The sequence below is a fragment of the Corvus moneduloides genome, chromosome 3 (assembly GCF_009650955.1).
Source record: "Corvus moneduloides isolate bCorMon1 chromosome 3, bCorMon1.pri, whole genome shotgun sequence".
NCBI lineage: Eukaryota > Metazoa > Chordata > Aves > Passeriformes > Corvidae > Corvus > Corvus moneduloides.
In genome coordinates, this window is record NC_045478.1 from 108,599,536 (window position 1) to 108,721,431 (window position 121,896).

The 121,896-nt window shown below is 40.7% G+C and overlaps 2 protein-coding genes and 1 long non-coding RNA gene across 6 annotated transcripts; 1 reads left to right on the forward strand and 2 right to left on the reverse strand.

Annotated features, from left to right (window-relative positions):
* Nucleotides 1-9,461: 9,461 nt before the first annotated feature.
* On the reverse strand, nt 9,462-55,703 carry CNIH3 (cornichon family AMPA receptor auxiliary protein 3). The gene is made up of 6 exons (XM_032103393.1): nt 55,543-55,703; nt 33,600-33,668; nt 30,727-30,774; nt 15,173-15,285; nt 12,574-12,717; nt 9,462-10,625 (listed from the first exon to the last, which is right to left on the reverse strand). Exons 1-6 carry the CDS (start codon nt 55,621-55,623, stop codon nt 10,598-10,600), a joined length of 483 nt encoding a protein of 160 aa, XP_031959284.1. The 5' UTR covers nt 55,624-55,703; the 3' UTR covers nt 9,462-10,597.
* A 1,500-nt stretch (nt 55,704-57,203) lies between these two features.
* LOC116441469 lies at nt 57,204-89,416 on the reverse strand. Of its 3 annotated transcripts, XR_004239085.1 has the most exons (6): nt 89,216-89,416; nt 87,785-87,911; nt 86,607-86,776; nt 70,821-74,494; nt 65,578-65,682; nt 57,204-58,787 (listed from the first exon to the last, which is right to left on the reverse strand). It is a non-coding gene; the product is annotated as an uncharacterized LOC116441469 (long non-coding RNA). The 3 variants fall into 3 exon arrangements; XR_004239084.1 differs by lacking the exon at nt 70,821-74,494 and having other exon boundaries at nt 57,210-58,787; XR_004239086.1 differs by lacking the exons at nt 70,821-74,494; nt 89,216-89,416 and adding an exon at nt 88,647-88,976 and having other exon boundaries at nt 57,210-58,787.
* A 217-nt stretch (nt 89,417-89,633) lies between these two features.
* On the forward strand, nt 89,634-121,316 carry WDR26 (WD repeat domain 26). Of its 2 annotated transcripts, XR_004239087.1 has the most exons (15): nt 89,634-90,461; nt 91,950-92,049; nt 92,167-92,223; nt 98,728-98,864; nt 99,454-99,551; nt 100,344-100,500; nt 104,997-105,135; nt 108,627-108,767; nt 110,073-110,192; nt 110,947-111,092; nt 111,610-111,688; nt 112,272-112,401; nt 115,040-115,225; nt 116,616-120,082; nt 120,588-121,316. XR_004239087.1 is itself a non-coding variant. In XM_032103398.1 (14 exons), exons 1-14 carry the CDS (start codon nt 90,103-90,105, stop codon nt 116,639-116,641), a joined length of 1,875 nt encoding a protein of 624 aa, XP_031959289.1. In that variant the 5' UTR covers nt 89,634-90,102; the 3' UTR covers nt 116,642-121,316. The 2 variants fall into 2 exon arrangements, 1 of the variants encoding a protein (XP_031959289.1); XM_032103398.1 differs by having other exon boundaries at nt 116,616-121,316.
* Nucleotides 121,317-121,896: the final 580 nt, after the last annotated feature.

Here is a 121,896-nt window from a genome sequence, read left to right on the forward strand (position 1 = left end):
GGAAGCTTGACAAGGTTCATCAAAGATTCATCGCTTGTTGTTTGTAGACCTTCAAATGATGAATGAGAGAGGGTACATTAAAATTCTGCTGCTGCCACTACCACTTCAGGAAGCTTTTGGAAGATAATACTGTTTCTACTTAAAGGCAACAGGTTTTTGAAAGAATGAGTCACATTTCCAATACAACTTAACAATCTTATTCAATAATTAACATAAAGGGACACTGCCTGCTCTCATAAGGCAAACCCATGATAGAAAATACAACAAATTCCTCCACAGATAATCAAAACCAAAGCTCTGGCTGCTGCTGGGATTATGACAGTGCTCTGGGATGACAGGCAGGGCTGACCAGCTTTTGTTTTCTCCTGCAGACCTTGCTAACTGCATTTAGGTTTTCAGGCCAAAGAGTCAGAGAATGAGCACATTTGGGGAATATCTTTTGACATCCCTTGAAAAAAGGCTCTGCAAATGACCTGAGGTGGTAAGGCTTTACAATGACCCCCACAGCAGCAACTCTGAACCTGCCAGCAGCACTTGTCAAAAATGTATTCTAAATTAACATGTTAGAGATACAGCTTCCTTTTCTTGTTCAGTATAACCCCATAAGTAATGTTACTGCTTGGACCTGCTTTATGTGGCAGATAAAGCAAAAAGATAACAGAAGAGCACTTCCTTTTGTTCATTATATTAACAGACAAGAATTTATTCAGCTTCTAGATGGCTTCTGTGTATGTGCATATCAAGGAGCACATAATTAAATACCAAAGTATTTAAAAGCCTATAAATAGACAATAAAGGGGATATAAAGCCCACTTTAGATTCCATTAGAGTCCATCTCATGCAATGCCTTAGACAATATAAGTATGTATAAATATGTATTTTTAGAAGTCTGCTTCAGGGCTGAACTCGAGGATTTAGAACCAAAATGTCAGGTGGCAAAATTCAAGGGTGATATAATCTGTAGTGGAAGAAACGAGGGTTAAAACAGGCCAAATGCCCCCCAGCAACCTGCGTGACTCCACACCATGAAAGGTTGCACCAGTGCCTGTAAATGGGACATGTTCCCCTCTGTGAACACAGCTCTGCTGTTCTACAGCTGGGTTATACCTACAAAAATATATCATCCTTTCCCAGATTGAGGCAAATTCTATCCCGTTGATTTAGCCTACTAACCAATTTGTGCTAATGCACATTTAAACACCAAACTCTTGTACGAATGTGGCTTTATTCATATTCATATTCCATAAATATGAAATATTTATTTCATATTTATTCATGAAAAGGATGTCTACCAAAACAGCTGATTTCCATTTGTACCCAGTTAAAACCAAACTAGGATAATTTTATTCTAAATAAATGTCCACAAGCAGATGTAGGATTTGGATTAGAACCAGTGCCACTGTTTTAGTCTGGACTTGCACTGGTTTTGCTTTAAATTGAGCACTGAAAGATAAGTGAAACAGGAAGAGGATAAAAGGGTAAAGCCAAAATGAATTTAGAAGGGTGCAAAATACTGAAATGGGGAGATGTTCTGATCTCTATTCTTTACATTTTAGTGTTCTCTGGCAGCATCAAATTACAGAACACAGGCATTCAGAGGCTGAAGCACACTTCAGTCTGTCAGCAGGCCTGAGGCACAGCAACAGCGCAGATCAGGTACCCGCTTTGGCTGGCAGTGGAACAAATGGATTTTGACTAATTCCATTGAATTCCATTATTTCCTCCCATGAGGAAAAAGTGCATTATTTAGGATTATAATAACCATCTAGACATGTAATTTGAGCTGTGCAGTACCAGGCATTACTCAGAGAGAGAAATGCCTCCATCTCACAAGAGCTCATAATCTAAATGGACAAGACAGACAAAATGAAGAAGGGCCGTGCAACCACCTCCAGTTAGGAGATGGTGAGCTCAGAGACTGAGTGTCTGCCCAAAGTGACAAAGAAAGGGGCAAGAACTGAACTCTCATTTTTTGCAGTTCTGGTTACTCAATGATGAGAACTTCATTTCTTAGAAAAGGATTTCTGGTTAGGTGGTTAGAGCATGTACCCCGCAGTTAACAGAAATAAGTAGATCATACTCAAATAACACCTTCAAGTGCTCAAAGTATTTAGGAGTCTAAGGGTTCCTCTGCTGAGAAAGTGAATCTAGAGGGTAGCAAAGAACACACCAACTATTCTGCATCAACTTCCTCTGTGGGCATTTCCAGTGGAAACAACCTGTATTGAAGTCTTGGTATGTGGACAAATCTTTCATCTCACTCTCAAGAGGTTTTTAGGATCTAAGGAAATAGCCAAGTATTTTGTGAAAATTAGACTTGCACTCCAAACTAATTTAGGAATTTTCAAAACTTTTGTTGATGTAGAGAAGTTAATAATTTGAACCACAGTTTCCAGTTAAGTAGATGTTCTGAATTTGTGGTCATTTGAGAACAGAATCTGAGCACTTGAGTGAACATGTGCATAGAAAACAAATCTTCCTGTCAGACACAAAATGAAAAAAATACCAAAAAAACCACTCCAAAATAGTAAAAAATGAAGCTCAGGAACAGCTCAGCGAAAACTGCTCTTTCTTGATGGTATCTTTCAAACTTGGAGAGCAGTGTGTGCCTGCAAATGGCTAGGAACAGTAATGCACCCTGATGTTCTTACCTTCCAAAAGGGCAAGGGATCCAAAGTGACAAAGTAAGGGGTCATCTGCTCCACCAGGAAATGCGGCTGCAGGATGTGAAGTTTCTGGGCAGCTGGGAAGGTACAACTGAGCCTGTATTTGCTCATATTCTTCCTGAACTGTTGTTCTTGACAATGGCAGCAATCAGGTGGGCTTTGACAGTCCAGAAACAATAAATGACATCAAACCTAGAAATTTCCTTTGAATAAGAAGGCTCTCTAGAAATTTGGTAAATTATCTGCCATGTTTGCTGTATTTTGTAGTTACATTTCATTTGGATTTTTTTTGTAATACATTTAAATTTGCTGTATACCAAGAGTCAGGCATGGTCTGAAAATGGGTTAAATATGTTTTAGAAATGAACATAGATTCTTATTCCATGGATTCTTATTCCAAAAGAAGCTAATGTATGTATTGCTAAAGCTACTATTGACATCACAATTTTCACCTCCAGTAACTGCAAGGTGTCAGTAACTGTCAGAAATTATTTGAAATGTTTAGAAGTAACTATGGACAAACTTTGCATTCCTGTTAACTGCTGCAGCCTGATTATCTTTGGTTTTATAATTTGAATTGCTTTCTACAACAAACAAAATACTGTAGGATCAAAAATTAATTACGGACAGAACAGAGATAGAAATACAGAGAGAAATCCTGCTTTGCTTGTACTACAAGACTTGCACTATGTATTACTTGTACTACTAAGTGCTTGGTGCTTAATAATACTATGCACAGGTGAGAGCTATTCCATAAGATTGGATGACTTCTGTGTTATTTAAGATGTTTCCATAAATCATGGGGTCGTCTGTAGGAATTGTTCTTTCTGTTTCACGCCAATGATCAGTGGCTGAACATCTGTTTAAAAAGACTGGAACTGTCAGAACAGTGGGACAGGCAGATTTCTTCAGATCTGTCAGGAGACTGCTGATACCAGGGATAATTTATAGGACAAAAGGAGCAACACCTCTTCAAGATTTAGACTAAACAAGATAATTTGGCTTTTAATGCTTTATTCCATTGCCATAACATATTACTCAAATATGGGGTCTCATTATTAGGAAAAAAAAAATTAAAAAGCACTTTGAATTCCTCAGAGTTCTCTTGCGAGTTTGACTACACAGGAAGTCATGGAGTTGGGACACAGAAGTATATTTTCTCTTACATGGGAGTTTGGCCAGCAATTAACGGTAATAAAACAAATACTTTAAGCGTGCAAACACTAAAAAATATTTCTAGAACTGTGGTTTATTAAATTGCATCAGAATATTGTCTGCAGCAAAGAACTTCATGCTTTGGTTGAGGTGTACCACTGAAACACATCATCAGAATTTTGTTACAGCATGTTCATAGGTTATCTGGGAGAAAAAAAGGGGAATATTGTATTTCATGGGAGAATTTTCCCTCCTTCCCACCTACAACTGCATTACTGAGCAGCACAAAAATAAATCAGAACAATGTGTTCATGAGCAATGAATGATCAAAAAACTCACCAGAGCAGGAATCTGGACTGAGATCACTGATGTAAATTTCAGTGCAGAATGGATAGCAGCCTAATATTTGTTGCTTCCCAAAGAATAAAAAAACCCAACTCTTGCTTTATTTTGACCTTTTCATCTCCTGTCCTATTTGTAGCAACCCAAGCTTTAACATTTTGATTAACTAAACTTACTGTGTTTGTTTGGGGTTTTTCTATTCTTGTTTTCTACCAACCTTTTGGTAGAAATTGTGCAGTGGTAGGTGGGGCTCACATGAAACAAAAGGTATGATTTCTATCAACTTCCATGTAGCCAGATTTTTACCAAGTTGGTATAACTTTCTGTGATAGTTCGGCCTGAGCATTGAAATATTACCCTTATCCCTAGAAAATGCAGGTTCCTCTTTCATTCATAATTCAGTTAAATGGATGTGGTACCAAGATCTAAAAGATGGGATCCCTACTAGCAAAATCCTAGAGACTTTCCAGTGTGAACCAATTTCCCATGTAGCTCTAGAGGAATGGGCACTAAATGGAAACATTTTGTTTTCCTTTTGTTTCCTATTGGAAACAGCAAAAAACCTCCAGTAAATTCAAGGATTTTGGGTCATGCGCTGCCATTTTTAAATTTTTTTTTTTTTTGGCAAAAATATCTGTGTGGTGATGGAATGGAGAAAGGAAAAGCAATAGATTGCTAATACCCTTGCTAATAATGTAGGATTACTCATGACCCCAACAGCAGTGCCAGATCATAACAACCTCAGAGCAGTTTTTGTGGAGTGTAGGTTGAAGAATTTTTTCTTCCTCTTTCAGTGGCTCAGTGCAAAAGGAAGAGTATGGCTCAAGGAAGCAGATGGAAAAACATTTCTGACAGCTTAAGTACAGTTAATTATTTGTAGGCGAAGCATTCTGCTACCAGCACTGATTTGCTGTATTTGAAGCTGAAACAGTCAGAGCAGCAACAATTTTGTTCAGCATCACTGCAATTACCCGACTATAAATAGGACACCTTGCCTTTCATCCCTTCCAGGAACAGGCAGGTAAAGGCCAGCACACTGTGTAGATACCCCTTTGGTAGGCAGCTCATGCAGGTCTCATCCTTTCCCATTTTTTTCCACCTCTTACCTTTTTCTTTTAGGCAGATTCACCAGCTACCAGGAAAAAAAAAGAAAAAAAATAAAGAAAAGAAGTACAATGTGTATGGAAAGAGTTCACAAGGTAGGTATCACCTTTTTCACTTCACAGATGGTGCAGATGAGGAAAATGAATACTCATTTAAGCATGTGCTCATTACACTCCTGCTCTTGAAGGAGCAAAGCGGGATGATGCGTTTTCTTATGTCTTTTATGGGATTTATCTCTATCACCAGATGTCATGGTTTAGTATAGTTTGGGTTTTTAGTAAAGAGGGCGTCAGCCACGGAAGTGATTCTATTGCAAAGAGGTGCTTACAGCTTCCTCTATGAGCTGACAGAACCAATCAACTGGCCGGTTTGAATATTGGCCACTTTTTAAGCCCCTTAAGAAGCTTGACACGGCTCTGTGACCCACGTTTAAGAAGGAACAGAGCCCGGGAAAGCTCAGTCGCTTCCGGCCTTCGGGCAGGTCCCCGGGGCCCGCGCGGCGCAGCGGGGCCGGGCCGGGAGGCGGCCCGCGCTGGAGCCGGGGGGCGCTGTTCCACCCGCGGCCCCTCAGCGCGGGCAGCCCGAGCCCCGCTCCGCGCGGCAGCGCGGCCCGGCCCGGCCCCGCAGCGGCCAAGGACTCATCTGAGGCCGCTGCCCGGCAAAGATGGGACCGACAGCGAGAGGCGAATGCCGGCTGCGGGGCCGGCTGAGATGAACCCTTCCAGTGCTGTGAGTTTCCTCCAGGACAGATGGAGCCTGCAGACATCAATCCTCTCCCGAGTCAGAGGAAGAGGAAAGGTGGAAGCAAGTGAAGAAAACACCATAGAGACACCAAAGTCAGTGAAGAAGGAAGAGCTGAAACCCTGAGGGAGGAGAAAGAGGAGGTGCTTCAAGCCTAGAAGCTGAAATTCTGTTGTAAAGCTATGGTGGTGATGGACTATGATACATCAGAGTGCCCACTGTAATTTCATGAGAGCATGGGGGGTGGAGCGTTCAAACTGCAATTGTGAGCAAAAGTACCTGTGCTGAAATAAGCCAATGTTGAAGTAGCTGTGATTTGATGAGAAGCATGAACAGAGAGAGATGAAAGAGAGGAGGACCCTTGCCCCCAGGGGAGGAGAAGACCTCTGTTCCTAGAGGTGAAGATGCTCCCAGAGATAGGTGAAGAGAACCTTTGCTTCTGAACAGCTCATCCTTAACATGGTACCCCAGTAGCTCAAGATTGGACCCTCAAAAGCAGTTGTGGGGAAAGCTGTAAGTCGGGGGAAGGGACTCTGACATGCGAGCAGAGAACCAACCCGGGTGCCTGTCTGGTTGTGATACTGAAGCCATGAGAGAACTGTTTCTTGTGGAGATGTCTCCATAGCATGAGCAAGGGAGACTCCTCTCCCTAAATGGACTGAACAAGGTTATTATAGAGGTGGTAAACTGACTGAACATCTCAAGGGCTGTCTTTTTACATTGTCAGTGGGAGAAGGGAGAAAGGTGGGGGAAGGAGAAGTGTTCTGAAGGTTTAGTCTGACTTTTTCTTTCTTTTAGGTCTGTTAATAAACTTCATTATATTCTTTTAAGTTTTGTGCCTGCTTTGCTTTCTCCTAATTCTTATCTCACAGAAGGAAAATAAGTAAGTAATGGATATTTTGAACCAAACCACTACACTAAATTGGTGTTTCTGCCCGGTTTACGAACTGAACCTGCTACACCAGAGCATGTGAGAGAAGAGCACTCTGCTCCTAAGTAATGACATTCACCCTTCCAGGAAAAAAGACAGGAAGAAAGCAGGCTCGGGGAGGAAATCTCCAGCCTCCACTAACCAACAAGGAGGAACTGGAGAAAAAAGGGATAGCATAGACTATTTCTCCCTTAAAAGTGTGACATGGGCAAGACACTTCTTGTGACCAAAGATCACAGCATTCTTTTCTGTTCTTCAGCAACAACTACGCAGTTTACTTCCCTTGCTTTGGTTAAAGCAGAATCATAGAATCTCTTGAGTTGGAAGGGACCCACAAGGATCATTGAGTCCAACTCCTGGCCCTGCACCCGAAATTCAATGAAAGGGGAATTATCCTCGTATTAGTCAGTTTTTCCATCAGCTTTAAGATTTATCTCGAAGATAAACAAAATGCTATTCAGAGCTGTGTGATTACTATTTTAACAAGTGTTACTGGAAAGTACTGAGAATATTAGCTTTCACTGTCCATTCACAGCAAGGCCTAGTTAGAGTAAGATACTCTCTGGAATACTCAGAACAGCTGTGATTACCCACTCTCAAGAGAGATTAATTTGACTGGAAAGACAATGGAGAAGTCCTTGAAAGAAGATATGGAGAATGGAGACTTTTCTATGGGAGGACATGAGACAACTCACTTTTAACAGAATGGAGGCTGAAAAGGACTTATTTCTCTATATACTGAAATCTTAAGCAGCATGAGAGAGAGTGTAGTTAGGCTAATGTTGGCTCAAAAGCAAGTGGAATAAATTATCCAGGAATAAATATACTCTGGAAATACAAAAAAAAAAATTTCTAGTACGAGAGCAGTGAAATCCTGGAAAGACTCACTCAAAGCAGTAGTAGTATCAAATGAAGTGCTCTGCTTTCCAGTGGAGTTTGCTAAGTATATTGATGACGTTGCCTGAAATAGAGGACCTGTTTCAAATGACCTAGCATGTCCACTCAAGTCCTTGAAGTCACCTGAGGTTACTTTCAGAAGATGCACACACACAACTGGTTCTTGTGCAAAGCCAAGAATTACATGCCAGTGCCAGTTACACTCACAGAGCTTCTACTCAGCCCCACAGGAAAACAACTGACCTGCTAGCAGTTCTGCTCATCCCTAAACCTCAGGGTCTGAAAATTGTGTGTTTTCAGGCAAATGGTCATACTTTCACCTATCCAACCTCACAAAATTCCAAGCCTTTCAATGAAACTGACTTTAAAGCATGTATTTGGAATATAGGAAACCTGAATTAATTTCTTTTCATCTCCTATGCAATCCTAGAAGATTCATGGAAAGATTCAGTCACCTGCTCAGAGATGAAAGTTTTATGAGGTAGCAAGACATCTAGAAGTTATTCACTGTGATTTGTCCCTATGAATCTAGTTCCTGTACTTCCGTAGAACTAGATGCTTTAGGATGCAGAGAAGAAATTCAGTTACAATCATCAGCTTTTCATGGGCTGTGCACTAATTACTCCACAGCAGCAGAGCTTTATCAGTTAGCTCTGTAATGATCCAGTGAAGTTTCTTAGCTCAGGCTCACTCCAAGAAAACAGATCTGTACTGCCTGCAGGGTCAATGTGATTTCAAGAGCAGTTCAGCCACCTCTATGGTGTATGCAATCCAAAACTATGAGCCATCAGAGTCCAAATTAGCTCCCCAACATCTGATTTGACAGCCCTATGCTTCCAGAACTGGGAGTATTACATTGTATGAAGATAAAATACACCCAGTAAAAACTACTGAAAATTAAAGAATGAAACCACAGTAAATTAGAGAATGTCAGCCCTTGGGATAACTTCATCACATAAATGTTGTCAGAATGACCCCAGTATAATGTTTGCACAGGCCAGCTAGCTCCATTCCAAGCAATGCCCAGGCAGGATTTGGGAGCTGGCGTGGTCCAGGAGCAGTTTACATGCAGCCACTGTGCTTTGCTGGTTAACAGGATTTAATTTTGCTAACGTAGCCAGATCAAACCAGATTGAGTCCTGGCACTGCAGGCACACAGTAACTCCAGCCCCATATGGAACATGCCAGACATGGGATGACCCAGCAGCCACTGTGAGACTGCATCTCTCCTGCTGAAGTCCTGTGGCCAGACTGAAAACACCTCAGAGCTTGGTACAGGATCACTCTATTGGCTCTCAAGAGCCAGACCAAATGTGGTGAGCAGCGAGCTCGTGCTAACAGGACCAGCTGTGAACAAGGCAGGGGACAGATGGGCCTCTCCATGCTGTTCCCTGCCAATCTCTGGTAGAAACCTACCTTATTAGCTCATTCCCAGTGCAAGAGCCAAGCAGTGTCTGTGCATGCTCTGGGGCTAGTCTCGAGTTTACAGCCTTGCTACTACCCACAGCACCAGTGACTCTGAGGGAGCGAGCCTGGGTTCACCTGGATCAGCACTGAAATATATTTAGCAGCAGTTCTGGACACTTGATGCCTTTGACCTGTCAGTCAAAGAGATTAACCTAAAATGTAAATAGATTGTATTTATATAGATATGTATTTGTATATACATACATATGTATAAAGATAAGCAGCCCATACGAATGAATTCGAATGAGAATTCTATGACAAAATTTTAAAACCTTTAAACTATAAAAAACTGAACATCTTTCAAAAGGAACCTGATACAAGACAAAGACATTTTGTGTATTTGCTCCAGCTTAAATTTTACAGCAGAAGTACAACTGCAAAACAGAATTACAGACCACAATTAGCTGGTCCAGTATTTGCTATCCAGCATTGTGATGAATATAATAGCTACGTTACAATCCTCTTTAAATATATGCAGCTTTTACCTGGTTTGGGGTATTTTTCAGTCAGAGGAACACTATTCTGGTAAGTGCCTGGCCTGATTAGGTTAAACCCAATGTATTTCTACATCTCACTGTATGGTGTTTGCGCATCACAAATGAAGTACAGAAACATACTGGATGTTCACCTGCAGGAATAGCATATAGTTAGAATACAGAACACTGAAACTGCAAATTCCTTCGTTATTGTTGTTTTGGTTGGGGACAAAAACCAAGAAACCAAAACCACTGAAGCGGTTCCATGAGATTTGACACCCCTGTTTGACTAGAGTCATGCAAACAGCCCTGTAGGACAGTCACACATCATATATGAAGTCCACTCAGCACTCATTTTCAGAACATGTGGTACAGTTCTTCTTTCTGTGTAAGATCATCTTGTCCTGTGCTTCCTCAGTCCAGAATAGTCCTTAAGAAGCGTTTGCTTTCTGGAAGACAGTAGGGGCTATAGGGATTACAGTTTTAAACAAATCCACCAAACCAAGCAGCATTATCCTGGAGAGGTGAATAGTTGTATAATTTGGCCCATGTTTGTTGCTATTTTTTTTTTTGTTTGCTTGGGTTTTGAAAAATCATTTGTTGCAATACATTGAGAAACAGGAGACAAACACAATTAACTCAGCCACTCTCCCATGGTATTCTGCTTCTCTTTGCTGGATCTCTCTTTCATGTACCGTATTTACTGCTTGGGTTCAAAGTTCTCCTCTTTGCTTTTTTTAATCATGCATCCCTTGGTTCACTCATCCTTGCACCTCCAGGCCTTTGTTGTTTTCAGTCCTTTAGCGATGATCTTTCAGTTAAGAGCTCACCAGAGTGTAGATCATGCTGAATGTAAAAGAAAGACAGAATATGAAAGTATCCCTTTGAAGCATGCAGAGCACTTTGATTTTTATAACCCTTTGCTGTCTGTTCCTCAGGTCTGACTGTAATGGCCTGTGCCTTCCTTTGCATTCTTTCTATCTCTCTAAAGCATCTTAATTATGGTGTATTCAAGATGGGTATCAAAAGGCACTCCAGAAATAACAAATTCATTATCGACATCCTACTGCACCACAAGCTGTGTTTGAGCTTTTTAAAGCTCAGTCTGAGCTTTTGAGGATTTGAACAGCGAAGAAACAAAACCATTTTGCTTTCACGTGTTTGATCTTTAAAACTTCAACTGGCAACTCTCGGCAGGGCAGGCAAGGTTTTCCATGAAACTGCATTGTTTTGGTTCCTTTGGAAAAAAACTCTGTGCACTAGAAGAAACACAAAATGCAGCCACCAGCTGGACTGAGTCCATACATACTAAACTCAACTCTGAAAAGCGAACAAAACAGAGTATATTGCCACAGCTCCATTTTACTGCAATTCTAATTCTGCCAATACCCAGGAAAGCATTGAAAAACTGTCTGTAATTTATACTATTTTATCTAGCACCAGGCAGTGGATTTTGGATGATGGCCACATTTTAGAATGAAGGGCTCAGAGGAAGCTGCACAGCAGTAAGGTCACAGGAGAAATGCTACACCACACTACAGAGCCAACTTTGATCCCAACACAAAAACGTGGAGTTAAAAAATGCTTTTCTCTGGCCATTTCTTGCTTTCTCTCCTTGCACTACTGACAGAGCTTGTCTAGCTTAACTGCCATGCTTTCCACTCTCAGCCCCCTGAACAGGACTGGCACGGAAAGTTGCTCAGCCTAAACCCACCAAGTTACTCCTACTCAAATTCCCATTCCATATCCATCTTCACGTGCGTTAGGCACCTCCCAGCCTCTTGCTCTCATGTGCAGACAAAGGCACCTACATATGCACAGGTGGATAGAAATCTTTGTTCTCAACAGCATTTAAAAGGAATGCTGAGAAACAGCAACGTGCAGCAATGACTCCTCAAGATGTGGGGAACAGCAGAACAGATAAGACACCAGTAATCAGAGGACAAATCACACTTTTCTTCCACCAGCACGCAAACCTACCTTGCAGGGGGATGACTACATGCAAGACTGGCTTGAAGAGGCAACTCTATATAAATACATCATGGAAAAAGGAGTAGAAAAAAGGCATCCTAAAGCATCACCTCCATTTAAAGTGTGTTAAAGTTTGTCGTCCAGTAGTTTTTATGGTATGATTACAGAGGTGACTAAAAGCACTGGGATCCTGGTAAGGCCTTACCCTAAATGATTCTGACATATTTTTGCACTGGGCATTTGTGCCTGTGCACTGAGGACATGTGACATGAAAGGGGAAGGGGGACAACACACAACTGGGGTGCATATCGTATCTTCATTAATGTACTTTAATTAGGGGTTTGGACCACGCACAGGCTTTACCCTGTCATGAAAGGGAGCCTGTAGGAATGACTACAAGCATGGTGCATCCCATGTTCCCACCCAACATCCACCTACCCATTTATTTACCATCTTGAGTATTACTACACCAGAGGTGTATTTTTCTTCTGATTCTCTTGAATCATAAGGAATTGTAGTTTTTTATTTCATGCAATGCCATTAGCATAACATTTGTTATTTCACCCATCCTAAAAGACTATACAGAGAAGTTAAAGTTATTTCCTTTGGCTGGCCCTGGGGCCTGGTTCAGGCCTTAGGTAAACAGTAAATATTCTGTACTGAAGTGTCAGCAGTCAGTGGGAGTACTTCCCTGAACCAACATCAGAAGCAAGTTTTATGAGACTAAGGAAATTGTCCAACTGGTTCCAGTCATTCCTAAATGCAATTTCACAAATGAAATGAAAAGCAGCTACTATTCTCTTAGTGAAATGGCCAGACTTACCAGTAGAGATAGTAGAAGAAGGAAAGGAGGTAGAAGGCCAGCTTACACCAGGCCTCTTTTTGGCAGTAACTCAAGGTATCTGCGTTCATGACTGCAGGTGGATCATATGCCAGCTCTGAGCTATCTGCTGGGCAACGAAAATACCTGGAAGAGCAGGAGAAGACACCCAGAATGGCTCTGTAGTAATCTGTATTAAATATGTGCAGATACACGCCCTCCTCAACACCAGCTCAGGAGACTACCATCTTCCATGATATAGGAGGAATCCCCCTTTCTTTTTCAAGTCCCTATTTCCGGACATTGTAAAAATCAGGAAGCTAGTCTAAGCACTCCTTTCTTATGGAACCAAGCAATTAATGAATGTGGATTTACTGTGTTCTGTTAATTTTTCACATTGAAGCATTTCCCCTTCCTACAGACTTATTTCTGCCTTATCCACTAATAACATACACATTGTGAGTGACAATACATGGTGGTTTGTGATCATAGAGTGGAGGAAGGACTACTGGGCTTTAACTGCACCTACACAACTGATTTCAGACATGATGAAAGGTGACAGTCCCAGCCAACTGGTAGCTAAGTTCCTTCAACTCTGGAAAGGAAAAAAGCCAATATGGAGTAACAGAAGAAGTGGCTGACTAATGTTTTCTACATGTGGCACTGCTCAAAAATGTATCATCCAAATAATTTTCTTTGGAAAATATTTTCCTTCTTGCACAGAAGAAATTTCTAATTAGTCTCAGCAATGACTGAATGTTTGAGAAAATCGTGACAAAAGAACTCCTTTGGCAAAGGGGCTTTTGTCTCAGCTCCTTTGCAGTAAAAAGCAAAAGCAAATACAAAAAAAAGAAGTTTTCAACAAAGTTAATGACCTGCTCTAAAATCAGCAGAAATCAGAGGAAATATTGTTATTTCTGCTGCTTTGATGAAGTAAACAGAAGATTGCTGATTGCTTACAGATGGATAGATAGACAGATAGGAAGATATAAAAACACCAAACAAGTGACCAGCAGCAAACTTTGAAAGGAGATGTTCTCAAAATAACTTTGCCTTTCTCCCTTCCATTGTTAGTCACATCCATTTACAATCTCTAATAAAATTGCAAATTGTTTTACAGAGAATCATAGGTAAAATCTTGCTTAATTCTCTTCATTGGAATGAAGATATTACACAGTGTCTTCCCATGGTTCTGTGCAGAACTTTACATAATGAACCCAAACCTCTCTGTGGTTAAAGCAGGAGTAATTATGGAGTACTTACAGCAAAGCATATGAAGAATCACAGAAAGAGAATCAAAAGTTCTCTCCAAAGATCAGTATCATTACTTAGAGTCTGACCATTTTCCTCTTGGTAATATTTGTTTTTAGAAACTTTTAAAATGGGTATCATTGTCACACTTTGGCTGTTAACCCTTAGCAAAAGAGCAGCATAAAATATTATTATCTTTATTGGAGCAAAACAGTGTGGACAAAAGAACTTGTAGCTTTGTTTCATTTAGCTTTCTGAGAACTGCACGGCACTCCAATTTCTCAATAATACACTTTATCATACGACTCTGCATTACTACCAAGCTTTTGCAGAAAAAAGTGTAAAAAAGCTACTACTTTTTAGTTTCCTGGTTGACATGATGATTTTTACTTCTTTACAGAATTATTCTTCTGGCTACCATATGTCCTTTGTAACACAAAGAGACCCCGACAGACAAAAATCATCTGTGCTTTTACAAACACTGTGAAATGCAAAACTAGGAAGTCTCCAGACTGACAACCACAAAAACTGATGTCTCTTGGTTATTTTCAGAAGCAACAGAAGGCTGATCCTCTACTAGAATGCAGAGGAAGATGCAGCAGCAGCAGCTGCACTGCCTGTCTGGAAAACAACAGCAGGTCTTATGTGATCAACTCTGAAAGCCCCTCGTGAATATAAAGACAAATCAGAGATCCAGAGGGGAACACGCCCCACTTCTTCCTATGGGCAGTGTGAAGAAACAGCTCTTCGCCTACTCCAATCCCTACTCCAAGAGTCTCTAAAAGAGAACTCTCCTGCAGAAAAGAAATTCCCTACTGCACAGAAAGAAACAACTTACTTCATACTGAAAAAAAAAAATCAAAAAGCTGCCAAAGAAGATTCACAAAAATCTGTCAACCTGCCCAGTCTCTATTTCACAACCAATGGAAAGGTTTCCTTGTTGGGGCTGAATGAAGAGGTCTAAGCTCTTTCAAATATGAACTGTCTTACAACTCCCCAGCTGTGTAAGTATTCAAGCCTCACCAAGTTCCACATTCAGATTCCAGCCTATTTCACTTCCATGTTTTCACTCGCTTTGCGGCGAGTGTATCCTGATACCCTTCAGAACATTCATCTAAGTACTGAAAGCCACAGCTGTATTATCATATGTTTTCTTTAGCCATCCTAAATCATAAAAAAAATTCCTTTTTCTCTGGAAGTGTAAGTTTCAGCTGCTTATAGGCAAGAGCCTCTAGGCAGAAGATACTCATCTATACTCCTATCACTGTCCTTCATTGTTCATACAATCTGCATGTGTGCTGAGCTGGCAAGCAAGGCTAACAAGCAGTCAGCGTATAAAAGAAGGGCTTACCTCCAGAAGTGGTAAAAAAGCAAAGGAACATTTAACCCCAGTGTGAGCCACTCCTGAGCACATAAAAACATTATGCAGAAAAGACTGTGGATGGAGTACTCTGGCAGCACCAGCTAAAAGGAAAGGAACAGAAACAACAGAAGTCAGTAAAACAAACACCTCTTTGATTTTAGTCACCCAGGTAGTCTTTCAGAAAACAAATCAACTCTGCAAGTCTTGCAAGTCTCCTGTGTGTCTGCCCCTAGACATACCTCAGCTGGCAGACAGCGTGGCTTTGAGCAAGGAGCACAAGACTCAGGGCCAGGTTAAGGTTCTACCCAAGTCTGTACTCCAAAGGCTTGATGAGAGGCATAGGACAAATCACATACTGTCTTATCTGGTGTTCCAGATTTATGTCTACAGAACACACATTATATTAATACCTCCCTCACAGAAGCATTTTGAGACTAAATGAATGTCAGTAAAAGAGTTTTCAAAGAACGAAGTTTTATTACTCATGCATTCAGAAAGGAAACAAAGCTATTCCTGAAGCTTTGTGTCTGTATTGGAGGGGTGTCTTTGGAAAAATAAAATGCTGCTTCTACCATTTTGATATGTTATATACACCCTAAAGAGACCAAATCCATTACTAAGTAAGCCTTGCAAGCTCAAACCCACTAAGACAGGAAACTCACTTCCTAAGAAAATCCACGGCTCCCTACACTATTTGTTTCAGAACCATGATGATTCTTTCTATTAAAAGAGAAAATGAGTGGGTAGCTGGCAGAAGCAGAAATGTATGTGATGTTGATTCAGAGTAGTTATTTCAAAAGGCACTTTGCTTTTTTCACTGCTTTCCCATTTCTAGCTGTCTTTCTTCTCTTGTTTTCTTCCCATGTCTCTTCTCAGCAATCCCCATTTCTTTTCTTCACGTAATAGAAGAGAACAGTTTCCAGCAGTGGATATTTCTCAAAGCTAGACAAACTCATATACAACTAATCTGCATCCATTGCTTCATCTTGGAGATACATCAACCAAAGTTACATCACAAAAGACATTTGAGGCCTTTTTTTGATGTAAATTCATTATCATCTGTCAAATAATTAAAATGAGACCTATTTTTCTTAAAACAATGTCAAATTTACTATACAGCTTCTCCAAATGCCTACTCCCATACAGCTGTGTTGCAAGGAATTACATCATCTTGGTTCTAGGAGTCTTTCCACCTCACATGGAATGTATTGTTTTAATTCATTTCACATCAGTACTTGAAGAAGTTAACACATTTTGGTATCTCTGTGACTATGCCTTCAACTTAAACATTCTCAAGGGCTTATCTTATGTGGATGACAAATCACAATACAATTATATAGCTCAGGTTCCAGATGGTACTTATTTATCACTGCTGGATCTTCTTTTTTTTCAATTTTAGAATGTGATTTACAACATGACTATAACCTTTCCCCAAAGAATGATTCATCTTCATCACAAATTGTAGCAAGAAAGGTCTTCATGATGTATGTCTGCCCACTAAACATCACAACACTTAAAAGCATATTACATTCATTTTCACATATTTGATCTCTGATTCCAACACAATACACAGACTTAGCAAGACTATAACTCTGGTGCCTGATCAGTGGGCTGGCTGGTAATAACAGAGAAGGAAACCCACGGTGAAGATTTATTCAGAGCTTGAAAAACAAAACAAAAATCTGCAGTCAAACTAGAAAGGAAACAAAGGAAGCAGAGGACTCTCAGCAGCAGGCTCACTTTCCAGTCACAATTTCTGGTGTAAATTAAATCCATCTATGCTTTTGATGGAACAGCAAATGGGTCATTTATGTCTTTCCACCCTTTTCTTGGAGTGGTATTTTCCTGTAGACATAATTAAGAAAGGATCATTGCTGATCACTGTTTCTGGAGAGAATTCATGCAAAGCCAATTACATTCAGCTGATGGACTTAAGAGACCAAATCTAAAAGGAGAGAGAATTGGAAGCATGTAGAAAGGCACTAACAGCAAGGCTTATGAGGTGAAGTAAATAACTAAAATAAAACACTGCCTCAGTTCTTAGCTGTAAGAATCATCCTGCAATTTGACATGATATCCTCTAAAAACAATGGAAACTTGAAATCAACTTTAGCAAACATGGGATTCAGCTCCTGGAGAGAAGAAAGCTGGCTGAGAAACAAGCAGCAGTCAATCCTTGTTGTCCCTGCTGAGGTACTCAACTGAAAAGCAACTTCTGTGATACAGATAACTGCAACAGGAATTAAACCGTCTTTAATTCATTCCTGTGAGAGCATAGGAAGCTGTCAGATGGTAAACATGTTAGGATATAAATAGTACACTGCTATTTTGAACCAGGAACATCCTGATTCAGATAACGACCTCTGCTTTCCGACACAGCTCAAGATGAAGCTCGAGATGGTTATGAAACATGGAGAAGAAGGAGAAACTGGCATAGCAGCACAATTCTTAAGGGATGCAACTTGGTCACTTTGAGTCGCAAGCTCAAATGGCACTACAAATTTACCACCAAAAATTCAGCTGGCTGATATTTCCCTGTGGAAAACCTGAGAAGGAAGTCAGCTTCTAGACAAAAAAATTGCTGCTAATCAGAAATGCCTTTTGCTATAACATAAGCATAAGGGAAAAAGAAACTATCACAACTTTCTAAGTGCTGCTCTGATATGGATAATTAAGTAAATAGCTACATCAGTAAATATTCAAAACCCTTATTCACAATTCATCATTCACATTTAAAATGCAAAATCTTAGGTGGTTATCATAGTCATTACCATCTCACCACAAGAATTCATTCTCATACAAAGTAGTAGGCACACACATGCACATGTAGATAGATCCTTCTCCTCTAATTCCACAGAAAATAAGGCAGGCTTTGCTATGGCTAGACATCTAAGCTTGGCTGAACTAAAAGAGAAGGAAAACAAGCACTGAATTTAAGCACCTATCAGCAGCTTCTTTCTGTTTATAGGAATACAAAGGCCTCTGTAGAGAAGCTCAGTCCTAAATAATTTTACTCTGTTTCCTATTTCCTAAATCCATTCTGTTGTTCTTATACAACAACCCCTGTCTTTTTCTGTCAGCACCTTTCTTCCTTATTCTGCTTATTACATGTGGATACCTTCTTCTAAAATGTAATTTTGATTTTACAGGACACTATCATTTTTACATGGAATGATTCTTACAGATTGTCTCACCAGTGAACAGGGCACTTAAAATACCTCACAGGAACCAGAACGGGGAAGATATTATAGCAGGAATAATAATATCCCTTGATCAGTGCTACTAAATTCTCACAGTTAGAAAATCAATTGCAACAAGTGAATCAAGCAGTTTTCCCAGTCTCTCTTAAGCCACTGAAATGTCAAGATGCTTTTTTCCAGCACTTTGCTTAGACCAACACTCCTGAGTGCTACACAATAATAATAATTCTCACACAATTGCTGTTCCTTCCCCCAAAAGACTCAGAGTCTACATCAGTCTCCATCTGTGCATGTCAACCTCTGCACTGCAACCACAGATTTTACACTGTACCCAGAAATTGCCAGTCACTATACACTCTACCCTACCAGGGTTTCTGAGAGTCTTCATTACACTGTTAGAGGCTGAAACAAGGTCCCTTCTTAATGCCTGCCTTCTCCTCCCACGGGTGGCAGGAAAATCCTGGAGAGAAGTGGGGGTTGAGTCTCCTTCTTGCAATGTTAAGAGCTCTGTTGATTACCCCAGCAGAAACAAGTTGTTCACCTTAAAAACACACAAGCCTCTTTCCATCCACCTGAAAGCAACAAGAAACTGAAAGCACCATGCATTTGTGGAATCAATCCCAGGCCCCAGATTAGGACTGATCTAAGTGCACACTGCTTTATTGCAGTGGTTATTGCTACTGCACTAGAGGATGACTGCAGCTTGTCACTACAGTGCTCATTTGCTGCTTTTTCCACCACATCCCTCAAAAAAGCTGACGGAATCAGTCCTCAGCAGCAGCAGGGAAAGAGGGGGTGGAGGTGTACCCAAGGTTTTCAGGACACAGGAGTAATTTCAATAACACTTTAAAGCCCATCCCTACAGAGCCTGCCAGAGCTAACCTGGGTTACTGGGGAGTGTCAGCTGAGTTAAAGACTGTGAGGTCAAAGGGAGATTATTTAATGACTCCAAAATTCCCCTAACTGAACAGCACAGGCCAGAAAAATCACAAGTGTAGTGCAAGCAAGTGAAAAAAAAGGAAGCAAGACCAAACAAAAAGCTAGCAGTAGCATGCGCCTTAGCCCAGACTGTGTGCGTATGTGGAATGTACATACTCTGAAACAAATCATCTGTTTCCTCCTGCTGTTGCACAAACCAAAGAAGAAGGGTCAACTGTGTGTAACTTAAATACACACACACATCTTAATAATTCCAACAGTTTAAACATACTGTTTGCAGTGATCAAACACATGAAACACTAAATTTACTCCTGAAATACAGGAAATCTTTCTGCTTTTCTAGTGTATTTTTCTAAGCTACTTTAAATGATTTGGGTTACTTGACTTCCAAAACCTCTTCTGAAAGGCTGCCCTAGAGCCCAATACAATTCTGTCACAGCAAATATACTAAGGTTTTCAGTCCAAATATTCAGGTTCAATTTATTTCAATTCTCCTGTTAAAATCCACACTTGCTTGTGCCTCTACAGACTGTTCTCTAGCTGTTTATAGAAATCACTTAGAAATTCAGTGGCATCAAATTGTTATAACACAAACATGTAACAAAACCGTTTCAAGTAATTCAACACCATGTTAGGCAAACCTCTAGAAGTATTTAGCAGTTTGCTAGGCAGATGTGTGCAAGTAGCTGAAAAGGAAATGCCTGGGAAATGGATTCCAGATCATCAAAAGGACAACGTGCAGTTGAACCTACTAAGTTCACATATATATAGCTTTACATTTTATCTGGGGGAGAGCAGCAGTGCACACATGCAAGATGTAATGTTACAGACCAAATGCAGAGCACAAATAAAAACGAAAAGGGATATAACATCTGTGTTTTCACCCCTCCACCCACTGTTCAGGATCACAATGAAACAAAGCAGCAAAAAGCCAGTGCTTTATGAACGTAATTTAATTATTCTAAAGAGCTATTGGAATTCCTTTAAACATTTATTTTAAGGGGATGTGAACATAAGTCACTCCACAGCACAAATACCAGACAATGAAATAAGTAACACAAAGAGCCTAATTACTATTCTCACTCCATATCCATCTGTAACACAGTACCAAATCTAATATTAAAATATAGGATTTCTGGATGCTCTTTCCATCTCAGCTACTAAACACATCTATATTTAGGCCTATCGTTTCACTTCTCATTGTCTCGTTTCTCTCTTCAGCAACATGGGGATAATTATATTCAATATCTACAGATTCCACTGGAGCTAGTTTATGACTAGAATATTTAAGCCTTTTCTTAAGACCAGTAATAAGTTCAACAGGAGTGACAGATGAGAATCAGGTCTTTACAGGACATTCATCAGGAGTATCTATAAATATTTTGGTATTGCAGAGCCCATGGGAGGTCACAGCAGCCAACAGGTAAAGAGGTTATGAAACAGATTTAAAAAAGACTGAAAGGTCTGCAGGGCAGCAGCACAATTCAAGAAGTGCCCCATCCTTGGAAGGCACGTCATTAGGGCAGATGTGTTGTGATCTTACAAGTGTATCTCCTCTGCAAAATGTTCTTTTCCACTCAGCAGGGATCAGGAGACATCTTTATGACCTTCCTTTTCCTCACACTAATTCAGAACCAGTAACAGAAGCTGGGTTAGCAACCCCGGAGTGTGAACTTCTCTAATGTCCACAGCACTGGCAGAAAACAGGGTAATAAACCCCGTCTTGCCCTACCTCACTTTTGTACTTCAGGCACAACCAGCCAGGACACCCCGCAGCTGGGCTATTCCAAGAGCTCCTGCTGCCTTTGTCTGCTCACCCAAAGCTGGGGAGAACGGCAATTAGCACTGCAGCTGCTCATTAGGAGCCACAAAACCAGCCCCCCAGCTCACAGGCAGGACTATGAATACAGAAACCTCAGGAATGATCAAAATGAAGTTCAGCCATCTGCACGGCTCAGGAAGGGCCCTCAGGCCTTCTCCTGGGGGTCTGCCTAAGACTGACACTTCCATAAATGCTGAAAACTAAGCGTTCACTAAAGGGCTGTTTCTGTACTGGGTGTGTAAAGACTGTCAGTCTGAGGAAGCAGATTTGGTGCAGTGCAGACATGGCAAAGACATTTCCTTCCCTGGCAGTACAAGAGCTTTATAGAAAACACCAGCAACGAGATGCAAGGTAGGACATTTAACTCACAGCAGAAAACGACTGCATCCATAAACAGGTATGGTGTAAAATTATTGTGCTCTACATTTAGGAATTATATTGCTTTTTGTAATTGCATAGTAGCTTTATAGGGTGTGATCCCAACTTAAACCCACACCGAACATTCTGCTAAACAGAGCAGTGACCTTTGGTTTAACTTCCTTCATTTTATGAAAATGCAAATACTTAGTTTATTGCATACTGAATTAGAGCAAATATAGGCCATTAGCAAGTCAAATTCTGCCAATATTTCAACACAGCTCTGAGGAACAGATGCATAAATCGCATCACCCCAAGTGGCTGAGAAGTACACTGCTCTCAGGAGCACAGTACAGATGACATTACTCATCTACATTTTTGCTGCATCCTCAGCTTATTCCGCTGTAACTTGTGATGTTCTCCCACTGTAAGGACTTATGTTTACATATCCTCCAGAGCAGGACTGGGAGAAGCTGAATTGTAGAGTGAGAGGTCATCAGCTACAGGATGGTACTTTGTTTGGCACTTTGATTATTGACTAAACACTTAGAGATGAGACTAGCAGCAAAATATAGTCAGTTAAACTGAAATAGTTTTATACATACATATTTTCATGAGTAATAACACTACAAATATCTCCCTTCAAAGGATATTCCAGTTTTCATCAGGCATCACTTTGGCAAATCTTACTTCCCTCCTGGAGTAAAAGAGGGATAAGGACCAAACTGTGGCTGAGTCACAAGTTTGAACTCTTCACTCTTGCAATAGTTTTCGTAACTTCTCCCCTTACAAGCTCCCCCTGCTATGAGCACCTGGCAGACACAGCAGGATCTATCTTCTCATTATCCCTAGGTAAGCACACAGACATCCTTAGGCAATTACTGCTAAAAATAACAATTGTTATGTTCTAACTTTTCAAAAGTGCTGAATTCAGGAACTTGTGAAATTGACTAGAAATAGTGTTGGCACAATGCACTTAATAAATGAGTGTCAGTAGTGAATGAATTGCCTGCCAGAAATACTACACTTCCTCTCAGTTCTTTAGTCCTATTTTAAGGACTTTCTTTCCAGATATGATAGTGTATCCAAAGAAAGGACAAAAGGGATTATAGTCGGTATTTTTACTGCAATAGTAATACTTTTTTAGTAAATATGAATGTAATCTATTTAAAACAAAACAGAAAGTGTGACAAAGATGCAATATCTCTAGTCAAGCAACATTCATGGGATTATTTGTGTACGAAGTATAAATACTGCCTGCTCTTTGATCCCAATTCTATTATCAGTTCTGCAAAATAGCTACTGTGCCAAGTTCCACTCTTTCTGATGAAATTCAAAACTATGTGGGTGCCCAAAAGACTAACTGAATAGGGCATACCCCATTTTATCCCATTCCACAGCTCACAGATAACAAATGTAACAAAAAAGTGGGCAGAAAAGACTTAAGGGAGGGAAAGAGAGAAGCTTTTAGATGATCTGTACTGAATTTCCTGTCAGAGTGCAAAACTGAAAAAGGCAGCTCAGTAACAAAGGTACTGAACGCCTAAATTTTGTCTGTACTGGAAATATATTGCAAGATTCAGGGAAAATCATTATGTCCTCCATCCTTCTGGGTGCAAACAAAATCTCTACCAAGTGTGAATCACTGTGAATATATTAACTCCATCCTCCTTTAGGCAAGCTGCAGAAAACAATTAAACCAATACAGAGCTAGTGAAAGTGTGTCATATTTCAGTTACAAATATTTTACTTCCCTTTCCTGTATCTCCACTTCTCCTGTCAAGTTACATTCTTCTTTCTTTTCCTCGTACAACCTCAGGACACCCTCACTGTTCACATGAACAGAAGATTTAGCATTTATCTCCTGCCTCTTTTGACTAATGAGAGATGCTGTGTGAAAATTGTCTAAAAAGAACTCCACCATAAGTCATGATCTTCATAAACTAAAACTTGTGTACTAATACATTTTTAGCTAACTTCAAATTTTATCCCTGAAGTGTAAAGTTGCTCTCTCCAAATGTAAAAATATCTTGTCAGAGCCACTCAGAAGGCCAGAATAAAGTTGGCTTTATCATGCAATAGAAGTTTACCAGCAACTTTCATATAAGGATGGAGTAGTGAGATACACACCAGTTTTGGGTTTCTCACACACACTCAGAGCCTAATGTATTTGAAAAAGTTCTGGGGCACCTCAAGAAAAGAACTTCAATGAATTTAGTTTTACGAAGGATGATGCAATCACAGTCCAAATCCTAACTGACAGGATATGAACAGCATGGCAAGCTTACAGCCTACAAAATCTGCAGATCTAATCAATACTTCGGAAACAGCAGTATCCTTTATTCCAGTGGCTGCATGCAAACTCTGGAATTTCTTCTGAGGCAGTCTGGAAGCTAATTTTGTGTATGTGTGTATAGCAGAGGGGTGTAGCTCATACTTACTGTGATGTTGACAGAGATCTATCTCATCTTACTGCCTGTTTTATTAACACTTCTGTAGAGGAAGCATCCCAAGTCTCTAAGCATACAACACCAGATCATTTTACTCCCAACAATCATCAATGTGACCACAGTAGTTCGAGGCTGACTCCAAACTGGGCTGGATTTGAACAGATGCTGAAGAGATTTGAGGCCCCATGCAATTACTGACACCCCTCAAAAACAGCTAACAATTTTAGCTTCAGTTAAAAACAAGAGATTCAAGCTATGCCCGCTAACAACAAAACTAAGTAGGTTTCCAAAAACAAGATTTCTATCATCAGAATAACTGTGCAACCTCTCCCTTCCTGTTGTGTACATGTCTTGTGAGTGCAAACAAATGCTCTTCCTATTTACCATGTGGGTTTTGTAGCATCTGACACAACAAGGCTTTATTCTTTACATGAGACCAAAAGCACTTCTGTAACACAAACACCAATGCAAACATAATGGAAAAGGAGAGCCAAGTCTTGCTGAAAGTCATCTCTGGCTGAAGCACAACACAACCTTTAAAAGACCAAAGTATCCAACTAAGAGAACCAAATGCAAAATTCAAGAAGTGGCAAAACATAAGACAACAGAACATCCACCTAAAGACAACAAAAGCAGAGTATTATATTTCCTTCCAGAAAGAAGACAAACGAAATAGCCTAAAACTACTCTTTTGACTTAAGACACTATTAAAATGTGAAGTTTTCATCTGATAATGTTAATTCAGAATATCACTGTAGTCCCAATAACAGATCATATGTTTAAACCTCTAAAAAAAACTATTAATGAACACCTGTTTCAGATTCACATTGCTTATCAGGCCAGTTAATAACAAAACTACCTAATGTAATCCAACCAAAAGGATTCAGAACTCTGTTCTGAACCACTGAACTGCCGTGCAAAGATTGGGGAGGAAAAAAAAAAAGGCATTTCAGATGATAAAAATAATCTTAAAAATACATAGTATTTACTTAAATAGTTTTATACACAGCAATGCCTGCCTGGGTACAACCTTCTGTATTGCCCTGAGTCACAGTGAGACATTGAATAACCCCCTAGGTACCTGCAGTATATCTTCTATTCACAGAACTTTATATTCACTCTTCAGAAGATATCCACATTGCCTCTTGATTGGGGTTTATGCTCCTCGTCAACTCTGTGGGAAGAGTCTCCTGACGGTTTTCCTACTGCCCAGAAGGTTACTCAAAACTCAGCAGTTTCATCACATCGGTGAGGTGTGAAAGGAGAGAGTATTAGATACATTAAGAAATACAACATGTGCTGAGGAGCCAGTAACAATGATGAACTCCTCAGTCTCTAATGAGAGTGGACAAAGTTCATGTGCTCCATCATTTTAAGAATCACTATTAACAGGAAAAATGCCACACGCAGCCATTTTTTGTTCCCTTTGTGATCTTTGTTACAGCAGCAGTTCATCAGAACTCTGGAAACATCAGCCTCTTTCTCTTGCAAGGCAGAATATCACTGCCATTTCCACAGCCCAAAAATGCCTTATTACCAGACTGAAAATTCTGTTTTCCTCCTGGATAACACAAACACCTAAGCTTCAAAGAATAAGTGTCCACTACGTGCTAGGAGGAAAGCAGGGATGCATTAACCCTGCAAACTTATCCCTCTAAGTGTGGCTATGCTGCAACATTTTCTTTTTCCGCTAAGTCCAACTTAATGAGGAATTAAAACATGTTTACTGAGGTTGTAAAAAACATATAGCACTACCAAGGTAAAACCATTGCTGCTATTCCCAGTTTCACAACAAACTAATTTTCTTGCTGCTGCAGTTTCCACCCAGGAGATTTCTCAGCCCCAGGGAGAAAGTATGATTCCTTCTTACAATATGGATGATTACACACCACTTCCAAAATTCCTTGTGATTATGCATCACATTTGCTAAATTTGCTTATATAACCTCACATTAGGCATTTTAATGAGCCATGCTATAGGCTTACAGAAGTGGTCTGCTAATGACTATCAGCCTGCAGACTGGGTAAAAGAATGTCACATGTCCATAAATCCCTAAACGCACGACGAAGCAACCAACAGACATACCCAAACCCACACTCTTAAAATCCATCGCATTATCTCAGGCTTGCCAGTGACTATGAGGCAGAACAACAGAGAGAGTGATCCTTGCAATAGCCAAAAAATTTATCAAGATGGAAAGAATGTGATCAGTCAGTTGAAATGAGCTACTGGGACACCTGACACTCCCCAAAGGAGAGTGGCCACTGTAGCTGCTGCATGCAGGGAATGGTAGGAGCCACCAGAAGGCGAAGGTCTGGAGCCTATCAAGGTCCAAGTAAAAAAATTATTTCATATGGCAATTACTCTAGTGCACATTGGTCCAAAATATGCAGGAAGAATCATCAGCTGAGTAAGGGTAAACAAGGAAGGACGGGGCTACTTTTTAAGAGTGGTGATTTCACATAATAGTTAGACACATATAAAGAAAAAGAACATCCATACTCAAATAAGCCTCTTCTGCTGTTAAGGAAAAGCCTAAAAGCTAACTTGTTCCCCGTTAGCTGATCCAATGAGCTCAGTAATGTTTCCCCGAACATATTGTGGGGTTTTGTCCAAACTTTGAGAGTCTGCATTCAATGTTGACAAACAGGCATGACAGACATGGGATCAAGCCTTATCTTCATCCTCAGATTGATTGCTCTGTCCACAGCTGAACCTGTGGTGTTAACCCATAACCCTTCAAACTTCTGTTTGTTCATGTCTCTGGATTACTGTTACTTGCACACATATGAGTAATTTAAATTTTTTTACAGAGTAGGTAAATATTGAAACATACAAAACAAAACAGTGCAGACACTCAGATGTCTAGAATTCTGTATTACCCTCTCTAGGTCTTACATTTTATTTACATTATCTCAGTCTGAATGGAATGGCTTCTACAACTGCTCTTTGAGGTAACATCAGGTTTGGTTATTTACCAAATAATGAAATATAAACTTAAAATAGATATTTATTTTATTTTTGCAAGTACTAAAAGCCAGAACTGAATCTGGTAAACACCAGAACTACTGAATACATAATAAGTTTCCACCATTTCTACAGCAGATCCAGCTCCACTGGAAACCACAGTGACAGAGGTACAAGACCAGACCAAGCACTGGCACTGCCCAACCACCTAACTAAAACATTAAAACTTGCTTCAAAAAATATTAGGTGAAGAGGTTTTTAGGTTTGTTTTGTTTTGTTTTAAAACCCCAGCTCCCGATTCACTATCTACTATATTACTGCTAGTACTGGAGTGCTGAACTGGCCAAGTTTGGTTATTCAAATACTGTCCCTGCAGCGGTTTTTGTCTGCGTATTTGTTTGTATTTTTCAAGACAGTTCAAGTTTATCTGGAACATCTTTGAGATTAATGTCACCTTGCCTGTGGTTAGATTTCTTGCTGAATTTACTCTCTTCCAATCATCCCTTCAGGAATTGAAAAAAAAAAACCAAACCAAAAAACAAAAACAAAAAAACCCCCAAAACCAAATAAAATCAAGAAAAGGGATTGAGCTCTGGTACAGTATTTTCTTACACTTGAAGTTTTACGAATTTTAGGCATAACTTAACTAAAATGCTGCACTACATTAGAAAAATGTGTAAAAGTCTGTCTTTTATCTACCTCAACTCCCTCCCAGTTAAGTTCCATTTCTGATGTTCATAAATCACTCTTACTTTAGCTTAATGGGCTTTAAAAACAAATACTTGCTGATAATTGGAGAAAGGTTACTTATATTGTTGAGCATTGTCTGGCATGAGCAAACTGAAATCTGAAACGTGTTCACTGATCAAGAAGTTCAATCAACTCTCCTCCTTAGTAGGATTTATTGAATTAATTAAAAAATTATAATGCAAACCTGATCAAAATTTAATTTAAATTTCCTCCAAGGTAAAGTAATAATATTACAATGGTTGATTAATGAATTTGACTGTATTTTAATCTAGGAAATTCCTAATTGTCCTCAGTGCTAATGTAAATACCAATTAGGAATTAAAAAATAAGGAATCAATTGGTTACATAGATTTCTTGAAATACAACTGCAATTACAATTAAATAATATTGCTGTCATCAGTAACTGAATATATTTTAACAACCCCAACAAAATATTTGACTGTAAAAATCATGGTAGACCTCACAGGCACACCTTGCTTTTTGCACCCCTCAGCAGGGCTGATGAGCCCAAGAAGCCTGAGATGCTCTGTACTGCTCTGCTCCCACCCAGCACTAGTTTGTGTCCCCTGGACAGCACTGCAGTGAGCCATGGAATCACATCCTTAGGGAAACAAAGGCAATTTATAGCAAAAAAGCCTCCACAGCATTTGCTCATACTGGTGTGTGTCCTGTGTCAATCATCTGACACTTGTACAGCAACCAGTGTCCATGTAATGGGATATTCAACAGTTTGCAGCACAAGTCTATCCTAGAAAGCCCCACACCACTGAACAAAATGAAATATCTGTAGTCTGAGAGAACCTCAGGTGGTGCTGGGCTCAGAAAACAAGCCTTCTTCTCATTTACTTCAGGGTAGGAGAGATCTGACTGTGGCTATAACAACGTTCATAGCTTCCTTATGCATAATCAATTGTTCTCCAGTAACCAGAAAATTTGGGCTTATCTAATCCTACAGCACCATAGAAACAAGGACCCATGTGCTCCTGCCTGTGTACATGACAGCATCATATATATCTGCTTCAGACAAATCCTGCTTGTTTTAATGACCTAGAAACATTTTCCCCAAACCAAACATCAGAAAGTGCCTGGCTGCAGAACAGTTACATCCTCCATTCTATTTTGGAAAATGTAAATAACTTAGATAAATTATATAATATCTGGTGAAATAACACATACCTGGTCACTGTTTGACAATAAACTTCTCCAAGTATTTTGGAGATAAACCCAAAAATACATTCTTAAAAAAGTCTTTGCTCACTGGGATCAGGTTTATATGACGTATGCCCACTTAACAATTCCCAAGAATCTCTTCTAAAACCAGTGTATCATGAAATTGAACATACTTTTATAGCCCACCTATAACCTCTTTAAAAAACCAAATTTACATCATCTCTTAGACATTAAGTTCTAGTGTCATAAATAGCAAAACAGCACTGCTTTCAAAGCCCTTTAAAAAAACTTCCTGACTTCAAAACAGGTATGTTGTTGTTTCATAGAAATAGAAACAGATCCTAAAGCCACACAATATTGAAGGATATATTTAGTACTTGCTGGAAGCATCCTAACTGCTATTTTCCTGTATCAATATAGCTGACACTCAATTCTTAACTGTTTTTCCTCAATTTTCCTCTATACTACATAAAACCCAACTATTTTTAGTGGTTGTCAGATTTGAAGGCTACAAATCTCTGTAGTTATTGCACCCTTCTCTTCTTGCATATAATCTCTCAATTAAAACAAATGTGTCCCCAAAGAACTTAGAAGGAGAGGCTGAATTAACAAACCGTTTAAGTGAACCAGAAGCAAGGCAATCCCTTATGAATACAGAGTCAGCAATTAGCCAAAATGCTCCATCTTGCTGTTCACAACGAGGCTGAGGCTCAATAAAAATTAAACATTGATGCAGGCAAGGCATTCCCATGGGGCTCACATATAATAAACCATCACTCAACAGTTGCTTTATATCCAAGAAACTGGGACACAGCTTGAGACTGGCTGGCTGCCTGTTTGATAAAGTGGAAAGCTATTGGTGATAAGTATTTTCTCTTATTTTTATATCCCCCAAGTGTCATAAACAGGCTCAGGAAGTACTTAAATGTGGCTCCTAACAGTCCCACGCTCACAGTGGTGCCAAAGAGACATTATTCAGGTTCTGACTGATCAGAGGATGACAGTCCACAGGTTATGCATGGAGTCACAGTCATGCCTTTGGATCAGCCCAAAATGATAATCCCCAGCACCATCTTTCCCAAAACCTCTAAGGATGAGGCCACCAGTTTCTTAAAGCCCTATCTCAATTTAGGTCTTAGCTTGATTAGGGTGTGTTCAGCAGTCCACACTTCAGTGACGACCTTTTTAAGGAAAAATGCAGGATTTAGGAGGCTTCATTACCACCCTGCAGAACACAATACATTGAAACTTGAACACAGAATAAAGTAGTTTGGAACTATGATATTTTTACTTCAACAGGACACAGTCAGGAAAACAAAGATTGTTTATGAAAATGCTCTTTGAAGCCACAGATAAGTAACCCACAATGTATCAGCTCCTTTAAATCCCTCAGAAACTGAGGCACTCAGCATCTCACTTTCATCAAGCTAAAACACATATTATATCAACTATTCTATTCCATCAACCAGAAACCTTGAACACTAGATATGTAACTAATAAAAATGTTCAGCATGTCAAATAGTAAGCCACTGTTCAAAAAAAGGGTATTTTTAAAGCCTGTACTACAACAATAACAGCAGTTTTATAGGACTATAAAAGAACCTCCAGCTGCAACTGCAAAACGACTCACCACCTTGGAAAAGCTTGTTCCAAAATAAATGGGCTGATGTTCCAAAGTTCAGTTTTTATCCAGACACCCTCTATTACATCAACCTTTTATAATTTGTCTTACTCTGTCCTTACAAGGTCATCACGACTTTCACTTCACAGGAGAATCCAGCTTTCCATCAATAGAGTGTGAGGATCAAAGAGAAAATAAATGCACATTGCCACGGGATGGCTTTAATTCTCATAAACTTCACAAATCCTTGGCTGGTTCATGCTCACCTTTCGCAGGAGGAAGCAAATCCGCTCAATATTCCTCAGCCGCTCCCTCTGTCAGGAGAAAGTGAGGGAAAGGCAGGAGATTAGCTGGTGTTATAAATTAAGACAATATATTACAAGGGGTCAATGTTTTAATTAATGGCTGCAGTGAAGCAACACATTATTAATCTGAAATGACAGCATTCAATTCTTACCTACTGCTTGCAAGCCAAATGATTTTCCCATTTCTAAGTCCCAGTAAGTTATTTTTCATTTGTTACTGGCCGTAACAATATCAGCTGGGGATTCAAGTCTACGTTAGCCTTCAGCCAGAGGCTGCAACTCTATTTTAAGTCAGCATTTTTGGCTCTATCCAATTGTGCCAATTTATACCACAGAGACCTGGTCTTGCATTTTCAGGTACCCAACCTCTGGCTTCAAGATAAATCTGAGTGGGAAAAACAACAATGAAGTTTGCATGGCAGCTCTTCCTCTATCACTAAAATGGTGCCTGAACACGTAAAACTAGAATTTAACCCATTAGTGAAAAATATCTGAAATATCCTAAAAATGCCACTTTAAACAGCAGATGCATTCATAAATACTGAAAATCACTGTAATTAGGCATTGTGACTCAAAAGATGTTCTAAGCTCAACTCACAGAAAGAAGACAAATCAAAGACAGGCTTTCTTTTCAATGGCTCATAATGAGGAGCTCACCAGCAAAACCAAATTTCACTGCATAACCCCATGACTGGAGTTACTGTTAGTTACACTGCAGAAGGCAGAGTGGGTTTGCTGTCCTCAGAAGACTATCTAATATTTTCATTTAGACATGGCAAAAAATATTCCAAACAATGAACTTTTTAAAGCAGGTAATGTACTATACCAATGTGAGAAGCCAAGTCTACCTAAGCTTTTTGCTTTTCAAATGTTTTAAAACTCTAACTTGTGGCAATTTTATTCCAGTCTCCAAAAGAATGTCTGTTTTCCTTTCCTGTCCCCAAGTTTAAGCCATTTAAAAAAAAAAAAGTATCGTTTTGGAAAGACAACGAGGCAGTGGCAGCTTGATAGGCGTCAGAAAAATAGAGTGCCTCTTTTTGGAGCCTCTGAGCTAAAAGAGAGTCAGAAATTTTAGACTCACAGTTGCAAACGTGAGAATGGATGTGTGTGGATGTGCCTGTGAAGCTGCAGAAAGCTCCCTTGCCTTTAGAAGTGGAGAGGGAAAGACAGATGCCAACTGCAGCTGACCTTGTAGAAAGTCTATCTCTGAACTGGAGGTAATAGAGAGCAAACCAGGAAATATGTATTAAATTCTCAGTACTGCGATTGTTTTTGCCTCTCGTTTGTCTTTTACTCAGCCTCCTCTTGCCAAAAAGCCTCTATCCTCTGTCATGAAAACACTGTGGAGGACATGTGGGTAAACTTCAGACACTCTTACAGTGCAATACAGAAAACTACCCCACCAAAAAAATGGAATATGGGCACATACCACTGTGCACAGGGAAAAAGGAAAATTCACTCGGCAAAAGATACAAGAAATGCCCACTAAAAATCTTCCTTTTATGACAATCTAAAAGGCATCAACATATATACTGTGCAGAAAAAAGCAATCTCAGATTATTGCTTGAGTTATCACAGAAAGTTTCAAGAAGTCAGGTATGTGAACCACAGAATACTCTGCTGTGCTTTACTAGAAACGTTATGATTCACTTTTTGATTGCACCACTAATATGACAAAAAAAGGGACTTGTTAACTTTTTTTTAATCATGGAGACCAACTCCATTACCATTTTCAAATAAGATTAAATTATCTCCACCGAGCATCTCAAGTTTTAGGAAGGGAACAGTTTACTGGAATTTGGTACATATAAATTCAGTCTGCGGTTCTCAAGATGGGAAATAAAAACAGATAAAGTGAATTGAAAATCAGATTACTTCCAGTAAATTCAAAACCAGATTACATCCACTGATGTCCTCTATAGGATTTCCTCACGTAATTTCTTTCTTCTTATTCTTTGCTTATGTGTTAGTGAACAGTAAAAAAAAAATTGTATTCTAGGATTATAAAGCTTATGCTTAAAATCATCAGTGGTCTAAGCAGTGCAAGTCCTCAGCTGAGTTATGAAACAAAGTTAAACGGCAAAGTACTAGTACTGAATCTGGTTACCAATTGTAGGCAATTCAAGAACTTCATCCTCTGTAGAGATCAAATTCAGCATGTGTCATGACCATTGTAATTCCCAGTGGGGAGACGAGTTCTGCTCTCAGTTCTCGTGGTACAAACTGACACGTGTAGCAGTAGTCAGCCAAATCACCTTAGATTACAGCTTTAATTATCAGAGGAATTTTGATATGCATAAATCTAGGCTGCGCTTTTGGTTCACTAGTTAAAACTGAGTTTACAGTCCCAGGTATTTACTGCGTTTCCATGCAGATACAGCAGAATATGATATTTACTCCTAAACCACAGGAGAATCTAGAGCCCTACCATGGGACAGAGAAGTCCAGGCATGCACCTCTTTTGGTTCATTATTACAGACAATATGGGAGAAGCATGGGTCATCCCACGCCCGAACAGAGAGAAAGCAAATTATTTTGAAAACGAAAACTTATGCCACAGAATGAAAAGGTAAAAAAGAAAGCAACAGCATCCCATGACACCCTTCAGTTTTTGAATTTCCAAATTACTTTCCTGCCTCCTTCAGCAAAGAGGAAAGCCATTAACATAAACATCACCATCTGGCTCCTCAGACTGGCCCAATAAATCAATTTTCCAAACCACAGCTGACTTCACAAGAGACTCCCTATTAATTGCCACACTCATCCGTCACTGACAGCTCAGTGCTCCCTGTTTCTGGAGCAGCCCCAGCTCCGCAGGCCCTGGCTGTACTCACTGCGTGGGCCGGGTTGCACTGGTCGATGGGGCTCTTGAAGTCTGTCCGAAGTTCATCGAAGGCAATTATCTGAAAAACAATTTTTTCAACTCCTGTAATGAATTCTCATTCAAACACTTATTTTCCTTAAGGGATTAATTACATGCACTGACTGCCTTCCTGTCTTTCCAGGGAAAACATGGAAAAATAGCTTCCCCGACACACTCCCTTTAGAACTAAGTAGTTAAAACAAAGCATGGCATACTCCTACATATGACACCTAGAACTCATTAATCTGTCACTCTGCAAAATCATATCTATAGCCTTTTCAGTGTTGCTCCTTTCCATATTTCTTCCCTCATATTAACAAGAATTCTTTTCTCAAATTTCCACATGACATAAAACTACTTCACAAACAGATACATCTCCAGATTTGATGGAAAAAGTCATTAGCTGCCTAAAACACAGAGATGGATCTGATATGATGTTCCAGGTTTAGTACATAAACTGTCCATTTTATTAGTTGTTAAACCTACCTCAGATATTAATTCCAAATTAGTATCAGCTTTACCATCAAGCTGCTATTCATTAACAAGCACACTCCTCAAAAGGTAAAGCACTCTAGAGCAAACATGCCCTTCCTAAATTGTGGCAGGTTTTAAAACTTTACTTCAGATCTCACTAATGGAGAGATATCTTTTGCTCAGGTCCTTTGGTCTCCTCCATTAACGGATGGATTGAGACACCCTGGTAATTACTGATGCTTTTAAAGTACAGCAGATAAATTGCCTATAAAAATAATACCATTTGATAGCATTTTCTTGGAAGATCTTGCGTTAGCTCTAGTGAAGAGCTAGTGTTTTCCTGGAAGATCGTTTTCTTGGAAAGAAAACAGCTGTAATGATCCTCAGCATACTTCATTCAAAGATCTCAAAGCACATTCTTAACTTTGTGTTTGCATTCTAGTAATACCTTTTATTCTGCTTCTGTCTTGCTTCACCCAAGGAAGGAAAGCTCACTGACAGGCACCACATAAACAGATGTTAAAACAATGATTCCTTTTTAGACACTTTAAAACCCAAAGTCTCTGCTCTTAATAAGAGATGATGGAAGTACAAGGCAGCAATCTGGTAATTAGTAGAGTGCAACAGCCTTTCCATGATGTGTTACAACGTGCCTGCTTGCCTGGCTGTTCAAAAATGAACCAACTGGGTGTCAGCACAGACCTGCTGCATAGCCAAAATGCATTCATTTAGCAGAGATGGAAGGCAGGAGCAGAAAGCCTGAAAAGGGCCTGTTCTTGAATCATAATAATCTGGTGAGAGGCTCGAGAATAAAACCCAGAGCTACAATCCCCAAATTTCAGCAGCGCTCCACATCCCACTCTAATGCTGCATTCATCACACCAAAGCACATTTAAAAATCAAAAGTGTGGCATTTTACAAGAGCCCTCCACAGAATTCAATTTATTCAACTATGACAAGTCGAAGTGGCAGAATAAACCACAAAGGGAACTATAAAATGTGATTACAAGTGAAGCATTTCTCCCTATGGATGCAGTACCTCTTCAAGTTAGGAATCAGATCTGCAATGGTAAAAGAGCAACTAACAGAAGCTGTGAGGAGTTTGCAGTACATTTATGAAGAATAAGGCTCACGACACCTCTGTATTTAATTCTTCTTGGACAGGTCGTTATATTCTCCAGCTGGACCAACTGCTAAGAGGGCTACAACCCCACGAGTCAGTGTAACTGGGTATCTCTTTGCAGTTGGGTACCAGCATCAGCACTGACAGAAAGGGGGAAGCATGGAAAAGAGGTTAGACTCAAATATACTGCACATTTATATTTACTTATATTTTTCACTTTCTTTTCCTCCCTTTTTTTTTTAATTTCACCAACATTCCCAGTTCTGTAGCCAAGACCCTACTCTATTTGCTGGTACATAATTTATGTTATGTTTGCATTATATGTAAGTGCATTGAAACACATCTGACAGGTATTAAGCACACGGTTTTCACAGAACCAGTACGTAAAATGCAACAGTCTCACAGACAAACCTTTTGAGCCGCCTGAAAGTTATGACAATCTTAAGAGACACTTCTGCTACACCTGAAAGAGATTGAGGTCTGGTATCAAGCACACGTGACTGGAGGAAAGTTTCTTCAATAAAAGTTTCAGTGTCTCTCTGGAAGGAGGCTGACAAAAATAAACCCTCCTCAATTCTTATCATTTTATTTCAAAAAAAGTTCCATAATAGTTTATATTTTGTTACATCTCCAGAAATAGAAGTCTGGTGATGACAGGAAATACCTATTTTTATTTATGAAAAAGCACACTCCTATTTCCTATTTCTTAGTTACAGTGAAAAAATTTAAAGCGTAACATTAGGCAGGCTCAGACTCAGAGGAATATAAAGAAACTCCCAAAGCATTTTGGGGGCATGGGTTTTTTCTGTTTTGTTGTTGGGAGTGGGGTGGGTTGGGGTTTTTTTTTGTTGCTTTTAAATCTTACATGTTGTCTGTCTTAAATCGAAAGCCACAACTGAGTAAAACTGTAGCTTCTTAAGATTAGCAGTTGCTCACAACACACCGAGTAACTGTGCAACTAATTATATTATATTACTGAAAATACAGCTGGGCTGTGCTGCAGCGAGGTGTGCATAACTAATTAGGAAACATCTTCCTCTTTCAATTATAACTTGCCTTCTGGAGCAGTTTAATGCCCTGAGGTGTTGAGTGGCTGGAGCTGCCATTTTTCCATCCAGACCCCTAATAACCAAGTACTTGTCTCCATTAAGTATTTCACACACAATGCTTTCACGAGAGCTGTGGTGCTCTGACCACAGCCAGAGGAACAATCTCCTGCCTGTTCCCATTTCAGCTGGATGCAGTTCAGCTGCCTGACTCCCACACATGTACCGAGCAGAGCTGCTGAGTGCTCTGGGACAGCATCTGGACACACTCAAGGTCTGTTTCACCTCAGAAACTGCCCCACTTACCAGCATCTCGAGCAGAGCAGTTCATCTCATCTCATCTCATCTCATCTCATCTCATCTCGAGACAAACAATGTAATAGATCCCAGTCAGGGCACTTCATAAGAAATGACATTGTTTCACCTTCGTAAATGAATGTATTTTATAAAGCATTCATTATCTTTTAGTTTTCCAATCTAATTTGATCCAGGGTGGCAATCCAGACTACAAATCATGCACACACATGGACATCAGCAACCCAATCTCTCCGAAGGCCACACAATAAACGGACCATTCCAAAGAAAAATGACCAGCCCCTAGTCACAAAGCTGAACAGAATTTGGAAACATGTGCCACGTCTTACAAAAAGGAGAAGTTTATTTCTATTTGTGAAGATTCATGTTGTACACAGCTTCGTAGAGAGAGAATAGGATCATCAGGTATTTATTTAGGAACTTGAAGAAAAAAAAACCCAAAACACCAAGTGTAGCAGGTTTGGTTTGTAACCGGGCGGAAACACCAATTTAGTGTAGTGGTTTGGTCCAAAATACTCATTACTATTTACCTTCTGTGAGATAAGAATTAGGAGAAACGCAAAGCAGGCACCAAACTTGAAAGAATAGAAAGAAGTTTATTAACAGACCTAAAAGAAGAAAAAAAAGTCATACCACGCCTTCAGAACACTTCTCCTCCCCCCACCTTTCCCCTTCTTGCAGTGATAATGTAAAAAGACAGCCCTTGAGATGTTCAGTCTGTTACCACTTCCATAATAACCTTGTTCAGTCCATTTAGGAAGAGGAGTCTCTTGCCCATGCTATGAAAACATTATCACAAGGAGCCAGCCGCCCGGGTTGGTTCTCTGCTCGCATGTGAGTCCCTTCCCCCGTCTTGCAGCTTTTCCCACAACTGCTTTCGAGGGTCCACTCTTGAATTGCTGGGGTAAAATTTTAAGGTTGAGCCGTTCAGAAACAAAAGTTCTCTTCACCCATCTCTGGGAGCATTTCATTTCTAAGAATAGAGGCCCTTCTCCTTCCCTGGAAGCAAAGGGTCTTCCTCATCTTCCTCTTTAGAACTATCTCTGGGAGCATCTCTAGGACCTGAGGTTTTCTCTTTTTCCATTTGGAGCAAAAGTCCTCATCACTTCCATCTCTCCCTGTTCAAACTTCTCATGAAATTACAGCTGCGTCAGCATCTGCTTATCTCAGCGCAGGTGCTTTTGCTCACAAGTTGAATGCTCCACCCCCCATGCCTTCATGAAATTACAGCAGGTACTCTGATCTATCATAGCTTCACAACAGAATTTCAGCTTTAAGCATCTCCTCTTTCACTTCCCTCCGGTTTTCAGCTCTTCATAGCACTAAAAGGGTTAATCTCACCTAGGCCTTGCAGCTGGAATGTGGCTTATCGCTGTTGGTCACATGACCTCTGCCAGACAGCCGTGCAGCTTTAGCTGAATCTTGGCAGCTCTGGAGAGGGGAGCCGAGCCGCTCCGGCTGCCCACAGCCCTGCTGTGGGGGGGTTCCGCGGGTGGAACAGGGCCCGTCGGCTCCAGGATGGCCGTGGCCCGACCCGGCCTGGCCTGAGCAGGGCCTGGGCCGGGCCCGCTGGCCCCCACACGGGCCCCGCAGCCACCTGTCCCAGCACCGGAAACAAGACAGAGAGAGTCTGCCTCGGGGTTTCCTGTTCTTAAGTGTGGATCACGGAGGCGGTCACAACTTTAAGTGGCTTAAAGAATTGTCCATATTCAAAGTGGCCAGCTGATAGGTTCTGTCAGGTCACAGAAGGAGCTGTAAGCACTCCTTTGCAAGAACATCACTTCCGGGACGATGCTTGCTAACCCATGACACCAAGTTATCTGTTGACTTGCAAAGCCTTATGAGGAAAAGAAAAAGTGCATCATGTTTAGCAGTAATTTTTATAATTACTGCAGAAACAGGCCAGGGATTGAATAGACAATGCATTCAGCACTACCTTCTGTCTTGGGGAATTTTCCCTGTGAGTCCACACTGCAAAGCATTGCAGGAAGTTTGTTCTGCCACTACCCTAGGCATGCTTTTTCCTGGTGAGAGAAGTGTACTTGTGTGTGTTTTCCACCTAATAAAACTAAAGTTCTATAAAAATACTGCTTGCAGTCTCTGGTGATTCACACCATGTGCAAATCTCAAAACTCCCAGTCTAAGTCAGCAAGGAGTTTGCCCCAATTTATACACATAATGCATCAATGAGATCGTGATGACAATACAGGTTTCAATTGCAATTATATTTAGAAAATTTGTTTTCATTATCTGCATTCTCTCTGCTTATCAGAGAGACCATAACAGCTTTGAATAATGCAGTATTCACCTATGACCTATGACTGAGCATGAATTTTGCTTTCTTTCTATGCTTTTGTACCCATCAAAATGAAAATTTCACTTGATGCTAGAAATTAGCTATATCTCATTTTTAGGGAACATACTTTTTTTCTTAATCACTGAGCTCTTACAGAAACATATTTTAATTGAGAATGTGGTGGTTTAGGGTGGCAGTGAAGTTGGTGTGGGTGTGAATCCAGTGACAGCAAAGAAGTTGGGTATTATTGCTTACTGGCATCTCAGGAAAGTTAAGATAAAACAGAACTTGATGACAACCACACTAACCACAGAACAGAACAGTAACACCTAACATATGCTTCCTTGCCACCACCCTGTCAATGCACCACCATCCCATACTGAAGGAACTGTCTTTAATGGTTCATTTAGACAATTTGTCTCCCCCTCCACTCTCCCAGGCAGCTTTCACAGCACCCAGACCCGCAGTTCACAGGCTGACTGCAAGTCAGCACATGCACAGAAGTTAGGCAGGATTAGGAGCATGCTGTGCTCCTGAACTTCATGCCTGCTCAGCAACCGATGCACAGACATATCAACTGTCTTGGGAAAACGTGCTTGGCTGAGGAACTTTGCTGGATTTTGTGGGGCAGAAGCAGCAATTGAAAAAATGTGAGAGAGTCAGTCAGGTAAGAATGAAAAAGGACCGGGAAAGGAAGGTAAGTCACTGCCTTGACATGATGGAGTGAGGGAGCCCATGAAGAGCTACAGAGAACAGGGACATCAACAAAGTGACAGATTGAATGTTTTTTTTTTTTGCTACCCAATTCTTATCATGATATGAAATGAACCTGAACAAGAAATTTAGCTACGAGGTGCTCTTCTTCCCTCTTTGTTTTCTGGTTGAATTGATCTGGTTAATGCTACCAAGCACGAAAGATAACTCAAGATTGTATGAACGGAGGGGCAAACTGCCTCAAATTCCAGTGCATTTTATCCTTGTTGTCATTATTTCCTGCCTACATCCATTTATTAAGCAGCTCCTATTAAAAAAGGAAAAAAGTCTCAAGTCTTGGTTTTCATCATTCTTTCCCATGTAACACAGTAGCTTCCCAGACCAGTGTATCTGAAATGCTGGTGTTGATGAGAGCTAAGTAAAGGGCAGAGAAAAAACGTCAGATTGAAAGTAGTCCTTTCTTCTCTTTTCTCACCCCAAAGTATTTATCTTTCTGAATATTACAGTTATTAATTCACCACATATTAATAAAAGTAAACAATAATAATGAATAATGCTTTGCAGTTATAAATCTGCCTTCAAGGCAATGAAGGTCTTAACACAGGAAAACATTATTTCCATTTTTTAAACAAGGGAAAAAATGAAGCTCAAAGAAATTAAATTTTTTTACAGAAGCAGTGGCAGAAGAACGAAAGGCTGTGGATTTTTACACCATACAAAATTTAGGGGAAACAAAGAATACTGTCAGTACACTAATAACATGAGAAGTGAAACCATGCACTTCTGTCTGATTATTGTGCTGTTGTTCGTCTCTAGAGCAGAACACTGGTTTAAGCAGAGTCTTTTCGGATTAAGGTTGCAAATGGTTTTAAGACACTCAAGGGTAGAAAATTGTTCTATTTGTCAGATTTCACACTAACAATTGTATGGCATTTCCTTGCTCTACTTAACTTGAATTTCACATGCTGCCACCATCAAACAACCCGCCACAAAGAAATCCAAAACATGGCTCCATCCAGGGCTGCACAAGCAAACACCTGAGCACCCAGTTTACATCTCTTTACTGAAGTTCTTTTGTCTGTAAAAGGATATTACATTTAGGACAACATGATTTAAACCTTTTTTAGGCTCTAACTGGAAGCTTAAGCTAACGTAAGTCATGAAAATCTTACTGTAATTTCTTAAGTATTTAAGCCAGATCCTAAGACTTTTCCAATAGAAACTCCAATTGGCAAATTTAAAAAGGCATAATCTCCATCTGGTTAGCATGACTCAAAAGGATTTCTTACCTACCAATGGAAATAAGGAGGCATAATTGTACTACTCTAAATAAATACTGATGAAAATCCATAGAGGAAGGCTCTTTTGCTGAGAGCATGTGTGCACAAACATGCCAGCCTGCACTGCTATATTTACACCACTGTACTCCTCTGCACAGATAGAAACTATACAAGTGAAAATTAAACAAAACAAACAAAAGGAAAAAAAACCTAACAAAAAACCAAAACCTAAAACCAAACAACAAAACCAAACAAAAAAAACCCTACGCCCCCCCCCCCCCCAAAAACCCCCTAAACCCCCAACCCTCCAGAAAAGCAGTATTTATTGTATCAGCTACATGAAATTAGATTTCCAAGCCTGCAGAGAGGTGCAGGAGAAACCACTAAGAATTAAGAGTAACTATTTGGCAGTCACTTGAAACAGTCCACACCTATTAGTACAAGCATGAAAAACTCCATCCACACTGTGAAAAATACAGAAATGTATCTTCAGGGATACAACCACACTGTACAGAGCTTTGAGTGCCTTGACTAAAAAGTTACTACGTCCATGGTACCGGTTACTATTGCAGGCCACAATTTGGAAAAGCAAACTGATTTCTGAATGTAAAGAATTCATGTTATTAATTTTGACAAAACCACTAAAAAACCCTCAGCAGCTGCAAAATTCTGTTGTACACACAATGTTTCCAGAAGGATGATTTGACAAGCATCTATTGACAGATTTCTACAACTGCTATGAAATGGGCTTTTAAAGATAATTTCATCCAACTGCAAGGTGAAACAGTTTCTACTGGCTGGCTAGCAACAACAGGGTTCTGGTCACAGATTTCACTTGCTCACCACAGATACTGAAGTATCTTCCCCAGTCATCCTGAAACTGAGATGTCAACCCCCTCCTGCAGCAGAGAGACAAATGTCCCACTGATTCACCACAGACAGAGATGACCTGTGCTTTTATCACAACTTTATACCCACTCACTGTCTTCCAGTCTACACCAGCTGAAATCCAGCCAGACCAAAATCAGCTGTGCACATATAAAGTGCATTTTGTTAAGAGAAGGAAGACAAGCAGCAAGCTGTGCAGGAGGGATGATGCTAATATGGCTGTACAGAGCCTGTTTCTAAATAGGTTAATAGTTTTGCTCCCTGCAGCTAGGACACATTTCCAAACAGACTGCAAGCGGAGGAGGCATTTTTCAGGTAAGTCCAGACTGCCATCCTTCTTTCCCCCCTGAAAGGATTTCATCATTTTGTTGTCGTGATTCTTCTTTTTTTCCTTTTGTTTTTTTAAACCTTATTTTATTGCATTCAGTACAAGGAAACAGTTCAGAAACCAGCAGTGTTCTGTGACTCAGACACGCCCCACAACTCACCCCTCAGTGGGACACAAACACTTGCTACCAATACAAAGAAAAAAAAAACCCCACATTTTCAATTAGCACCTAAACTGGTGAATACACCACATTGTTCTGAACAGAATGAAAGTGGTTTTATACACAGAGATGCAATACTTCAGTTTAATTACATTCAGTGTGATAGAAACAATTCTTCTGCCTCAGCTGACTGAAGACTCCACGGGTCAGTGGTGAAGTTAATGTCACAGTCTGAACCAAAGGCAGCAGGTACGGACGGCATTCCCAAGTGCTTGTATGTGTGCTCTTCTCTTTTTTCCAAGAAAATATTACAGAGGATTTGACAGTGTTGCCCACCAGCCCCAAAGGCACAAAATCTATGCATCATTGTAGGCGGAGGGAAATACAGGTGGGATCTCTGCAGCAACAGGGAACAGAGTATAAATCTCCCACACTCCTTGTACTTCTGACACAAGCACGCCACCAGTATTCTCTTCCTGCATATGGTCTCCTCCTCCTACATGCAATGGGGTATTTCATGTGGATTCTTTATAAAACAAACAGGTTTTTTGATTTAGATAACAACATCAAAATGTTTTAAACATTTCGGTATCTAACTGCTTCTGATCTCTTCAGTTCAGCACCAAAACCCCAAGATCAGTTATTCACAGAGCACCAGTGACATCAAACTGACATGTCATTTCTGGGAATGCTGTCACTTGTTAGGTAGGTAGTAAGTTGGTTTGATGGTCAGAACTGGAAAAGCAAACAATCTGCTACAGCAAGGATTCCCACTCACAGCCACGCATTCGGCAAACTAAGAAAGGGCACCACAGAGTGGGTCACATTGGAAGGGACCACAGTGGGTTGTCTGGTCCAAGCTCCCTGCTCAAGCAGGGTCATCTCAGAGCACATGGCACAGGATTGTGTCCACATGGTTCTGTAATGTCCCCAGTGAGGGACACTCCACAACCTCTCTGGGCAACTTGTTCCAGTGCTCAGTCACTGCACAGTGAAGAAATTCTTCCTCATATTCAGGTGCCTCAGCTTCTGCCCCTTCCCCCTTGTCCTATTGCTTGACACCACTGAGAAGAGCCTGGATCCTTCCCCTTGATGCCCTCCCCGCAGACACTGACAGACATTGATGAGGTCCCCTCTCAGTGTCTCTTTTTGAGGCTGAACACGCCCAGCTCCCTCAGCCTTTCCTCGTAAGAGGGATGCTCCAGTTCCTTGATCAAAGCAAAGGTCATCATGACAAAGGTCATACAGATTCTTGCACCAGCATTTTCTTCTGTCCTGGAAAGGATGCAAACAAAGACCACATCTGCAGATAAGCTGAACAAGCATATGTATAAAGTTAGGCCAAGACTTCACCCCTAGTCTTGACCTCTTCAATGGGCCAAGAGGAAATGACGGGAGTTTGGATCCAAGCTTTACAGATGAGGTGTCAAACTCAGATCTGTGGCTCTGATCCAGGGAATAGCTAGTGCAGATAGACTGGTTTGCAGATCTCTTCACCAAGCAGGGGAGATGAAAGCAGTATTATTTTCTATCCATGCCCAGGAGAGGCTGGGGTACTCTGCTTTCAGCACAAGAGATAGCACTGCTTTGCCCTTGCACCTCTTTATACTAAATTCCACATCAACTAAGAAAACACAGTAAGAAACTAAACAACTCCAACATCTTTCTCACTGCCTCTTTATCACAGATGCATCACTACAGATTTCTACAGCTGCTACTTGCATAGGCCAAATTTTTCACTATCCAGGTTTTTCCACACCAAATTGGGGACAGACTAGACAGGACTTGGTGAAAGACCTGTACAAGAGGCTGGCCAGCTGCAGAAGGTAGGAGAAAAGGTGGTGGTCTGGTTACAGTGGACCAATAGCTGGTTTATTCTGTCTGGAAGCAATATAGCTGCCCCCCTATATTTTTAAGAGAGTTTATTCTTCTGCCCTTGTTTTTCCTCAAAATTACTAGTAATTTCTTATTTATCTCACCATAAATTCCGTGTGCTGCCATGCAATGTTTCTACTTGTCTTTTTACTCTCATCAGAATTACAGTATGGGGATATGCAAGGAGAAACACACTACAGACACATTACAGCCACAAAGCTCCATCTTCATAAATTATTCTCAAAATGAACTGAAGCACTTTTTCTATTACTTAACAGCACAAAGCTGATAATCCAAAGCTAGGAATAAACAGGCTGTTTCTGCAGAATAAATTCAGGGAAAGGGTAGTAAACAGACAGGAAAATGTACCAAAATAGGCCCAACTAGAAAAAAATATTCGCCCCAGAGAAGATGGTAAGAGAATGAGATCCAAAAGAAGAATTTTTTTTTAGTATCAGTAGATGAAAGTCATGGGTGAGAGACTGGCCAGCTGGCTGGAACTGTCCCAATGCAAGTATCCAATCTTATCATCACAACACAATTTGTTCTTTTCTTGAGCTTTCAAAGATTCCTACATATTGCTACAAGTTATTATTTTGGTATTTCTAATTACTGTTTTGCTGATACATGCTTGGGAGAAGCATTACCTTCCTTTCCCCCTGCACACTCCTTGGTTTTCCTCCCAGGTTTCTCATTGCTGCTGCTACATTTTCCCCCCTCTCCTGTGTTCTCCATTCCTACCAGCAGCGATTTATGCACATTCACCAAAATCCAGGAGACACATAAAGGAATCTGGGTTCTGTCACTAAAAAATCTGTTCAAGCATGTCACACATTACACCATACCCACACAGAAGGCTCATTACACAGGCTGTCCAAAACCATCCACCACCTGAATTAGCCATACCTTCTGGATTCAGGCAGCCTCTTCTGCTCAAATAATTGCCTCCCAAATGATAATGAGAACACAGCAATCTTCCCTCTTGTTAGTCCCTTGCTCATACATGGATTTTCTGCCTCTCATTTCCTCTTTCCTTCACATCTTTCTCCCTGAAGTCCTCCCTCCCACAGCCCCATTTTCCCCCTTCCCACGTCACTTTTATTCCCCATTACCCACTCAGCAGTGGGGTTCTACTTAATGCTGTCTCAGAAAGAAGCCCGTGGCAGGCAGAAATTCTGCTGGATCTGTGCTTCCTGCCTCTCAGTGGCACAGTAGGAGCCCAGCTGGACCAGCAAGAGGCAGGACAACGGAACAGGGGCTCTTCTAATGCAGGCAGCATCAGGCAGGGATGACAAGATTAAAGACCTTCCCAAGTTTTCTTTCTTTCCCAAAAAGAGGCCATGCAGAACTTGGAGGAAAAAACTGCAAGGCCAAGACACACACACACACACACACACGTGTGAAATGGCCTTCAGCCACACAGCAGTGTTTGCAGGGCTAAGGCAAGGGGAAGCAGTACAGCAGCATTACAACTGTGGTTGCAGAAAAATAGCAAGGGGAAGGGACACAGCAGCGTGTAGAAGTGACCAAAAATTGAGATTAGAAGAACAGCAACTCAAAAAGCATCCTCCCTCATCTATTCAGCCACGTTCTCATGAAACTCCTCAGTTTAATTACAGGAGCATGACTAAGGATAAGGATTTCAGCATAGCCAAACAGGCCTGTCACTTAGATGATCAGCAAATCAATTTTCTAAAGGATCTGTTAATAGTGTTTATATAATACTGAGGGAAGAACAACTCTGAAGCACATGCAATCAAATTGATTTCAGTGGAACCTTCATTATGTTTGCTTATAAATGCCCATTCTGTGAATGTATAAAGAAATTTCTAGTTAGATGGTGATACAATGTGAACTATTTAGCCCAAACTCATAGCGTGATAAAATAATAATGCAACAGAAGATTGACTAAACAATTACACACTTGAAACTGTGACTCACACACAGCATGAAGATGGTTGGCATTTAAATGCATTAAAAAAATCAAATGTCATTCTATTAAAAAATGGTGCTTGTATCAACAATGCCTGGCACTTGCACACTATCTGTTATAATTGCAAGGGCTATAAGTTACGAATTCTCACCATTTTACTGTAAGTCTCCTTAATTCTTTAAGTCTGGTTCCTCTGGCAATGTGCTTAGACTTCCAGATGTATTTAAAAAAACCCAACCCATCTTTGACAGCTAGAATATGACATGACCTGCAAAAGCATAGACATACAAAAGGACCCAAAACCAACTGAGATTTCTCATGACCTGTTACATTGGTGAGGGAGTTGCAAGCAGTGCACAATGGGAGAACTCGGCGACAGTACTGCTTCTTCATCTCCGTTATGTTCTGCTTCATGTGTTCACATGATCAAAACCGGAACCACAAGTTCAGCGCTCCTGCAGTATCTTGCTGAGAAAACCTAGTTCCATTGTAAATGTTTTGTGATTTTAATGTAACTTTCCACAATGACATTCCTAAAATAAATCCTTGCTTTAGAGCAATACCTTTTCAATGGGAAGGGGAGAAAAACATAAAGACTTTTGTCCTGCCTTCACAAGGCACATTGATGTCTCTCTGAATTTAAATCTACCCTCTGCTTAAAGCCATTCTCTCTTGTTCTTTCACTACACATCCTTGTAAAAAGTCCCTCTCCAGCTCTCTTGGTGGCCCCGTCCCAGTACTGGAAGGTGCTATAAGGCCTCCCTGGAGCCTTCTCTTCTCCAGGCTGAACAATCCCAATTCTCTCAGCCTTCTCAGGGCGCTCCAACCCTCTGAGCACCTTCATGGAACTCCTCTGGACCCACTCCAACAGCCATGTTCTTATGTTATGGATTCCAGAGCCGGACACAGAACTCCAGGTGGGGTCTCATGAGAGCAGAGAGGGAGAATCCCCTCCCTTGACCTGCTGGTCACACCTCCTTTGATGCAGCCCAGGATATGTTTGGCTTTCTGGGCTGCAGGCGCACGTTACCAGGTCATGCTGAGCTTCTCACCAACCAACACCCCCGAGTCCTTCTCCTCTGGGCTGCTCTCCATCCATTCTCCACCCTGCCTGTATCTGTGCTTGGAATTACCCCAACCCAGGTGCAGAATCTGGTCCTTGGCCTTGTTGAATGTCATGGGGTTTGTACAGGCCCACCTCTCCAGCTGTCAAGGTCCCTCTGGATGGCATCCCTTCCCTCCCGCGTGTTGACCACACCCCACAGCCTGGTGTCATTGAACCCACTGAGGGTCCCTTCGATCCCGCTCTCCATGTCACCAGAGAGGTAAAACCGCACCAGTTCCAATTCTGACCCCTGAGGAACACCACCTGCCACTGGTCTCAGCAATCGAGCTGTTGACCACAACTCTTGAGAGCGCAACCATCCAGCCAATTCCTTATCCACTGAGTTGTCCATCTGTCTAATCCATGTCTCTCCAGTTTAGAAGCAAGGATTGACACTTTCATTCAGGACAGTGTCAAATGCTTTGCACAATTCCAGGTAGGTGACACCTGTTGCTCTTCCCTCATCCACCAACACTGTAACTCTGTTGCAGATGGCCACCAAATTTCTTGGGCATGATTTGGCCTTAGTGAGGCCATGCTGGCTGTCACCAATCACTTCTTTCTTTTCCATGTACTTTAGCATGGCTTCTAGGAGGATTTGCTCCATGATCTTGCATTCAGTTTCCTGAGGTGGGTTCCACAGAAGTCAGCACAAAGCTCTTCTCAGGGAAATGAGCCAAGAGGACAAGACATAAAAGTCAGAAGCTGCACCATAGAAATTCCAGCCATGTGTAAGAATACAATGTTCACAGTGAAATGAGTAAAGTACTGGAACAAGTTCTCAGATTTGCAGAATCACAGAGGGGGTCAGGTTGGAAGGGACCACAGTGGGTTGTCTGGTTCAACCCCTTGCTCAAGAAGAGTCATGCCAGAGCACATGGCACAGGATTGTGTCCAGATGGTTCTGGGATATCTTCAGTCAGGGAGACTCCACAGCCTCTCTGGGCAATCTGTCCCAGTGCTCAGTTACCCACAAGTAAAGAAGTTCTCCTTCATCTTCAGGTGGAACTTCCTGTGCATCAGCTTCTGCCCATTGCCTCTTGTCCTACTGCTTGGTACCACTCTAGAAGAGCCTGGTCCATCCTCTTCACACCCTCCCTTCAGATACTGACACTGATGAGGTTCCCTCTCAATTGTCTCTTCCAGGATGAACAGGCCCAGCTCCTTCAGCCTTTCCTCAGAAGGGAGATGCTCCAGTCCGCTAATCATCGTCATAGCCCTCCACCGGGTCTGCTCCAGGAACTCCACGTCTCTCTTGTACTAAGAAGCCCAGAACTGGACACAGCACTCCAGATAGGCCTCACCAGGGCTGAGTAGAGGGGCAGGATCCCCTTCCTTGACCTGCTGGCAACAGTTTTCCTAATGCATCCCTGGATACCATTGGTCTTCTTGGCCACAAGGACACACTGCTGGCTCAGGGACAGCTTGTTGTCCACCAGGACCACCAGGTCCTTCTCCACAGAGCTGTTTTCCAGCAGGTTGGCCCCCAGCCTGTACTGGTGCCTGGGGTTACTCCTCCACAGGTGCAGGACCCTGCATTTTCCTTTGCTGAACTTCAGGCAGTTCTTCTCTGCCCATTTCTCCAACTGGTTGCAGTCCTGCTGAAGGGCTGCACAGCCTTCTGAGGTATCAGCCACTCCTCTCAGCTTGGTGTCATCAGTGAACGTGCTGAGGATGCCTCTGCCCCTTCATCCAAGTCATGGATGGGTAAGTTAAACAACACTGGGCCCAGTATCAGCCCTTCAGGGACACAACTAGTGACAGGCCTCTCCTGTGCCATGGATTACAACCCTCTGAGATCTGCCATTCAGCCACCTCCAAATCCACCTCACTGTCCACTCATCCAGCCCACACTCCCTGAGTTTGCCTATGAGGATGTTGTGAGAGACAGTGTGGAAAGCCTCGCTTAAGTCAAGGTAGACAATACCCACTGCTCTCCCCTCATCCATCCAGGCAGTGTTTCATCTCTCCACCCAAGTGATCTGGACAGGACCTTGAGCAGCCTGGCCTAACTTTGAAACAAGGCCTGCCTTGAAGAAGAGATTTGACTAGATGATTTCTTAGATTCCTTCCAATCAAAATTATTCTATGAACCTTTTATTATTTCTTTTAACAGGAACAGGACATTTCTGAAGTTGTAATTACCATCAAGGAACACAGGAACCATTTCGTTAATAAAATTGCTTCTTACTCCCTGCACATCATCACGGTCACAAACTGAATTTTTAACTGGGAACTTCCAACTGTGAAACACTGGAAGGTGACCTAGTAAATCAAACAGTATTTGACATTGTTCTGCCTTTACCCCATCAGCTGACTCTGCCTGTGACTTTAAGTGACTCTTTTCAGAGTGGAAATAATAATAATTCTTACCTGTTTCATGTGGGAGAGATACTTCATTTCCACAGAAATTGCAAGTGTTTTCCAAACTACCATCACCAGAAGAGTAAGCCTCCCAGTATCCCCAGTTTACAACTTAAGTGAGACCTAGTTCCATTGCCTGGAAGAGTCATCTCCAGCTGTCAGCAGCCACACTGGTTATAAATGAGGGGCATGTCGCAGGCACGGACGAAGAGGAATGGGTCAAAGAGATACCTGTTATCTGTATGGAAAACATTCTCTGCTGAGCTTCTTTCTCCTTCTGAAAAACACTTTGCTAAAAGGATATTTATGTTGGGGTGAGGGTAATCTGCTGAGCCAGAGGTCTGAGGGCTGAATTCAATGTTTTAAATGTGATTTAATGTAGTGTGTGGTGGCTGAGTAAACAAATACACATAATGAGCTATAAACTCATGCCTCCGACTCAATCTAATAGTTGTACTCACGGTCTAATAAAATATGACAGCTATATTGCCTTGCTTATTAACAATCATAGCAGTTACTGAAAAGCACTAGAAATAAATTATTTAACAATTTGGATATAAATCCCTTTAGTAAGTAGATTTTACAACTAATCCTAAGACCAAAAACCCCTCGGATATGTGACAACCAAGTAACATTTAAATAGCTCTCTGCACATATTGTGGGAGGCACGAGACTCCATAGAATAATTTATTTTACACAGATAATAGAGTCACTGTGACTTGTGAGGCATCTGGAATTACAGCCAGTGGCAAACACACACAGTTTAAAATCTTTCTCCAAATAAATCTCATCATGACAGTTCAAGCATACACAGAGATCCTGCTTAATCTTTCCACAGTACTTAAGTCTGTGTTGGAGCCCATACACTTCTATGATCTTTTAAATTATTATTTAAGCATGACACGGTTACTAAACTGAGATATACCTCTTTCCCAATATATAAGACACAGTTTGCTACACAGCCTGTGCTGCCTGGCCTAATATCTGTCTGTCAGCATTAATGTGACAAACTTCTGAAAGAAAAGTTGTAAGGGAACTGTCAAGTTATGTTAAAGCCAGGGCAATCTGGCTGTGCTCTGTCTTTAAAAAGAGTGGAAATATCAGACTCATTCCTTAAACTGTCCTGACTATAAAACCCTCAGGGACAATGTGCTTAGCTGCTTAGGGAAGAAAAGACATCTTCAAGAAATACGTATAACATACAGCAACAGCATTTGCACCCCCCTTCATCAAGCCTTAATCTGATTTTATTTTTAAGCACAGGATTATCCAACATTCTCAGAGAAATGCATTAATGATTCATTAATGAACAGCACTGAACTTCAATATCTGAAAGAAATTCAGGCTTGACCACAAGTCTGTAAGGAAATTACTTTCTTTTCATGACAGGCTCTAAAGCATTGCAAAGAGGTTAAATTGAAATGACTGGCAGCCTTCACTGGAGAGAAGCACAGGTTCAAGTTAGATCATAGATGTCTTTACCGGTTTCAGGTAAGGCAGATCCACCCTCTAAACCTAAGTTACAGAAACAGTAAAATACAGATACACAGAGAACATTGACAGATCAGCACAGAGTTTGTGACCAAAGTGTTTTGTTCAACTGAGTTTGCTATCAACCCAAGCTTGTGTGCTTTTTATGTATCTTCAAAATTAAGGCTGTAAAACGTATCAAAAATTAGGCTAGGAATTTTATGAGGAAGCCTAAGTAAGTCAGAAACTGAATACTCACCAAATTCCACATGCCTAACTCTTTGAGAGCTTTGAAATTTTTTACCTGAGCTATTGAAATTTGAGTGCTAATAAAATACAGTCCACATCACCAGGACAGTACAGTGACAAATAACAGAAGTGGCAACATCTTATATGTACATAGCACCTTCTGTCAGAAAGCAAAGACATTTTAGGAATAGTTCTTAAATAAAGTGATAGGCAGTACTTGCAGTTTAGCTCCATTACTCACAGTTAGCAAATGAGAAAACAAGGCATAGATAACTCAAGTTGTCTGATGAACGTAACACACAAAGCCATGAGCAGAAACAACAGCAAATACAGATTCCAAGGGCTTCTTTCCCTGGTGTTTGCAAAAAAAAAGGATGCTTTGATTTAAAATACAAGTCAATCATAGCCTATATTACTCTGTTCAGTCACTGCCTACCACTGTTTTTAATTATACCTGTGAACTTGCAACTGTTAAGTGAAGCCAAAGTTATACTAAGGTAGTTTATCAAGATTAACACTATCCTCATGCTTCAAAAGAAAAAATAAGGTGGTGTGGAGGGCATAAACCAAAAAAGCTCCATGTTCTGCTGCTTTATTCTCCTTATGCTTGGCTCAAGTAGCTGCCATCATTTTCAGCACACACAGCTCTTGTGCCAAAGAGCTGTTCCTGGATTCATCTGCATTCGCAACCGTATCAAAATACTCCAAAAAGCACCCAGTGTGGTACAGCTTCTCAGGCTAGCACCACCAATTTTTTCACTGGCATGATATCCCCAATACTTTCTGGCAGTCCTGAGGTTCTGAAGCAGTCACATGCAAAGATATGCTTGTAAGACTTGAAAAAGAGATGGCCCACCACAGAAATTAGTATCTTTTTACAGTAAGGTTCTTGGTATTTATGAATTGCTTTGCTGTGGTATTAAAAAATGGACCACTTCGAAAAGCTCTTTTCTTAAAGCTTTCCTTTAAATAACAAATCTCAAAGCAAGTCTTTTCATCTTAAAATATCACCAAAAGGGAAGGACTCACTCAAAACCAATATGCTTTAAGAGAACACAGTGCTGCAGGACTCAACACAAGCATATCCCTTTTTAACTGAGGACAAATAAGGCACCACTTGGTCAGCTTCAGTTAACTTCACTTGAGACACAACTTAGTGGAGCTACACTAGAAATGAATGTGGTGTGTCAAGTCTTGTTGCGAGTTCAAACAGCCTTGACACAGCTCAGTTCAATGTTAACAGGAAGCTAAATCTTAGTTCAAGATCATTTAGGATTGGAATAAAACTGATTAGTAAAAAGCTGTATATAAAGAAGAACAAGAGCTGAGGACAGCAAGACAAAGTGTCTGTGATAGTCAGGAGGAAGAACATACATTCTGCTCTTGAGTTTACAACAAGATCAGATGAGGATATCAAATTACGTAGTTAGCAGGCCAGATTCCGCTGTTAGTTGTATCACACGCTTCTCCACGGTGTTTCTAATACTGTGACATGACAGCTAGAGGTAATGTGGTCACTGAACAACCTGAATGCTTTAAAAATTCCTGTACCAGAGAGTGTTATATTCGTTTCATGTAGTACATGGAGATTTCAAGTCCTTTTCGTTCATTTAATATATATAAGTGAAATTACAGCAATAATACATTAAGATAATTATTGTGCAGAGTTTAAACAAATGTTGCTGATAGCATCTAATTTGGTTTTGTACTGGTTTTTTTATGACAGACGCCTCTGGCTACCTATACATGAAGACCACTCAGAGGCAGGAAAAAAATTATAATAGATTCCAGATATCCGGAGGACTTTGTGCATTTTGTTTGCAATTCCTTTAAAATGCTCTGACCAGCTTCATTCTGTCTGCTTCCAAAGAGTAAGGAGCACAGGAACGTATAGACAGTCTTCAACTTCCTAGAGGAAAGGCACCAGAAAAGCACAGTGTCCAAAAATAGGAATCCTCATCCTACTTTCTTGTTTTGGTTGCACAGTTTTTATTGAACCTATGAGATCAATATGAGTGAAAATTATAATTCATCTGACTTGCCAGCAGGAAGAATATTAAATTTTATTTGATCTGCTGTTAAATTATTCCAGATATCTGCCCAAACCTCATTCAGCTTCAGGTTAGAACAATATCAAGTCCAAATGCTACGGTTTTTTTCTTATCCTTTAAAATACTTCACAAAATATAAATTCTCATTCTCACAAATCTTTCAAAGTGATGGGACACTCAGATTATTCATCAACTTATTCGTAGCAACAGAATGTCTTTATAAAAATAAACAAACAGGAAAATATAATGATTGAAACACTCCTCTGCCATTATTAGAACCTATGTACAATATATTTACTGTCCCTTACCAGTATATTACAGTGGGAAAAAATCAGGTCACAGGGAAGGAGTAGGAGTTTTGTTTCTTGGGAAGATTTTCACAACTGAGATGTTTAAGGTAAAAGAAACTCTTATGACTCAATACATACCTTACAAAAGAAACCAGACTGTACCAGTTCTTGAAGAAAGGGCAATAAAAACCCTTGCGTTCTGTATATGTGGATAACATGTACACCTAAAAGTTTATTTTGGCAGGATGCTAAATCTAAATTTAAATTCTATGACCTTCCTTCACAAACCATGTATTTCAATAGAATTTTTATCTATTTTCTAGGAAAGACAGTGCCAATTCTTCATCTCTTACAACAGAAGAGCATTTCCTGCCATTTTCAGTTTCAATCCCTCAACAGTTTTTCAACAGATGTAAGAAACATGCAGCATAAACATATGTGTATTGAGAAAAGGTTTTCTTTCCTAGTTGCCTTACAGAGCTCTTATACTGAGGCATTGCTCTTCATGAGTTTATAGACTGAAAGTTAAAAAAATGTTTCACTAAGAGTAAATTTGCAGTAATTACACTCATTTATGGGAGAATAATTTGCCAGATTTGCTACAAGTACTTTATGAATTCACATGACAACAACTCCAGACCCAGAAAAAAGAGGACACAGGAACAGACATCAAATATATAAAACAACCATTAAAATTGCTGCAGTTTAATTTGTAGTGCTAGAGATTCAAAGGAGAACACACTTCTAACTCTAAGTCCCTTGAGGAAGCTGTGGAATTCTCACTTTTGGAGACCTAAAGGTTTGCAGAAGAGGAGGAGAGAAAACATGAGTAATAATCTAAATTTTACTACTCCTTTTTTCAGAGTAGTGCAGTAGCTGACTGCTAGAGATCCTTGCCAGCCTTGCAGTACTCGACATCACGGCAGCACTCGGCATTACCATCACACCTTTGTGGTTTCCTTAGTAAGAAAAAACTTGTAACTGCCCCACGAAGAGTACAAAATAATTAAATTTCAAAGCATTCTCACGACAGAAGGATTTCTTTCATGGTGCTAATACAACTAAGCTAGCAGCTTTATTTCCATTTCAATAAAAATAAATTCTGCATCTCCCTTACTTGTTAGTCAAAGGAGGGCTGTTCTTTTAATCATACTCCATCAAGTAGCTGTAGAAGCATCCACGAGACTCGCTCTATTCTCCAACTTATCCTGTTCCATACTGAATGCTTACGGCACGGAGTTATCGTGTAGCACACAAAGTGTAATTAATTCTAAAATATGTAACAGTTCAAAAGAATTCCAAGTTATGCATTAGAATGATTTCACATTTTCTAAGTTACACGCTTACGCCTACCACAGACACCCAGCGAACAGTAAGGAACGAGCGCCAGCACTGTGGAGTGAAATTAATGAAGGTGAACCACAATAGCCGGGTCACGCATCGGAAGGATGAGAGAGTTTCACATTCAACCCCGACTTTTTGAGAAGTTATTAATGTAGTAATCACTGAAGGAAACACACCGTATCTGCTTCATCGGATACGGAGCGGTTTCCCCGCCACAGCGGCGTACCCGCAGGCAAGAGAAGCAGATGTTGTTACCTGCGGAGCTCCCGCCGGGGCGCAGCCGGCGCTCAGCCACGAGCAGCGCGGGGCTGGGGCAGCGCTCAGCCTGCGAGCGCTGCCCGGCAGCGGGGACCGAGCCGTCAGGGACCCGTGGCCACCGCTCCTTGCGCTTTACAGCGATGTCATCAACCCCGTCCCCCGCGCAGAGGTCTCACGGCGAGGTCCGTCGGCCCCGACCCCGCCGCGGGACGCTGCGCCCCGGCTCCCCGGGAGAGGGGCTGCTCGCCCCCGCCCCAGCCCGTCCCGCCGCCCCGCTCCCTCACGGCACGACCCTCCACACCGGGGCTGGAGCCGCCTCTAACGCGGGGGCTGCGGGGCTGGGGTACTCACATGCCAGATGGCGAAGAAGATGAGGGCGGCGCAGAGGACCAGCGACAGCATGTAGCAGAAGGCGGCGAAGGTGAAGGCCATGGCGGGGAGAGCCCTCCGCGCCCCCCTCCGCCGGGCGAGCGGGCGAGCGGCGACCCCCGGACCGGCAGCGCGGCGAGGGCAGCGGGCAGCGCCGCACGCACCCGGGGCCGGGCGCCGCCGCCCCCCACAGCCCTGCCCGGGCCCGCCCCGACCCCCGCAACGCCCCCGGCCCGGCCCGGCCCCTCCGCCGCGATCCCCTCCCCGCCGAGGCGCCGCGGTGGGCGGCCACCGGGGCGGGTCCGCTCGCCGGGGGCTGGGGGAGCTCGGGGCGCGGCGGTGAGGGGCTGGTGCGGGGCTCTTGCCGGCACTCGAGCGTCTGCAGTCAGAGAGAGCCGCGTGTTTCTGACTGAAATCCTGTCACGACAGCGTGAGAGGAAGGAGCGTAGGCTGGGATCAGTTCAGGCCAAATCTTGAGAAGGTAATTATGTGCCTAAACTTGAAGTGCTTTGATGGTGTTTTTTTTTTTTTTAGTTTTTTGGGGTTTTTTCCTTTCAGGGTCAGTTAAATCGGGTGAGACATGCCCCAGGCTCAGTGGGTGGACTAGCGGAGGAGTGTCTATCCTCTGATGGAGAGGGGACAGGAACCCAGCCCAAAATCTCATGAACCAAAGCAGAGTAGCTCAGCAAAGCGGGCTCAGTCTGCCCTTTCCCACCAGGTGAAAAAGGCATTTACTGTTGGAGTAAATAAATAAAGCCTTTCTTAACTGCCACCAGCGGGGAGAGTGCTCTTGCTGGCTTTCAGGAATATGCTATATCCAAATTGCTGAAGTACATTATGTAAAATAACGAAGGAAGAGCAAGCTCCTGCCTTCTCTTATCTTTAATGGATGGATACCTTCATACCTTGTCTTTAACGGCATCCATAGTATCTCCAGACACAACTTAGCCATTTCTGCAGATCTGGTTTAGATTTACCATCAAAAGTTCTTCCACTTCTTTGGAGTGCATCAGCTGGCACAATACGGCAGGTTTGCAAGCAAAAAGTTTCCATGAGGAAATACCACAGAACCATCAGAAGTCCTGTTTAAAAATATCTTGAAAACATGGATAAAAGTTACGTATTTGAAACATCCTTACAAAACTGAAACACAATTTCAGCTCACAACATTTTTTTCATTCCTTTTACGGATTGAAGGGATTCAGTAACAACACTGTTTAGAATTCACCAGTGGTCATCTGTGAAAGTCAGGCTTCACAGCACAGGAGATCATAATTCCATCAAAGCCAAGTCCAGTGGAAGCTTTCTTTGTAAATGTTTCCAATAAATTTTTGTTTATAAGTACAGTATATTACTTGTAACATAATACGCACTTTTATCCTGAGGAAATAGTGTTGATTTGAATCAAGAGTCAAGGCCAGTAATTAATAAACCAATCAGGAACAAATTGATGACTCTAACCTTTCATAATTGAGCTGCTCCAGACTGTACGTGTGGTCTGATGCTTCAATTAAGAAGGACAGAACATGGCAAATAGAAATGAGCCTTATGTCATACAGGGATGCAGTAAAACTATTTATTGTAATTCTCTGACCTTTTAATTTTTTTGGATCTGAAATCCTTCAGAGCATATACTTGTGGAAGTAAATGGTTTACTCATAACCACACATTTTGAAAAGAGCAGTAAATGAGGTACAGGAGTCATCTTTGGAAATATTTATTTCTTTATTTTTACTTTAATATCTGGATATATATTACCTCTGTTAAGATTCAACACAGAAAACACCTGATGCTTCTAAGAAAATGAAAATAAAAAATTTCTTTTTGGAGCATTTACATGTATACACTTCCACAAATATATATACATACCTATGAAAAATATAAATATACTGTAGCTATCATAAAAGACCAAAACAGAAACAAAATCTCAGTTTAGCACCACACTGCAAGGTAAATATTCTCCTGTTTTTCACTCTCATCTTCATTTATATTCCAACTATTTATTTGGATATCTTCAATGAGCACATAGGCAAAATACTTGGTTTTGATTTTGCAAGGAGAGAGTTCCTCAGCCAAAGACTTCCCAGATCACACAGTCTTTCCTGATACTGACTTTGAAACATACATTGCCCCTAGCTGTATTGCTAGCCATTAATCACTGCTAGTGGCTGTCAAATTACAAAAGTTTCTGACATACAGTGAAGGGAAAAAAATCCATAAAGATGCATTTAGGACATTTTTGTCTTAGAGAGTTCTTATTATATAATACCATGAGAATACCTTAAGTATCCTCAGATGTTTAGGCCATGGAGAGTGATGGAAAGATATACCCTTCCCTCAGCACATCTCTGATTTGCACTCAGAGATTTGTCTGAGTAATCACTAAAAATCTTCCTTATCTCCATCTCATTGCAAACTCATTACAGCTCTCTGTGGTATGAGGACCTCACAGCGGGGAGCTGTTTCTTTGTCATTTATGAATGAGACTACTGCAAATAATGAAGCAAAGTGCAAAAACAATATGGATGTGCCTGACTGTTTTCTCCCTGGTTTAAGCCTCTGAGAACACAGCAGGAACACCAGTCTGTCTATTCGCTCCCCATCCACTTCTATGGTCTTGGTCCTAACCTTCAAGAAAACTAATGGATCTGATCTGGGCTGCATGAGAAATCACAGTCCAGCACCCAGCTGGGCTCCTTTGAAATAATTTGAAATTATTTCAAAAATCATTTGAACTAATGTACAGCACAGAGGCCAGGATGGAGGTGTAGGAGCTGAGGGTGGAGGCTGTGGGAGCTGAGGGTGCAGCATTATCCACTCAAGGGATCTGGGATGGGCAAACCAGATAAACACAGAGCATAGGATGCATATTTTATATATACATAAAATATATTTTTGCCTCTATGAAAAGCTGTTGCTTTCAAAAACTGTTATTTTAACACTTCTTTTCCCCAAATAAACAAAATTCCATCCACATGTTGAGACACACATGGATTTCTTTTCTATTACTAGAAATAAAAGGCTCAGAGGTTCTGCAGCACTCTTAGGAAATGCAGTAATTCCTGCTCTCTGATGTTCAGCAGCTCATTTTAGCAGCCACAGTCTCAGATTTAGCACCTCATCTTTCACTCTTCCGTCTTCAAAATCTCACCAATGCTCCTGCTTCCTCCATGGTATTCCCAAGCCATTTCCAGAAGGGATTGCTGCTGTCTCTCTGTGGCACACACCTGTAACCCAGGAATGCAACAGAAAAAGTAGTCAGAAAGCTGAACCATGAAATGAATTGCAGACCAAGTAGAAAGTTGGTAAGAAATGGAAAGTAAATTCTGTTCAGATGGATTTTAAAAGGGTGTGTATTCTCTCCTCTTATCAGAGGCTCTTTCTTTTAAATATATTTGATGATGGGTACACAAGGCTCTTCAAGCTTGACAACAGTTCCTAGCACAAGTTTTTACATGAGCTGGCTTTGTAGGCTATGTCCCACAGTACCCACAAACAGATTGTGATGGTGCATTTATAAACCCTGTGGAGAAAAGGGTTTTACAAAAGATTGTGAGGGCTCTTGCTTTCCTTGAGCAGACTAAATTTTGGAATGCTAGCTACCCCTCTTTGCATTTGGTCCTTGTAAACAGAATTTCTCTTTACTTTGCGTATTTGTTGAAAAATATGATTGCAGTACAGTCTGATCCCAGGTTCACACCGAGTCATCACAAGAGGATATATGATGGTGCTATGTTTGTACAAGTAGTACTGAGATGCTGATTTTCAAAGCTATCACTCTGCAGATATGATCTTAACTCAAAGCACAAACAGGATCAGGGATTTTTTTACTTAAGGATGGCTTTCTACTGTGTGAGGACCTCTATGAAGGGACCATAAAAATTCAGTCACTAGATAAATAGTAACGGAGTACATCTGGTGAGCAGCAGACAGCCCTCAAAAACAAACAACATCCAATTGTGAAAACAGATTGTGAAAATAGATTTAATAGATTCATGAGTTCAGGATGTCCTTACATTAGCAGGTCTCAGAGCACTTGATTTCATGTGAAATGACCTTTTGTGCTAGATAATGGAAGAATTTGAAGGTACTTAAAGAAATTTCCAGTGGCTAATTTACAGAACGGCATCAGAGATGAGAAGGGACTGCTAATGAGTCCTTTCACTCCCAAATAATTACCACAACTGGATAAACCTAAAGGACAAATCTTTATAAGGCTTGTAGTCCCTGAAGTGAGAGGCTAGAATCACCATAAATCCACCAACGAGGTGATACACCCTCAGCCAAAGTAGTTCCTAGTTTTAAGATTTATATATTATTGCTACATTATTGTTGTTTAAGTGTAACATACTACTGAGTGCCTGTTAGAGTAAAAGCCATAATATTAATTATAGTAGAGAACTCTCATTTACAGATTATTTTCTTAATAATACATGTAACTCTCTCTTTTGTGAACCTTAAGTAATACTAAATTATTAACAATTCTTATATACAAATTGCTATCATTGGGCTTTGCTGCTAATACCCCACAGAGATTAATAGAAGCATTTCATGCCCTTATGCATTATTATTTCAGATTATCTGCAGATTCCAGATGAAATTACTCTATTAGTTCATGGTCAGTTCATTTTCAAAAGGTTACTTTTGCAATAATAAAGACAAGTGACATTTTGTTAATGAAGTCTCATTTTCAGATATCAAGAATAAGGTAGTTCAGAAACCCACTGACAATAATCTCATTTTACTGCCAGCTGTTCCCACCTTTTTTTGTAGGACTTGGATGAATAAATTTTAATGACATTATCATAAGATCATAGGAAAGTTTATGTCAGAAGAGACCTCAGGTGATCTCTAATCCAATGTCCTGCTCAAAGCAGGGACAAATGCAAGGTCAGGCTTATTGCTCAAGGCTTCATCTGGTCAAGTCTTGAAAACCTCCATGGACAGAGACAGTCCAGCCTCTCCAGGCAACCTGTTCCACTGCCTATCTCAAGCCATCTTCAGCAGAATTGTCAGGTCCCAGGCTGTTTCATTGCCAGGGCTTATTCCCTCCTTAGCACACAACCTTACATTTGTCCCTGGTGAAGTTTGTAAGGTTCCTGTCAGGCTCTAAATTCCGTGTTATTGAAATCCACTTTTAGAAGCGTGGATTAATGTGCCATACAGAAATGTTCCTAAAGAGCAAAGTAAGACTCTTCAGAGCATGACACTATAATGCTTTGCTTCTACTGTTCCCTTGCCAGCCAGTATCAGAATTATACAGCATCCCACTCATGTCCATAATGGCCACTGGCAAAACTGGGGCTTCAGGTTTGCAGCTCAGACCACTGAGCTGAACTAAGTGATCTCAGTGACTGCTCTGTGCCGTGCGCTGATAACCACCAGCACAGAGACAGGACGCACATGTTGGCTCTTCATGTCACCGATGATCTGCTAGCAAATAGAAGTGTTTGTCGTCAGGGAATCTTTTGTGACTTTTTCCATTACCTGCAGGATTAGTGGAGCAACTTTGTGGGCATAGATATCACTGCACCTCTTAATTCCTAAGATGTGCTTTTCTCCTCTATTGCTCCAGCCTCCTCTGTCTCTCTACTGGACAGCTCTTTCCCATTAGCCCATTTTTCCCTTATCTTCTTGTCAGTTCACAGTCTCAGCCTGGTCCATCTGCCTCTCACTTGATATCTCCTCCAAATTCAGCTTTTATCTCCTGGGAGCTCATCAAGACTGCTTCCTCACCAGTGATGAAATATCTGACAGGATACTAATCCCCCCAGAAAGACAGGATCTCTGCCCTTGGTTCCAGGACAGAGTAGAAAAACCAAGTGGAAAAAGCAATTGCAGGGGAGCTCCTGCTTTAAAGTGAAATGGATTGAGGAAAGGATTTTCTTAACTTCAACAGATCTCTAATGACTATATGTGGAATTTTCAGAAGGATTAGAATTAGCCAAAGACCATAATTATTCATAGCAACAGCAGAAGTCATCTTCATCTCACAAAAGTTACCTCCTTCCAGACATGAAGTCCTTCCAATTCATGGAAGGCAGAAACCTGCCATAAATTAGTAGTAAGATTTTCAGCATTGGCAAAATAGCATCTGTGTTTTTTTTCCTCAGAACATTTTTCTGAACTAGTCAAGACCTTTAGTCTGGAAGGGAAACCCAGCATAAGAACAGGAGCCTGTGAAGGGAATAGAAAGTAAGATCTTAACATGGAGTATCTGAAGCAGTCTTAATTGCCTTTGACATTACCTATTTTGCTTCAAATCAATACATGGAAAGCATACAGAAGTAATTCTTGCTAACATTGCTTAATCCTGCCAAGAAGGAATTTAATTTGTGTCTGTGCTGGGGAGAGAGTGGGTTACAACTTCATCAATTCTGAATAACTGAATTCCATCAAAGGAATGAAAAAGGAATAACAAATGTTCTGAATAAGCTTTCTCATAAGAAATCCCTCATCAGTCACTGAAGACCCTGCAGACCTCTAATAAGGCAATTTGCATAAGATATGCATTTGTCCAAACACTGAAATAACATTCTGGACCAGATTCCTCTGATTTTGACGATGTTTCATTTTTTCCCAACCCAGAGCCTGTAATACTCTGCTAATCTCCAAGACCTGCTGCTGCTCCCACCCACTGCAGGCTGTATCAGATCACACCCCATGGCTCCATCATTCTGAACAGAGATGCCAGAACAAAGTCAAATATGTGATGCCCTTCAACAGTTCTCCTTCTCAGAGGATGATTAAATTATCTCCCATTAAACCAAATGCTCTTCCTCTTTGTCTTTCTGTACTGAGATTGATACTGAATGCTCATCCCTGCTGTCCCAAAAACAACAATCTGTTGCAGTAAACCTAGACCTGGTGTCTTTGCTATAATTTAGGAAAAAAATCAGTATTTCACCAAACTGACATATGTGTTCTCAGTGAATTAATGGTCTTAGTCATTTTTAACTTGCACGCATAAATGAATAGCTACAATATGGTCTGCATAAATAACAGTGTTGACTAATGAATACATAAACATTAAATTATAGCTGTATTTATTCAGAAAAGTTGGTTTTGATGCAATTTTATGAGAGGTGGGCTCACCTATGGTACTAAAGGAAGGAGAGGCCATGCAGGTGTACAGCAGCATGTGCTGCAGTGACAGTATGAGTGGCCTGGTTGCCATCAGCTCAGGACCCCTATTGCCCTGTCTCCTTGTCCTCTAATTCATTAAATTAGGATAAGGTTTGACTGACCTCTATTTAAAGGGAATAAATAAATAAATCAGTTGCCAAAAAAAACATGACTTGTATTATTAGCACATCAGCAACACAACTCTTTATCAACACTGAATTTAAAGACTCTCCAAACTGATCCCTTAAGCTCTTGTAACTTTGAAACATACTCCTCATGTTAAACCAGAGAAAATAGAAAATCCATAAATAGGGATATTTTTAACTGTAGGAGTAAAACTAATTATTATAACACTCTGTATCACTTAGAATTTCTAGTCACTTCAGCTCAAATCCCTTATAAAAACTATTTTAGCATTTGACAACAAGTACTGAAGAATTCATATTGTAAATTGGAAAAATACCAGAAGAAAAGGTTGGAGGTGGCAATGGAGGAGTTGGGAACATGTTTAGCAAGAAATCTCATGAGAACACTGTGCTGAAAGATCATTTTTATTCTAAATATAAACCTTTAATACATTAGCCATCCTGGCTTTAACATCCTAATATATTTTTATTTCCAGTCTGAAGAAGAACAAGCAAGACAAGGTGATTCTCTGCAATTCACCTATCTCTTACAAAGAAGAGAAGGTTTGAAATCCTGGTTGAAGGTTCCAGTGCATTTTGTATTGCAAGTAGTTCAATTTCTGTTCTACCTTCTATTGGTGCCAAGCAATAGGAAAATAGGCAACAGGCAGAAGCTGGAACACAGGCAGTTCCACCTGCACATGGGGAAGAATTTCCTTACTGTGCAGGTGAGAGAGCACTGGGACACATCACCCAGGGAGGTTGTAGAGTTTCCTTCCCTGGAGATATCCAACAGCCATCTGGACACAATCCTAAGTAACCTGCTCTAGGATGACCCTGCCTGAGCAGGGAGGTTGGACCAGATGACCCACTGTGGTTCTTTCCAACCTGACCCACGCTGTGATTCTAGGATTCTTTTTCTTTCTGTAACCTTGAAATGTCTGGCTAAACTTGCCTAAACCACAAGGGTCAGATAAGTTTGGGTCTAGATCTTTAATATATTCAGGATGCCCTCTGAAATACTCAGTTTAGGAATAGTTTGGAGAAACAGTGTTTGTGATGTCATAAGTAAAAAACCTGCCCTTGTGCCTATTTTTATTGTGTCATCCAGAGTCACCTTTTTCCCAATCCCGTATGTTTTGCACCTACATTAAACACTCAGTACAAGTTTTCTTTTGTTAAACCAATTGTCACTTTTATGTGACAAAAGTGGCTGAGCAGTAACAGGTTCCAGCTCTAGTCATCTACGCTCTCCAAACAGAATGATCTGTGTTATTTCACAGAGCTTTTACTTGTCACTCAGAGCTCTGAAGCAGCTCTCCACTGGAAGATCAATGAAGCACAGGTCTCAGAGATTACTAGAGAAATGGAAGAGCTAAATGTGATCTTAACTAGTCATTACCTGGGAAGAGAACAATGACTCACATCACCTTCAGAAAGTTAAACAGCCTTTTAGAAGCTATCATGACTCACAAGTACCTGCACACACACACACACACACACTCATACACACAGAGTCTTATTCTCTGTTCAAGGCATTTAGTTCTTCTATAGAGAAACTCAGCTCTCATCTCCTCGAACCTGCAACAGTCTTATATCAATGTAATTACCTTGACATCAGCCAGCTCTCTGATTCAGAGAAGTAGACGCCATATATGTATTTCTTGCTGACTGGGCTACACAAATTGTTAACCTATAAAGTGCTGTGAAACAACACATAACAGAACTTTTTTTTTTTCCCTAACAGATTTTGTAAGAGTTTGCTTTGGACTGCAAGTAAAGCAACTCTCAAAATCAAATTAACTCCAAGGAGGTTTTCTTTGAGGACATAGTTTTCTAAAAGAAAAAAATTTTTCAACAAGTATTCCAGTGAGGGGTTACTTTGGCTTCTGAAGCATTCATTTTAGTGACAATGATTCGGTGTCCATTGAAGCTAGTAACACAAGCAAAGCTATTGAGTTACACAAAGCACTCCAAGCTGGGGGACTCAGGCTTGAAATGGGAGCAAATACGACATTTTAGCAGTACTGGTGTTTCCAATTCATGCTACTGATCCATTAGTTATTGTTGTAATTTACATGCATGCTGCCTTGTGAGAGGTACTTTGAACTTTCAGGGAACTGAAAATCAGAAAGCACTTTTGCTAATTTGAACTGCAAAAGGGTTTTCCACTGCAATGGTCTCAGTATGCCCCACATGTGCTCAGTGGAGATCATCCTGCAGGAAAAGGTAACACACTGGACAACCTTTTGAGTTTCTTCACATATTTGTTCTGGCCCAGATGGAGAAGCTAATTTGTGATAATTAGGGTGTAAATTTCCAAGCACAGCAGCTTAGCTGCCCTAGTTCCCACTAAGGCCACTTTGTCTTGCTGGGAGAAAGTAATCTTGCTTTGAAAGTACTGTAAGCTATTTTTCCTTTAACACTGAAGTGTCCTCAGCAAGAATAGTGTGAATTAGTAAATTCACACCCAGTGTGAGTTTCTATTAACTTCCTTCTGTTAAAATGCCTATAAGTAGGACAGGTGGCTGGAGCAGACTGGCAGGGTAATAGATGCCCAGAAAGAAAAAAAAAATTATATCGCAAAAGTAACAAAAGTCACTAGGAAAATGAATTAAAGATGAACTATGACCACAAATGGTGTTACTGAGTTCATTGCACCTTGAAGAGGAGGAAGTAGTGCATCCCAAGGAAGGAAGGCAGAATTACTGCAAATGATCTTCAAGTAGCTGAGTAAAGAGTTTGATGTGCCTGCTAACTAACTCACCTGAGGAACCAAGATAGCTGAGTGTGGCCAGGTGTGCCCTCACTGCTGCGAGCCTGACACAGCGGCTGGGAGAAGTTGTCCTCTGATGGTTGTTTACCACACTGCCTGAAAAAAGCAAATTCAGTTCTTATCAGAAAAGTGTCTGCCTTGCAAAACTCAGAAGCATGAGATTCCCCTGCTAATCATCTTGGTGCAAACGAAGAGGAACAAAAACTTAATTATCCTTCTGCTCCAACAAATGGTACCTCTGCATTAAAATCCAGAGATTGCACTGGGGACCATCTATGCCTTTACCCATTCCAAAATTATCTTACGTGGATTATTTCATCCTGCAGAGCTGCCAGGCTGGAATTGAACCCAAACACATTAGACTGTTTGCAGTTCTTTGATTGCATTTATCAGTATTCTTTGTTGTCAGGTGTAGGACTTTATTTTAAATCAATAAAAATATGCTGTTAACTACAAAAGCACATGGAAACGGCATGAAATCTTCCATTGTTCCCCACTACACAGCCAGGGTCCTCTTTAAAAAGATAACTTTGAGTTTAGAAATTCCAGTTGTAGGAACATTAATTGAACAGCGCTGCAAGGCAAAGATACATTTAGCTTGTTTGAATTCCTAGGCAAGATGTGAAACCAAACTGGGGGGAGTCTCCAGATAAACCAAGAGCAATTGCCTGACTGTACTTTGGTCCAAAGCTGCACAGATCACAGTTGTATAAACTCATTTTATCCAGAGTCTCTTTTGTTAACCTATTTAGTGTCTTCTGTCTCTGAACATCATATGTGAATTCCAAACCCTGCAAATCTGAGGTATCTGAATTTACTGTCATATTATATTGTGAAAGTGGATCACCACGACTTCATATCTGAGTATTTGTCAAATTCACAAGTGCTAACAGCAGACGTTCTCCCTTCTGTCCATACAACTTCTTAAATGAGATTCTGCTTCAATATGCAAGCTTTATGGCATCTCTATATACTGTGAAAATGTGCTTTTTCACAAAAAGTAGTATTTTACTATCTTTGACAGCAATAAAAATGTCTCTTAAATACTACAGAATATTGTGAGACAGTCTGAGATATGCATGAAATGTCCCTCCAGGAAAGAGAGTTTATTTAAGGAGACTGGCACACATTTCCAGTCTGGTTTATATTTCAGAAGTTGCTGTAATCTCAGACTGACTACATATTTGAGAAATCCTGGAAGACAGTTGAGGTTCCAGAAGACTGGTAAAGATAAAAACCATCTTAAGAAAAAGGAATAGCCTTGGAATGGTCAACATTTGGCATGTTTAATTGTTTATTCCATTATTTTTCTCTTGATTTAAATTAAACAACTAACCAGAAGAGAGCAATAAAAAAATAGCAAGGAACAATGATTAATTAAAGGAAAATTGTATGAAATTAAACAATATTCTTTCTATAACAAAGTAACAGGTCTTGGGAAAAAGAATGAGCAATTAAAGCCATATATGCTAGCTCTGCAATCTGTGCTGTCTGGTTGTTCCCACTCTTATTATTATTTAATTATTCCTACCTAAATGAAGTAGCTCCCATTTTAATTTGAGTTGTGTATACTTTTCACACTGATTTCTTGAACTGTCATGATGATTCTCAATTTACATCCTACCCTTCCACAGGCAGTAATGGGATCCTCTGCAGCTGATGGCTGAGTGCTATTTAATAATCCTCTCTACCGTGTTATCCAAAATATTAATGGAAGTTCTGACTAGTGCTAGACCTGCAGTAGAATCCTACACAATCCCATGTGCAGAATCCTTCCATTTTGATGATGAATCAAGGTTAGCAAAACCAGCTGCATTTTCCCAACACGATGCAGCAGTACTCAGAAAAATAGCTGCATGTTTTATCACAAATGGAACAATATCAACCCAGAATGAAAACAGAAAATATTGTACTGGGATGCATAAACCAAAATGTAGCACTGAAGATGTGGAGTAGTGACATTTTGGGACATTACAGTTGTGAAAGCCGCATGCACGCACTTGAGATAATTCAGGATATATTAGAGCTACTGGCCTTGGAGATAAGGCAGAAAGAACTGAGCTCATTCCACCAAAGGAAAACTCTGGAGACACACATGAAAACAGATACATAAAGTGGTAGTGAGTGCGGAAATATAATATTCTCTATCCATCACAGACAGGGTAAAATGTAATGATCTAAAACTACAAAAAGTGATTTAAATTAGGAGTTAGACAGAATTTTCCATAGGTAAAGAAATGAAAGCTTCATTTCACTAAGCTTGCTTGCTCCCAACATGACATTAATGGTAATGTAAATGCCATTTACCAAAATGCCAACCAAACCATGCTCCCATAACCTGCCTTTGAAACTGTCATGCACACGGCGTCCAAGGTCGAAGACTGGATGTTTAGCTAGATTTTGGTTACAAATTACGAACCAGAGACTTGCTACCTTACCTAACACATCGAAGTTATAAGGTAATAGAAAGGTTTAGGTTGGAAGAGTCTTACAAAGATATCTAGCCCAATCCCCCTGCCAGGGGCAGGGATATCTTCTGCTTCCTCAGGTTGCCCACAGGCCCATCCAGCCTGACCTTGAACGCTTCCAGGGATGTTCCAGCTGATAAGGTTTAAGAGTTACGGAGACAGAAAACACACAGCAAGCCTACAGATGATTAAGGAACCACACAGATCTATTATTTAGAGTCTTGCACAGTTTTTGACAGGTGACTGTAACATATGGGTTTGAAATCATTATTTTAACCTGCTGTTGTGAGAAGCCAAAAGTCTAGGGGTGTAAAATTTCTCTTTAGAAATCAATGGTAATGTAGAGTCTACCTACACAAGGTATTTATGCAATCCCCATTATGGCAGTATTAGTACTCTTCCCAATATTTAATGTACTTCTCTTCACAATAATGCTGTACGGTCAGCGAATCTGTGAAACCACACAATCAAAACCACAAGATTTGGGAATCCCAAGAGAAAATGCTCAGTAAGCCAGTCGTGAAGAGCAATCCAGTGGTATCTCCTTGGAGGAAAGCACTCTTGATTTCTAGCTCCTGCTTTTAACATTTCAGATGTGCCCGAATCACGGAATTCCAGCACACTGGGCAGACTGTACGTGCACGGCTCAGTGGAGCGTGTGCCCTCGGTTCAGCACAGAGCAGGACAGGTGCTGTTAGACACTTACCAAGCTGTTAATGTGCACATTAACTGCTCCCCCCTGAGTGCTGGTCATCTGACAAGACATTCTTTTCCTGCTGACTGAAACAATAGCAATTGCCTGTAAGAACATGCTGTTCTGGAAGGCTTAGCATGTTTGTTGTTTGCCTATTTTAGCCAATGAGTGATTGCATTTAAGTAGATAAATAAGCTTGGAAATGGTACTTATTTAGGCATACACCTAATCAGCTGAGGTTACTATTCAAATAACGAAATTATTTTATGAATCTCACACTAAAATGACTTACCAAAAGCCACAGAATGACCAGCCATGTCTCAGACCTAGGTTCTAGTTGCATGACTTGTTCTCTCTCTGGTCTGATTTTTCAAAGAAGGATTTTAAATTTAGGAGAATAGAAATCCAAGATGGAGCATGCAGGGCAGAAAAAAAAATCATGTGATGACCATCTCAGCAAGACTTGAGCATGTTTTTTCATCTTCCTGGTCCTTGTCTGTAACAGAAATACACTACTAGTAGATCCCAATTAATAGGTTTCTCCAAGTGTCTGTCAAACTGCAATGTTACTTTTCTTTGTATGTTATCAAATTGGGATCCAACCCTGAAGCACTTCCAAAACACAAATAATACTTACGTGTTATATACACAAATAATAGGGTTTACTTTTCTGAGTGTACCCACACCTGTTTCGTGAGTGTGAACCACTCACATTAGGAAGGCTTTTGAATCAGATCCATACTCACAGATTACTTTTAAAGCAATACTCAAAGAACCATGAGAGAATATATTTTGTGTTTCATTTTTATTTTGCAGAGGATTTTTTCTTAAAAACTTGCAAGAAAGCTGAGTTCCAGCTTCTCCAAAAGAACAGAGGCAGCTACATTGCTTATTCTAGGCTTGAAAACATTTTGCATGGCCAGTGAGAAATCCTTTAGAAATTCCAGCACTGATTTCAGCACAAAATCTTTTCACAATGCCAGTATCAGGATACTTTGGAGCCGAAAAGCAAAGCCTTCAATTAACCCAAGTCTGCAAATACAAACAGCGTCCTGAATTAAGTATTAGAGAGAGCATCTTCCTGGGCACGAGCTCTGGAGCCTACAGCACTAAGTAGTGAAGGAAAGGGGATGACAACTGGCAGGAGAAAAGTCTGCTACTGGCCCAAATGTGTATTTTTGTGGAAATTCAACCCCCACTCCCACCACTGCAACTCTTGAGAAGCAAGGAGGTATCTTAGAAAATATCGGTGCTAGAAAGAAATTCCAGATGTTAAACTGAAAGTATGCATAATTTCAATTTTATGAGCATGGACCTAGATGTTGCAATTTTACCAGAATTATGCAGATTTGGTGCCCCCTGCTGTCTTTTACTACCAGAGTGACCCATGAAAAATACGAGTAAGTGATTAAACACGCTGAACTGCACAAAACACCCCCAAAGAACGAATGAAGGATGCTGTTCAAAAAGGCACATTTAAACTAGAGTGTGAGTCCAGAGACTGCTGAAGCACCCAGGAGCTGAGAACAGCAGAGCTCTATGTTGGGAATGGTCACAAGGAGGAAAAACATTGAGTGCACCATGGCCAACAGGCACCACACAGAGAGCTGAGCTTCAGCCTTGGCACACCTCCATTGCTTCAAAACAGGACCACAGAAAAGACTCAGTCTCTTGTGGGGATAAAACCACATGAAATCCTTGTGGTCTCTCTTTTCTCGCTCAACACTCGCTCTGCTGCATTCCTGCCTCTCACCCCCAAACTGGAGAGTTTAAACACTCTAAATACTTTCATATGATGGGAGCATCTAGAAGTCACAAAAAATAAGAGTACCAGTGGTACCCCCAGGTACACACCGGGTGCATCTACATAAGTGTGTTATCAACTAAAGTGGAAGAAGACACGCTCCAGGAGCACAGCCAGTACAGCAGGCTCCTGCACGGGACAAGCCCAGAGCTAACCTGAAGTACAACCCCTGCACAGCCGCTGGGGTGGCAGCACAAGCTGCTTCTCTCTCCAGAGCAAACCTTCTTGGGCCACACTGCAAGCTAAAGGGACTTCAAATGGGACTCACCTGCTGAATCCCACTGCCTCAGAGGGTGGTTGTCTCGCCTCTCCATCCTCCTAGCTGCTTGTTGCCAGTCCATCCATTCCATTAACCCCAGCAACCTTCTGGCTTCTTGCTTAACTTCCTGACTTTAAAAAGTAATCTCTCCCTTTTTTCCCCCCAGGGCTGGTTTTGAGTTGGATCAGTTTATTGGATGGTCATGTGGGTGCCTGGTCTGATGTAAGAGGGGGAGGAATGTCCCTTTGGCAGCAGGACAGTCTCAGATCGGCTTAAGCTAATCATGAAACTTCTGTCCTAAATCAAATGAGGCTGTGAGGTGCCAGTGGGTGCAATGGCTTGTCCAAACTAACAGAGCACATTTCTAGCACAGCTGGGTTGAAATCCTGCTATAATCCATGGCCAAGATATTATATCACTAACTTAAAAAAATTTCTCTGTTGGTCTCTTGCCCATTCTTTGCACTCCTACAGGAATACCACACAATGTAAGTGATGAAGAAGCAAAGCACAGTGCTCCATCTCAGCCTCAGCAAAGCAGCAGACAGGACTTTTCCAGGAAGAATATCTATTTAAGTGATTTCCTACTGCAAATCAACAGGCTAACAAGTGATAACTTTGTCTGCTTAAGCTCAAAGACATTTCTTTAAAGGGCCCTTCATTCTAATAGTCACATGTAATCAATCAGTCAGTTATTTCCTCCCTTGGCTATCTGTGCTTGAACAAACAAACAAACAAAAACCAAAAGCAAAACCCAAACCAAACCAAAACAAAAACAACAACAACAAAACAAACAACAAAAAAACAAACAAAAAAAGCGCCAACCAAACAAAAAACTCCACAGAGAAGGGACAGTCCTGTCTTGCCACAACAGTGGTGTTCAGTGACTTGAGACTGGTGCCTTTATTCCTGAAATCACGGGTGCTAAAACAGCATTATGCTGTACTTCAAGCAGATATGCAGCAGAGGATGCTTTATCATTTCATATTCTCCTTGTTTTGGAAGGCTTTTAGGACTGACATTGAATCTATGAGTCACTGACTGCTCTGGAAAGGCTTACTAGTGAATAAGATGAAATTTCTGTCATTTTTAGTGCCTGAGAAGGTTTTTCAACTTCAAGAGAAAAGAATTTATTCAGTTCTCTGACATTTATACATATAAGTTTTAAATGGCCATTTTCAACTCTTGAACTCCTGTGACTTAGTGAGATGGTATGATCTGTATTACATCTGCTGTAGCAGTATTTAAACAAACATCCTTAATAAAATCTTGATCACTCCTACCACCTAGAAATCCTGGGTTTTACTTCACACATTTTATTTTCATACCTCAGAATTCAAAATACCAGAAGACAGGAGTTTGGTCTGGTAACTATTAAATTAGTTGCACCCTGATACAAAATCAACTTGCTTACTACATCCTTTATAGTCATCATTTTACTCAGTGAACTGGCTGCAGGGACTGTCTAAAAATTCACTTCTGTCTCCTCTAAGTGTTGTTTAAGTCAGTGGTCTGTCCTCTATTCACCTCTTTTCAGGGTGAAACACAGCCACACACAGCTATGTCAGGGGTTGTGCAAGAAGAAGATTATGAGGGTGGATCCACTTGTTTTGATCTCCTGACAGACCATTGTGGCTCACCCTGCTACCAGGCTGTGAGGGTGCTCCTGCAGCCACCTCCTTGCTCTTTTTCCACTCCTAAGCTCTCTTCTTTTTCTCCTTGTTTTTCTCCTTGAAATTACGAAATTTATGTGCATGTCTAGCAGCCACCACTTGCAAAGAACCAGACCTCGATACTCTTGAGAGCAAGGAGCCAATTTTTAACTATTGAAATGAATGTGAGTGCTGGAAGAGCTGCTTTGACACAGGAGGGAGGTGTGCAGAGGGGTGAGTGTGGAGGTTTAAGTCAGGTCTTATTATCACAAGACCTCAGGGCACTGGCTAATCAGCAGGGGTGTAGCTTTATTGGGAAAAGTGTCTTTTATGATATTCATGTCTGTATCTGAAACATTCCATTTCAGTGAGACACCAGAGACACGTATGAGCCACTGGGGTGCTGCATCATAGCAATTAATTACTAGGAGACTCTCTTCCAGGGCATGGCAAGCCCCAGAGTGTGGGAAGGGATAAAACACATCCCTACTCATGTCTTTCAAGTATGCTCTTCCCAACACAGAAACTAAGGTAAATATCAATATACATGTCAGACTTCTTTCTTCTCTCAGCATACTCTTTTTCCTGTAATCCAAGTATTGGGACACATTTCTTCCACCTACCACGTATCTGGATTTTCTTTTACCTAAAAATGCAGGTTTGCACACTGTGAGTTGTAGCTTTCTCCTCACAAGATAAGAATAAAGAATCCAGAACAGGGAAGTAAAAAACTCCAAACTCAGCTCACAGTGTAAACAAAAGACTTTGCACTTACTCCACTTGTTGGACATCCTGTCTAGAATAGGATGGCAAATTGCCCTAGGCTTTGTTTTGCTGGCTAGCAAAATATGCTGTAAACAAAGCAGAAGACAAACTGGTTTCTAACAGGATTTGTCCAGTGTTTGAGGAATAAAATAAAACTTCTTAAGGCTAAACCCCAACACAACCAACCAACCAAAGCAGTGGAAGGATTGAAATGAGCTACATATAATTCAAAAAAACCAAACCAAGAGTTGGCATCATGACCCAGAGCCAGAATTCAAGTCATTTGAATATAGAATAAACAGTGGAGGGACACCATGCAAAACCAAATTTCTGCATATCCATATTTCAGGGTTGGGTTAAAGAGCAAAAGATCTGTTCACCGTCTCCTTCTGGAGACTAAACCAGAATTGAGCCAAGTGTATACATATGGTACTATATCAGTAAGTACCAGTATATATTCTTATGTTAGAACAACATTTTATCACATACATTTGTTCTTATCAGAACCTGGAATACAAAAACACTCTTCATCCTGCAGTTAATAACAACAGGTGACAATCTGTTCGCAGCAAAGAGTGCACTTTATCAAGCATTACTTCATTTTCACTCTTCTGTTTCCATCTCTTTGTGTCCTTGTAAAGACTGGGGCAGCAGGTGTGAAACAAGGACTACTAAATGTACAGAATTCCAAGTAATAACATCCAAAACCTGGTTTTTCTCTCATGATGAACAACTTTAGCTCCAACATGTGCAGTTATTTTAAGGTAATTTTATCCTGAATTCAGCATTTAAGGATTTTATGACAATGCAGTATTTCATGTGATCCTATTAAATATGAAATACTGATGATCATAACAATTTTTAAATAGTGTGAAATAGGTAATATTGATGTTCTTGCAAAGTGATGCTGTAGCACAGCCTTTCCGTTTGTGTTTGTGTGTGTCTTGGTTCTCTCCTCACCCTATACAGCTGGATTTGTCAGAATGTCTCATTTCTCCCTTTCTGGCTGCAGTTTCCCTGCATGAAAACTGGGTAGGGTAGATATGAATAAAGGGTGCGAATACAGATGTCACCCCAGTTCTGGATGAAGACAAGGCACACGCTCAGGGAGCTGAAGAGCACTGCTGAGGCACGCAGTATAACCACAGCTAATGCAGCCAAGATAGGGCCTTAGGGCAGCAAGTGACTTTGCAGCTCTGTCTAATCTCCAGGCTTATAAAGTAGTTGCCTTCTGACATTGCTCCTTCAGCTGTGTAACTCTTCTTACCTGTAAGAAAAAGCTTCAGTTGTTCCCTGAGACATCCCCAAACAATAGATATAGTAATATATTTATAATGGGCAGCTGCTGCTTGGTCCACTGCAATTAGATATTCTGAAATTTTGATGGCATTCCTTTATTTTAAACATGCAACCAAGAGTAAATATTTAATGGTCAGTGATCCCTAAACAATAAAGTTTAATTTCTCATTTACCAGGTATATGGGAGTAAATCCATATTCAGAGCTCTGTAATAAAAACACAGCTCATAAAGTAATATTATGCTTTGGAATATAAATATGAGGCATTATGCACAGCATATAATTTATTCATTCTTGACTCTGGCATAAACAGTCAGAGGTGAATGCCACCTAGATTGTTACTAATTACACCTTACACCTTTATGAACAGACTGACCAAAGCACTTACCAGCCATGCACGACAAGCAATTTGTTCTAAGCCACACAATGAGTCAGTGGCAAACAAAGAGAGGAAACAAGGTTCCTTTATCTTCCAGACTTCTTCTGAGCCACAGCGTCTCGCCAGCAAGAATTAAAAGCCATTTCATACTTCATAGCTACTTTTGTCACTGTTTCACCAGAGTTATAACCTCAGCCTCACAACGCATTAAAAAGCTTTGTACAAGTAAATACATAAATATATGTGTGTGTGTGTGTGTGTTTTACATATGGCAAAACATAAGCTTAATGGAATAAAGCCTCACATCTCCTAAAATAGCTTAGTTTTACTATTTGTACACCCTACCAAGGGAAAGAGTACTACTCTAAAAGCACACATTTATTGTGTAAACCTCAGTATTTTGTGCAGCCTTTAGGTTCACTGCAATCCTACTGTACTACATTTTATGCTTCTTTAATAACCACTGGGTGTCACAGTTATCAACAGAAAATGCTTGGGGGACTTTTCCAGGTTCATTATAGGGATTCATATCATCACAGATAATACCAATTCCTATACCTGTAACATTAATATCCACTCCCCTTCCAAGATGAGGAAATGGCTTCCTCAATAAAAAAAATCAGAGTTAATACAAATGGTGTTCTTTTAGAAAATGTAGCAAAATGGAGATATATATTTCAAACTTAACCTACAGGTACGATTCTGTCATACTGCATATTTGTAAAGTTCACTGCTGGAGTGGAATGAGGTAATTCTAGACTTCGTGGACCTGAGGAAAAATTTCCATAGGCTTTCTCTTCCAAAAATTAGGTGACATGAGAAACAATTATTTCCTCTCCATAAGAATCCCATTCACTCAAAGAAAATCTAATATTTTGGCAGTACAAACAGCACTATAGCCTTATGCTTCAGGTCCCAGCTCTCAGAATCACACAACTAGCAGAAGAACATGAGTTTTCTTAATGAAAAAAGTACGTTTCATCACAGAAAAGAAAATGTGACCCCAGTGACTTTTCAGGTTTGCAAACAACAGCTTTAAATCATATGAACTGCTCCATGTCTTTGTTCAGTTGTCAGCTCCAAAGGGACAAAGCATGTCCACCCCACAAAATCCCCATGAGATGACTATTTCACCCACCCACATGTGTGCCTTACACCCAGAGTACTGGAGAGCTGCTCTGGGCATCCAAAGCGTAGGCAGCACCAAGTAAACCACTTGCAATTATAGGGACTGTGTCACCATATACGTGATCCAAATGATCCATGAGGAAAGGCTGGCATGGCTGGGACACTTGGGAGAAGACAGAGTGGACAGCCAAGGACTGGTGCTCCTAAGTGCCTTGGAATGTCTGCAGGATACTTGGGAAGCCTCTGTAGTACACATGCTAAGGGATACTGATCTGGAGCAAATGCTAAGAGCAGCCAGGGATTCATGTTTGTGATAATTCTGGAAACAGGGTTTTGGGGCTCTTTGCCAGGACCTGTAAGATGTGAAGAAAGAAGGAGGAAGGTATTCCATGGATATCTCCTGTATCTTGGAGTATGACATTTGAAGGCTGAATTAAGGAGCGTGGGTCAGTTACCAGCTGCCACATTTCTCATTCCCTACTTTTTCTTACCCATCTCTAAGTTCAAAAATAGAGACAACTAAAAAATGGAAGCAGAGAACTAACTTAATCCCTGAAAATCAGGCTCCACAGAAGCACCTACGGTTCCTGGCCACAGTTCAGGTGGCGAGTGAGAGATGCAGGCTGAGACATGGGCAGGTGAGACAGAAATGCCAAACAGGCACTGTCATGAGAGGTGTGTAACACATGGCAGGCACCACCTCTCTCTCATGCACTATGTTTAGGGCCTCAGATCGCCCTGAGCAAATCACCCTGCCCTGCCAGCATTTTCTAACTCCTCCATTTCAGCCACTTGCTGCCTGATCAGCTAAAATGACTGTCTCAGCCAGAAATGTGATCTTTTTTTTCTTTTTTCTTTTTCCTTTAACCTATATTCATCCAAGTCCAGATGCACAGAAAAAGGCACATGCAGGAGAATGCAAGCATTATCTAATACATAAAAGATGGATGCAGAGAGGAAGAGAATTAAGCTGTTCTTCATGCCCAGCATGGCACGATAAGAAGTATGGGTGTGAACTGCAGGTGGGAGGTTTTAGATTAGACATTAGAAATGGCTTCTTTTAACAGTAGGCATAATAAGGACTAGAATAGATTGCTTGAGGAGGCTGCAAAGGATTTCAAAAACAGGTTAGACAAACATTTATCAGGAATCATATTGGTATACAGGTTTGCAGACTGGAGCAAGGAATGTATTGCTCAAAGTCCTTTCCAGTCCTGTTTTCCTGTGATTTTTTGATCCAAAGATGCCTAATGACCTATTTTTTTTGCTACGGATTGGTTATAAACAAATCTCACAATCTTAAAAACCTGCCAGCAAAATAATAGGAAGGACTTTTTAAAAAATAAACATTATTCCAATTCCTTCTCTTAGTCAAAAAACCCTCCCACTCTGCAACACATTCAACTACAAAGCTGAATACAGTCAGTAAAATACTGAAAGCATTAGCAGCACTGCTAACACTCTGGCAATAATACAGCAAGTGATCTGAAATCCGTATTTCTTTTGACCAACTTCTTGCCACTTGTACCTTTCTGTCCTTCTTGGCACCCAAACACAATACAAAATTTTCTAAATTACTTGAGCTTTAATGCACACTTTCATTAACATAGCAGGTGCAGTTATTTAGACCATTAATGTCCTAGCAGTAGTGGAAGTTGGGAGTGACCCCACTGCAAATTAACAGTTCAAACACAAGAGGTGAATGGTGCTTTAAAATACAGCTGGAAATCTTCCACTGTACCCAAACAGGACTTGTTCCAAAGTCCTTGTCTGAAAGCTGCCCTCTTAACACAAGTCACTTGAGTTGGAGGAGAAAAGCATTACAGATTAATTCTGGTTTGTGGAGAAAAGAGGCTCTTTTCTTCCAGCTGAAGTTGAAAGCTGCCAGCAAACATCAGCGACCTATTTGGAAATTTTGGACTGACTCCTCATGTGATTTGACCACGGACTTTTTCTCCACTTTCTATTGTATTATTTCTATGAAGTCAGTCACCAAAAGCTTCTCTGAGTCAAATTCATTCTTTTCTTGGCCCTTTCCCATTCACACTACTGTGCCACTATTTGTCTTTCCCTTCCCATTCCCATCACTTCTCAGCAATAATTTCCCTTCCAATAGTTTGAAAGACTGATGCCAATGTTAAGAATAAACCTACAGGGGAATCCCCCTATTCAACTGTTCTATGTCACCTTTCCATTTTGCCTCCTCTTTCTAAACTGTAAGCTTGCTGGGGCATGGACAGACATAAATTCAAACTAAGTATCTCCAAAAGTAGGGCTCACTTTGCCTGGGCCTGTTGGGATTACTGGCACATGGATATTAAAGGCATTGCATTTATGCACTGTAAATAATGCAATGTAATATAATGTCAGATTGTGGCTACTACCACATAACTCAGGAAATAGAGAAAATAACCTCCAGGAATTCTTCATGAAATATTACAAAAAATTATGAAAACAAGGAGATGCAAAAAAAGGAGAGTGAGATAAATCCTATTGAGAATGTGCTGCTCACATGTCAAACCACACTGACAATTACTGAATACAGAACTGGCCACAGAGTGGGGTCCCACGGCGTGTGTTCGGTAATTGCATCACCTGTGCTACATATTCTGAATAACTTCGGTTGAACTCCCTGACTTATTACTCATGAAACCCTATAGTTAAATGCAGGATATGGCCGCACAGCTCAGTGCAGCACTCCTAACAAGTAACTCCAAAACAAGATGCTGGAGAGGTGTGTCACCAGGCTGCTCCACCCCGGATAATGAGCACAGCAGCCAGCTGGGAGGGCGGGCTGCATCTTCCATAGCCCCAGCCCACAGTCCAGTGTCCCTCTGGGAATGGGAATGAGGAACAGGACAATTGTTAGACCCATCTCACTTCAAAGACTTTAAGAAACAGCCTTTTGATGTCTATGTAGCACATATGGATGTTAAGATAAGATCTGCTTCTCTTTTAACTAAGGGACCTCTCTAAGTCAGATTCCAGTCCTCCTTGTTCACAGCCACCCAAATTGCTCTTCATTTGCAGAGCTAAAATGACGGCAACGTGATCAAAAGTCACAGCAAATTGAGTGTTACATTGCTGTTGATTAATTAGATTATTAAACACATTTTCATTTGTTTCAGTGGACCCTATGTTGCCCCACACAGGTAAGATCACAAAAAATGTGCACTGAAGCCAGTAGACCTTACACACAGGTGTAAGCTAGTCTTAAAACAATGTAAATCTCATTTAGGTAAACAAACAACAGGCCCAATATGTCATCTACCTGAACTTATTAAAACAGCAATCTATACCAAGTATTACTTGGGTTAATCACCATGAGTCATACCCAGTGAACCTCATTCTGATATTTCTTGCTCTTCCTCACATAAACTTCTGTGGTGTAAAGAGAGCAGGATTAGGCCAAACAATTCCATGAGCTCATTAGCCTCACACCACAAACACAAATCAGACACGCGTAAGAATAAAGAGCCAGTTTGGCGAGATACCATGATGCCAAGTCAGGTCAGTCAGGTTATAATAATTTTTAATTAACACTCTTCCAAGTTTCAGTGTTATTTATTTGCATGCCAGTGTCACTCAGAACAATCCAATCCTCTTTCCTCCCTATGAAAACCTTTGAAAAAACTGAAAGAAAAATTTTCAGCCTGATCTGTACAAAGAGAAATCCAATGTAACGACAAATAAAAATGATAGTTGAGCTTGAAAACCCTTAATGAAAACATCTTTAGAAATGACAAGACTGATATATATCCACTGATCAAGAAACAAAAAGCATAAATCAACACAGGTTGAACACCACAGAAGACATGATTTCTACTTTACTATCTATTTTCGATTATGTTTATCCAAGCAGCAAAAATTCCCTATCTCAGCAGCTTTATATTGCCTTGCCCCTGAAAATGCTCCCTTTTGAAACATCATTAGTGTTACTCCCTAAGGAATACAAAGGTCCAGTGTAAAATTCAGCAGGTTGAGCATTCTGGAAGGTTTCATTAAAAAAAAGTATTATTTAAATTATGTTTTGAAAATGCTTGATAGGGCAATAACTATGCAATATTATTCATCGAGACTTGTTTCAAAAGCCAAGTCATGGAAGCAGTTGTTGACAATCTGAATCTGCCTCAATTTACTGTCTTCACAGTATCTGTAGTTGAAAAAATCCACACCAAATATCTGTTCCATACATTAAACTATTTACAATTTAAATTAATGCTTATAGGTATTCATGTTATATAGGTAAAATGATAAAAACCATTAAAGGTGTTGAAAGGCATAGCTAGAACTGCTATTCCTATGACAAACTTTAGAACGTATGTGAAGTAGCATAGTCTTATTTTTCACATAACATTTGTAATATGCTTTATTAACCTTATTAATATTTTGTTAACAATATTGATAAAACACAAATATTTAATATGTTATAAAAGTAAGATGTTGAGTAATATATTAGTTCTGTGTAGAAGACAGGTTAAGGATGTTTTAGCACCAAATAACTCGTAAGATTTCAGTGAAGTCATAACGTGTTCATACCACACATTTTAGGATATATGCATGGTCAAACTTTTTTAACAATGAAATAGATAATCCTAAGTGTCTTCTCAGTGTTGAAATAATGCTATCAAAATATTGTTGAAGAAGGCATGCAAGTATGTGTTATGGGGTAATTGACCTTATAAAATATAAAAATTAATATGAAAAATGAATGGGTTTAGTGAACTAAAGTGCCTATTTCAGAGTTTTGTTGAAAAGGCTTTATTTTCAACATGGGATACCTGTATTTCTTCTTTATTTTTACAAAAGATGAGAGATTGTGGGAATAAAGAGACACTGCTGTCAGTTTTGTATACACAGAATGCTTACTGCATTTAATCAGTAAAGGTTTTTAAGCTTTCACTTTGCTTTTTGTTCCTCTGATAATATTTCTATAATAATTTTAATAGTGCGCATATTTTTAAAGTAACAAAACTAATTAAGCATTGGTGACTACCCTTTACTATCTAATGAACTGCACATAGGCTCCAGTTAGGCCCAAGAGCCACAAGACACATACCCTTAAGAATCAAGAGGATGGAGAGCTCTGGGAGCAGCTTCAAGATAAGATGTGGTAGGTCTAGACCCTCAGAGATCCCCAAAGGTCATCCTCAGATCCTCCCTGGTAACGTCCTTGGAGACGTTCTGCTTCTTCAGGTGACCTGTCAATACTGGCCTGAGCATCCCACAGCTGAGTGTTAGGAACCATGATGACCCTTGAGGAGAGATGATGACAGATCACCAAGAAGGGATGTGATGGTACAGCTCCGCAATCCACGAGCCACAGGCTGGCCTCCCAGTGACATGGGAGTAAGTGTTCCACTGCCACAGCTCACTGTGGCTGTCCGTGGCACATTGGCATCCCTCACCTAATAGGACACTGTTTGAATTTCCAAATTTGCGATCACAGTGGAAGAATGTAGGCCAGAATTCACCTCTTTTAACTCTTCTCATCTACGAGTTACTGATGTACTCTAATGTAGCTGGGCTAGGCTCCCGCAGTGTCACTGCAAGACACCAGAAAGCCACACATCCCATCCTATGATAAGGATCTGGGATGAATCACCTTTGTGGGTGCCTCCACCTCTCCAGAGGAAGCCTAGAAAAATAGCTTGGGCCAACTGCTTAACTTAGAGGTGTACAAAGTCAGCCTGGATTAACCCCATGAACTATGTTTTTCAAAAAGAAAGTTCTATCAAGGTTTTCCTGCTAACGCTGTTGTTATAATAATAACACCAGAGCAGATTTATCAAGCTACCTACTTTGCATTTGTGTCAATGCTCCTGGCAAAATGAAATTAGTTCTGTTCAGCTGTGCCTTTGGCACCACACATCTTTGGCAGGGGACTCCTAACAACACATGGGTATTCTTTTAGCTTCAGGGAGGGGAGTCTTTGTCTTTTAGGACTGAAAGCTTGAGCTCATTTCAGGATGCATTGTGAGGTTTTGAGAGGCCACAGTGTGCAATATAATTAGTTACTCTGAGGTGACAGATTTGTTTTAATTCATAAAACCAGGTTCCAACTGTGAAAACGCAGTAAACAGTACTGCCCACAGAAGTATGTCTGTGCATGCACTGAAATATTTAAGAGACAGAACCTTTGATCCTAATTTTACAAAACTCCCCTTTCCTCCTTCCAGCTGGAACTACTTCCCACCATACCTCCCAGCACTGACAGTATTCAGCAGGACACACTCCTCTCTCAGACGTGGAGCTCTGAAGAAGTGTTATTAAATTGGAGTTACTTACAAAGAAGGTGTTGGTATTTATAGAAAATGAGGAACTACCTCGAAAATTCTACAGATGTAATTGTGTCTATTGTATCATCTTGTCCTGATGGATAAAAATAGGAATGACAGTATCTAGGGTGTCCTGCCCATTAGTCCAACTGGTGATGAGTAATGCAGCCAAATGAATGTCAGTAAATCCTAGCTACCACACCATGCTTCAGAAACCCTCCTGGCACTCTTCTTTAAGAGAAAAGCCACAAAAGCATAAAGGTTTAATCTGCATGTATTTGAAATTATTATGTTATTTATGAAGCAAAGATTTGAATAAGGTGTATTAGTTGCTCCAAACACATCTCACTAAAAAACTGTGCCTGCCTATATTCCACAGATCGTACCCTCTTCAACCCCGCACCCCAAGTATTATACAAAATTTGGTGAATGTTACACTTTCAATTTGAGAAATCAGGTTGGTTTAGTACAAAAGACCCAAATATATTAGTCAAAGACAAAAAACCTGAACTCTCTGATACTAGGAGCCTTTGGAAAAGGATCTGAAGAAACTCTCCTGGAAATCAAAATGTAATGTTTAAAAGTCATTGGATCACATGGGTTTAACACCTTACTGCCTGATATTAGCCTCAGAGCTCGTGTCTTGCATGAGTGTCCTTCTGAAAGCCTGAGTGATCAGTCTTCAATACTGTGCAATGCTCTTTCCCACTCCTGCATCTCAGACCAGTCTAGTTCTGGAACAACACCCTTTTTCAAGCATGCAGAAAAAGTATTCTTGTGCTGGATTAGCGGTGGTGTCTTGGGTTCTTTATCAGAGTAGCTATTTGAAACTTCATGAGGTCTTAAGTCTGAGAGTAAGTGCTGGAGTGGATGCACCAGAAAACAAATTAGAGGAAGTGGTGAAGACTTTTTACTATATAAATGTATGGAGACACACAAAGGAATCTTTTCTCTAATTTTGTGGCTCTTTATTTCTGATGTAAATATCATGCACCAACAAGGATGAAGAAGCTTGTATGGAAAGCTGTATTTTAAGTAAAGGTACAGTTACAAGAAAAACTAATGGTTTCCCTTAAAATAAGGGGCACTTAAATAGTAGTACAATGACATTCTTGTGACACTAGCCTTTAATCTCTTGCCCAAAGTAAGGAGGGTCTGGTTCACTTGCTTTTTTAAACATGGACTTGAAAAACCATATATTCCTGATTAAGAAGGGGAAAAAATTAGTAAGTAATCCCAGAGCACCAAGGAGCTATTCACAAGCTTAATGTTTAGATGTAATCTTCTGGTGATTACGTAATAATTTCCCCTCTCTGCCCATTCCAGAGTGGATATGAGATACTACAGTCTACACGCCTGGTCTTGAATGTTTAGCTCCAGGTGTGAGAGCTCACTGAAGTTGCCTAGAGAAAGGCCAAGTGTACATGTCATTCTGGGAGAGATAGGTCCTAGTTCCAAGGAGAGGCAATAGAAGGTGGTGTGTTACCCTACTCAGGGTTAGGCTCTAGGAGCTATGTGGGAGTTGGCAGACACAATTAACAAGCCTGAAATAACAACTGCCTTGAGAGCCAGCAAGAAGTAAAAGGCAGGGGAGCAGCCCTCAAGTAGGAAAAGTAAAATAACTGCAACAATAGAAGGACAAATCTAATCTCACATACAAACACCGATAACCCATCTGAGACCTGGACATGAAATTGACACGCTGATATTAAGGAACACAGACCACACAAAACAACAAGCTTGGAAACCTTCATGGAACAAAATCAGTGACTGGCTTTTCTGTGGAATACCTGCCAGCTCCTGCTGCACAGTGGTCAGAAGGGGATTTCATAAGTGTTAGAGTGAACATTTACACCTATTAAGATGTGGAGAAAAATAAAGAAAAATCCAAGCACGCTGTTATTCTGCCCATTGCAAGTCCATTGAAGCACTGACATGGTGGCCTACTCCTTCCAAATCCTGGCTACACATAATTTATGAAATATCTGAAAATGCCTGATAAATCACAATATACACAGACAGATTTTGCAAGGTGACATCTAGCATAGTCCCAGACAGATAAATCCTGCATGCAAGCAAGTCTGACATGTCAGATTGACAGCATACGCAATATTGTCTTGCTCAGAGAAGTTGCACAGTAAGTACCAATCTGGCATCACACCCCTTGCACACGCATGTTTTATCTGTCCTTACAGGGAGGTCCGAGTTCTCCCAATAGATGGTGTCCTGCACATCCAGAAAGACACCTATGGCAACAGAAATACAGGGAAAACCATGCCATGTATGCTCTTCCTATGGGAAATTGCACTGACCATGTATTAATATGACAGACCCTGTACTGAACAGGACGTTCTGTACCACATGGGATCCTCAGCACCTTGTGACATTTATTTTTGTGACCACGCCACGCTGTGCTTACCCAGGAGAGCGCAGAGGTCAACATCAGTGTATGCACATGAATTTGGTGGACAGAAGACACTGTGTTATTACCTAATATTTAATTAGGTTGCAACAATAGCACTACTGCCCTGATCCTCACTATGCAAGCTCAGCTACAAAGCAACATGACTGTACTGAAGCTTTGGGACACAGTATCAGTAACCCCTGAGACATGACAATTATCAAGTCACCAATACTGTTCCCCCCATAACACAAGGATAGTCTTGTAGAATGTATAATCACAGAAAAATCAAAGTTGGGCAAGATACTCTGTAGGTCACTGGTTCAACGTCCCACTCCCTCCACAGCTATCTTCAAGGATAAACTAGGTTACTCAAAGCCTTTTTCTGTCTAGTTTTTTCTCCAAGGATGGAGAATCCATAGCCACTCAGGGAAAGTGTTCTATGATCACTCTCACTTTGAACTTTTGTTTTCTTATACACCATTGGAATATCTCTGGGTGCAGCTTCTCACTTTTGTCTCTTATCCTGTTGGTGACCATCTCAGAGAGAAGCCTCGTGCCATCTTCCCTGTAAATCCCTCTGGGAAGGTGCACATTGTAATTAGATCCTGGTGTGGCTGGACCCACTTCCTCACACAGCATGTGCTCCAGCCCCTACCACCTCAGCAGCCTCTGCTGAACTGGCTGTTCCCAAACTGGACCCTGTGTACCCAGTGTGGCCTCACCAGTGCTGCACACAGAGCTCGTACCCGCTGAGTATATGGATAAGGCAGCCCTGCAGATGTTGAAATCCCATGAGGAACTTCTTTTGTCCACCAGGATGGTCAGGCCCCTTTCTGCTGGGCTACTTCCAAGCCAGCTGGTTCTCAGCCTGTAGCGTCCTATGAGGATAGTCTGTCCCACATTCGGGACTTTGCCCTTGTCTCTGTTGACCAACACAAGGTTCTCACCAGCCTTCTCCTGCAGGCTTGGCAAGCCTGCTCTGACTGGCAGCTGTGGCTTCCTGTGTATCAACTGATCTCCCCCAGCTTGGCAAGGGGATCAGCTGAAAACTTGCTGAGGGTGCACTCTGTACCACCCCCTGCACGGTGAACTTGTCAAACAAGACTTGCTCCAGTATTGATCCCTGACCCCTCCTAACAGGGCATCAGTGAAGACTTAAACCAATGAGACACTACCCTTCAAGCCTGATGGTACAGACAGTTTTTCACACACACAGTCTGCCCACCCCCCCACATCTACCCAGTTATTGAGGAAGTTTACCAAAAGCCCTAATAATGACAAGCTTAAATGACATACTCTGCTTTCCCCTTGCTCCCTAAGCCCAAAGTCAGTGACACTGGGTCAGACACAACTGAACTTGTAATATTAGCCTTTGTTCAATCACCTGCAGTCTTCTAAATGTCATGGGGTGGGAGCCCAAACCCTGATACCAGCCCACAGAAGCTTAGGAGATGTGGAAGGGTTTTTTTGGAAGTCCAAGATGAAAGAGGTCTTTTCTTTTTCCTTGACTTGTATGGTCAGTTCAATCACCCAGTTCTGCAGCAGGCTTTCCATATTCCACTCCTCTACTAAAATACTGACCATCCTCCTCTACATGAAGTGACGGAATCTCAGACCAGTGTAATTTGCTTACTATCTGCTGAATGATTTCTAGAAATGCTGTTTAAGGAAGGTGCTTATCTTTCATCCTTATCTAATTTTTTGGAAGTCGCAAGCATATCCAGGTGCCTGTTCAAGCATTTATTTAGCTGGTACTGTGGAAAATGCCATTGTTCTAAATTATTCTTTCTTTGTTCTTTGTTGTTAGTTGGTTTGTTTCCAGTAACCTCAAATTTGGTGCAGAAGAAAAGGGAATGTATACACACCTGATAGAGAATCAAACAATTAATTACCTTCATCATGCAGCTTTGACTGCTAATCCATCTCTCGAGGATCTTCTCTAATATTTTGTAGTATTACAGCTCTGCCGAAGCAGCCTCACATGGTTATTATCAAATAACCCAGGCCCTTAACAAGATTTCCTTCCTATTATTCAGATCTGGAATATGTGCTCCATCCTCCTCTAAAACAAAATGGAGGGGGAAAAAAGTTAAAAAAAAAAAAAAAAAGAGCTAAATTAGCCAAAGTTTATTAGTCCTAGTCAGCTCATAAATGATAACTTCAAGGGTTATTTTTTCTTACTTGACTTCCCAGACCTAGAAAATGGAAGTGTTTCTTGCTTTTCAAGCATTTGTACTTAGTCTAGAATATCCCAAGACAGGTTTCTTACATTTAAGAGATACCACTTGTTCAAAATATTCTACATGGGTAATTTCATTGGTTGTTTTTGACAGGGAGTGATTGGTCTCTTCAGTTTTCTAAACTATCACAATAAATGAGAAGTATTTCTCCAACATTTTTTCTATTAAAGATGTGGATCTGTTACAATATAGTCAGATTTCTACATATTCTGCACAGTTATACATTACACTTCTGCTTCAGTAACATGGCTGATACTACAACTGAATTTAAGGTTGCCAAAATTTCTCTTCAAAATTTCTCTTCTGGGTGTTTATAAGTTTGCTATTTTTTATAGCTGAATTGTTGCATTAATTCTCTACTTTTGGGAAACTTTGAAGATGCCTGAATATGATGAACTCCTTCTTCTGTTATTACAAGAGGAGTCATCTGTCACAAGTGAGGACGGGTTTTGTATTTACCAGTTGATTCTCTAATTGTTCAAAAAAGCTGCGCACTTTATTTGGATTATTAAATCTGCCCTCTCTCATCTGGGTGCAGAATAGAATCAGATCCAAATCAGGGCTTAGCTTGATGAAAAACTGACAGAGCATGGTGCCATTACCGTTTTCCCACAATTCTCTTTTCCTGTGACTGTGCCAGCCCCAGACCTGTCTCCCAGGATCCCCTCCTGGTGACTAGGGAAAGCCTAGGAGAAGTAAAAACCATCTCTATGACTAGGAAAGCTGTAAGTGACAAAGGACAAGAGGAATAGAAGGTGCAAAGGGGTTTTTACCAAACCCCACCCTGGACACTGAGGCAGAGGGCAGGAAAGAATGATGAGAAACTTTACCTTCCTGAAAACCTAGTCTTGATCTTTAAAGTTCACTTTCAGGTGCCTTCACAGGGTCCGCACTGCTCTCTGTACTGTTCCTGTCATCTTTACCCAAGCCTTTGAATTACAGATTCGGTGATGGCATCTGGGGAGGACCAAGAAAGAACTCAAGAATGCCGAAAACACAGAACAATGGAAATGAGAGTATATACAGCAGTGAAGTGCCTAAAACACAAGCCTTGTGTTCTGCAGCAGCAATTGGTGAGCTAAAGAACATAAAATCACATTCCCCCTCTCTGGGAGACCAATGTTGAATTTAACCCTACAGCCACACCTGGGCAGAGGTCAGGGACAAAGCTCTTTCCAACCTCTCCCTCTGGCATAAGAGTGCTTTGGCTGTTATCAGCCAAGTATCTTCTGCAGCCTCTAAACAGGGCCAAGGTATCTACTTCAGCTGGCCAGGCCTCCATGAGGTCTCATCTCCTTCTCTGGTTTCACTCCTTTCATGCATTTTGTCTCTTCATGGAATTCTCCACTGGTCTTGGGCCCGTGGTTTCCCTCAGCTGGACTTTTTCAAAGTTCCGCTCAAAACAAAGCACTGTTTTTCAAACTTGCTAGTTTAACCTAAGTCAGTACCCCTAAAACCTCAGCTTCTGAAGGGGAAGATAATTAGATATTAACCTCAGCTTTCAAGAAGGAAAAAAGTTTTGTTATTTCCCTTTGGGTTTTGGAGAAAAGTTTGAGCATACCAAAGATAAAAATTCTAGGCTCTAAACCAAATAACATAAAACATATTATTTCAAGATGCTATTTTTAAAGACCAAGATTTCACTCATCTCATGACTTTTGACCAGAGACTTGGCTCAGGATTTGAGTTTACCTTCCATCACACAGGAGGGTTAGCAGGGAGAAACCACAGCGCAGAGACTGGGACCCTTAAAATTCCCACTATCTTCTGGCAGCCTGTCCTGACTAATGTACCCCAACACTCAGCATTCCTGTAAGATCTACAGCAAAACTGCCATTTCCCTTCTTTTTCCGTGCCAACGCATGCAGTGCCTACAAAAGACAAGACCATCAGCAGGTCGGAAACCTTCCAGTAACCAACCTGGGCAACACCAGGATGCGACTTCATTAAGCATTTTCCTTTTTTAAAAAAACCCAAACACAGAATCATAGAATCAGGGCTGGAAGGGACCTTAAAGACCATCCCATTCCAAACACCCCTGCCATGGGCTGGGACACCTTCCACTAGACCAGGTCGCTCAAAGCCCCATCCAACCTGGCTTTGAACACCACCAGGGTTGGGACATCGAAACCTCCCTGGGCAACCTGTTCCGCTGTCTCACCACTCTCACATAGAAGAACTTCTTCCACACACCCAACCGGATTTTCCCCTCTTTCAGTTTGCACCCAATTCTCCTTGTCCAAATTGCATCAGGGAACTACCTGAGGCCGGAAATTAGCCGGTCACCTCCACGGTGTCACAGGGACGGCCGGTCCCACCGGGACACGTCGGGGCAGCGGGCGCCCACCGCACCTCGTGCACGACCACCCTCGCCCCTCTCCCGCCCCAGCGCTGCCGGGCGCGGGCACACAGCGGGCACATGCCCGGGACCCCCGGGACCCCCTCGGGCACGACGCCCCCGACCCCCGCAGGCGCCGCGGGACCCCGCACGGGCGGGCGGCGACCCGGGCGGTGCCGTTGGGGCGTCCCCGTCCCCCCCGGGGGCCGCCCCGCCACCGCCCCCCGGCAGCCGTGGGGCCGTGCCCACCGCGGCCCCGGGCGGCGGAAGTGTGTGTAGGGGGCAGTGCAGGAATTTCCTGTGACGTCCCGGCCCGGACTCCATTAGGTGCAGCTGGGCTGAGAGGAGGACAAACCCGGCGGGCAGCGAGCGGAGCGGGCCGGGCGCCTGGGGCTGCCGGGCGGGGGCTCAGGGCAGCGGCGGCCGCCATCGCCAGAGGGAGCCCCGAGCGGGCGGCGGCGCTGCCTCCGGGACCCCCGGCGGGCGCAGGGCCCCGCTCCGCCTCCCCTCGCCCCCGCCGCCTCCCCCTCCTCGCCCCCCCGGCTTCCCACCACGGCCGCTCTCGGCGAGGAAACTCTGGCCTCCGCTTCCTCCTCCTCCGACTCGGACACCGGCGGAGCCTCCCCGCCCCCGCGGAAAAAAGCCCGGGCCTCCCCGGCGGCGGCGGTGGAGGGAGCAGGAGAGCCCGGGGCTTCCGCGGGCAGAGCAGGCCTCACCTCGTCCCAGTCCCCCTCGCTGCCCGCCGGGCTCGCCCCCGCCGCCGCCCCGCTCAGAGGCAGCAGCAGCAGCGGCGGCATCGCCAGCAGCGCCATGCAGGCCAACGGGGCGGGAGGGGGCCAGCAGCAGCAGCAGCCGCCGCCGCAGGGCCCGGAGCTGGGCTGCCTGGGTGCCCAGAACGGCGAGGCCTCGGCGGGCACGGCCGCCGGTGACCAGCTGGCCCACGCCAACGGGCTGCTGCCCTCGGCCAACAGCGGCGGCCCCGGCGGCGGCAGCCCCGGCGGGCTCGGCGTCAACAACGGGGTGCCCGCCGCCGGGGGGCCCGGCCCGGCCGCCGCCGAGCTGGGGGGCGGCGGCGGCGGCAGCGCCCTGAAGAAGAAGAAGCGGCTCTCGCAGTCCGACGAGGACGTGATCCGGCTGATCGGGCAGCACCTCCACGGGCTGGGGCTCAAGTAAGTGGCCGCGGTGGGCGAGGGGCAGCGGGGCCGGGGGGAGGCGCCTTCCTTCCCTTCCTGCGGTGCCCTGACCGGAGGGTCCCCCCGGGGCTGGGGCAGCCCCGCCGGGGAGGGTCCGGCGCGGGGTCCCCGTGGAGGATGGGCAGTCCGGAGCGGGGAGGAGAGTAGAGGAAGGGACCCCCGGCGGGGGGAGGGGGTTGGTGGTCAAAACTGCCCCGTCGCAGCCCAGTGGCGTCCAGCGAGGGGAGAGCAGTGCCCGGGTGCGAGGCAGAGCGGTGGGGCAGGCCCGCTCCCGGAAAAAATGGAGCCGGAGCTGTGTTTTCCAAGCTTGTGCCGGTGTCTAGCCAAGGGACAGGACAGGAGCTTCCCCTGCCAGGAATGGCAATATGGAAGTCGAGTTGCACACCGATAAGGGTAGATCAATACAAATGTGTCAGTGGGGGAGAAGTTATCTGGTAAACATAATGGAGCCCGCAGCTGGGCGTGGGGGGGGCGGCTTTTCGCAGATGAGCTCCAAGATTTGGCTTGTCAGCTCGGAGGAAGCGACACAAAGTAAACTGCCACTTAAGCAGGCTGTTTGGTTTCCCTCTGGAAACCTTTGGCCCTCTAAATGGTGAAGGCCTCTCTAGATTTGTGCTGGACACGTGTTTTTGCTAATAATCTTACTCGTAAACAAGATATTAGTATGTTGGCCCTTTCTTAGAATAGAGAAAATTATTTCCCAGTGGAATGGGGAAGTCTTAAGTATTTAATCATAACACTTTGTGAGTAAAGCTAAAGCTAGCCAGCATGTCATAATTTTGGAAGGAGGCTAGAGAAGTTCTGCAAAGTGCTTATGTAGCTACCACAAAAGAAGTCTTCAAAACGCTGCAGAATGGGTCAGCTATAAAGAACATATTCCATAAAATAAATTGCCTCTGACACAAGAGGCAAGTTTACAGCAGCAGACAACTCGTGACTATTCATAGACGACACCACAGTAAATAAGCTATTTTTAGTATAAAAGGGGGAGGGCTACAGGTTCCTGAGTTTGTTTATTTTTTTTTAAGGAGCTAGTCTTTTAAGAAGTGATGAAGAAGAAAAAATTAGGCCTGTGCCAGATGTTGTAGCTCTCCTTGCTCTCTTAGGGGGGAGGTAGGGAGGGGGCAGGGGATGGCAGCCAGTAGCTAACAGCTTTCTAGACTGTGTCTTCCTTCATGAAGTTTATCTTCTGTGCAGGGATGGCTGTTTGTGGTGGCTGGTAAGTCACATACTTTATGGTACTTCAGCGAAGCTTTCAAGCTCCTTGACAACTTGCTTTAGGTAGAGGTAGCTTTTTACATGTCTCAGGGAACTGAGATAATCTTGAACAAGCATCTGAATCTGGTCATAGTATTCTTGTTTTATTAAAGTTACTTTAAGGTATGGTAAACTGTTATCATAGCAGGCGGTGTATTTGCGAGGGTGAAACTGGTCGGGTTTTTTTACACTGTATCTCTCCTGCAGCCAGACTGTTGATCTCCTCATGCAAGAGTCAGGATGTCGTTTAGAACATCCTTCAGCTACCAAATTCCGCAATCATGTCATGGAAGGAGAATGGGATAAGGTAACGTAGGGCTTATAGGACTGTATTAACCACTGTTGAAATTTATAGTATCTATGAGAGAATTCAAAATTCACCCTCCTTATATACTTTTTTTTTTTCTTATGCCGATTTCTGCAGGCTGAGAACGACCTGAATGAACTTAAGGCCTTAGTGCATTCTCCGCATGCAATTGTGGTAAGAGGCACACTTGAACTCTTTCAGAGCTGTGTAGTTGGACTAATTGTAGTGATGTAATCTTTCACTATGGAGTTGGTTGTCCATAGTTCTTGTTTTCTCTTTTTTTGTTTACTTTAAGCTGCTTGCATGCTATCTCAAATGTCATACTAATCTGAACTTTTTTTTTATTCTGTTGTAGAATGTGAGATAGGCAGCCCAAAAGTGTTGAGGCTAAGATTTGGTGTACTGAATGTTAAAACCCCATTAAACATACCTAACTGATAAAATATAAATCCTGTCACAGTCCTAAAATAGGTCAGTTTCTGTAGAAACTGCCTATGTTGAATACTAATTTCAACCTTGAAATATTTCTCACAATCTCTGTGTTTATAGGAGTTAGGTTTTCTTGAGGGGAAGAGAAGTTCAGAAATAAAATGCAGTAATACTAATGTGGAGTTGGCATTGTAATAGCACATTACAAGAATATAGAGGCTGCTATAGACCATGAATAATACTGTTGCTTTTCCAGATGGCTTTTAAAGAGCAAATGCATTTGTATTGCTGTTTGGGATTTTATTTAGAGCTTTTTCTCTTTGGGTGGCTTTTTTTTTAAAAAAAAAAAAAAAAAGATAAACCTAGAAATAGAAGGTTGGTGGATCCTGTGACTTGACAGCTACAATATGTATTGTTACGATTTCAGTTGCTTTGAGTAAAGTGTTTCTTGTTTTGATTTTTGTATCTCAAGATGAAAATCATTACTTGGCTCTTCAAAGAGCTTGTTCTGTTGTGTTTAAACATTTATTTTAATGAGATGAAGTTAGAACAGCTATGGTCACTTAGGAAACAAACAGTAGCAAGGCTTTTTGAAGTGTCTGTGACTGTAAACAATGAGGAATCAGCTGATGGCTGCTTAGTTCCACTTCTAGCTGATTCATTTGTTGTCAAGACAATTTCCTGTCTGGTGGGGGAGGGAGAGAAAGAGAGAACAGGAAGTGAAGTAGGAAAAAGAGATGTTTAACAAAACATCAGAGGGTACTTGATAGAAGTTTACATTTGGTCCTATTAATTTGGTCAAAGCTTAGCACCTCTTAATTAGGACAGTAGTTCACTTTCTCTTTTGTCAAAGACTTGAAGGAGTTTAGAATATTGTATGCAGCTTTCAAAAGTTTGTGCAGACTGAAAATATGGAACTGCTATATGGGACTATTAATGGTAGTTTGAAACAAATTTTCTCATGTTTCTGACTTCTGAAGTTAGGAAGTTTGTCTGTAGTATTAAAGTGTTTTGCATGTCAGTGAGGTGAGAGGTTTAATTGAGTTATCAACGTTGTACTTCTTGGAGAACTCAGTTTGAGAAAAATGTTTTTCTTTTGTTGTTCAGAAGGGCTCTGAGAGCATTCTCTAATGTTGATGTCTTAACTGGTTCCATAAAGCTTGGTTCAGGAAAAATACTTGGTTTAGACTGAACTTTACCTGAACCAATATTAACTGCTTTCTTTTTAAAGTTGATCTCCTTTATATAAACTCGATATAATTTAAAACAGGTAACAGTTTTGAATGTCTTACATGTGTATGTTAGTAAGACAGCATTATTTGCAAGGATAAATTGAGAGTTTGTGGGTGTTCCATCGTGTGCGCACAGTCTCCTTGTCTCTCTCTGTCCAGCTTTTGTGCACATGGTTGAGGTTCTGGGTGGGCATTAGTGTTGTCAGCAGCTGGGAAGCTAGAGAAAGATCATTACAGGTAAGGAGGGATGCTTTATGCTCTGTAGGTATTCCCAACTGCAGTAAAGTCAGAGCTAATGAAGCTGATAAATGTCTTGATCTGGAAAAGTCCAAACAAGGTGCTGCTGCAGGTAACTCTTTAAAAATAGAAAATTGGATTTTGAGTTTCCTGACTTGTGACTCACACTGTGTGACTAGATGTTTTAAAAATGTGTGCATACAAGAAGAATGGGTACCTAAAAATTTAGATGACACAGTGTATTTAACTAAGTAGGGTGTGTGTTTTGTGGTTTGTTTTTGGTTTGTGGTTTGAGTGGGTTTGTTGGTTTTTTTTTCTTATAGTTAATATGACCTGGACAAAATAACCAGGATACATAGCTTCTTTTGAAATGTCTGGTCAGTGAAGGGAGATGCATATGTATTTTAAAAATTCTACTTATGTTTAATTTCCTGATTTCTGCAAAGTGCTTTAAGTTCTACAGGTGAAAAATCTAAATGTGAAATGGCTAATCTCAATTTTTAAAGCTTTGATGCAGTGTGTTGATATGGGGGGAGGAGGGTGTGGCAGCACCCAGGAGAGTTTGCGATTTCTGTTTGTGTCAACACAACTGAGTGCTGTACAGTATGTGATTAGTCATGTTAACTTTTCCAGCATGTAAGATACAGCTGTCTTAGAGAATCTCTAGGAAAACTTTATAATTGAATCAATGATCTTTTTTCCTTGAGTAACAGTTAGAAAACACTAACTTCAAGCCCGCCTGAGGTTTTGCATACTTTGGGGCTACTCAAGCATATGATGGCATCTATCTTGGGTACTTACTTGAACCTAAGAAGAAACTTGGAGATTTTTCCTCTACAGTCATCTAGAAAATACCTTCAAACTGTTCTCTTTACTTATTCTGGAAGTATACAGCATGCAGCAGGCAATACAATCTAAAAAGTGAGTCAAATATTATAATTTGGGTGAAGTGCTCCACCTGCCTACGTGGTGTCCCTCTTGCTACCAGCATTAAGGGCAGTTCCCTATTGGAGTTAATTACTCGCTGTGTGGCAGGACTCGGTATGGTTGAAGCCTCATTAAATTCCTTGCTGAATTCTGTAGAGCAAATTTTTTTTTGCCCTTTACATATCAGGGTATTTAAGTTTTAGATTGTTTTTAAGTGCTTTCATCAGTGTTCTACAAACTATCAAAGTAAAAGACTACAGGATAAAGAAAACTGAGGTCTTAGTTCTGCAGGCTGTTAAGTAGACAGCTACTGTGTTGAGTTTGTTTTGAAACATCTGCTGATAATTTCACCATGTATTTTAGTTACCTATTCAAAGAACAGTTGTTTCAGCAATGTTTACTTACTTTGAACTCCTAGTACATTAATAAAACTGTTGTGGAGCTTGTTAATTTACGCAGGTTGAAAATAACACCAAAATCTAAACCTAAACTTAGGCTATTTTGCATTTTGCTCATAAAACTTCTGAAGGTTTACTGCTAGTTGCAGTTACTGATCAGAATGACCCAATTTCTTGTCTGTGGTAGTATGTTTGTGCTGTTCCTTCCACAGTTCTGTTTGCTGAGGTTTTCACCTTTGGTTACGTAGTGCTGGTGAGTTACGGGACGTGCCACATGTCCTAGAATTTAAGATTCTGGAAGGGGCTTTCCTACTAACAATGAAGACAAGGAAGGAGTACAGTACTAAGCATTCTTATTAGTAATCGAAGGCTATAGCTTGAAGAAAGAAAAATGCTAATAGTGCATACACTAAAAGAAACAAAACACTGTAAATCTGTTAACTCTTAGTTTTGCCCCAGGGTAATCTGAGTTCAATTTACACTTAAATAATAGCTTGTAGAAACAACAAAGTAATGCACTTTATCCTCATCCTTTCTATAGAGGTGACAGACAGGATGAGGTAGTAATAACTGAACAAAACCAGCCAGACTGCAGTGCTGAGACTTGGATTGGACTTTTCCAGAGGTTCTTCAGGGTGAGGAATCTTGGCTATAAGCTAAGCAGTGATGGTGTCTGAATTTTAAATTGTTAAACAGTAATGAGTGTAATGATGTTGAATTTCCTTTGCAAACACTGAGATGATAACAAATCACAGGCACTTGTGTTACTTTGGTTTCGATTATGATAATTTTGATTTCACTTCTTTGTAAGGCAGCTAAAGAATATGGAGAAAGAATAAGCTACTTAAACAGTGGAGTTTCTGCTTTTACTTTACAGCTGTCAATATTATAAACAGTTCTCTTTCCTTCTAGAAGAGGTTGTTTGGGCTGTAAAAGAGATGATGTACCCAAAATGGTCTTGGATGTCATAGAAGGTGGTGTTGGAAGAAATTAGAAATACTATTAGGAGGGCATAAAGGAGTTGAGAGAAAGCTATTTGTTAGCAAAGTCACTGACTGCGCAAAAATGAGAATTAGGAGACAGTGAGTTGTCCCAATGTTGAAAAATGACCTGCAATGTGATATTACTGGAGGGTGACTTTTGCCTTGAGGAAGTTCATGCCATTGTTTGAGTATGCTGTAGGGCAAGTTTTGGAGCAGTTATCAAAATAACTTAGCAAATCAATTTAATTTCCCCATCAAGACTTTAGTCCCTGCCCTTTGCTTTCGATAAGTTACTATTTCAAACTGCTTATCTTCTATTCTAATTCTCCATTATGGCAACAGTAGATTGCTGCATGAAATACATAATTCTTTGTTTTTCTGGAGGCCTTCATATTCCTGATATGCCTAAGTCACACATGGCACCGATGACCTCTTTTTTTTAAACCATACTTTCTAACCTAGAACTGAAATTACACCACTTTGGCAACAGCATTCTGAGTGGTAGTATTCCTGCAATACTTTCATGAAATTGCTGGGACTGATGTTATAAACCCTATGTTATAGGGGTTTTCTCCTCTTTTTACTTTTTCCTCTAACAAAATGAAATTTATGTGCTAAGTCCTAAAAGTAAGGAGGGAGAAAAGGTAGGCCATCACATTTAATGGAAATATGATATAAATTTAATAAATATTGTATGCTGTGAGTGGAGAAGGAAAATAGGGAGGAATTTCAGTTTTTATTACGAACTGGAAATATCAGGCTATTTTTAATCTGGTGGTGATCATCAGTGTGAGGTGACTAAGAGCAGTGAAGTACAGTGTGTGTCTGCTACCTGGGCATCTCCATGTATTCTAGAGAGCATGTGCACAGCTAGGGGAGGAAGCTCTTATCCCTCCTGCTGCTGGTATATAAGCAAACAGCGTGAGGTCTGCTGGCCTGCTGCATGCAGCCAACCACTGGGCTTGTAAATAATTGGGATATCTTTCATTTGGTTTTTCACATGTCAGAACGTCGAAAAAAGTTCTCACCTGGAAGATGTGTACAGTAATGGTCTAATAATTCCAAATTCAAATAAACTAAAGAGCTGGATTTGGAGTGCAATACAGGTTTGCCTGTCAGATACAGGACAGCAGAGCACTACAGACAAGTTTGAACGTAAATCATCTGTACTGTGTCATGTTTTATGCTTCACAAAGCTGTGTGGTAAGTTAGTAGCACTGTATGTGGAAACTTCATTCTTTTGAAGAACTGAGTGTCTCTGGAAATGAAAATGCTTTATATTTTAACTTTGGATTTAACATCTACTAAGCCTTAAACTTTTATGTGAGCTTAAATAGGACAGGAACATCTTAAACTTCCCGATTATTAAGGAGGCTGGCAGTGTGTTTGAAACTAAGTAAACATTGACCAAATATGAGCATGAAAATAGTGAGGTGCCTGAGGTCTGATGAAAGCAAAGGAAACTGGTGATTGAACTGGTGGTGTATTCATTAGGAAAGCAAATGTAATTTGCTACACTTTATCTCCAGTCTGTTTCTCACCAGTATGTCTCAGCATGTACATTTTCCTCTTTAACCTGGTGAGTTTTGTGGACCAAAACCACTATTTCTGTCTGATAACTGCTAGCAGTAAAATATGTGTACAAACACAAGATAGTTGGTTTCACCTAGAAACAACCAAACTGTGTTTCTACTAAATTAGAATTAGAAATTTCTAGGACTTCTGGTTTTTTTTAAAATAGTAACTTAATGCCAAATTTCCCTTTTTTTTAAATCCACAGATATTTGTTGTTAGAATAGCAGGCTTTCTATTTATTTTTAAAAGAAGAAAACAACCAAAAACTGTACAAGTGAAAGGAGCACTATGAAATAACAGCACTTAATTCAGTGTTGAAGTGACTCCTAAATATAGGAAACAGTATTTTTTTTGTAATCCTGAAAACAACACCCAAGGAAAACAAGTTAACATGGAACTACAAAGAAAACCCCAAAACCTCAGGCAGTGTCAGTTTGTTACTGTTATATGTTATGCAGCTATGCAAACAATCTGTGTCAACTCCTATGTAAGCAGTGTGAGAACTTGTTGTCCTGTTGTGTTCTGTGCTAAATATGTGAATAGCTGATTTGGGGCCCTTTCCTTGATAGAATATTGCACTGGAAAGCCTGTCTAATGCCGGGTTTGAAGAATGATGACTAAAGAGCAGGCGAAAATGGGACCCGTCGCAGGGGGGATCTGGGGAATGAGATAGAAACATACTTGGAGCCCCATCAGGCAGGGAGGAAGTTCATGGATAGCTTGATTGCTGCAATGTTGTTGAAAACCCAACAAAAGAAATTGAGTAATGAAACGTTACTTAGAGCTGTATTTCTGAAGGGCATAGTAGAATGGTTTCTACTGTTCTGTTTAGGCTCAAACGTTTTCTGAAACTTCAGTCAACCTTTTTCCCCTGACTGCTGCTTTCTGTCATGTCAGAGGATGAAGTTTTTGCTGCTGCAGCAGAAGTACCTGGAATACCTGGAGGATGGCAAGGTCCTGGAGGCACTTCAGGTTCTACGCTGTGAACTGACGCCTCTGAAATATAATACAGAACGCATTCATGTCCTCAGTGGGTAAGTGTTTGGACTTTAAGAGCTCTTGCAGAGAAGGTTTTTAAGGAATTTTGTAGCTTTTGATAGCTGATGTTGTGAACCCTCAAACTGTATTAAAGCTACTATGCTGGTGATTAATAAGCTGTAGTGAGATGTGATAAAATGCTGAATAAAGAATACTGTTCAGTAGACAGTGTTCTGTTTCAGATGCCTGAAAACAACCTGGTGATGATTTACGTTAATACTACTAGAACCCAAATTAATACATATGTACATATGTATGGTCATCTGATCTTGAGAATTATTAGCCAGTTACTTTATAATGGAATTAAGTGAGTAATCTGGTTTGTTCTTAGCTGAAAATAAGACATTTCTACCTTCCTAAAATTGCTTGTGTTTTATTTTCTTTTTCTATGGGCAGTTTGCAGACATTTGTTCAGAAGACGTGTATGTGTGTGAAATAGTTCCTTGCCTTCTTCCCTATTGCTCTCAAGTTTAAGTCACCTGTTCCCAGTTCATTAAAAACGTTATGATCTGTATCATGCTTAGAAGTGAAAAGAATGATTCCAAAAAGACTTGGTCTGTTGGTGTATGTGCACTTTTGAAACAGGTACCTGATGTGTAGCCATGCAGAAGACTTGCGTGCAAAAGCAGAGTGGGAAGGGAAAGGAACAGCTTCCAGATCTAAACTTTTGGACAAACTCCAGAGTAAGATGTTCTAGTGCTTAGAATTTCTTCTCACCTCTGTTAAATCCAGTGTAACTTACATATCTCAGGGAATTGACTCTGTTTGCTGGTTGGTGGGGTTTTTTTATTTCTTGATTCATGGGGGTGCCTTTACCCTTTGGTCTTCTGTACCTAACCCTTTGCTGTCTCTGATAAACTGTTTGTAATAAGAACTGTTATTTCTTAGCTCTGCTGCATGCAGCAGTGATATACCTTGGTGATTAAATGTGTGGTTTAGGGAGGGGTGGGTGTGTGTTATAAATGCCAGCTGCAGTAAGTGGTGGAAACTAAGTGTGGCCTATTACCACTAGTGATACTGGTACTGGTGGTGTTATAATTTGCTCTGAACTATGGTTTCTCCTCTCTCTTGTGGCTCTTGTAATACTATGTACCAGAGTTGCAAAACCCATGGTATTCTTTCTTTTCATAGTGCTAATAGACAATTCCTTAAATGAACACAGCTGGTACTGTTGTTTTACAACATTATAGATTTTGTTAAATACTGAGTTTTGAGTTAGCTTGTGTAAGTGGTGCTTGTTGGCCAGGACAACATGCTCTATAACAACAAATACCTTGCATACAGCTCTGCTTTCCAGAAGTTCATGCTTTTATAATTCCAGGTGTATAGCTGTAAATTTGACAAGCTGTGTGCTATTATTTACTAAGGTCTCTTCCAAAACCACTCAAATCAAGGTATGCTCTCACTTGTAACTTGCTTTTGATAAGTCTTTTTTTTCTTCATTTGTTTGTTTTTTCTTACTAACTCCTCTGAAGCCTACCTACCCCCATCAGTGATGCTTCCTCCGAGGCGTTTACAGAACCTGCTGCGCCAGGCTGTGGAACTCCAACGGGACCGGTGCCTATATCACAACACAAAACTAGACAGCAATCTAGATTCTGTCTCGCTGCTAATAGATCACGTTTGTAGTAGGTAAGATACCTTCCTGGCTTCTGAGATGGGCAACAGGATCTTTTCTTGGGGTTTTAAAATAATCTGATTGTTAGGAGAAGCGTGAAAACTATTCTGAGTTGGTTTAACAGGATTTTACTGGGAAAAAGCAGTTTGTGCTAAATGAGCAGTGGAGGTGGGGAGTAAAGAAGGTGTGTCGAGATTTTGGTAGCTGGGTGTGGGGTAATGGGATCAGACTGAAGCTTTAAAATTTTAATCAGATTGGTATGAAAAGAAGATACTGCTATGCTAATCCTTAGCCACTTATTTCTTGTCATTTTGGACAGCCAGTCTCCATTCATCAACACAGTCTTGCTGTGTTTTTTCACTGGAGAATCAGTAGTGTGTTGCTTATCCAGACTCTGTCTTCAAGGTTACTGGAATGCAGAAAGCCTACTGAACCATGCTTCTATGACCTCAGCTTTCAGTTGTAACTTTTAATAGTGGACACAGGTGCTTTTAGACACAAAGGTTAAAACAGAGGAGAAATGTGCAATGGATGTTTCTGATTTACATAATATATAATATGAATAATATAAAGAACTATTTTCTCAGATTTGTAAGGTAGTAAGAATTGAGTGTCTCTTATACCTTTGTATTGGCTCTTTAGACTGTCTGGGTAACTTCTTTTGGTAACGACATCGATGCTGCTTCTGACCCTTCAAAATGCAATACTCTAATAGACATGAAACAGGAAGATGTTTTTAGCAAATGGCTGACTTGAGCACTTTTTCCTCATTCAGCAAAACTTGGCTAAGGACCTAAAAACCCAGTGTAACTTCTATGGAAAACTGCTGTGCTCTGCATGCTGGATTAAGGGAATGAGGGCTAGAACATAAGGGCTGTATGGGACATTGTATATATTTGTCCATGTAACAGGCTAACACTTGGGCTTACATGGGAATTGTTTTTATGTTAAGGTTAGCTCACTGGAGGAAGTTAATTAAGAACTGATAAACTTGATTATAGAAATTTTCTGAACTCAGCTGTTTTGACTTGTATTCTTGAGTTACTTGGAATCAGTTTTTAAAGATGCAGACTTCCACAGTACTTCACTGTAGCCATCTTAAAGTTTTAAAATTACTATCTTTGGCACTTCATGTATTCAAGTAACCTTTTAGCTTACAATTTTGCTGCACTGCATTGTTTCAGCAGCTGCATGTGTATGCAGACATTTGACTGTTGCCCACTTTAAGAGCTGTTGGAAATGATCCTATACTGATATTGTGGCTTCCGTCCTTCAGAAGAGAGTCTTAAAATCAGACTAAAAGAGATTTAACCTTTAAACAAGTCCACGAGTAGTGTTGGATGTTGTGCAACAAGTTTGATATTACTAATCAAACCCCAAGGAGCATTCAAGATCACTGTGAAGAGCATGATTTACTGAAGTCAGGCTACATAGAGCCAGATATAAAAGGTACTACATGCAACAAACCTGGGTTTGAATTTCCCCTATCTGAATCTATTTGACATAAAAGTTTGGCCACAGTTTATGGTTTTGGTTTGTTGGTTCCTTTTTTTCACTAAAGTAGTACTTCCTAAACTTGCATATTCCGTGTGTATATACATACATAGATACTCAGTGCTAAAAAACCCCAACAGCAACGGCTGCCCCCACAAAAAAGTACCCAAAAATTCACTTGAAAAGAAAGGCTTCCATTCTGTCCTTGTCCTATTGTACCTGTCTGTAGCAGGGGTCTGGGTTCAGTTTGTGGTGTGCTGTACGGGCTGCCATGCTTGCGCATACTGAGGTGAGTTAGACAGTGGAAGCCAAATTTTGATCAAGGTGACAGAAGTAACAGTAGTCTAATAGCTTAGACAGTTCAAGTCCTGTACTACTTAAATGATGGAACATTGATAAGTTTCCCTTTTTTAGCTGGAACCAATCTGTTTTGGACTTGAGGCAATATTTTGGTTAAGCATGCTTGAATTGAATTGATGCTCTTGGGGATGATGATTTTTGGTTTTGAGAGCCTTTGGCCTAGCTGGGTGTATTGGGGCTTTTTGGTGGTTTTTTTTTTGTGTTTTGTTGAGGAATAAATCTTTCATTGTATGTACAGGGAATAAAAAGGTAGCTATTTAGTGTTTTACTCTATAATTTTGAACTTGTCTAAATACAACAACAGGAAGCTTTATTGGATGCTTTATTTCAGTATGTGAATGGCATAATTCAGGTGTTTAGTGCTGAACAGAATAATTTCTAATGAAATGCTTCAAAAAAGATAAAAACCTTTGAGCTTCAGTAATGTCTAATTACCAAAACCAGAAGCTGTTAAGACAACTGGTTCTGGTTTCTTGTTTCAAGACTGCTTCTATTTCCTTCCACAGCCAGGTTGTTTAATGTAGCTTTGCTCTCTGTGAAGTCAAACTTGTTGGGTTCTGTGTTTCACAGTTAAGTTAGTTTTGTGGGAGCACCCTGATCAGACTGGGTTATGAATAGCATAATTCAGTATTGGGATGTGTCTGCAGCAGCTCTATCAACTGTGTGTCACCCCTTCTAGGAACCTAAAGGCATCTTACTATGAAAACTGTGTGCTCCAGCATTATCCTGCTTGCCTTTCATGTCTGCAGAACCTTGGCTGCTTTTCTTAAGCTTTAATATGGAAGAGCTGTTGTTCCATAGAGTATTATTTTGAGATGAAATATGCTGAAAAGACTTTCCTGGGATACAGTGTGCTCCTTGTACTTTGTGTGAGTTATGGATGCAGCCTCACCTGCTAGGGCGAGTTGCTGCTCTGAGTAAAAATGTTAACTCTTAACAATATGGCTAAATAATAATGAAACCCTGCTCCTGTAGGCGCACATGTCTGTGTAAGGGCTTGCCTGCTTCCCTTTAGACTTCAAGGAAAACAAGGTTGTCTTTCATGGGTGGGGCTTTTTACCTTGGGTTCAGTGTTCTTCCAGGGGCAACCAGGCAGTTCTTGGTCAGCTGAAAGCAGGAGCAGAACACACTTGTGTTTCTCTATAAACAAGTAAGTATAGACATACCCAAGGAAGCGAATTACAGATATGTATATATATGTACATTTTATCCTCTAAAACAGGACAGGAAATGAGACTCTATGGTTGTTCAGTGCTGCTTGATAGTCTTTAAGCACAGTCTAGGAAGCTCTTCTAGTAAAAGAAAATAGACTGAAAAGGTCCAGACACTGTATGAAGCAGAACTTTTTTCTAGCTTCAGGCAAGAAGTAGTTTTTTAGGTGTCTGGCTGTCACCAAACTGTATTTGTAAACATGAATGTGAAGGAAGTAAGTTTCTTGCTTAAATTAATGGGGGGGTTGTTTAATTTTTTTTGTTTTTATTTCCTTTCCTTTGGTCTGTGGGGTGTGTTGTGTTTTTGTTGTTTTTTTGGTTGGTTTTTTTAAAGCCAGTTTATCTCCAGGGATACATACAACTGTACATCCAAGGGCCCTGTAATTCCCTTTGTACCACTGTCCCATCAGAGTTGTGTTGCCCTGTTGCACTGGGTGCTGTAAAAATTCAGCCTAAGACTAAACCACTTCAGGATCTCTGCAGTTAAAGAAAAAATGTCTGTGGTTAGAGGCTATCTTCTAGTGCATCTGAACAATGAACTTGTACTTCTTGCAGTATTACTTCAAAAAGAGACATCTGCTGTAAAAGCCTACATTTATTTTATCTTAGCTCTGAAATTCTTATTTGAGAGCTTGTAGGCAAGATCTAAATCAAATAAAACTTGTCTCCAGTTCTCACCTAGTTTAATATTTTGAGTGTTAGCTTTTTCTCATTGTGTAACTAGAATATTAAATACCGGCTCTAGAGGAATGTTTGAATCTTCTTCAGTAGTTTATTGTGTAATATTTTGTTTGATAAACACGACATTTTACAAAATAGTGTATATTTCGGGAGGGAAAAGTGTTCAAGGCGAAAGATCAATGGTGTCTTGCTAGTTATGCAATATCTAAGATATTGTGTGTGGTACTCTGCAAAGAAGGTGAAAAATGACAAAACAAAGGCAAAGAAACATCTAATTTATTGCAAGGTCACAATCAGGAAAAAGCTTTTATGTAAGAATCATTTGTTAGGAAAATATAGCTAAGTGAGTTAGATACCTACAAAAACCTCAGGAGTTAAAACACTGCACTTATGGTTCAGAGAGACCTATAGTATTTTTGATATGTCATAAAATTAGGTAGTAATAAACTGCTACACTCCTGATGAGGCCAGTTTTATTCCAAGTTACATGAAAGCATAACAAATTATGTGAGTATATAAAATAAGAACAGTTCTATGTTCTTATGGTTCATTATGATGGCTTGATGGTGTGAGCTTATTGCCAGATAAGACATTTCATTCTGTACTTATTTGAAGCAGCTGTTAATAGAGGAGTTTTCCAAGTTGTCTGGTCATGCATTTAAATAAGGTTTTTGTTTGATTAGGTTTTTTTTTTTAGTAGCTTGATTTTAAAAAATCTTACTGCTTTCTTACTAATCTGCAAATGCATCCCTTTGTTTTCCCAGGAAACAGTTCCCATGCTATACCCAGCAGATCCTAACGGAGCACTGTAATGAAGTGTGGTTCTGTAAATTCTCCAACGACGGCACTAAATTAGCAACAGGATCTAAGGACACAACTGTTATTATATGGCAGGTTGATCCAGTAAGTGTGCAAAGTGTGAAAACATGCATGAAAACAAGTGTGACAACTTGTGTTTTCCTTCCCTCTCAGCTTTTTCCTGCTAGGATGGTATGATTCTTGTATGACAGGCTGACATGGACTGTAGCCCACTTACATCCCATTCCCTGGGATATAAAAGTCTTGTAAGTCTTGTAGCTGTAGGATATTTCATACATCTTTCCTACACATATCTATTAGTGTATAAATAAGGAGGTTGATTGATGAATCTAAGCCTGTTTCGACTCGTAGAAGTGATTATGAAAGTATGTCCATACATGTCGTAACAGTTGAAGACTGTGAATAGGCTTGAACACACACACACATCTGAAGTTGCTAATGCTTGTGAAACACTATCAAAAATAAGATCCTTGTGGTTTTTTTAACCACACAGCTGCAGGCTGATATGTAAGGTGGAAAATGAAAGGCTTTTGCAGCTCCATCCTGGTGTTTGGTAGGATTTGAGAGCTGAGTTTAGTTTCTTTCGCTTCAGGTTAGGAAGCCGTTAATCTGAGTCCCTTTTGCTGTTAAAATAATGGGAGGACTTAAAACCCTGTTCCATGTGCACAGTTGTTATGTAGCCCCAGAACTAACAGCAGGAACCATGGCTTTTTCAGGCATAAGAACTGCTGTGGTTTGTGTGTTACTGGGGCCTGTGTGGTCTGGGCCAAGAGCTGCATAGCAGCAAAGCTGACTTCTGTTATTTAGTTTGGAAATCATCTGTATGTTGTTCGTTGGTTTTGTTGGAGTTTCTTTTAACAGACAGAGTAATTTAGGTAAATTAAGGATCAAATGTTTTTTGCTGTTAATTTGTCACTTGACTGTAGATGCACATCTTCCTTTTATATTGATGGGTTTTAATACCACACATCTTGATTAGCACATCTTAAAGTGAATTGTTAGCTAATACCTACTTAGTAAAACCAGATAAATCTTTTGTGAGTGTTCAGGTTAACCCTTTTGACCAAGGGTTGCTAAAGAATAAAAATCTCTCAAAAAAAGTGGGAAAGCAGTTTGGTAGAGTTTTATTGGTTTGTCTCTTTTTTTGGATGCTTTAAAAAAAATTGCAACCCTTTAAAGCAGGTGGATACTTAAATAGCATTAGGCCACATCAAGTGATTGATTTTTGTATTTGCCAGAACATGCTTCTCACGTTTCATGTAGAGTTGACAATGTCATTTGACCCGTAAATTTAATTTGATTTTCAAGGCTTTAGGTATACAGAATTATTCTAATCTGTTTGCATAAACTACGTGGAAACATCAATCCAACAATGTCTGGGCAAGTGATGGGAGAGCACTGTTTTAAATGAACAGTGTTTGATTTTTACACACACACTTCGTGTGTGAGAATCTTTCATTTCTCCCTGTCCAAGCTCCTCTTGGAACTGCAATGATGCTGCTGCAATGTGTTTTCCTAGTTTCATACCTTGAATTTCTTATTTCTTTTCTAAGACCCAGCTACATGTCTAGACTGTCTTAACCTATGCTTCTGTTGTCATCTTCGTGGGCTAATTTCAAAGTTCTAATGCAGGCTCAGCAGCATTAAATAGTGTCTTGAGTTGACTAGGTTTGTGTGGGATGCATTATTTGACTGTCAGGAAGTGTGGCAGAAGCTCTGTGGAGCACAAAGGATAAGCACACTCTGTGCATCACCTTGTCTAACAGGCATCTTCTTTGTTAAGAGTTCTCCTTTAACTGGCTCCTTACAAAAATCCCTTCTGCATTTTCTGAAAACCATTGACAGGTTTTTGGCATTTCAGCCAAGGAGCTCAGCTACTGCAGACTTGAGTTGATGCCTGAATAGTTGCTTGTCATACACAACAAAAATTTGGAAAGCTATATGTAAAGCACAGAAGTGCTGAGATTTCTTTCGGTGGTGGATGGGAGGCAGGTTGACTACATTTGGGGATGTTTGCCTGAAATACCACTGACTGCTGTTTTAGAGCATGGTATAGCAGCTTTATGGTATTTGGAGGGAAGTATTAGAGCAGTATGGAAGATAGTAACAGCCACAGAGTTCTATCATTAGAAGAGGAATATCTTATGTATCTTGTTTCTCATGAGTTTCAAATATGCTGAAGTGACAGGCTGCTTTAATCCTGTTGTAAAAAGAAATGTATCTGTTCCAGACAAGCTCCAGGATGTGAGATGATGTCAGACATGACTCAGTTTTCTTGAAAATGACTTTAGCTACAGACACAGCAGTGTCTAATGCAGTCCAGGAATAATGATTAGAATGGAAAAGGGGTCTTGAGGAGATCCGTTGGTTTGCCCTTCTTTCTCTGCACTCTGAAGATTATTCTTAGCTCACTTTCTTTTGAGGAATTTACTTTTTCTAGCCAGCAGAACCCCCAGGGCTGCAGGCTGGCCAAGAGTCACCAAAGCTCTCACAGCTGATCCCAGGAAACAATCCGTCATGTCACTCTTCCTCTGGTCTTTCTCTTTAGAATCAAGAAGTGCTCTGTTGTTTAATACTGGGGGAAAAAAAAAAAGAAGAAAGAGAGAAGGGACAATTAGAGAAATCAAGCTATATTTTCCAGTTAGTCACTCTTTTTGAAAAGAAGTTGGAGAAATAAGCATCTGCTATGCATGGAAAAAACTGAGGGTGGGTGGAGGGAGCACAACTTGATTGCCCTTTCCAAGAGGCTTCAAAATAATTATTGTCAGTGTTTTGACAAGCTCTGATCTACTTGTGTATATGTATGCTGTTACCAAGAGTCAGTGCTAATGCTGTACTGAAGCATGTTTCTGTATTTAGGAAGCCAGTGTGTGGTTGTTTCACAGTATCTAGCTGTACCATTTATTTTTGTAAGCTGCTTGAAAGTCAAGTTCCTCTGATGAGGCAGCAGTAAAACAGTTGTAATATAGAGATGATACAAGATGCTGCATGTGCCAAGTGTGCTTCATTCACTAAATCTGGCAGAAAACAGCTTGCTGTAGGCAATACTTCTGAAATAAGAACACCTCTCAAGGAAGTTTTTTAAAATATCTTTCTGTAATCTCCTTCCTTGAGCAGCACACACAAGATACACAAGTTTATAAAAATATTGGCACTTCAAGGTTTTTCCTTGTCAGCATCTGTGAAGGTTTTGGTTCTCTGTTTAACCATAACAGGCTTCCAACACGTCTTTACTTTTAAGGAAGTAACTTAAATCTGTAAAATACAGATAATAATAGTATTTTCGTATTCCAGTAGATGTAGAAAGACTTGACACCGCAGAAGTCTTCTGTACTAAAGCAAGTGTAATGTAATGCAAAACTTTGTACACAGTGGTATTTCATGAGTTTTATGTTCAGAATCATGGAAGATTAGAACAAAAATACCTATGAGTCTTCTTGTTTTGAAGGTTGAAACTTAGGAGCTTTTATTTTCTGGCTCTGTAAACTGGCAAACCTGTCATGCTGTGGATGGACACTGTGGAAATGTGGTGGGAGTTCATTTGCATTGTCTCAAGAGCACCTCTCTTGTTGCAGGACACTCACCAGCTAAAACTGCTTAAGACGTTAGAAGGTCACGCATATGGGGTCTCCTACATTGCCTGGAGTCCAGATGACAACTACCTTGTTGCCTGTGGCCCAGATGATTGTTCTGAGCTTTGGCTCTGGAATGTACAAGTAAGTGGTGGCTAAGAGTGAAAAATAAAACTTTGTGGTCAGCCTGCTGCTTTTGTTTCAATATCTGAATACTTCCGGTGTGAAAGAAGTAATTGCTGCGAACTTGTGCCAAGGTGGGAGTGTAAAGAAGAGATGCTGATCTCGCTGCCCTCCTCTCAGCTTGAAAAAATAATTATGGCAGCCTTTAAATTCTCTTTGCACTTTGGACAGAACTGAAATTGGAGTTCAAGTCTAAGTGTCTGGGATTGTGCAGCAATTCAGATGTATGTGTTTACTGATCATTTCTGAGAAGGGATGGCATAAATGCACAGGACCTCAGAGAGCTCTTGAAGAGAAGGGGACAGCAAATGAATCAAGAGAAGCAGAGGACAGAATTATCAAAGGGAAGCAGTTGCTCATTGATGATTTTAACAAATAGCAAAAGTAAAAGATGAAAACTATTTTACTTCATGTAACCCTCCCAGTCATGTTAGTGAAGGATCCGCAGAGGCTTAAATTTATGATTTCAGAACTTAATCTTTCTGTCAGGCACTAGGGCATTTTGCCATTTCCTTCATGAACTTGAAAATCACTTTCTGCTGTTGAATTTTATGGCCACTTGAGTTGATACAAAAGCTTCCCTTGCCTCGGTTGAGAGCTGTATAGACTTCCTTGTGCTGCCTTGGACTCTGAACTAATTTAGTTTCCTAAAACAAAAACATTGCCTTTCTTCACCCTTGGAACACTTTTCTTCTGTTTAATTAACTAAATTGGCTCAGTGAAGAGCACTGCTGACAATGCCACTCACTGGTGTTCTGTCTTGTGAAACGGTGGCTTTATATGCTGGGATGAAAGCTAAATTTTGGCATGGAGAACTTCAGTTCAAGGAGGAAAACATTCTAATGACTGATATTCCTAACTTCTTACTAAAATGTATTTTGTCACTTCTTCTAGTCTTTTCCTGCCTCCTTTATTTCAGTGTTTTGGGTTTTTTTCATTGATAGTGCTTGTCACTTTCTTGGCGTGTTCATATAACTTCTTTTCATTTCACTCTTTACTCAAAATCTTTCAGTTGTCTGACACAGCAGCTATTCCATCTCTCTTGATTTGAGAGACAAAAGAAATTATCCCAAATCAAGTCCAGGTTCACTGGAAATGCTAAAGTAGTTCTGCCTTTTTATTGCATTATTCTTAAATATGTTGCTTTTTAATAAACGTGTTGAAATATATACACTTCCAAACACTATTCACATCAGATAAAATTACCAGTGCATTTTTGGGAAAGGGTTCTGGTATAAGGCCTTGCTGCCTTTGTTTATTTTCCAGACTGGGGAGCTGAGGACAAAGATGAGCCAGTCTCATGAAGACAGTTTAACAAGTGTTGCCTGGAATCCTGATGGGAAGCGTTTTGTAACAGGAGGGCAGCGTGGACAGTTCTATCAGTGTGTAAGTTCTCTGCATCTGCCTTATTGTAAGCAAAGCAAGAAATAAAAGTTTGGTCGATGCTTTTTCAGGTGTTTTGTGTGTGTGTACACTAAAGCTTCTTATCCTTTGTGATTCAAAGAAGCAATACATTAATGCAAATATTTCAGCAGCACTTCTGTATGTTGCAGTTTGAAGGGTTTGAGCATCTTTGGTCTGCCTCAAGGAGGATTTGTGGTCTGGAATTTTTTTCTTGGCTGCTCCAGAAAATACGCTAATAAAAAGCAGTACATTTGTCCACAAGTGGTTTTATTCCACAGAGTTTTGACTACATCTTTATTAGTTTTTGCATGCTGCCTTTGCTTAGTGAAAACAGGAATTTGAAACCCTCATTACTTGACTGGCATTGGTTTGGGGTGGTGGTCCACAGTCTCACCATATTCTTGATTATTTTTTCAACTGGTTCCTGGAATAATAATGTAGTATGCAAGCCTCACTGTGAAGGTCATATCAGTGATGGGGTGCAGATGGCACGTGTCACACACAAGAAAGTAAGTGACAGAAGGGTTTCTCTCCTCTCCAGGGCAGATTCCTACAAAAGCCCTCAGTTAAGACAACCAACTCCTAATTCATTAAGCCCTCTCCTGTAGAGGGTAAGATAGCTTTCTGTAGCAATGGTCTGAATAGGAAGTGAAGAATATTTCTATTTGTGTCACAGCTCCTCAGAAACTTGAGACTAATGGTTCAATGTTTGTTGTTTTTTTTTCCTTCTGCTCAGGATTTAGATGGTAATCTCCTTGACTCCTGGGAAGGGGTGAGAGTACAATGCCTTTGGTGCTTGAGTGATGGGAAAACTGTTCTAGCCTCAGACACGCACCAGCGAATTCGGGGTTATAACTTTGAGGATCTCACAGACAGGAACATGTAACTACCTCTTTTTTTGGTTCTGAATTCCTGCTTCTTAGTGTTGGAAGAAAATTGAGGAGGATTTGGGGGACAGGATGGGAAATCACTTAGTGCTCTCAATATTAAAAGAAGAATAACATGGGTCAAGAATTAGTGAGCAAGTTTCAGCAAGCAGCATTAGATCAAGTATTAGAAATAACTTCCTAAGAACTGGAGTAGGTTTCTGGTGGATGTTTTGGCATTTCTATCATCACAAGTGCTTGTGATGGGGTCCTCCCAATTCCTGTGTTCTTTTAGTAGATTCTGCCTTGAATTTAGGAGTTCAAGTTGAGGTCTGAAGTCCCTTTTAGTCTTGGTATTTGGCATAAGTATAAGGAACTATTGCAGACCTGGCTTGTATTGATGTATAGAGTCATACCTAATTTCAAATTCAGAACTGTTTTTCCCTGATCGTACTGCAGAGACAGCACATGCCTTTTGTTTTGGTGTTGCATTATTATCTGGTTATCTTGACACTTGTGTCTTATCATTTCAGAGTACAAGAGGATCACCCTATTATGTCGTTTACTATTTCAAAAAATGGCCGTTTAGCTTTGTTAAATGTAGCAACTCAGGTGAGTTGGGGATGTTGGAAGGAAATGGAAATAAATCTGCTTGCAGCTGCTACCTGTTTCTAAATATTTAGATGAGAGTTGGAATGTTAGATATTAACTAGTTGTATATTGTGTGATATGAAGGCCTTAATATTCCGAAATACAGCATGGAATTCTCTGACAAGAAGGCAATCTTATTCTTGAGACCTGATTTTTTTTCTTTTTTGACTGATTTATAGTGAAGAGTTTTATATTGTGAAATATCTACTATTAAATGTTATTATCTGGCTGTTGCATTGGGGAGCCAGGTACAGCAAGAACTGTGGCAGGTTAACATGCCTGGGGGCATGAGAATTAGATTTTATTTATCTATTTCTGCTTTTGAAACCTTGGGTAAGAATAAGAGTTTTCAGAGAGGAAGGGACCAAAGGCTGAAAGTTTAGTTTAGTAATTTGATACATCTTTAGTCTTTTCACCTCCTCACGGTACTGAGGTTGGCTCTGAAGTTACTGTACTTTCATGTGTATTTTTTTTCATTGTTCAGAAGAATGCTGTTAATAACGTTCGATGATAAAATAACATTCTTTATATTTCTTATTTCCAGGGAGTTCACTTATGGGACTTACAAGACAGAGTTTTAGTGAGAAAGTATCAAGGTGTTACACAAGGATTTTACACAATTCACTCGTGTTTTGGAGGTCATAATGAAGATTTCATTGCGAGTGGCAGTGAAGGTAACACCATTCTCCTTTGTGCAGAAAATTGGAACACGGTGTCCTTCCTATACATTCATTTTATAGATGACAGTTGCTAACAACAACATGATAAAAAGAAGCCAACTGGTTCATGAAATAAATTTGAGGCGTGCTGAGATTGTGGCATACTTCAAGAAGTAATTGTGGGCTGGCAGAAAGCATCTTCTGAGAGGATGGCAGAGGTAGAACGCATTAATGACTCTTTTGTGTTCCTCCTCTAAAGCAAAAGCATCTGCACAGTTTTAATTAGAAGTGGGTGGGGTGTTCTTGAGGATTTTTCTTTTTGTGGTATGATATTTAGACTTCTGGTTTGAATAAAAAGGACTTCTGGGGAATAACAGCTTCATTTGCCTGTTGAAGATACAGGTGTGGTGAGGTTATTTTAATTTCAGTAGAATCATTTTAATTACAGACAGGAGTCTCAAATTAAGCAGTTGTTGACGTACTCTGGTAGGGTTTCTTGGTGATTAAAGGCTTTGTGGTATGTTTTTATTCAGCTGTCTGTGGCAAGAGTAGAAATTTGTTAAAAGCTTATGTGTTAAATTGGTTCAGTTCTGTCACTGGTGTAGTGCCATCACCTGCCATGGAGGTCACTTAAAATTCAAGCTTATGCAGGGCTAAGAATTGCACTTGTAATATGTAAACAGATTACTGTGAGTACTGTGTAACTCACAGTTCTTAGGAAACAAAGTTGGCCAAGGCATTTCCTACTATCCTGTTTTTGGAAAATACAAAATATGTCTAAAATAAAACCAAGTTTCACCCTCTGACTATATCCAGTGGAATATAAATGAAGGACAGCACCTCCAGTCCTCCAATTCAGTGTGAACCTCTTTTCATGGTTGGACAAGATTCTTGGTTTGAGTCCTGAGTGCCTGAAAGTTCAGGATTTGTTTAGCCATAACTATGTGTAGGTGTAGATACTGTAGTGTACCAGTCCTTTTTCCTCCCCAGTTTGTTGACTTTATTGTCTTCATTGTTTAAAAACCACTGTAGTTAAAACTGATGGTTCCTTAGATTTGAACTGTCTGAAGCTGGTGCCTCTTTGCAAATGTGGCTACTGAGAAAGACTGTTTCCTAAAACAAGCAAACAAAAATAACAGGTGACATTGTCATAGCCTGTTTTAGAAAGTAATTGATACACATTGTCATAACCTCTTAAAACATGTTGTCAGCTAGGTAGGGGTTTTCGTGACAGTGGCATCCATAGGAAGAAAATGGAGGTCTGTCTCAAAGGGGAATCGACTGCTGCCTTGTAGCTATCTTGTTTATTCCAAACCAAAGTACTGCTTTGTGTTTAGGCTTTGGTTCTCTGACAGAGCAGAGGCTTGTGTGTCCAGTGTGTGAATTGTGTTGTTTGGTGAATGGCATGGATGTGTAGTCCCCTTGAAATCCTAAGTGGAATATAAGCACAGCCTGAACATTTTCATCAACACAGCCACATGTGAAGGCGGTACCCTCACGTGGGCTGGTTCAGCTCAAGACAAGGGAGTTACCACATGGTTCCATGGGGGTTTTCTAGCAGGGAGGTCAGAGAGCAAGTTTGTTTTATAAGGGGCTGGGAGGAGGAATAGAGGAAGGCCTTCAGAGTGATGTCTATGTCAAATATAGACATCGATTTCAAATATATCAAAATACTTTCATTTGATGTGCTAGACCCTAATACTAGGCTTTTTTGTAATACTAGCAATACATACTTGTCCAGTTTCTGTTGCTCTGTTTGGAATATTCCAGACATTCCTGGAGAGGTAAACCCACAGATTTGTTGCAGGCTGCTGGTCTACAGCTGGGACGCCACCACACACCACTCCCCAATTTATTCTTGAATATGGTTGGTTGTAAAGAATGACTCTTCTCTAAACATTGCAGTAGAGTGTCTAACGAGTTCACTATTCTATTCCTAGCATGTTGCTAGAAGTAATTAAAAGCTTCCCATCACAAAATAGGATCTAGAGGGTTTATTTGCATCTACTTTAATATGTACAAATAGATATCTTTAAATATCACACAATAATTAGTTTTAAAAGACTGTAATAGCTCACAATTTGAGCCCTTAAGCTTTGCCCTCCCTCATTTGCTCTGTTTGCACTTTCACTGGAGTGTTACAGCTTTTTAGTATTAAGATGTTTTTTATAAAGTATAGAGCTGTGATCTTATCTGGTACTCATCAAAAGGAGGTGGTTATAATTATTCTTAATACTCACAACTTTATAATGCATTTGGTAACCTGCAAATACAATTATTTGAGGGGGGAAAAAGTCTGAAGTCTTCCTTTTGAATAAGATTACAACTCCATACCTGTAACTAAAGAGTAGCTTGGTTTCTCTCTTTAGCCATGTATTGTCTTATTTGCATTGCAGTCAAATGCTTTTCTTCAAACACCAAGTGTGGTAGACTTGCAGGTGTCAAAAAAGAATGTGTCTCTTAATGGAAGAGCTTTGCCAATGTTCTTCTGATCACTTGTAAAAGGAAAGCTTTGTTAGTGCTGTTGCACCCTCGAGACTCAGGTTTTTGACACGGGTTTTAATGAGAGCTGCTGTGGAAGTGCTGTTGGCCCCACAGATGGGTGTGTGCAGAGCAGTGCTGCTCATGCTGCTTTTCACTGGTTTTTGTTCAGATCACAAAGTGTACATCTGGCACAAGCGCAGCGAGCTGCCCATCGCGGAGCTGACGGGGCACACGCGCACGGTGAACTGCGTGAGCTGGAACCCGCAGATCCCGGCCATGATGGCCAGCGCCTCCGACGACGGCACCGTTAGGATATGGGGACCAGCGCCTTTTGTAGACAGCCAGGATATTGAAGGTAAAAAATGTGTCTTACTAAAAAATGAGTCACTGCTTTGTTTTGTTTTCTCAAGTGTCTGACTGTTGAATTTTATCTGAGTTACTCACTTTGTGGAATAAAAAAGAAAACTGATATTTCCAACATTACTCTGACATGGCCCTGTAGAAAACTGTGGTGTCACTTAGGATTGTATTAACTTATTTATGCAGACTCCTTAAAAATCTTGCCTTCAATGCTTGAGGTTTAGTAACGTATGATGTTATTAAAATTTAAACAGTGCATTCTAACCACACTGTAAATTAAGTAATGGTATTGTAATGCTTACAAAAGGAATCTCCAAAGTCTAGAGAGAGTTTTCCCCAGGAAAATCTATAAAAACTGAATCTTTACTAACTGTCAGTAACCATACGTGTCATGGGGAGGGAAAGACAATGCTCAGGTTTTGGCTGCCCAAATGCACACAGGTGTTCCCAGCCCTTCTTGCTTCCCCCAGGATTGTTAAGGAGATGACTGCTGGGGAGTTGTTGTACAGTTTATATGCTTCTGTCATTACGTATTCAACCTTGCAGTAAGAATTTACAGGAGACATTAAAATGGTCTATAGCATATCCTGTTGCCACAGGACCTTATGGATGTGACTTCAAGGGGAACCTGGGCAAAGTTATCAAAGAGAAATCCATTAAGTGCTGGTAGATAAGTAAACACTTCTAGTTCAGAATGTCCCGAAGGTAAAAACGGCTGAAAGTTGGAAGGGTATTAGGAGGAAGAATTACCTCTTCTCCCTGCTCCAGTGCTTTGATACATCTGCTTCTAGTCTTGGACTAGGTGGACCAGCCTGGCTAATCTGTTTGTAACACCTGGAATGCGCCCATAAGGAGTCAGAGCCTGTCCTCCAGTTGGTACTCATGGCTTTGTGGTTTGGTTTTCTCTAGTGAGCTGCTTGCTCACTCTTTCTTAGTTCCTCCAGAAAATGAACGAGTAAGTGCCATCAAAACCAAACCAACAGCAAATGGATTTCTCACAGCAGTGCTTTTGCAAGAGGTGTAGGTGCACGGAATAATACCTAACCACTTAGGAATCCTAAATGGGTGACAAGACAGCTCTGTAATTAGCACACTCCCCTAGAACTTGTATGTAAATGTGTGTTACGTCTTTTTGGACCAGATGCTTTTTGAGTACCCACACTTAACATGCTAAATTAATTTCTAGATTTATATGAACAATTTTATCTAAAATAAATAATTTTAAGCATGGAATTTAGCTACTGTGTAAGATCCATTAACTAGTGCATGTTCAGTTAAAATTTATGTAACTACACTGTATTAATTACCTTATGATAGAAATATGAACTGTTGCTAAGATCTTCAAGCTGTGATTTCTTTCTCTCTATGTTTTTGTCTTTGCTCAGAGGAATGCAGTAGCATGGATAGTTGATGGCGAATTTGGAGCAGACGACTTCAGTTTAACTTAATTAGTCGTATTTTAAATGGCTTGGGATTTGGTGCAAACAAACATGATTGATAGCTGGACAGACATGCTCGTCATGAAAAAGAACCATTTCTGAAGCCCGGTTGGGGCCAAACATTTACCACCTTTGCTTCATAGTAACCAGTCGAGATGAAGCACGTCCTTAGAACTTTGTTGGACACCGTGTTGAAATTACCCCCCCATCGGTTGTGAAGAACTGTGCTACATTCAGGCTAACCATTGAACTCAGTATATATATTTTTCCCTCCTGCCTTTTTGTCTGGCAGGCTACTGTTCTTGTTGCTCTTCTGTGTAATGAAGTTTAAATGCTTGTTTGGAACACTTTATTTAACAGTTTAGAAGGCTTGATAGAAAGAGTGCTTTAGTCTGAAGAGTATACATTGGATAGGAAAGTATTTCCTTCTCTTGTTTCTCAAGTCTCTCTCCGCCTTACTTAGCTTGAGATCTTTGCAGCTTGGTTCATGGATTCTAGCCTTGCCCGTTGCGCAGTATATCTATCAATTGAGAGGATAAACCAATGAACTATGTCAAAAGCACTCTCAGTATCACATTTGACAAAAAGTTTTGTACTTTTCACATAGCTCGTTGCCCTGCAAAGGGGTTAACAGCACAATTTTTTAAAAATAAATTATTTATAGGATTAAAATGACTTCATTTGTATACATTTGGAATTAAAACAATGCAAGAAGTGTCGTGAAACATGGTATCACTGATGCTTTTCTGGAGTGTCCGGAGACCCAATCAAAAGCAGTGGCTGGAAGGAGATTTATATAGGCAGTAAAGCTTGTTTCAGATGGAGGGATTCACTGTCCATCTTAACAGATAAGCTGTATTAGTTAGGAAAAAAAAGTATTCGGACTGCACCACCAGTCTAAGAGTTTAAACAAGAAGAGGTCTTTTTGGTTTTCTTAATTATATAAATATATGCAACAATGCTGGTGTAAAAGGTAGACTACACTTCGAGGGAAGAATGTGTTGAAAGAGTCCTTTCTTCACAAAGTCAACACTTTGTATAAGTAATTTACGTACAAATCATAATTAAACACTTGTATTATGATGGAAATTTTTTCTTTATTTTATAAACAAGGGTGGACAGATTTTGTTGTTGAGAATATACTTTTAAGTTTGCAGATTTAAATGCCTCTCCCAGACCTTGTTGTGTGCTGGTGCTGTGGACATCTTGACACACCTAGGAATAGTTTCCACTAATGTCCCGTGTTAAGAAAAAACAAAGACATTTATAATTTAAATATTTGTTCTTTTTGACATAAACAGATGGCCTGGCATCTCTGGGCTTCTGCACTACACACAAATCCATTACGGGATGGCACTGGATTCCCTTTTGCCACCGTGGGTGGAAAGATAGTGTTGGTACTGCTGCGAAGTAAAGAAGGAGCAGGGAAGGGCATGCCACCAGCAGTCATGTGAGCAGAAGTGTGGACTTCATCCTTTCATGAGATAATGATCTAGTGTCCTTATTAGTCATGTGTGGAAGAAGGGTGGGGGAAGGTTTGCTGGAATTCCTGGGAAGAGAAGTGTAGCCACTTTGATGAATGGGAGTGTGGTGTTTCCCAGAAAAACAAAGTAAAGGTTAGCAGGTTAGATTTTTTTTTTTCCTTTTAGATTCCAGCCATCAGGTGGTGTGTGTTTGTCTTGCCTTGTGTGCAAACATAAGCATGAGCTAAGATTCTGATACTGTGGTTGAGACCAGCCCCGAATCTGACATACGAGTCTTCTAATACCTCCAAAACCAGGTAGGAACTTAATGTTCAGCCTTAAAACTAAGGTGAATGCTTTGGTGGCAATTACTGTTTCACAGCACTGGGAATACGTGTGTAAACTTAGATTATAAATCTGTTCCTTCTTTAATCAGTTCTGGAGGAAGCTCTTTATTTCTCTTCTTAGTTCAGACAGTCAGGCCTGTGGCCTTAATGTTGCAGGAAAAGAGACAAGTTCTTGTGGTCAAATTTTGAGTAAGCTAAACCTTGGGGTTTAAGGAAAAATTAATTGCCTAAATTGTAAACAGTAAATTGTAGAAGTGTTTTACATGTTCAAAACATGGTATAATTCATAAGCAATGCCAGTGTGTGAATCTTTGGAAGTTACTCTAGTATTGTCTTATCCTGGAACTTAGGTTTTCAAACCAAACACTGTTTAGGGAAAGAGTAAGGAGAATAATGGTTTTGATGTCTCTTAATGCCTCATACAATGGTCTGTCACTATGTACTCCTGGAAATAAAGTGGGAACTTTAGGCAGGTGGTGAAGGCTGGATCAAATCTCAAGTGCAGATTTAAAGTCTCAGATGCACTTCAGCAGGCATTTTTCATGTGGTGGCCATAACTAACCAGAGTGAGAGTCCTTCCCTGGTACAGCTGTGGGGGGTGTATGGGCTGATGCCTGCTTTCCCCAGCAGTGCAATTAGGAATGTAAAGCTAGGACCTCTGCCAAAACACTGCCCCTCTCTTCTGGACTTGGTTTGTCCCTCTGAAGGACACTTGAGGTATTTAGAAGCTGAGTTAGGGAGAAGCACGTGTTGGATCTCTCTCCCTTAGAGTCCTGGTACAGCCGTGCCACTTAAAGGCAAGCTCCAAGCAGGTGGCACTGCTTCCAGAGTGTCTCAGAGACAGCCTGTGTGCGTCTCATGGGCGATGAGCAGGCAGGACAGAAAGGTGAGATTAATCTTCATTTTGCCACACTACCTGGTCCCGCAGCAACTGCCACTAGAGATGTAGCAATGACTACCATTCCAACCTGGAGATGAAAGAGCAACCTAAACTATTGCCAACACGTTGCATATTGACACTATGTGGATTGAAAAGTACCAATACTTTTTGTGCACAGACAATAAAATGAGACTGGGGTGGGGGGATAAAACCCAAATAAGTTTGCTCATTTGCAACACGTTGATTTCCATGTGCTTAAAAATGTTCGTAGTCTGGCGTGTTAGGCTGGAACAAGTACACACCCACAATAAATTACTGTATTTCTAGTCAGCAGGCCCATGGTTTTAGAGAGGAAAATACTGTAAGTGTGTACTCATTTTGTAACTTTCTCTGGACACCTGTAAAATAATTCACAGTAGCCCCAGGCTACTATCAAGGCAGATCTTAAAAAAATGCTGAAGCATCTTATTATATGAATGTTCTTTAGCTGTTCAGGTAAGTAATTTTCAAGGCACAATGGAACACAAAAGGGAAAATGGTAGCTCTGTTCATGTTTTGGAGGGGAGGGAAGTGGGGGAAATGACACTTTTGTTTTTAAATTCCCTCTGTCTTTTCTAAAGTTCTCCAACTTTAAAGTTAACTTCTCTTTATGATTGGAGCAAAGATGCAAGCTAGAAATCTACCCAGATCTTGCCAGTTACTTCTCAACTTGGCTTCAACCAGGTAATGTTTAATAAAACTCCGTCTGCTTTTGGGAGTTGGTGTCTAGTTGTGTATTTTTACACTGCTAAGTGATGCTCCCACCCAAAATCAGTTGTAAAGGCTTCCTCAGCAGGAGGCCAGGACTTGTACAATTAGCTGTAGCTTGAGGGGATATGTTATAGATCCAAATGGGGAGGGAGGTAGAGAAAAAAGAATGGACATAAAAAGCAGGATTTACTGACCAACAAACAAACTACTGTAACTCAAGGGGGAGGAGGAAAAATGCACTTTCAATAGTTTGTCCATATTTTTAGCTTCACAGTACGCTTGTATCTAATTTCTTTTTGAGACAACTATTAAGAGGAACACCCATCCCATAAATGGCTAGTCCTCCTTTTGCCCCCCTCCTGTCTTTTCCACGTTGGCTTGAGTCCATTTTCAGCTGCCATACTTGATTTTTGAAAACTGCTACTTTTAACGATGTCTAGAAAGCAAAATCATTAACTATGACACTTTTTTTAAACAGGGTGGACTTATTTGAAGTGTGCAGTGTTGAACTACTGCTGCAGTAGCTGCCTCTAGTTGAAATAAACTCTGTAGCCAAGTTTTCTGTCTATTCATCCAGATAATCTGGATTCAGTAAAACATCTGTGAGAGTGTTCCTCCCATCCGGTGTGAGTGTGTGTGTGCATGTGTTCCATGAACAGACAGAGAACCAAATGTTCTAGGTACTTGTCATGTTTTATTACATACTTTAAGTCGTGTGTATGTGAAGTGTCCTTTGACCAGAAGGTTTTGGTTAATATCAGTATATTTTTATAAATTTGAAATTCATTGTGCCCCATCTTTTTTCATGAACATTTTTCATTCTTAGGGTATATGTGCTAGATTTGAAACTTAACATTTTTAGGCACAGATGGAAAAAGTTTATTGGCTCCTTGAAAACATATGGGACAAAATGGATCCTCAAAGCATGTATGTACTTACAAACCAAGCTGTAGAGATCAAGAAAAGAACTTTGTTGTTGATCTCAAGATTTCTAAATTGTCAAGATTTATATGGAGTTGTGGTGGAACTAGTTAACACTTAGAGCTTTTGGTATGTAATGACTATTTGCTATGGACTGATATTAAATGTTTCAAAGGATTGCGTTCTTAAACTTTCTGGATTTTTGTTACTCTCCTCGGATATTATTAAGTAGTTAAAAATTTCTTTGCTATATTACATTAAAAACATAAGAACTTTGGGTCTCGTATTTATTTTCACTTGTTTTACTAATTATTTACAGAACACCGTTTTAACTTTTTTATTTTATAAATGTGTAGTATTTTAAACATATCTTTAAAAATTGTTCAATTGGAACTACATTAACTTCAGATTTGTTTTTATTAGGATTTTTAAAAAAAATACACTTTTTCCATGTTGGTGCACAGCACTTAACAGAAATGTTTGTATTCCCTTTCTTTCAATTCAATAAACAATAAATAACTGGAATGAATAGTTCTTAGTTTCCCTAACTTATATGACTGACTTGGATGTTAATTTCTTGATCATTAATTATAGATTTCTTCCGTAGTATTTCACTTCCTCGCTAGGACAATTAATTTATGCAGTGCAGCAGCAGCTGAGTCACTCAGCGCTGTGTGCAGCTCTCCAGTCTCTGCTGTCTGGCTCTAATCTACCTCACCCTTGTGTTTGTGCTGCACTTCAGCACTCAGCTTGCCCCTGTCCCAGGCTGTGCTTATCTCACTTGCTGAACATCTGCTCCCTTGAGGCTCCGTGAAATCCATCATTCCTTAATGCTGCAGCTTGCTTAAATACCAGACTCTGGTTGC

Excerpts from the sequence above, each read along its gene's own strand:
- WDR26 (XM_032103398.1), top strand. The coding sequence starts at position 90,103 with ATGCAGGCCAACGGGGCGGGAGGGGGCCAGCAGCAGCAGCAGCCGCCG. Across the intron at positions 92,224-98,727 it reads ATTCTCCGCATGCAATTGTG|AGGATGAAGTTTTTGCTGCT; the intron begins GTAAGAGGCACA and ends CTGTCATGTCAG. Across the intron at positions 99,552-100,343 it reads ACTTTTGGACAAACTCCAGA|CCTACCTACCCCCATCAGTG; the intron begins GTAAGATGTTCT and ends ACTCCTCTGAAG.
- CNIH3 (XM_032103393.1), bottom strand. The coding sequence starts at position 55,623 with ATGGCCTTCACCTTCGCCGCCTTCTGCTACATGCTGTCGCTGGTCCTC. Across the intron at positions 15,286-30,726 it reads TTTGCTTCCTCCTGCGAAAG|CTGGTGCTGCCAGAGTACTC; the intron begins GTGAGCATGAAC and ends CTTTCCTTTTAG. Across the intron at positions 12,718-15,172 it reads CTTTTTTACCACTTCTGGAG|GTATTTTCGTTGCCCAGCAG; the intron begins GTAAGCCCTTCT and ends CTGCTCTTCCAG.